Source organism: Coenobita brevimanus, chromosome 60, assembly GCF_032717465.1.
Source record: "Coenobita brevimanus isolate Jiangsu-jjx chromosome 60, ASM3271746v2, whole genome shotgun sequence".
In the NCBI taxonomy this organism is placed as follows: Eukaryota; Metazoa; Arthropoda; class Malacostraca; order Decapoda; family Coenobitidae; genus Coenobita; species Coenobita brevimanus.
The window spans coordinates 12,373,014-12,517,192 of record NC_137013.1 but is presented as its reverse complement, the minus strand read 5'-3'; the positions used below and the strand labels follow the sequence as shown (position 1 = coordinate 12,517,192).

At 42.2% G+C, this 144,179-nt stretch overlaps 1 protein-coding gene and 1 long non-coding RNA gene across 2 annotated transcripts; both read right to left on the bottom strand.

The window, feature by feature from the left end:
* Window positions 1-30,281: 30,281 nt before the first annotated feature.
* LOC145403279 (uncharacterized) lies at window positions 30,282-67,318 on the bottom strand. The gene is made up of 4 exons (XM_080275091.1): window positions 67,096-67,318; window positions 66,778-66,998; window positions 44,269-44,449; window positions 30,282-30,298 (listed from the first exon to the last, which is right to left on the bottom strand). Exons 1-4 carry the CDS (start codon window positions 67,316-67,318, stop codon window positions 30,282-30,284), a joined length of 642 nt encoding a protein of 213 aa, XP_080131217.1.
* A 30-nt stretch (window positions 67,319-67,348) lies between these two features.
* LOC145403060 (uncharacterized) lies at window positions 67,349-87,860 on the bottom strand. The gene is made up of 3 exons (XR_013897929.1): window positions 87,819-87,860; window positions 83,577-83,667; window positions 67,349-67,396 (listed from the first exon to the last, which is right to left on the bottom strand). It is a non-coding gene; the product is annotated as an uncharacterized LOC145403060 (long non-coding RNA).
* Window positions 87,861-144,179: the final 56,319 nt, after the last annotated feature.

The following is a 144,179-nucleotide window of genomic DNA, read 5'->3' as shown; positions in this document are numbered from 1 at the left end:
TTTTGACACGGTACCACACCAAAGACTTTTATGGAAACTGTACCATCAAGGAGGAATTCGAGGCAAACTGTTTTGTTGGATGCAAGACTTTCTCATAAAAAGAGAAATGAGGACAGTACTAAGAGGAAACTACTCATCATGGAAAGAAGTGACTAGTGGAGTACCACAGGGTTCAGTGCTGGCACCAATCATGTTTTTAGTGTATATAATTGATATAAACAGTAACACTGGAAATGAGAGCTATCTGAATATGTTTGCAGATGATGCAAAAATACAAAGGAGAATTACTAACACAGACTCTTATAAAGAGCTACAAGAAGAATTAAATAAACTTCATGAATGGAGTAGTACATGGCAAATGGAATTCAATGTGGACAAGTGTCATGTAATCAAGTTTGGTAAAAGTGGAAAAAGACCTGATTGGGATTATAAGTTAGGAAATAAAACCCTATACACATCAGAAAGAGAGAAAGACCTAGGTGTGATTATCAATAACAGACTATCTCCGGCTGACCACATCAGCGAGAAGGTACGGAACATGTATACACTGCTTGCAAATATGAGAATAGCATTCACATACATAAATGAAGACATGCTGAGAAGGATAATAACATCATTCATTAGACCAACCCTGGAATATGCATCAGTAGTCTGGAGTCCTCATCTCAAAAAGCACATAGACAAGATTGAAAAAGTTCAAAAGGCCGCTACAAGATGGATACCAAGCTTAAGGGACCTAAGCTACGAAGAAAGACTAAATAAACTGAATCTACCAACACTACAGGAGAGAAGGAAAAGAGGTGACATGATAATGCTATATAAATGCATATCAGGAAAGGAAAAAATAGACATAAATGATTACTTAACATATGGAGAAGCATCAGCAAGAGGACACTGCAAAAAATTGCATAAGAAGAGAGGTGATAAAGATGTAAGGAAATTCAGTTTCCCAAACAGAGCAATTGATCAATGGAATGCACTACCGAATGAAATAGTGTGTGCCAAAACAATTCACAAATTTAAGGATGTGTACGATAAATATGGTTTAAGACACGGGACAGTACGAGCTTGACTCATTCCTGTAAAGATACAATTAGGTAAGAACAATTAGGTAAGGTAAGAACACACACACACACACACACACACACACACACACACACACACACACACACACACACACACACACACGCACACACACACTCTCTCTCTCTCTGTCTGTCTCTCTCTCTCTCTCTCAGGAGAGGAAGAGGAAGGGAGGGGCTGGAGGAAAGAGGGGGATAATCCTTCAAAGGTCACCTGCATTCTATGATTGACCCAAACTTGGGAAGGAAAATCCAGGTTTCTCTCCACCAGTTTATATGGAACAGACTATAGCAACTCTACTTTTATGGGTTAGGGATATACCTCTTCCTCTACGGCCTGCCTTCACTGTTGATGCTGGTGGTGACTCCGACGATGAAGACTCCGGAGAAGATTAAGCAGAAGAAGAGGAAGAAATGAGTGAAGTGGGGCTTGGGGAACGGGGAGGTGAATCAACTCGGGACTCATGGTGGGCTGGGTCATGCGGGGCCATTGTTCCAGGGCTAACCCACCGCCTTTTCACTCCCTTCCCAAATTCCTTCCCTTGCTGCACTAACGGCTCCTTTCCCTTGGAGCTAGGGATAACTTGGGACACTGAAGCATTCGTACTAGTAGTTTCTGGCACGATTTCCTCAACCGGCTCATCACACGAATCCCCCGAAGGGTCAAAATCACTATCCATCATCACCATTGATAATTTGGCTAGTTCACGTTCCACTGCAGAGTCACTTAGTCCTTTCCTGCTTCTCCCACGAGTTTTTCTGGGTGTAGAGGTCACAGGGCCCTTTGCAATGGGCGCAGAAGTGGCAGAAATGGCGGGGCACGAGTGCGACATGCTTTGACCACAGAGGAGGACAAGGAACTAAAAGGTGCGGCTTATCTGAGAAGGCAAGGGTTGACAGTGACAATGGGGCTGACAGCTGCTAACTTACATGCTAATAAATTATTGGTAGAAAATCTCGGCAATACATAAAGAAATAGGTAGTTCCAGGTGAATGTAAATGTCACTTAGGCTTCTCCCTTCCTTTCTGATATATATTTTTATTACAGAAATAGATTACAAGGCATAATTCAAAAGGGAAATTACCGTGGTAATGTAGCGAATGAATGCATGTGAGGTGTTGTTAGGTGATAATTAGCCAATTCCGGGTGTATACCACTATCATTTGCCTTATTTTTTTTTGGTATATATTATTTTGTATAAGTATAGGGCATAGGGCTTATTTCAATGGATGAAATCTGTGGAAAAATCCAGAGGAGATTTGCTTAGCGCAGCGCGGCCGGGGAGGTGAGAGGACAGGGTAATGGAGGGGAGGTAGGGAGGGGGAGTCAGGAGTGGGGGAAAATGGCTAAAATGTCAACAATGGATGGGAGTACAGATGAGATTTGGAGTGCTGACTAGTGCTGGACATTGGCAGTACTGATAGATGATACAAGCCACCACTTGAAAGCCTGGGATAATTCAAAATAACACAGAATCACAAAAGTGACGCCCCGCGGTATGATCCATTGCGCCCGAGCGTCACAAAAGTGACGCCCTGCGGTTAAGGGGTTAATAGGTTCCTCTTTGTGATGGGGAGGGCCCACGTGGCTACCTCACCAAAATGTGTGGCTGGAAAATGGCCCATGTAAGGAAGTTCGGGATGCCACTGCAGGTTGTCTCCTGAAAAGACCCTGTCATTGTCAGTATCAGCAACCCTTCCTGCCATATTGAATTGGGACCGATATGGTTCTTATGTGACGACAATGCATATGATGGCGTGGGTATTGAGATTTATCAAAACACTGAAAGACAGGAGGCAAGAAATACAGGAGGCAATGCCGTCTTATTTGACAGTGCCGGAATTAAGGACAGCAGAATCGGTAATGATTAAGTTAGCTTAAATGGAAGAGTACCCTGAGGATTACCATTATTTGTCCACTGGAAAGGACACACCAAGTAATGTTGTGAAGCAGTTAGGCCTCTATATGGAAGGTGGGCTGTTGCGTTGTAAGGGTAGGTTACTGTTGTCGGACTTAAAGGATTAAGCAAAGTACCCTATCTCAATACCTAGTAAACATAGGTTAGCAGCTCTCCTTTCCGAGTACTGCCACAAGGTGTGTAGCCATAGTGGAGTAAGTTATGTTGTAAGTTACATAAGACAAAGATTTTGGATTCCTAGGATCAGACAAGTTGTACAGAAAGTTTTAAGAAAATGTATAATTTGTAAAAGGATACAAGGTGCCCCATATAGTGCTGTACAGGCTTCGCCATTACCATAGTTCATGGTTCAGGAAGTGAATCCATTTCAATTAGCAGGAGTAGATTACACAGGTGCTCTACCCATTAAACAAAAGGGTACTAATGAAATTTTATGTAGTCTTGTTTACCTGTGCAGTTACTAGGGAAATAAATATTGAGACGGTGTCGAACCTCTCTTGTGAGTCCTTCATTCATGCCTTCCATAGGTTCTGTAGCTGGAGAGGCTTCCCTGAACTCATAATTAGCGATAATGCCACTACATTTATAAGTGGAGCCAGTGTGTTGAGAGAGTTGTAAAATGATCCAAGGTTACAGAATGAATTGGTAAAGGTAAATTGTGAGTGGCGGTTCATACTGGCCAGGGCGCCATGGTTCGGTGCCATCTGGGAAAGTGATAGGTATCCTAAAGGCTGGCCTGAGAAGGGTATTGGGTCGAGCTTTAGTAACCTGTGAAGAACTGAATACTGTATTATTGGAACTTGAGGCCACAGTCAATGACCGTCCAGTTGGATATACATACGGTGAACTTGATGATCCACTCCCTATCACTCCTTCACAACTTATTAATGGGAGGCGTCTGAGACAGTTCCCGAAACAGGAAGTCAGGGATGATGATCTCACGGACATCACCTGGCAGAATATTTCGGGAATAAACCGACGTCTCCTATATGTGACAAAGATTTCACGAGATCTGTGGAGGAGATGGACCACTGACTATCTAGTATCTCTCAAGGAGCAGCATCGTCAATTGGCATCCAAGAATGAGAAGGCAGCCCCTCAAGTTCGGGACGTTGTGCTGATACACGACGATGGGCCTCGACTTCTCTGGTGACTAGGTCAAGTCACTAAATTATTGTGGTCCTGATCAAGAATGTAGGGTAGTACAGCTAAGGACAAGCACCGGTTTGACCACAAGACCAGTGATTAAGCTGTATCCACTAGAAATTGATCTAAAAGTGAAAGAAGATGACAGCCAAACCAGCGCTACCCAACACCTCCCTGCACCCATCAATGGCCGATGTGATGCCCCTCTGAGGACATCACGTCGGACCGCCCTCGGTTCCTCCCAACTATGGCGTACACTGATTGGGATGGGACAGTTGTAAATATTGTATATATTTTGAGCGAGGGAGTATGTCGTGGATTTCGGGTTTGAATTTCCCGCCCACGACAGCACATTTCTTGTAAATAAATTCATGTACTCCATAATTTGGGTAAGAAATTATTTATCACTGGAGATAAATCTGGTCATGGAGAAAACAACATATTTAGTTATATATTCAGTAATGATAAGTTTCATTTAATTTACTTCGCACACGAAGCTGCTCGAGGCTGCAGTTCTCTCCCTGGCACCAGAGAGATCAGTTCTCTCCTTGCCACCAGATAGTCTGATTCTCTTCCCGCAACTGGACAGTAAACAGCAATCAACCATCATTCTCCACTTAATACATAAACACTACAGCTAAGTACTCAGCATAGTTATTTCAGGCCTTCGAATATTTATACTGAGTACCGATCAAACACCATTTCATACTGTTTATAATGGTGAGTTGTTGATTGCTTTATATTAGTTAATAATTAAGACCCCCCTATAGTAATAATGACTAACAAAAGGGGTGTATTTGGTATACTGTGAACAGGTCATCAGTTGAATGGTACATGAACTACTACTAATGTTTGTGTTAGTGTTGCTTCTAAATATGGATAATATATCATGAAATCTCTGCCACGAAACATAGGCTTCAAACTGTGTTTATGTATGTTCTGACTAATTATCTGACCTAGCTCATGAACTGGAAGTAGGTCAATTGTGATCCTACCATTACCAGCATTTGCAGTTCCTTGCATAAATGCCCTGTAACGAACTCTAGTGTTATCTAGCTGGAGTCTAATTGTGTCAATATGTTTCGTGATGATGGAGAAGTGTTATGTTCCCTTCCCTGGCATTTATTTTGTCTACACTCTGGTAAGCTATGTTTTCTGCTTTTTTTTTAGATTTTTCACGATTGTCTTCATTGCTGAGTTTTGTTCGGTGAAGAATTTGTTTTGGTATGATAGTACCTGAGTTATTTTATTAAATTTGTTGTTTATTTCTTGGAGACCTTCCTCTGTAGCCAATCCAAAGATGTTCCCAAGAATTGCACCACCCAGGTCAAACAATCCGCACTTTTGGCGAGTACGTGTGATGTTCATGTCGCTCAATACCTCCGTTCCATGAGATAGGAGATCTTGGATCATGATGAGCATAGTTGACTTAGCCTGTTCTATCTTCCATTTCGCTAACTTCACTATTTCATCCACTCCCTTTGCTTTATGTGTTTGTGAAACAAAGCATCCTGTCATGAAGTCCAGGGTCCTCATGGGTTTGGCGATGTTCTCTAGATAAGTATGTAATTTGTATATATAATCCAAACTGATTTCAGTACTCAAGACATCTTTTACGATTGACGTCAGGCCTTTGGAGCTATGAGGCATCCTTGCCATATTATGTGTTAAGGGTCTAAGTGAGCATATCCTCTTGCTATGTAGAGGAGAATCCATGGTATAAGTCCCTTCATCGTTACCTACCGAAAAAACAAAAAAAAATCTATTAATTTTCTAATAGTCATGCTGTGGTCAATGATGGTGATGATGTGCGTTATGGTTGACTAACGGAGAACAATAACTTGCTTGTTATTTCATTTATAAAAGGAGTTTAAATCGATATTTAAATCATGTAAATGTTGTCCTGTAGATTTTTTCTTTGAACAGTTGCACCTATGTTTGTTTGGTGTGGAACCTTAATTTACTTTTGTAATTATTGTTTTCTTGATTGGTTTCATGAGTTGTGTTCGGATATTCGGTGGTTTTCGAGGCTGTATAATTATTGGCTAATTCCCTTGAAACTCGTTTTAAATGGTCAATATGAACTTGTTTCTCTTCGCCGCTTGACAGTGATCTAATTACAACTTTGTTTGCTTTTATGTTAATTACTCCCTATGGGCCTTCAAATTTCGGGGATAATTTATTGCCTCTCGTATGAATGATACCATAGACAATGTCTCCTAAGCTAATGGGCAGTTCATTTGCTTTTATATTAAATTCCTCCGTCATTTCTTCCTTGGACACTGATAATCGTTTTTTTCACTCCTTTATGTATGTCCTGGAATTCATGTAAACGGACTTTAGGGTAATCGTCGTAGTTGTATATGAGCAGATTTTCACCTTCTAGAATTTCATATGGTAATTTTTTATCTGTCCCATATATAATTATTCCCTTGTACAAAGGAAAAGAGGAAAAAGAAGTGTGTGGTAATCATAGGAGCATTTGTCTTACTAGTGTAATAGGAAAAGTGTATGGTAGGATACTTATTGACAGAATTAGGGAAATAGCAGAGGAATTAGTTGGAGAAGAACAGGGAGGCTTTAGGAAGGGAAAACGTTGTGTAGATCAGATATTCATTCTTAGATCTTTAGTGGAAAAGTTCCTAGAGAAGGGAAAGTATTAAGAATATATGGAGTAGACGGGAAGTTGTTCAATGCTGTGAAGGTACATGTGGATGGTGACCTGAGTGAATTTTTCTCTTTGAAAGTTGGGTTGAAACAGGGATGTAATGTCTCCATGGTTGTTCAATCTGTACATGGTTGGGGTAATAAATGAGATACAAGGTAGGGCAGTGGATGTTGGAGTGGCCCTGGTGAGAGAGAGTGGTGTTTGGAAACTCCCTGTACTGTTGTTTCCCGATGATACTGTGTTGTTAAGTGAAGACGAAGGGGGAGCTGCAAGGCTTGGTGGATGAGTTTGGGAGAGTGTGTAAGAAACGGAATCTAAAGGTGAATGTAGGGAAGAGTAAAGTGATGGTCATTGAGAGAGGTGAAGTCAGTGAATGCTGGATGGTGAGGAAATTGAAAATGTGAGTACGCTTAAGTACTCGGGGAGTGTGATGAGTAAGGATGGAAGTTTGGAGGGTGAAGTGCTTGAAAGGGTACAACAAGGAAGAAAGGTTGCTGCTTCCTTGAAAGCAGTGATAAGAAACGGGGAAGTGAGCATGGAAATGAAAAGTTACATGACAGTATTGTGATACCAACTCTAACGTATGGAAGTGAAGCTTGGACGTTGTTGGAATTACACAAGTCAAGAGTGAGAGCAGTGGAAATGACTTATTTAAGAGGAGCCTGTGGAGTCACACAGAGAGACAGGCTGACAAATGAGGATATAAAGGAGCATTGTGATGTGGATGTAGATGTGATAGGAAGCGGTAGGATGAATATACTGAGGTGGTTTGGCCATGTGGAGAGGATGGAGGGTGAGCGACTGACGAGGAGAGTGTATGTGAGTGAGGTGGAGGGGGGAGAGGGAGGGGTAGGCCGAGGATGAGATGGAGGGATGGAGTAGAGAGGCATATGAGAGAGGGGGGTGTGAGTTGGGAGCAGGGCAGTGAAATGGCAAGGGACAGGGCGACGTGGAGGCGATTTGTTTGTGGCCACCCCGTACGGGATTAGGGAGTCTGGCAATAGATAGATAGATAGATATATAATGAAATGTGGTGTGCCTCCTACACAATTATTTACAGATTCATTAATTGATGAGTCTACTCTGTGAATCCAATCATCCCAGTCTGCATAATTTTCATGAGAATATGTCTTAGTGTATCTAATACTTTTTTTGTTTTGTCTTTCTACTAACCCACTGGATGGCTGGTGATAGGCTAAAACGTTAACCTTTTTGATATTGTATTGTTTACATATTTCTTGTAAGATATCAGAATTAAATTCACTTTCATTAACGCTTATTAGTACCTTTGGGGTAGCAAAGTGACGTATTACATTATCTGTTATTGCCTTTGCTACTGTTTCTGCTGTTGTATCCTTAATTGGGGCTATAATTACGTAACGGGAAAAATGATCTGTTGCTACGAATAGGTATGGTTATTATTGTATGATAATGGCATCTTGAGTAAATCAACAGCGACAACAGCCCATGGTTGATGTGGTACAGGGTAATTACCTATAGGTGAAGGTGTGATTGGGTATCCTTTGTGTTTTGCACATGATTCGCTTCAGTCTATACGATTGTTTATCTCTTTTCGTAATGATGGCCAGTAATATAACAATGAGCTTCTTTGAATGTCCTATACTTTCCAGGATGTCCTGCATGTGGGCTATCGTGTATCGTTCGTAATACTTGGGGTATCATGTCATTAGATACCACTAATTGTTTATTATTTCTTTGGCGTTTTGGTTGTCCTGGGTTGATCCTGTATAAGGCATTATTGATTATTGAAAATGGTTCTAGTGGTACATATAGATTCGGTAATTGTATGTCATCTCCACTTTCTAACTTGTATAACTTTAGACCATGTTGGATCAAGTCTTTGTGCTTTCGCGATTTCATCATGATTTGGGATGTTTCCTTTGAGATGTAATGCCGCGACAGGAATTGTTTTCGGGTTCCTTAATAATGCATCGGCTACTAGATTTATTTTGCCTTGTATGTAATGAATGTGTACATTATAGTTTTCGACTGTATATTTCCATCTTGCTCTCCTCCCAGAGAGGAGTTTATCTTTTAACATAGCCACTAGCGGTTTATGGTCGGTGAATAAGTGTATTTCGTAACCATATACCAAATCTTTGAACTTCTGTAACGCAAAACCCGGTGCAAGTCTCTTTATGTCTGTAGGACAATAATTTTTCTCTGCACCTTTTATTTGTCTGCTAGCAAATGCAATTGGCTGATTCCTTCCTCTCTTATCTTCTTGTATCAAAACAGCCCCTAATCCTTTAATAGATGCTTCCGTGCAAATAATAGATGGTTTTCCGTGCAAATAATAAATGGTTTTGTGGAGGAACGATTGGGCAAATATGAATTGGAGCAGATGGGAGACGTGGAAGGTGTGTGTAGGATATTTACAGAAGAAATATGTGCAGCATGTGATGTGGTGTGTGGAAGGAAGAGAAGACGGAGGGGGGGTGCAAGGAACAGCGTGGTGGACTGAAGAGGTGAAACAGGCTGTGGCACAAAAGAAGAAAGCATACAATGAATGGATGAGAAATAGGGGCGTGGAAGAAGTTGAGAGGCGGAAGAGAGAGATATATGTAGAAAGAAAGAGAGAGGTGAAAAGATAAGTAAGAGAAAGTAAGAAGAGAGTGGATGAGGAATTTGGAAGGAATTTGAGTGTAAAGTGGAGGGACTGTAAGAGAATGTTCTGGAAAGAGGTGAAAAGAGTAAGACAGGGTGGAAGTGAAGTTAGCAGGGGAGTGAAAGATAAAAATGATAGATTACTAGTGGAGAAGGGAGAAAAAGTGAGCAGATGGAGAGAACACTTTAAGGAATTGTTGAACGTAGAGGATGGAAGTAATGCGAGTATAAGTGGCTGGGGAATGGCTGGGAGAAGGAGGGAGGTGAGAAGACAGGAAGAAATCAGTAGGATAGAAGTTGTGGAAGCAATGAAGAAAGTTAAATCGGGGAAAGCCCCAGGAATTGATGGAGTGTGTGGTGAAATACTGAAGCATGGGGGAGAGATAGTAGTAGAATGGATGTGGAAGATGTGCAGATTGGCCTGGGAGGAAGGTAAAGTCCCGGAGGATTGGAAGTCGGGTATAATTATTTCCTTGTACAAAGGAAAAGGGGAAAAAGAAGTGTGTGGTAATCATAGGGGCATTTGTCTTCTTAGTGTAATAGGAAAAGTGTATGGTAGGATACTTATTGACAGAGTTAGAGAAAGAACAGAGAAATTAGTTGGAGAAGAACAGGGAGGCTTTAGGAAGGGAAGAGGTTGTGTAGATCAGATATTCATTCTTAGATCTTTAGTGGAAAAGTTTCTAAAGAAGGGAAAGAAGTTATATGAGGCTTTCATGAGCTGCAGTGCGTGTGGATGGTGAACTAAGTGAATTTTTCTCTTTGAAAAGTTGGGTTGAAACAGGGATGTGTCATGTCTCCATGGTTGTTCAATCTTTACATGGATGGAGTAATAAAAGAGGTACAAGGTAGGGTAGTGGATGTTGGAGTGGCCCTGGTGAGAGAGGATAGTGTTTGGAAACTCCCTGTACTGTTGTTTGCAGATGATACTGTGTTGTTGAGTGAAGATGAAGGGGAGCTGCAAGGCTTGGTGGATGAGTTTGGAAGCGTGTGTAAGAAACGGAATCTAAAGGTGAATGTAGGGAAGAGTAAAGTGATGGTCTTTGAGAGAGGTGAAGTCAGTGAATGTACAGCGAGGTTGGATGGTGAGGAATTGGAAAATGTGAGTACGTTTAAGTACTTGGGTAGTGTGATGAGTATGGATGGAGGTTTGGAGGGTGAAGTGCTTGAAAGGGTACAGCAGGGAAGAAAGGTTGCTGGTTCTTTGAAAGCAGTGATAAGAAACAGGGAAGTGAGCATGGAAGTGAAAAAGTTACTACATGACAGTATTGTGATACCAACTCTAACGTATGGAAGTGAAGCTTGGACGTTGTTGGAAGGACACAAGTCAAGAGTGAGAGCAGTGGAAATGAGTTATTTAAGAGGAGCCTGTGGAGTCACATGGAGAGATAGGCTGACGAATGAGAATATAAAGGAGCGTTGTGATGTTGATGTGGATGTGATAGGAAGCGTTATGAGGAACACACTGAGGTGGTTTGGCCATGTGGAGAGGATGGAGGGTGAAAGACTGACGAAGAGAGTGTATGTGAGTGAGGTGGAGGGGGGAAGAGGGAGGGGGAGGCCGAGGATGAGATGGAGGGATGGGGTGGAGAGGTATATGAGAGAGGGGGATGTGAGTTGGGAGCAGGGCAGTGAGATGGCGGGGGACAGGGCGACTTGGAGGCGATTTGTTTGTGGCCACCCCAAACGGGATTGAGGCGTCTGGCAATAGATAGATAGATAGTTTTCTGAAATCCAGATAGGCCACACATGGTGCATTTGTAAGTTTATCTTTTAATTCGTTAAATGCTTGTTTTTGTTCTTCCCATAGGAATACAGCATCTTTGTTGAGTAGTTGGAATAGAGGAAAGGCTATATGAGAGAACTGTTGTATAAATGACCTATAATACCCTGCTAGACTTAAAAATTGTCTAACTTCGTCTATCGTAGTGGGTTCTGGGATGTCTCTCACTGTCGGCATTTTGTCATTGGACGTGTGAATAACTTCTGTATTTACTTTGTGGCCTAAGAATTTTATTTCCTTAAAGCAAAATTTGCATTTAGAAAGCTTAATTTTTAAACCAGCATCACCAAGCTTTTGTAAGAGTAGGTTAAATTTCTGGAGATGTTCTTTTATATCGTTAGTTGCGACAATTATATCAAGATAAACGAATATTACTTTTCCTAGAAATCCGGACACTATGTAATTCATCAGGCGTTGGAAGGTGCCTGGTGCTGTCTTCAATCCCATTGGCATTCTCCTGTATTGATAATGTCCTGTATTTGTGGAAAAGGCAGTGTATTTACGTGACTTCTGATCTAATAGAATTTGATAATATCCATTTAGCAAATCTATTGTGGATAATACATTATTTTCTGGTCCAATATTCTGTAGGATGTCACTTAGCAATGGCATGGGAAACCGGTCTGGGATTGTGTGAGTGTTTAGTTTACAATAATCTACTACCGCACGCATTCTTCATTTCGTTTGGGCACGAAAAATAATGGGGCATTCCACGGGGAGACTGATGGCTCAATAATTTCAAATTTTAAAGTTTCATCGACATACTGGTTTACGAGCGTACGTTGAGATTGTGGGACTCTATAGGCAGGTACGAAAATCGGTGAGTGGATCTGTGCACTCATCTGTTTGTGTATGTTTGTTTAAGGGTTTAATATTACCAATTGTTTTCTGTTTTACTAATCAGTGAGGACTCTGATGGTATTTCTTCTATGAATTTATTATCAAAGTCTATTCCATTCATTTGTGGAAGTAAAGTTATTTGCTATGTTCTCATGCATCTTAAGCCCAGCAACATACCAGCTTTTATTGCTAAGTTTTCAACAATATAACAATATGCAGAAATTGGTCTTATAGTCTCTGTGAAACTGACGTTTAACCGTATCATACGATTTACTTCAATTTGTTTGCCATCTACTGTATATAAGTCTAAATCAGATTCTTCAAGAAAAGTTACTTTCTTCTTATTTCTAAATATTCTATCTATTTCTTCCTGTATTATTAAGTTCATTGGAGAGCCTGTGTCTCATAAAAGGGAAACGTTCTGATCCTTACATACAGCTGGTATCAAGAAACACTAACTTCCCAACATGCCTTCTATGTGAATTTTAGACTTGCCTTTCTTTATGATTAATCGTTTTTTGTTGTCACTTGGCCTTCCCCCGATTTGAAAATGGAAACTATTTTCTCTACAGTCTTACAAATGCTGGTCCAGTGCCCTTGGGACCGATGATGTCTACAGTATGGATCATATCTTGTGTCTTTTGTTTATCTTTCTTTGCACTGATAAAGCAGTCATTCTTTGTGTGTCCTGGGTTAGCACAGTAATAACATAGAATGGACCTATCTCCCGACTGTGATCTGTGAGACGACTTCCCATATTTAGTGGTGTCTGTGGCGTGAGATCTGCTCGGACTGCGCAGAAACTTATGTGACTGCCTGTGGCCTGGTGTTTGAGAACGCCGCCTCAAAGCATTTGGTTGTTTGTTCTGTTTTCGGGTCGCGATTATTTTGTACTCTGTTTTGGGTAGTTGTAGCTGTTTTCACAGCTAATACTGTCTCAGGCACTCTCATTCTACTAGCATGTGCTTGTGTTTCGGTCACCCCTGCTTTGCAGCAATTAATATCTACCTCGTTCATTAAGTCTAGCAAGCACATACCTGGGTTGTACGGGATCGTCTAGGCTATTTTGAGTATCCTATCAGGTAATTTACACAAGGCAACTACATAACCAGTGATGTCAACGACAACGTCTGGTGACATCTTTTCATCTTGTGTTATCCAGTTTGAGCTTTCTAACGAAGCTAATAATGTTCTTTTAATGGTAGAGACATCTGCTGTTATTTCACTGAGCACATGATTTGTAGTGTGCTCCCTTACTAGATCCACAATCTTATGTAATTCTGGAATTATGCTCGGCAAAAAGTTCATACCTCTAGAAAATTTCTTTAAGAATTCTGTTTTAAACTCATGTCTTAGCCTTAAGAAGCTTATTTGACTTAAGCAAATCACCTGCCGGGCTGCCAGGCATCTTTCCATATTGCAATTTTTTCTTGTTCATCCGTTATGTGTCTTTTTACGAAGATCTGTTCACACTGATTGATCAATTAAATCACATCATTGCGATCTTTTTCTGTGCCTGAGAATCCTGGGGCAGTTTTATCTTCATGATAAACGTAAACATGAGGTGGGGATGTTTGATTTGTGGCATTGCCTGCGGTGATCATTTTGGATGAATGCTTTGGTAGGTTAGCTTGGACTTGTTTATCGTTGTGTGAGGGAATAGTCGAATAGATTTTGCCTGAGCGATGAACTCTGTTAAGTAAATTATCATAGACAGGCAAGTCAGAGACAAAGTTCTCACTTGCTACATCAAAGGGAGTTTCCCAAGAATCATCATTATCATCTAGAAATGATGTACTTGTATCTTTGTCTTTAGTTTGGGTGGGTGTGTTGTCCTGTTGTTCTCCTAATTGTGGATCTGCAGTGGCCGCTAACTGTGTATCATCTGTCACTAACACGGGTGGAGCCAAAAATATATCACTCAGCTAAAATGAACTCATGTTGCTAGGGTATGGTGTTATGAAATACGCATTTTATTTATGTCCTAACGGAATAGATGAGTGAATGAGTTGTACTAAATGAAGGATAATAAGTGTATAAATGTATATATAAAAATAAGTAAGGGAGGTGATTGTACCTACTTTAAAGCACTGAGAAGAAATGAGCAAAGTAGAATTACACCAACATGATATAGATGATGTCACTCAGAGAGGCGTGTTGATAGAGATGTCACTCTCGGAGGGTAAATGCAGAGTTGATAGAAGATCTCCCTCTCGATAATTCTTGGGCTGTGCTGATGGACAATATTACTCCGGAAATTCCATGGCTTGGTGATCTCAGTGTTGATTGCAGTGCGAATGAATCACAGTGACAGAAAACCTCACCATACAATGTCCAACTCCCACTCAATAGCTGTTGGAAATAAATGAGTATGAGTAGGAATGTGTAAATAAGAATAAGTAACGAGCAATGGGTGAGAGGTGCGTGGTGTCAAACACACGATGATTGACTTGGCGCTGGTTCAGCAAACATACATGGTGACGTCGACTTCCCACACTCTGGTAGCTGTGGTGAGTAAATGAGTAGCGATGAGTAACTTGAGTGAGGAAAGGTGAGTTAGATGAGTTGTGAATATGGGCTTGGTATTTGCTTCGTCGTCTTGACCTTCTTGCACTCCTGCGTCAGCTGTGGAGGTTGGGGTCGGTTGGAGAGAGTGATGGGGGTCAGGGGATGTTGCTGTGTACTTGATTTTCGTTTGCTTGTTTTGTTTTTCTTTCTCGATGTATTCACGGTCCTTTCTTCTTGTGATTTACTCGTTGCCGCCACTTGTAGGTGCGTGTAGAAGATTATAGAGATGTCTCGTAGACTTTTTACTTGCAGTTAATCGTAGAGATGTCTCGTAGCTTGTAACTTGTAGCTTGTATTTTGTAGGAATTCACTGTAGATTTGAAGACGAGGTTCGTACTTCTGCTCCCACCAACTATATATGTGAATCTTGAGCTTGTAATATGTTAATCTTGAAATTTGTTCTAGTTATCGTGTAGTCGAAGGCAGAAGTTAAAGATGGATACAGGGAGTTGATCTTGATTTACTATCTTCAAAGAAAAGTTTAAGTTGTGCAGTGTATGCATTACACAGGAATGTAATTTACTACCCAAGTCTCATTGGACCCCTCTTCTTATTTCCTCTCTCCACAACCTTTCGATTCTGTGGCTAGCCCCTTTCTGACTCTCTAATCCCTGCATTCTTATCTAGGAGGGCTCGTGTCACGTGTATAACCCGTAGGTAGGGTTTCTAGAAGCTTGCGTGTCTGTGTGTATGTAGCGCTTCCGGTGCCCTCTGGCATTCCTTACAGAAATGCAGACACATTTCCTTTGGTCATCTCTCGCTGACAAATTTTCCATTCCCACACCTTGGCTGGTGCTCCTATCTATCTGTCTATCTATCTATCTATCTATCTATTCATCATGCTATGAGTTGTATTATTATAATACAGAGTCCTGCCATCATAGGGGTGGAAACTACACGAGGGAGAATGATAGTCGATATCTAATACAGGTCATAACTGAACTCTGAGGTTGATGCTTCTTCTCAGAAAGAACCTGTGCCAGTTTCGAGGAGAATCTCACCGCCTGTGGACCCATCCCACCTGATGCTGTGAAAACAAAGGCAGTGAATCGACCGTGATCCACATGCTGGACCCTTTTTTGATGGTTTGTTTCCTATTCATTCCTCTTGTGTCCAGCCTCGAGAGACAGTTCGTGGAGACATGCTGCCAGAGGATCAAATATCCTAAAATCGAAGAAAGCCCTCTGCCCAAGTGTCTAGAAACCTCGAGGACTGACATCTACTCTTGCGTCATTTGATGTGTTTACTGTTCTGTGTATGAAGTGCTCACCGTCTAGAGGTAGCAGAGCAGGCTCTATGGTGACATCATGGCATATTTGCTGTAGCATTTTCGCAGTGAGGTCGCGTACTTCATCATGATGAATGCATTACTACTACTGCAACTACTACTATTAATACTACCACCACCACCAATATTACTACTACTACTGCTACCACCACCACCAATATTACTACTACTACTACTACTACTGTTACTACCACCACCACTTTTACTAAAATTACCTCTCCTACTACTACTAACTACTTCCATTAACCATAATTCTTCTTCTTAGTACTCTGCGTTTTCTATCTTCACCAATGCTGCTATTGCAACCACCACCATTGTTACTACTGCTACTATTACTACCACCACCACTGTTACTATTATGACCTCTATTAGGCTACTACTACTAGCTACTTGCAATAACCATAATTCTTCTTAGTCCTCCATGTTTCCTATCTTCGGATAAATTGTCACTCTACTCACATAAAATTCACTTTAAAAACGCAAGTCACTGAATTAGCGTTAGTGAGGCCTATTTGGCCACGCATATCTGGGTGTAATGAGTGTTTTTCATTTTGTTTTGATCATTCTCTTCAGCATACTTACCCCCTATCCACAGCAGGCGAAACAGGACTGTTCTTCTGCGCCATTATCATCAGTGATAGTGGTAAGTAGGTGCTCCGGCCAACGTAGAAATCGCATTGACCTGCTCACAAAGAGTTCTATGAGTATTATGACACTTTATAGAGGGATGCAGAAATAAACACGGGTCCATATTCTCGTCGGTTAAGGAAGCTCCCCAACATCTCCTCCATAGCGATTTATTTTTTAATATGGGTACTCAAAATCCTTAGTAAGTTATTGATGAAGAGTATGGTGATGTTATAAGTAATTATATAACACAGACAAGGACAGTAAGAAGTAAAAAGCAAAATACATCGTTGAGGAAAAGGGGTTAAGATTTCTTAACCGACGAGAATACCGGCCAAGGTGTTCCGGGAGAATGGTTTTCCTTCTCTGTCCCATTTTTGCACTGTTTCTTACGCAGGAAAGTCAAGGTGAGGATAGCTTTGTTTCCTTAGTACCAAGTTATGTTAGTTTGTTAGTTAAGTAAGTGTAGGTGAAGTTTTGCCTGATAAAAAACAACAAAATGGACGTGTAATCATCCTGGGAAAATCAAACTTAGCACGGAGAGCAAAAATGGTACCTGAAGCGGAAATCAGGGTGCCAGGAGGAAAGGACGTAACTTTGGAGAATTATAAGTGAGGGAATCTTTAATAAAAAATACTTTATTAACATGGGTCCAAATTAAACCGTAACCGAGCTAGGGTTATTGATGATCTAATGACAGGTTTCTTTATAGAGTTAGCTTTGTAGCTATTTTTTTTTTCATAGATTTAGATATTATGGTCATTTATATATTTAGATATGTGATTTTTTATTGATTTAAATCTGAAGTGATTTTTCATATATTTTTTTTCTCATTCACATACTTAGATTTTAGTTATCACACATTTAAACTGAAGTTATTTTTTCACAGATTTGGACTTTTTCATATATTATGATTTTTGGATTTTTTCATACATGTAGGGAAGTGATTTTTTTTTCACATATTTAGATTCTTACGTCCTCGTCCTAGACTGCCACAGGCTCCAATAGCAGTAGTTCAGTATGGGAATGACATTGCCCAGTGAATAAATCTTCGTAGGGTCAGCCTTTCAATGTACACAAGATTAACTCAGGCGTTGTAATAACATGCTTCTGACTTTCGTTGTCTTTATTTGCCACGTAAGTACACTGTCTGCTTCACAACTCCAGAGCTACATTAACTTCAGAAGGCCATAAGCAAAACTGAATGAATCTCCTCTATTCTTTCTCCCATCCTATTGAGTCTGTGAGGTACCTGGGGTGGTCAGTACCACAAAAGTTGCACAAGGTTTATTTGTTTCATTTCAAAGGTCTACCCATAGGCATTAAGAATCTGCATGATAGCAATCACAAACAGGTAGCTTACACTGGCTAGACAACTGCAAATTTGTGTCGAAAATCAGTTTTCTGAAGATTCGGAAAATAGGGTTGATGGTGGGGTATGTGCACATGTGGGTTTAACTCACTTTTAATGATCATTGTGTTGTTTGCAATTCATGTTTTATTGAGTGGAGTGCTGGTTATATGAAGACACTATGCAAAATTTTATCAAAATCCACTGAATAATAAATGAACCTGACATCACCAAAGGTTGGTGGTTTCTTAATGCTCTCTCTTTGTCACAGTCATTCCGTTCACAAAACGTCAAACTGTTTAACATCAAGGAATGGATAATAGATAAGACTGTCACGTATCATTAGAGTCCAATTGATACTTGTTGTGAAAAATGGCGCCAAATTTGACCCCCTACATATACTGACACGTTGCGCCTGGCATTCTCATAAGCCTTGAATAAATATACTTCCCAGGAATGTGATAAAATTCTACAACATTGTGACATACTTACTCAGCTTAACTCAGCATACGCTAATTTCATTCTTGTCTCATTTCTTTAATTATCTTGTGTCTTATTGTCTTATCAGGTGCATGAGTGAACGTTATTCTGCACCCTGAAGATGGATCAGCATACAGAGAAGGCATGCATAATCCAATCTGGCGACGATGTTCCACATTGTGATCTCATATCATCAAGAGACTATGATTCTTGGAACACTCTTCTTAGAAAAAGATAGCACACACCGCTGCTGGACACTGCTGCAACCGTAGCAGAAGGAGATGTGCCGGAGGTATTTCATCACAGAAAATGTCGCCAGATGTTCACTATGAAGCGTGATTTGGATCAACTTGAAGGCAAAAATAACGGCTCCCTTTCACAGGTGAAGCGACGTTCTGCAAGGAAACAGGCCTCAGCCTCAAGAGTTTTAGATAAAATTTTGCATATTTCGCCCACCAGAAAAGGCAACACAATACATAAAAGGGCCAAGAACCAGAGAGCCTTGGATAAAGTGTGTTGAATTACAAGCAGACTCAAGATACCAAGCTTGTTGCAGCGGAGGCAAAGTATCATAAGTCTTTAAATGGCACAGAAGACGGTACTGAAACAGGCACTCTTTATGATCCTGAGGACTCTGATTACAAGTACAAAGAGGCTGAAAGGGATGCCTATGACCACTTGTTGCAGTATATCCGATGTGAACTGTTTAAATCACCCAGAGTTATGAAACTACCAGAGCGTACAAATGTGTTATAGGACCGCATGCTGTTCTTTGGAGTAAAAATACAAGAGTCCACTAAGAAACACTTTCGAAGGAAAGCTGAAGCTCATCTTGGAAACGTGCTTCATACAATATATTGGCCGATGAAAAGGGAAAACTCTTGGTATTTTCATACACCTTAACTGCCTATGACCTGGCACATGCAAATCAGCAGCTGAAGAGCAAGCTGAAAATACTTCACGAAAACTCTACTAATGTTCAACAGACATTGGAGACAGCAGCGTTACACCTAAGATCTGTTATAGAAGACCAGAATGAAAATAGACAATGGCCATTTCTACCTTCAGACCTAACTAGTGGTGTGAAAATCCCACAAAATGTTAGAAAGTTCTATTTTGCACTGATCAGTGATGTGCCTTGCAAACAATCCTGAAAACTAAGTTCACTGCTAGTAGACTCACTTGCTCAGGATCTTACATATGCAGTGAGTGAGGGATATCAAGTTTCACCTAAATATGTACCTCTGCCATCTGCTGTAAAGGCACTGATTGGCAATGTTGAGTTTATCTGGATTTTGAACAGGCTTGTTCATGGAGTGTCATATACTACTATAGCAGAAAATTAAACTGCTGTGTGCCTGCTAAAGCTCGCTGGTGCTACAGATAACATTATCCTGCGAGCAAATATAAAAGTCGTGTATTTACAACTCTTGCATGAGAAAACATTGATCAACTAGAGGAGACCCTGACAGGAGAGGGAACGTCTCACGGAGTTAAAGGAATAACTGTACAGCCACATATATTTGGACCAAAGCCATACAAACCTCCTCTTCCAGCTATTCAGCAAAACATGAAAAGAAGCCTAACTTTACACGAGGACCCCTTGACTGTCTACATACCAGGGAAGCAAGTCGGTCCTTCTAACCTCAAAAGTGTTGACTGTGGTAGAACTAATGTGACTGCTGAGGCACACAAGAAGAATCTTGTATGGATGCTTAGAAGACAGACCGAAGGAGACAAACAAATTAAGGAATAGACAGGCGTCAATATCGTCATGAGAAGAGACCTGACACTGACTAAAGATAACATAGGATATCACCCAACTATAAATGCCCCAGCAACTGATATGGAAACCATATATGAAATATTAAAGCACTCAGTGCAGATCAAAGACACTGTGAACCTTTCCAAAATAGTATTTGTGATTGATCAGGCAATCTATACTAAGGCTGTAGAGATTGTGTGGAAACATGCTGATAGATTCAAGAATGTAATCTTGCAGACAGGAGCATTCCATACTATGTGCAATATACTTTCCATTATTGGAAAATGGTTTAAGGATGGCGGGTTGGAAGACATTATAACAGAAGCTGGTATTGTTGCAGAAGGAATAGTCGCTGGTGTCAAGGAAGGCCGCTAGTACAAGAGAACAGCGAGAACCCACAAATGTATATATGAAACTTTACTCCGCATTGTCTTCAAGGAATTCGTTTCATGGATGGAAAAAATCGATCACCACACATTGAGGAAGGGCTATAAATTATTCATGACCTTCATGAAAATCTTTGCTCAGACATGTATGAAGAGACGATGTCAAATGCGGAACTTGATGGTTTGCTTCATAATTTTGCATCATGCATTGATTTTCTTCAACATGACAATGGTGCTTGTCAGAATTCTGGATGAGCTACATTTACATTGTCACTGTATTGCTTGGTCTGCTATGGACTACAAAGGAGGAAAATAGGGAGCTCCATATGGTATGCATCCGTTCTTTGATTCCATGGTGCCATGCGTATGGCAATGTCAACTATGCACGCTATCTCAGTGTGTATTTTGCTGAAATGTCTAACTTGTCTGACACAAATCCAGATGTCTATGACAGTTTCAAAGAAGGCTGGTTTGCTGTTCAGATAGGACACTCCAGTATATTTGGTCGCATCCCTGTTGACAAAGCAACAGAAGAAACAGTCAACAAAGACACCAAAACTGCAGGTGGAACTTGTCGCTTTAGTTTGAATACTGGTGCTTCAGATAATATTATCTAACTGCAGAGTACAGAAGTACTTACGCCAGGATGCTGCGTGAGATAGTTCAGTTAAACAAACTAAACATGCAGCATGCAGATCTGCACAAGCCACGAATGCTGAAAGATGAAACAGCTGTTTGTTCAGTGATTAGTGTCGTAGGTGGCTTGGTGAATCCTTTCAAAGAATCATGCGAGCTTGTCAACATTGTAAGTGCCACTGTAGCTCCAGATGATGTTGTAGCAGATCTAAAAGAAGCACATAATCGTGGTGAAAGTGCTTACGTGAACTTCAAACTGAAGAGACTGAAGACCAGTTCTCCACTGACCAAATTCCATGATCTTCCCAGAATGAATTTTAATACTTTCGGTGAAACCTGTAAAACCAAGATTGAAAACCAATGGCAGACATGTCATTCTGAAAGCAACCACTTGACTCTTTGGCAATATGCTTATGATGGCACAGATACAGGAACTTGACATGAATGGGGTTTTAAAATTTGTGCTAGGTCCCTTGCCATGGTCACTTGCTACAACTTATGGTCTGCCGAGGAAAATGGCCAACTCTGTACTTTCCAAAGAGTTACAAAAAATGTATCTGCAGAAGAAGTGATTCCTCCATCATCTGCTTGCATAGTAGATGGAATGGCTGTTGTTCACAAGATAAAAGGAGAGAAGAAAATCCTTGGAGACATTGCATCTTTGGTTTTATCAAAGGCCCTTAATGAAGCATCCAAAAGTGACAGATTAGATATTGTCTTTGATGTATATAATGAAAACTCTACTAAAAATGCAAAGAGACACTTACGGCAATCTACATCCAGTAGCATAGAATATAAAGACATTCAATCCAAACAGCTTGTGGTACAGTGGAGAAAATTTCTTACCTTCACAAGCAACAACACTTCTCTAATTCAGTTCCTTGCCCTTGAATGGAAGCAGGAGACACATGCCAACAGACTAAATGGCAACATTCATCTACAGAAAATAGTCTGTGATCTTGGGAAAGAATGGACTGTATCCCAGTCTCTTAGAGACAGGCTAGAATCATTCCAACTGCTACGAAAAAAGTTAATGAACTGCGCTATTGGCTGTTTGTATCCCAAAAAGGACATAATGAGCAACACCATCTACCATCCTGCAGTAATGCTTTGCAAAAACACATTGTGTGCAAATTTTCAGATAGCTGTCTGGAGATGTCTGGAATAATACCCACAAGTACCAACACCCAGTGCATATGGTTGGGAGGTGAAAATCATCGAAGGACAAGAAAAACTCACAGTAATTGTCTTGCACAGCACCCAAATGTAGCTGTGCTGTCAATGGGTTGAAGAGTTCGGAACTCTGCAGACTGTTAACATAGGAGAATCAGCCATCTGATGAAGGTGCCGACAGAAAAGATGAATGTGATAATGCTTATGATGATGATGATTATGAAGATGAGGATGACTAGAAAAACTGTTGATCATCAACATTCTCCAGACATTATTCTTTCCAACAATGAGTGCATTCCCAAAATGCAATAATTTTAACAGGATTTATGTCTTCATTTTCAACAGATTATGTTTGTATCATAAATAAAATGACAACTGTATATTTTGTTTTTTATTCTATCACAAATGTATCAATTCATCAGACTGTGGAAAATTTACAGATTTATTTGACGTAATTCTGTGCATTAGGGGCATTTCCTTTAATGGGCTTTGTAAAAGGTAAGCTACCGATTCCAAATTGTTATCATGCAAAAATGTGGTCATCAGATATCTGTCTTTTACAATGTGCATATTAGAATTGTCCACCTTGAATGGTACCGATCGCCATAAGTTGGGGTACATGGTTCACGGACTGTTAATAACTTTCCTCACTACTCGATTGTTCTAGTTGCTCCTAGCGACAATAGTTCCAAATCTGGGACATCCAAAATTAAATTACATAATTCAACAATCATCGAGATACAGTATAGAGAGAAAAAAATAATGATTAACGAATTACTTTACAACATACCTCCGCTCACAATAGTAGGCTGCCCGGCAACTCTGGCACCTTATAATGCGCGAACCATAGGGAATTTTCCAGCATCTCCTGGCTAGCACCCCTGCTTCTTAACATTACCCCCACCCTAGTCCTTTTGTCATCACGACAAAAGTACACAAAGTTTCCAAACATAATCTGAAATCCAAACTAAACATTTAATCATACACAAAATACCCTTCAACTTACCAGGTTTTCTTCTATGACATTACTGACGACATCTCTGCTCCTCCGCACAGTCCACTCTTCCTGGAATGACTTGGTCCTCTTCCTGATTCATTTCTTCCCTTGGGAAACTGTCACCATCCTCTTCTGCTTCGGCCCTTTGGTCCATCTCAACATCATCTGTTGTTCATGTGCACAGTTCCTTGAAGACGTCCTAGCCGTACTGTCCTGGCCCATGATCCTGCCACAGACGATTCACGTGTACACTCTTTAGCCGAGACGTCCTGTCTCCCTGAATCTGGTACGTTACAGATGAGAGGCAGTCCATCACAGTGTAGGGCCCATCCCGTGGGCTCTGCAGAATCGGTGCCTGTCCCATCTTCCAAAGAGGACTGCATAGCCAAACTTTGCCACCTTCCTTGAAGCTCACTTCACTTTCCCTGGCATCATACTTGAGCTTCATCACTTTGCTTGAAAACTTCTGAGTTCCTTGAACTTGATGATGTACCTTAGCCAGTCTTTCTGAAGATGCTTTGTATAGCTGGAGGTGTCTGTAGGCAGCTCCTCACCAGGTGGTCTTTCCATTAACAGATCAACTGGTAATCATGGCTCGTGGCCCAGCATCAGTTTTGCAGGGGTGTGCCTGGTAGACTCGTGGGATGCAGACCGATATGCCATCAGCAACACAGGTAATTTCTGGTCCCATTCCATCTGTCCCTATACACAGTACTTAGCCAGTTTTTGTCCCAGGGTTCAATTGAATTTACCCCATTCCACATTATTGTGGCCTTGATGGAGTCGTCCTGGTCTTCATGTTCTCCAGCAACTTGCAACACTCAAGGAACACAGCAGACTAGAAGTTTCTACCCTGGTCTGAATGAAGCCCTTGTGAGATCCCAAACCAATAGAAGAATTGGTCAACCAACGCCTGAGCAACAGTTGCAGCCTCCTGATTGGGAATGGCAACACATATATAATCGGTTTTCCCTTTCAGTGCGTCGCAAAGGTCCAGCAATGTCTAATGCAACTCTTTCCATTGGTGCACCCACTTGGTACAACTGAAGATTGGCGAAACCACGCATCTTGGGTCCCTTCTTGGATCAACATACATGACAGACCCAACACCATGCTTCAACATCTTGACATGCCAGTCCAGTAGAATCTCTATCGCAGCTTACTTAGAGTGTTCTTCACTCCAGGTACCCACTAGTGATCTGGTTATGAGACCCTTCTAAGACCTCAGACCTCATTTTCCTAGGTATCACCAGTTGCCAATATTTGCTGGGGCCATCAGGTGTCTCCCACTGTCACTCCAGTAGTCTGTTGTGCAAATAAAGAAGGTCCCACTGACTCCAGTAGCTTTTAGTCGCAGAGCTGAACCCGGAAACCTCTTCTCAAGATGGTCGCACTGTATTCCGTTGCAGCTACTGTAGCATTGGTTGTAAATCTGTATCCTCAATTTGCATCCTTTTAGGTCTTCTTCAGCTGATACTGGGTCTGTCACTGCAGTACGGCTGCATTTCTTGCTAAGGTCTTCATTCCTACTACACTACTGTCTTGCAATCTGGGTCTCAAGGCCAATGACTCAGGCTGTTAGCTTTGCCATGTACCCACCCAGCATGGTGCTGCAATTCATAGTTGTGCTGGTCCAGTTTCTCGAGCCAACTTGCCTATTGTCCTCCTGCAGCCTTCTTCTTATCCTCCTTTTTCTTCTCTAGACATTCAGAAATGAAGTGTCCCACTTCATCTCATGCCCAAAGCCTTTTTGTTTCAATTGCAAATTTCTTTACACTTCATCAGAGAAATTACCAATATGCCGGGAATCGAACCCGGGACTCTCAGGTGAGAGCCAGGCAGCATACCACTACACCACGACCAGGTAAAAGTTAACTCACGTTGTCACAATCTTGTAACCAACGTCCCTCCGCCCCCACTGTGGGCATGAAGAGGATGAGTTAACCCCCTGGCACTCGGGCAAGTAGATGCTTTTAATCTATCCCAAACACTTACGGCAAGTCAGAATGAAGAGAGAACCTGTATTTTTTTCACAGGAAAAATCGTCAGAGAAATTACCAATATGCCGGGAATCGAACCTGGGACTCTCAGGTGAGAGCCAGCCAGCATACCACTACACCACGACCAGGTAAAAGTTAAATCACGTTGTCACAATCTTGTAACCAACGTCCCTCCGCCCCCACTGTGGGCATGAAGAGGATGAGTTAACCCCCTGGCACTCGGGCAAGTAGATGCTTTTAATCTATCCCAAGCACTTACGGCAAGTCAGAATGAAGAGAGAAACCTGTACTGTACGGGCAAGTGTTTGAGTTCTGGACTTAATTATGAGGCCCCAGTTTTTAGGCCCCAAAGCAGTGAAATGTATGGCTATAATGGGGATCCAATTAAAAAGGAACCTCAGAAATGTGATGGTGAAGTATCCCAAACACTTGCCCGAGTGCCAGGGGGTTAACTCATCCTCTTCATGCCCACAGTGGGGGAGAAGGGACGTTGGTTACAAGATTGTGACAACGTTAGTTAACTTTTACCTGGTCGTGGTGTAGTGGTATGCCGCCTGGCTCTCACCTGAGAGTCCCGGGTTCGATTCCCGGCATATTGGTAATTTCTCTGACGATTTTTCCTGTGAAAAAAATACAGGTTCTCTCTTCTTTCTTTACACTGTTCTGTAGCTGTTTGTAATAATCCTCCTTCTTATGTCCTAACCTTTCACAGAACTAGCAACCTCTTCTGATCTTCTGTTCCCTCCTCCACTTGTAGCAGTCCTCTTTCCCATGTTCTGACTTCTTGCAACCAGCAACTTCCATCAAATTTCTTCACTTCACGTATCTGTCCCTTTCTTGCCTTGCATCCTGCATTACATCCTGCCTGCAAACTGGATGTACTGGACCTGATGTGGAACTCAGATTCAAGAGCCCTGGCTAATGTTTCTTGCATGCTTCTTGGTAGGGCTTGCTTCACTTGCACTTTCAACTCTGCGCAATCCAGACCATCGATGAACTGGTCCCTCAGAAGAATAGCCACTAGGTTATGTGCAGCTCCAGGTATCGCCTTGTGTGCCATACTCTCCAGATAATGTGCAAGCTGCTGAAGGGATTCGGCTTGTACCTTTACACGGGTCCAAAATCTTGTTCTGTATACCTCAGTCTGGTACATGGTCCTGTATCTGTGCTCCAGAACTTCCAACTGGGACTGATATCTGTTCCTGTCCTCCACTGATATCTGGCCAAGAATCTCCATTGTCGCACCCTTGAGGTATGTAGGAAGCTGCACTGCCTTCTGCCTATCATCTCAGCCATTCGGATCAGCAAGTAACTCAAACTGCACATGGTAGGCATCCCAAGATACTTCACCATCACATTTCTGAGGTTCCTTTTTAATTGGATCCCCATTATAGCCATACATTTCACTGCTTTGGGGCCTAAAAACTGGGGCCTCATAATTAAGTCCAGAACTCAAAACTCCTACATCCTGATTATTCATCTCTGTAATGTTACCTTTAGGTGTTCCAGGTTCATCAAGATTCACCAAACATTGTCCATTTTTTTATTTGCTTCCTGTACACTATGCTGAGGCTCAGCAGTGCAAGGTTTCTCTATGGCTTCACCGACAAATTAATTTCAACTGGTCATCTAAAAGCTGTCAGCATTCTGTTATTGCATACATCACGCTTTTGCTGCTAAAACTTAGTGTATACTTCCTCCTTCAACTGTTGCTGTTTTTCCTTTACTTCCCCCATCAAAGCATCATACTGTCCCTACATCCTCAGTTGTAACTCCTCCTGTTGCTGCTGTAATGACTCTTGAAGCCTTTCATATCGTTTCTGTTCTTCATTTTGTGCCTGTAGCTGTTCACTTTGTGTTTGTAGTTGTTCACAGAGTTCTTTCTTTCCTTCAATTTGTGTCTGTAGTAACTTCATTACTGAAGCCAGAGATGCCTCCTCCTGCCTAGCATGGCTTGTTGTCTGCACACCTTCTGGTTCCATGTTGAAGATTGGACTCTCTGCAGCATTTTTCTATCCCAGCTCCTGACACCACTTGTTACATCCTCGTCCCACACTGTCACAGGCTCCAACAGTGGGAGTTGAGTATAGGAAGGACATCGCCCAGTGAATCGTTCTTTGTAGGGTTAGCCTTTCAATGTACACATGATAAACTCAGGCGTCGAAATAACACAGTCTTCTGACATTCATTGCCTTTTTTATCTCCGGCCTTTACAAGGTGGAGCGATAATGTTTTTGTCCACCTGTGTGTGCGTGTGTGTGTGTGTGTGTGTGTGTGTGTGTGTGTGTGTGTGTGTGTGTGTGTGTGTGTGTGTGTTCCCATTATAGCTTGAGCCATCGACACGAAACCTTCAGGGTATCAAGATATAGCCAAAATCTTGGCGAAGTTCGCAAATGGGCACTCAGAATCAAGGTCAATGTGACCAAAATGGCTGCCAAAGGTAAACTAGTTTTTATCGCCCGCCGTTAGCACCATTATGTCTCATGAACAGCTTGAGCTATCAACATGAAACCTTCAGGGCATCAAGATATGGGCAAAATCTTGGACACTTTTCGAAAATGGGCACTCGGGGTCAATGTCAAGGTCACTAAAATAGCTGCCGAATGTCAGCTAGTTTTAATCACATGCCTTTAGCACCATTATATCCCATGAACAGCTTGAGCTTTGAACATGAAACCCTCAGGGTATCAAGATATGACCAAGACCTTGGACTAGTTCAGAAATGGGTACTTGGGGTCAAGGTCACCAAATTGGCTGCCAAAGTTCAACTATTTTTTATTGTCCACATTTAGCACCATTATATCTCATGAACGGCTTGAGTTATGAGCTTGAAACCTTCAGGGTATCAAGATATGGTCAAACTCTTGGGCTTAGCAAAGAGCATATTTTGGCGGTCGATTAGCATTCGGCTCCCGAATGCTTTTCTTTCAGTTTCCAAGGAATTACATTGTGCTTCACAACCCAAGAGCTACACTTCACAAGACCACAAATAAAACTGACTGAACTTCCTTTATTCTCGCCCTAATCCTTTTATAACCTTCTTCGCTACTCGATTGTTCTAGGTGCTCCAAGTGACAACAGCTCCAAGTCAGAGACATCCAAAATATTTCAGAGCTTTCTTACATTACATAGCACTGTAACTTGCAATACTTTGGTGATAGAAACTCCGTGTACAAACAGCTAGGTGAGGAGTTTATTACAAGCTCACAGTAAAACAGTCTACCCGACCAGGCTGCCTGATATCAACTGATGCAATAACGCCGTCTTCAGGCGTGGGAAAGCATGCTGACCTAGCAAATTTAGTGGGGGCATGTATGCATTGGGGGGGGACGTATATACATCGGGGTAGACATATTGTGGAGGGGGTACACTACTCCCCCGGGTAGCTGAGATGGGGTCTCCTGACACCAGGAGTTAAATGGGGGGTGATTATAATAGTAAGGCAGGACCGGGGAGGGTCGTACAAGGGATAAGTATGATACAGGGGCAGTAGGGGAGACATGGCCATATTGAGGGGAGGGAATTAGAAGGATATATACATATAAGATATACAAGGAATAATAGGTACAAATCCAGTAAGGGTCGAAGGGATATATGAACATAATGGGAATGACACAATAATAGTTTGATACATGATAAACAAGGAGTAGATATGAGAGTTCTATTGTTGTTCTTCCTTCATTTTTTTTTTTTTTTGTGGATTTTCTGTAGGATACACTGTCACTGAGTAATGCATGAAAGACATACCATCATTTTCTAGTAGGCAGAGTGCTGTTCACAGTTTGGGTAATGGTTAGATGGCAATGGTAGTCACGGAATGCAAGGGCACTAAGTACGGGGAGGTTCTACGTCGTGGGTAGGGCGTACTATGCCTGTAGCGACTCTGATTTCCTGGAGTCGACGTTCCATTTTTCTGACACAACAATGCACTGCACAGATGATGAGTAGAAAACCTATGAAAGCGATAACCACAGGGGGAAACACAACTGTTGGATGAACCCATGAACGGCTGAAGGGCAGAGAAAATTGATCCATAATGAAATCACTGTCATTGAGGAAGGTGAGCATGCGCAAGTGAGGGGAGGTGATGGTAATGTTGGCAGAAGGTAGGGTTGAAGGCATGTCGATTGGTTGAAAGATGTCATAGGAGTGATTACGAACAGTTTGGTGATAGCGAGTGGCGTAAGTGATGACGGACTCTGATTTGATGGTACAATAGTCAGGTGCTTTGTAGAGACCACTAGCGGGGACGGAGCGAACGGAAGAACCAGGACACATGATTGTGACAGAGATGGGAACAGCAAAGAAGTACTGGACATGGTTGAGGTGAGCATGGTGGACCGGGAGGTCAGGAGCTGGGACAAAAGAACAGGCCGAGTAGATGGAATGGTTGCGAACTAAAGCAGACTCACAGGGTGTAGCACTGCTAGGGAAGATAGCGAAAAGGTGGGCAGCACAGAGACGAGAGGTCGGAGTAAGGGAGGAACATTGCTGGAGGTCTGTGGAAGAAAGGAAGGCAACGGAAAGATGATCATGGGAGAGGAGGAAATATTCTGAAGGAACAGATACCTGTAACAAGGAGTTGTTGAGGCGGAAAGGGAAGGGAATGATGTGGAAAAGGTTAAAGGTTATGGCAGAACGGAGAGGAATATGGACGACGACGTATGTAGTGAGAAGAGTGGCTTCGAGAACAGGATAATAATATTCAAGGGAGGAGTAAGGGAGGACTGGGGAGAGACCGAAGGTGGAGTGAGCCCATTCCAGGACAGAACGGAGAGCTGAGACAGGTACTAAGTCGGCAGTGACACGTCCAGTGATAGCATCGACCAGGATACGAACCAAGGTAGAGACTTGAGACAGGAGAGAGTCAACGGCCAGTTGGAGATTATCCATGTTGAGTTTGAGGTAGAAGAAGAAAATGTGTCAATGAGCTCAGTCAATCTGTTACTTAAGCATTGCAACTGCCAGGAGAGTGGGAGGAAAAGGTTATAGAGATACTCATTCGGGTTGTGTGTCCCCCTGAGGGCCGTGAGATGGTTCCTGATTCCGTGGAGCTGGTGCTCGTAGGCAGGTAGGGCGATGGCTACGTCGGCCAGGGGCGCAAGATCGTAGCGCAAGGAGACCTCGCCTCCTGAGCCGACCAAGGCCCCGGGACGTACTCCACCATCGTCCTGACCTGACCCAGACCCCAGGAGGGTCAGCACTGCCAGCAGGGAGAGCGCTAACATCGTACCTAGAAAATCAGGGTAGAGTTAATGGGGGAGGTCGTGAAGAGGTTGATGGGCAGAGCGCAGTTTGGACCGATATTGATTGATCGATGAATGAGCAGGTGGAGATGGAGAGGAAGGAGACTGAGGGATAGGTGGAGACAAGGTAGACTGAGGGATGGGAGGAGGGGAAGAGGGGGCAGGAGGTTGTGTAAGTGACTCTTCCAACACGAGGCCACGGGGTGCTCGTTTTAAGTCATCGACGTGGACCCATCTGGTGTCCCTAGTGGACAGGTCCTGGAGGTGAAATTTGTTGCCTTGTTGAGTGAGGACGTGGTAGGGCCTTGTAAATTTGTCATCCAACTTAGAGGAACGCGTATGGGAATGAGCAAAGACAAGATCGCCTACATTGATAGCGATGGGAGAGGCGGACTTATGTTGGCGCTGCAGCATGTTCTCCTGAGAGGAAGCCAAAGTGGATTGGACATACTGGTGGATTGTCTGGAAGTTGGCCAATTTTAGTTTAACATAATCATCCATGTTGTAGATGGGTTCTGGCTTTGAGGATAAGAGAGAGTATGGGAGGTCCTTGTCAAAACCAAAGAGGACGAAGAAGGGAGATTCAGCAATGGATGCATTGATGGAACTATGATGGAGGATGCCACTTGGGGAATCCAGTCATCCCAGGACGAACTATGGGAGCCTAGATGTCTGAGGCACTCTAAGATTTTTCGGTTGTGGCGTTCTACAAGGCCATTGGAAGCCGGATGGTTAGGCACGACATTGCACTTACTGATATGAAAGTGGCGACAGATCTCATCGAGAAGGCTATTGTTGAACTCTGTACCGTTGTCAGTAAGAATGGTATGAGGGGTACTGAATGGGCAAATTACCTGATCTACAAAGGCACGGGCAACGCTCTTCGCGGTCTTGTCGGAGAGGGGTACGAGGACACAGTAGCGGGAGAAGTGGTCGACCGCTACGAACAAGTACTCAGCGCCAGAGTCTGTGAGAGGTAGTTTTAAGAGATCGATTGAGACAGTTTCCCATGGTCGTGATGGGATTGGGTATTGTAAGAGAGGTGCTGGTAAGCCGGTTGATCCTTTGTGGCGGTGGCAGGAGAGGCATGAGTCACAGTGGGCATTGATATCGCGGCGCATGGTTGGCCAATAGTATTTGAGACGTGCTTGGTGCAAGCATCGGTCTTTACCTGGATGGGAAGCTTGAGGAGTATTATGAACAATATGAAGAACCTGTGGTATCAGGGCAGTGGGGACAACAAGTTGGCGTACTTCGCGATTGGGCATATCTTTGCCTGTTAGCAGTGTTTTCCTGTACAAGAGATCATCATCTAGCATGAACTCATCTAGTGATACTGGCAGAGTAGGTAAGGTCGAGGCATCGCCAGATTCTAGGAAATAAATGACTTTGGACCACATGGGGTCTTGGTGTTGAAAGTTTCGAACAACGTCTGACGTTAGTGTAGTGTTTTCAGTTACTTCAGGCTGCAGTGATGTTATAGCTGCTGCTACGTGACGTGAGAGTGCGTCTGTGACTACATTCAACTTGCCTGGTACATATTGAAAAGTGGGATTAAAGTCCTGGATGATGATAGACCATCTAGCTAGTCTACCTGTTAGGTTGCGATTCTTGAACAAATCACATAGTGGAAGGTGGTCTGTTTGGATATGCACTGGATAACCATAGACGATATCTCTGAAATGTTTCAAGGACCAGATTACCGCTAGCGCTTCGAGATCTGTGACACTGTAGTTACGTTCAGCGGTTGTAAGGGTGCGACTAGCATACGCTATTACGCGCTTCCTTGATGCTTCATCGAGTTGCATCAAAACGGCACCAAGTCCAGTGCCTGAGGCGTCTGTGCAGAGAAGGAATGGTGTGGCATAATCAGGGAACGCTAGAATAGGGGCATTTACAAGAGCTGTCTTTAGCTTTTGGAAAGCCTGTGACTGGTCGTTAGTCCAAACAAAGGGCACATTCTGCTTGAGCAAGTGGGTCAGAGGAGCGGCGATCTTCGCGTAATCGCGTATAAAGCAACGATAATAGCCACTGAGGCCCAGGAAACTTCGTACAGCGTCGGTAGTGGTAGGTTCTGGGAAGTTAATGATCGCCTTAGTTTTATCCTCATTAGTATGAATGCCTTGTGCATCTACGACATGGCCTAGGAATTTGATTTTCTTTCGCAGGAAGTCACATTTACTGAGATTGATTTTTAGGCCTGTGAGCTGGAGGCGTTCAAAGACTTGCTGGAGTTTGGTAAAATGATCAGGGATGGATTTACTCACAACAATGATATCATCTAGGTAAGCAAAAAGAGAGTGCCCCATCATACCGCTGAAGACTGAATGGATAAGTCGCATGAACACGGAAGGAGCATTTCTCAGACCAAAAGGGAGTCTCTTAAACTGAAAATGTCCGGAAGGGGTGCTAAAGGCTGTAACTGGGCGAGAGGACTCTTCCATTTCGACCTGCCAGTACCCGCTGAGGAAGTCTAAAGATGAAAAGGCTACGTTATTTTCACCAAGAGATTCTAGCAAATCAGTGAGGACAGGTAGCGGGAAACGGTCTGGAACGGTGACAGAATTGACCTTACGATAGTCGACTACTGGTCTAAGGTTGCCGTCCTTCTTTGGTACTAAGAAAAGTGGGCTATTCCATGGACTGACGGAGGGTTCAATAATGTCCTGGTCTAACATGTTCTGTACCATTTGATCTGTTTGCTTTCTCTGGCTGTGAGGCAATCGATACGCTGGTATGTAAATCGGCTGAGTTCCTGAGAGTAGTTCAATCGTATGTTTGACAAGGTCTGTTCTACCCATCGGTTCACCGGGTAAGGCAACCACGTTTCTGTACGAGGTCAGAAGGTCGAGGAGTTGAGGCGTATGTTCTGGGAAATCTGTGCAAGTGAGATGTGAGAGCATATCGGGTGAATGCATCGGTGCAGATCCCGTAGAGTTAATAGTACATACACCGATTGGCGTTATCATCAGTCTGAATAGTAGGAATTGAGGAATCCTGGCACACCTTTACGGCCACTGGGTATACTAGAAAGTCTCCAATCTTTACACCACTTTTAAGTTTTAGTGGAGCATTTGTGACATTGAGCAAGTACAGGTAGCATAAACTGTCCTCTAAGACTGTACACCACGCTGACTCATAAGTCAAGCCATTCACACAACACGTCTCAGGTAGGGTTAGTACATCCACTCCTTCTTTCGCACCGGCAACACAAACAGAGACTTTGGTGAACTCATGCGGTAACAAAATTGTGCACGTATTCGTTACTGCACGTTTCGTCTCTGCGTGTTGGAGAAGATCATTCAGACTGTGTGAGGTAGGTAACTGAGACATGTCTGAGTCAGCGATAGTGTTGTCGGGAGAAGATGTAAGAGCCATGTTCGAGGGCTGAGATGATGTATCAGGGGACATTGAGGAATTTATGTCCTTGCTCGCAGTCAGTAAAGGAATTATCTCTGTAGTCTCAGATGATGATAGTGGTGGGTTGGACTGGGTTGGACTTTTGGGTAGTGATAGGGACAGAGGTAATTGAAGGACTGATTTGATCGTAAGAACAGGACGGGGACATTCCATAGTGGAAACCGGGAATCCAGAAATGTCTATACTACCACAAGCAGGTAATTATGCAATGGAATGTTGTGCCATGGTGGAGAAACCAATAAGGGCATCTGCGGGATACTGCAAGTCATTAGTGACATGAAATTCAATGAGAATAGGGGGCAAAGCTCTGTGGAGTTTGACTTCAAGGGTGACTCTTCCCTTAACCTTAAACTCTGAGCCGTTAACACCACATAGGCGAATGTCTGGTGGGTCTAGGAAACTGACGTGGTTGTGATGGCGATGAATAATTTGTAAGGAATTTTTGGAGATGAGATTTACTATAGATCCTGGGTCCAAAAAGAATGACGTTGGTATGTCATGACTGCTTCCGAGAATGACTAAACCCGAGGATGTTATGGGACCTACATGGCGGATGGGGAGTTGGGTTTCTGTTTCTACGTGATATTGGTCCGATACGGGCGCGGCGCTTCCCCCGACTGTGGGCGGTTGAGGTAACAACATTCCTCAGTGGTGTGAGTCGTGCTTGATTTGTGGTATTTGCAGTGTGGACGACGTGAGCGGGAAGGCGTACGCTGTCTGGTTTGGGAGTAAGGACGTCTGTATGTACGGTCGCAACTGGATGCTCGATGTCCAGGATGACCACAGTACCAGCAAAGAATCGAAGATTGTCTGTTCTGTCGGGCGCTAGATTGATCACGACCTGCGGTAGGAGAGCGATGTGTGGCAGGTCTGCCGCGTGTGGTGGGACGGGAGCGAGATTGGTCTGGGGTAGTGGAGATGTGACAGACTGAGGAGGCCAAGGGTTGGGTGGTGCCCTGACGCGTGTAGTTCGAACCTGTTCTTTCATGAATGGCTTTAGTGACCTGAATAATTTTATCTCCTGGATTGAAACCGATTTCCAAGGCTAGCTCTCCCTGTTTAGGAGTAAGCCAGTGAAGGAATCTGAGGTAACCCATTAAGTCAGCAAAGTTGGTGAGTGAAAGCATTGGAACGCCATTCTTGTCTTCTAACCATTTCGTGCCTACCAGTGATTGGAGCATCTCGCTACTAGTTGCTTTCATGGCGGCGGCAGCTTCGCGGAGCTTGGCATATTGCACTGGGACGCGCAAGTCCTCATCTAGTTGGTTTAGGAGATTAATGAATCCCATGAGAGACGCGGTATTTGAATGCTGGCAACAAAGGCTGATGAGTTCCGTACAAAAATCAGCAAAGGTACGAATGCTATCGAAATGTCCTGCACGGATCGCGGATCTGATGTCTGATTTACCGTGATGCAAGCGACTGAGGAGGTAAGCTACTTTGAGCGATTCCTCGGTAATTTGTCTATTATTTATTTCAGTTTCGACTTCTCTGAGGAAATCATAGACAGACCAAGTTGGGTTCAGGCCGGTAAATTTGGGACGATTGGCATCGTCGAGATAGATAGACTGTGGAGGGTTGGCCATGGCTGGAAGTGAAGAAGTGGCGGGAGGAGAGGTGTGGGAGAGAGAGAAGGCAGTGGCAGTTAAGGGCGAGGAAGACGGGGTATGAAGGGAGGCAGGAGAAGTAACGACAGTGGAAGGAGTAGAGCAAGAAGAAGGGAGAGTAGAGGCAGGAGTAGAGGAGGAAGTATCTGGGTTTACGAGGGTAGGACGGGGAGTGAGTCTGCGGGAAGTGAAACGGGAGTCTCAGGTACAGGGCGGTGGTACTCTTTGCCACTTCGTAAATGAGTGATTGTGTTAGAGTCGGCAGACGGGGTAGGAGCAGGTGATGTTTCCGGGTCGAGAGGGCTAGTGGTAAGCGGTTGACGGGGAAAGTATGACATTTAATGCGGCAATGGAAGATGAAAGGATGAAGATGGATACGTAGGTGGAAATGTATAAATAACAATGAGAGAATGGAATACACTAGGTATGAAAATGAATGAAGGTGCGGGCATGGATGGTTTAAATAAAATGCGAAGGATGAGATGGATAATAAATAACGTAGGTGAAGATGAAAACGGGGTAATGGAAATAAGATGGAATATTTACAATAACCAATCTGTAGAGAAAATCGAGGATAATCTCTAGAGAAAGGAAAGATATACTATAGTTACAAAGGAGAAACGGGAGTGTCGAGATGTATGACGTGCAGGGTGGCTGGGCGTAGCTGGGCTGGGGCGGGGCGGGGCGGGGCGACGGGGCGGGGCTGGGCGGGGCTGGGCGGCGGAGCAGAGACAGCTGGGCGGAGAGGAGAAGAGATGCCGCGATGAATCACCGGCAGGGAGTGGCGGTCTTAGGAGGCTCCGTAATGCAGACCAGATGCGGGCGACGGCGGAGGCCGGTGGTGGGTGGTGAGGCAGATGTCGGCACAAGGCAGGTGTAGAGCTGGTGAGTGGCAAATGCAGAGAATGGTGGTGGGCAGGCAGCGGGCAGACAGTGATAAGTGGCACCGTGGGGGCAGGAGCTATGATGAGTCCGGAACAGGTGCTGGGAACAGGTGCAACAGGTGCGTAGGGCGGCAACGGCGACACATGCGGTCAGGAACAAGGCGTATGGGTGCGGTTGTTTGAGAGGTGAGCACTGGCGAGAAAAATGGTACACTCGAAAAGCACAGCCAAGGTATAGAGGCACGGAGAAAGGGGCGAGGCTGGCAGATGCGAGACGTCGTGTATCTTGTTGTATCACTAAAAATCCAAGGAGGCGGTCAGAATGTGATGGTTCGAAACACCGCTGCTACCAAATGTAACTTGCAATACTTTGGTGATAGAAACTCCGTGTACAAACAACTAGGTGAGGAGTTTATTACAAGCTCACAGTAAAACAGTCTACCCGACCAGGCTGCCTGATATCAACTGATGCAATAACGCCGTCTTCAGGCGTGGGAAAGCATGCTGACCTAGCAAATTTAGTGGGGGCATGTATGCATTGGGGGGGGACATATATACATCGGGGTAGACATATTGTGGAGGGGGTACAGCACTCTAAACACTTCATCATGCAAATTAAAATTATATTACATAATTTAACAAACAATCATCCATATAGAACATTAGAGAGAAAAAAAATAATGCATAACCTAATAAAATAGTGTATCTCCGCTTGGAACAGCAGGCTGCCTGGCAACTCTGCCTGGCAACTCAAAATGCACGAACCATCAGGAACATTCCAGTGTTACCTACCTAGCAGTCCTGCTTCTTAACCCCTTAACCGCAGGGCGTCACTTTCGTGACACTTGGGAGCAAGAGATCATGCCGGGGGGTGTCAGTTTTGTGATTCTGTGTTATTTTGAATTTGCCCAGGCTTACAAGTGGTGGCTTGTATCATCTATCAGTACTACCAGTGTCCAGCTATACTCAGTTCTGCTAATGTCATCCACCCTCCCATCAACTGTTGACAATTTAGCCATTTTTCCCCCGTCCTTGACTCTCTTCCCTACCTCCCCTCCATTACCCTCTCCTCCAGCCTCCCGAGCTGCACTGCGCTACACAAATCCTGGCCGGATTTTTCCACTCATTTTATGTATTGAAATGTGCCCAATGCCCTATTCATATGCATAATAATATATAAAAGAAAAAGGTAATTGATACTGCCATATGTTTGGAATGGGATTATTATTACCTGGCAACACCCCATGTGCACTCGTTTGCAAATTTTCCCTGTTTATTTACCCTTGAAATAAGCCGTATGACCTATTCTCATAACAAAAATAGGTATAAGAAAGGAAGGGAGAAGCCTAAGTGATATTTACATTCACCTGGAACTACCTAATTTATTATGTATTGTCTAGTTTTCCTGTCAATCATTTCTTAGCATATAAATTAGCAGCTGTCACCAGGCTGACATTGTTAACCCTTCCCTGCCCCTAGGCCACATCATTTAGTTTACTGTCGTCTTTCAAGGTGGAACCACGACCGATTCGCGCCTGTCCTTAGCCCCCTGCAAAGGGCCCTGTGACCTCTACCCCTACTAAACCTCGTGTAGGAAGGGGTAAAGGGCTAAGTGACTCTGCTGTGGAACGAGCACTGGTTAATTTATCAATAATAATGATGGAAAGTGACTACGATCTTTCTGGTGACTAAAACAGTGCGAGTGGAAATGTAAATAATGTGTAAATAGCAAGTGATAGCAATGAATGTAAACATAACTGAACAGTGGAAAATAGTTTTATAAGTTACTACAAGTGACAGTGCATAACACAGTGTAAATAAAATAGAAATGTAAATAATGTAAATAAAATAGAGAATGTAAATAGAAATGTAAATAGTTAGTAATATAAGAATACGAATATAAATACTTGTAGTAATGAAAGTGAAAGTGAAAGCTTTGCTCTAGCGTGTATAAATACTTGGAGTAATGAAAATGATAGTGAAAACTTCGCTCTCTACGCTAGTTTACTGAACGAGAAAGTGAATGCCTGGAGTGAAAATAAACTACTAGTACTGAAAGAAACTTATGGATAAATATTGTATTTGTAAATAAGTGTAGTAAAGTACTAGGAATATAAAATGTGAGTGTGTTTATGAATAATAAATGGCAGCTCCGCCTCAGAATACCACCGGGGAACTAGCGTGGGTGGAAAGCTCATATGCGCTCGTAATTTACGTTGCTTTCACAGTGTTTTTTTTTTTTTCTTGAATATGGATTCCAAACTACTTGAATTCATAGAATAGTATTTGTAGTTATAATATCAGGCATTGATAACCATATTACGGGGTATCGGGAAGTGTAAAGTGGAGACTTCGGTACCCAACCTCAGAAGTCTCCACAAGTCCTATGGTAGTCGACGAAGGCTCAACAAATATCCCACGAGAAAGCTGAAGGTATGTGCCATAGGCTTATTTAATTATAATATTCTAGGACTAATAACTGATTTTTGGCAAATATTTTTAAAAAGTCAGTCGGTGTGCGATTATCCTCACGGGACGCGCACGGCACACTCCTGACATCCCTGCGGTTAAGGGGTTAAAAATATATTTACATTAAAGTGGTTTTTCGTAGTTGAAGTTTTTAATAGAGATCACATTTTAGCTTTTCACTCCAACAGGATCACGGAAAATTACTGTTCTGGAGTTAGCAAAAACAAAGAGCAGAGAGAGAGAGAGAGAGAGAGAGAGATCGTAAGTTAAGAACTATAATGCTTTCAAATGTTCACAGTAGTAGTTTATTTTGTTCAAGCACAGTCATACAGATCGAACTTTGACCTTGCCCTGCAACCTTGACTTCTGACTGATTGTTCTTAAAACTGAATCCTTTCGTTCTTACCTGACCCTTAATACATCGATTGTGTTTAGTTTAAATTAGATCAAACATGTTTTAGCTGGCCTTTACTTGTAACCTTGGCACTCGCCCTTTCCCTACGACTGAGATGTTTGACAGATTATTGTTCTATTGATTTTTTTCTCGTTATCTGCAAGCATTCCGCAAACATTCGATAAAAGGCTGATCATGTTGACTTTTTCCTGTGATCTTGGCCTTTGACTGATTGTTATAGAAAATAAACCATTTCATTCTTGAATTACCCCAACCCCTCCTCCAAGTTCGGTCTGGAATGAATAAAAACTGGCTAAGGTGATTTTGCCAACGTTTAACATAGCCCTGTGATCTTGACATTTGATCTAATGTACTGGAAAAATATATATATATAAGTCTTTTATATATATATATATATATATATATATATATATATATATATACAGTATATATATATATATATAATAAAATACAGGTGTCCTCGAGGGCTGTCGCTAAATACTTCCACAAAGTTTCGTTGAAACTTTATAAAAACTTTTGATATGTATTGTTTCCACACACACACACACACACACACACACACACACACACACACACACACCAAACCAACACGGCCAGTGGTATTACCTAAATTAGTATCTTTGAATGAGTCAAGCTCTGTACCAGGTTAGACTAAATGATTTTTCATTATTATAAGGAAAAAAAAAATATTAAGTTTAAACAAGACTGGTTCAACCAGAACAAAGAACCACGAGGGAAAAAATGCGCTGAGTCAGCTAGGTTTGTTTAGACTACAGCAACACGGGGAAAGTGTACATACTCTATAAGTACATACTCTGTTCATTTAGTATTACAAAATGGATACATACTTCAGTAAAACAAATTTAGAAAAGAAAAGGGATAAAAGTAAAAAGCAAAATGATGATTTCTACCAAGAACTGGTTGAAGTGGAGACTCACAATAGACTGGTTGAACGTGTACAACAAACTAGAAATGGCTTTCAAAAATGAAATTGATGAAATAAAGAAGCAAATGCACTTGCAAAAGGAAGAAATAGAAAAACTAGGAAGGGAGGCCAATAAGAAAGACACAACCATCAGTGAACTAACAGTGGAATTGAGTACGCTTAGGAAGAAAGTGAGTGAAATGGCAAGTACAGTAGTCAATCACGAGAGTGTTATGGAAGAGTTCAAAAATGACACAGAGACAATTAGGCAAGCAAGCAGTCTTATGGACCAGAGCAGTGATATTGAGGAGAAGATAACACAGGTGAATGAAGCTGTGCAAAGCTACAAAAATGATGTAGAAACCACGTATGCTGAAATGGTGAAAGTAAAGAAAGACTTAGAAACAAGGGTGGAGGAAAAAAGCATTAAACAGGAAGTGAAAAGAATAATCCAAAACAATCCAAAGTTAGTCAGAGATTCAGTAGAGATAAACAAATCAATAGTAATCACTGGTATAGAAGAGGAAGAAGTTAAAAACAAGATCACAAGAGACAAAATGGAGATGGCAAATGTAATGAGCTTACTGAAAGAAGTATCAGAGGAAATCTGTAGTAAAGACATAGAGGAAGACAAAAGGTTAGGGAAATACGAGAAAAGCAAGACAAGACCTCTAAAGGTGACTTTCCAGAGTGTAAACACTGTGGAAGAGATACTAAAAAAGGCAAAGACTCTTATGGAAAAAGAGGAGTTCAAAAATGTATGGATAAAAAGATGCCTAACACAAGAGAAACTGGAATTACTGAAAGAGAAAAGGGAGGACGCAAAAACAAAAAATGAGGGAAGATCAGAGGAGGAGAAGAAGAATTTTTTTTTTACAAAGTAATAGGATTGCAGGTACGAAAGTGGTACACAAACAGGATGGAAGAAAAAGGAGGAAGGTAGTAGAACCATGTCATGACAAGTATATAAACAAGATGATAAAGTTGATGTACTCAAATGTGGATGGAATGGTATCTAAATTACTAGAGATGAATGATTATGTCAGAGAAAATAAACCACAAATAATATGCCTAACTGAAACAAAATTAACACCAACGATATCCAATGACATACTAAACTTAGAGGAATACAATATATGGAGAAGAGACAGAAATTTTAAAAAAGGAGGAGGAATTATAATATTAACTAAGAAAAATCTAAAAGTCAAGGAAATAAAACTAGATATACCATCATAAGTAGAACTGATTGCAGTAGAGATCGAAACATCTGAAGGTAAAGTAACTGTAGCCAATTTGTACATGCCACCCAGATCAAACACATGGGAAAGAGACGAATATGAGGACCTGGCAGAGAGTAGAATTCAGAGTATAAGATCATTGCTACATAAAATGGAAGAGAAATCGGAAAGAATTATACTAACTGGGGACTTCAATACAAATATAAATTGGAATACTCTAGATTTAAATAGCCAAGAAAGCTGTTGGGACCAAAAGCTCCTGGATCTCGTACAAGAGTTTTTCTTAACGCAACATGTGAGGGAAACCACCAGAAAAAGAGGACTTGATGTACCTTCAGTGCAAGATCTAATATTTACTAGGCAAGAAAATGATATTGACAGTTTAATATATCACCCTCCACTCGGCAAAAGCGATCATGCAGTACTAAATTATAACTTCAGGATAGAATAGGACATAGTAAACAGCAATGACAGTTACAAAAAGAACCTAAACTATAAAAAGGGAAATTATCAAGACCTAAAGAAGTATTTCTTAGAAGTTGATTGGGAAAATGAGCTTAGAGGACAAGATTTAAATGCTGTATATAAAAATTTTTGTGAATTTTATGAAATAGGAGTCCAGAAGTACATCCCACAACACAAAGAAGCAGATAAGAAAATACAGAAATGGTTCAATACAGAATGTAAAAAATCAAATGAAAGAAGAGATTTGTTGTGGAATAGATACAGAAGACACAATAGTGAAAGGGCGTATAATAATTACAAACAGGCAAGAAACGACTATACAAAAATAAGGAGGGAAGCCCAAAAACAGTTTGAGGAGGATATAATAAATAAAAGTAGTGATCAACCAAAGCTGTTTTACAGCTATATCAGAAGCATAACTAAAGTAAAAGATATAATACAATCCATTACGGACGAGGGAATCACTTATACACGAGAGAAAGATATTTGTGAAGCACTAAATAAGAATTTCCAATTAGTTTTTACAGAAGAAAAAAATTTTGAAGGGGACTATGTGGAACACGCATGTCCACACATACTACCAGATATACAAATAGCAGAAAAAGTAATACAGGAGGAGTTAAGTAGATTAGACAGAGGAAAAGCAAGTGGTCCTGATGAAATTTCATGTTGGGTATTACGAGAATGTACAAAGGAGTTAAGTAAACCATTATTTTTAATTTTCAAGAAATCCTTGAGTCAAGGTAAACTACCTGATATTTGGAAAAAAGCAAATATTGTCCCCTTATTCAAGAAAGGAAATAGACAAAATCGACTCAACTACCGACCAGTATCACTGACCAGTGTTGTAAGCAAGGTATTAGAAAAACTTATAAGAAAAGCTTGGGTAAATCATCTAGAAGAACACAGTATGATATCAGAGAGACAGTTTGGTTTCAGAAAAGGAAAATCATGTGTTACTAATCTGTTGAGCTACTATGACAGAGTAACAAACACAATACAGGAAAGGGAAGGATGGGTGGACAGTATCTATTTAGATTTCATGAAAGCTTTTGACACAGTACCACACCAAAGACTTTTATGGAAACTGTACCATCAAGGAGGAATTCGAGGCAAACTGTTTTGTTGGATGCAAGACTTTCTCATAAAAAGAGAAATGAGGACAGTACTAAGAGGAAACTACTCATCATGGAAAGAAGTGACTAGTGGAGTACCACAGGGTTCAGTGCTGGCACCAATCATGTTTTTAGTGTATATAAATGATATAAACAGTAACACTGGAAATGAGAGCTATCTGAATATGTTTGCAGATGATGAAAAAATACAAAGGAGAATTACTAACACAGACTCTTGTAAAGAGCTACAAGAAGAATTAAATAAACTTCATGAATGGAGTAGTACATCGCAAATGGAATTCAATGTGGACAAGTGTCGTGTAATCAAGTTTGGTAAAAGTGGAAAAAGACCTGATTGGGATTATAAGTTAGGAAATAAAGCCCTATATACATCAGAAAGAGAGAAAGACCTAGGTGTGATTATCAATACCAGACTATCTCCGGCTGACCACATCAGCGAGAAGGTACGGAACATGTATACACTGCTTGCAAATATGAGAATAGCATTCACATACATAAATGAAGACATGCTAAGAAGGATAATAACATCATTCATTAGACCAACCCTGGAATATGCATCAGTAGTCTGGAGTCCTCATCTCAAAAAGCATATAGACAAGATTGAAAAAGTTCAAAAGGCCGCTACAAGATGGATACCAAGCTTAAGGGACCTAAGCTACGAAGAAAGACTAAATAAACTGAATCTACCAACACTACAGGAGAGAAGGAAAAGAGGTGACATGATAATGCTATATAAGTGCATATCAGGAAAGGAGAAAATAGACATAAATGATTACTTAACATATGGAGAAGCATAAGCAAGAGGACACTGCAAAAAACTGCATAAGAAGAGAGGTGATAAAGACGTAAGGAAATTCAGTTTCCCAAACAGAGCAATTGATCAATGGAATGCACTACCGAATGAAATTGTGTGTGCCAAAACAATTCATAAATTTAAGGTTATGTACGATAAATATAGTTTAAGACACGGGACAGTACGAGCTTGACTCATTCCTGTAAAGATACAATTAGGTAAGAATTAGTTAAGGTAAGAACACACACACACACACACACACACACACACGCACGTGGTTAAAGTCATGTCACCCTCTCTCGCTCTGTGAAAATGGGTGCAGTGAGTCCAAACCTGCAAGAGAAAAATCTGTAGCCATGAAATTCCAGAAGTTCATATCGACATTAAAGACGACATGAGTACCAGGCCTCGCCAACCTGTTCATGTCTGCCATTAACTTGCTATACGTGGAGACGGTCACTCGCTCTGTGTCAAATAGGTCTGCAAGCTCACGGTATACCCCAGATTCCACAGTCTGAAGAGAAATAAACCTCAGAGCAGAAGAGAAAGTAGATTGTTTAGTAATGAAACCATTCATATCACTGTTGTCTGTAATTCCCGTATATCGTATAAGAGGTTGCACTTTGTTGTACATAATCTTTTGTGTAATTAATGATTATCTGACGCACTATTTTGCTAAGCAGAGCACTGTTTACACTGACAGAGCTAAAATAACTCAACAGATCTAGTCAGTTAACCACTTGCGAGTTTGGGGACTACAAGGTAGTTGGAAATCTCGACACTAATAAATTTGGTAGTTTTAGCACAAATCACGTTTGGAATGGAAAATTATCATGTGAAAATAACGTTGACAGTGCCCAAGTACTCTCCTGTCTCAGCTTCAGTGTCCACCAAATGTTCAATTGGTCTTATCTATATCTCTACTTCCCACAGTCATTTTATCATTGCCACTTTGAAAACGTCCGTGGTACCATGCAGATCACTCAGTCGGCAAACACATTTGTTAATACGTTTATTGCGTTGTGCGTATTTCCCTCCAAGTGTTTGTCTCTGAAATATGCTACATAAAATTCAGCAGAACAACAAGCCTGCTAGATTTTACTTACTTATTCCATCCCGTGGTTATTTAGTGAAAAAAACTGCAGTGCTGGACTATGCTTATAACATAAAGTGCTCAAATGCAATTTTGGGTTAATATTAGCATGCTTAAGCAAGCCCCTAAAGAAATTATTATTTTTCTTAGTTTAACTCCTTTATTTTTCCTGTACCGAACTATATATCTTTTATCTTAACGTGGCCCATATTTTCTTCCTTTTGCAGATTCTTTCTTATCACACAGTTTAGTAGCAGAGACAAGCAGATATAGTACAGTCTGTCCCTAGAACTTCTTCGTGACCAGCATCATAATACAACTTTAATTAATTGTTACAACGAGGCACTGGAGATGGAGATATGGCAGTTTTAGGCCAAAGAAGAGAAAAATTAATTCAGGCAATATTTACCTCACCCTGCCCTTGGGTGGGAAAGGAGGTCCTGATGATGATGATGATGATGATGATGAAGATTTACTTTTAGAGCTCCTTCTCTTCGGCGGGTTTCCTCCTCATCATTACCTTCTTTTTAAGTTGTATGGGGTGAATTGATGCAGCAGATTGTCGGAAACGCGTTTTTATATATTAAAGAGACTTCATCAGTCCCTGCTTAAGATAAAGGGGAACAAGTTTTTTTTGGTGAGGGATGGGTGACATTTGTTGTGCAAGACGAAGTAGTGCCGTATGAATATAATATGATCCCATTTGTTAGGTTAGCTGACGAAAAAGAAAAAAAACGTTTTCAGGAACCTTCAACATTAAATAAACCATTCACAAACAAGCTGGTGAAAAAGAGGAAACCACAAAACCAGTGGAGAACGTAAAGTAAATACTTACCAGGATCTCTATCAGTCTGTCCATCGATGTCAGCACATTGAAATCACGGAGAGGGATGGTAACAAATGAATCGCCTCTGTCACTCTGTCCTCTGCCACTCACACATCCCTCTATCAAATACCGTACCACTCCTCGTACTACTCTGTCTCATCACAAATAAGTATATACATATGTATGTATGTATGTATGTATGTATATACTTTGTGTATGTGCATGACTCTAGGTACAGGCATAACAGCCCGTTCCCTGAGGCCCAGCAGCAGTCCTCCCGCTTATCATACACTTCCACGTCACCACTTCGGCGCTAAGCACCCACCGTTGATACTGAATACATAGTAGGGCTGTCTCTTACAGGACAGGTGTAGTGGTATTGGCTTTTATTTTTTTTATTGGCAATTCTTATGGTAGATCAGTAAAGTCTGCTTAGCGAAATTACAAAACAAGTATGGTTTACTATCTCTCCTTGGCATTGCTTCATGACTAGCATCATATCTTAATGTTAACCTATTGTTGTAAGTCAACAATTACAATAAGAAAAGAGGAATTTTAGGCCAAGTTAAAGTAAAAAGAGTATAGATGTTATTGCGGTTGCTCTTGCAGTCCCATGCTCATCCGGTGTGGGTTCTTCAAACGAGCTTGCCATCGCTTCCCTGTCATAGTTTATAATTGTTATCGCAAGAAGGTTAACCCGTCACGTCCCGAGGTTTTCCGCACCTCTGACATCCCCCAGTCCTGAGCCTTTTTGGAAATTTTTTTTTATGGCTCAAACTTCCGCTTAGGTTGAGAAACGAAGGAAATCACCAAGAAAGGGCTTACCGTGGTCTATAAGTGGTCAGAACAGGTGAGGTCCCCTGCGCCAGGTATCGTATTCTTTTATGGACGTGCCAGGTGCTCACGTTTTCTATGGTAAGGAATACTGGGAGAAACAACACACAACACCTCTATATTTATTGAATTTGAACTAATAAACCATAACAGTAACAATATAATGTATTTCAGACACATATATATGAAAAATAAGCTTAGTACCATCGTGCGAGCATAGCGAGTTAGGTCCGAGTCGTAACATGCTATATGCTAAGTTTCTTGTATCAGTCAACATATCATTTTTTCTACTTGCATACTTCTGTTTCAATGACATTTTACCAATTACAACTGTTTGTAAGTGTTTTCAGATGTTTTCATTCATTATGATGACATGCAGCATAAGTTTAGTGCACATCAACTTAGTAAGCGCACTCGCTATGACTCGTATTTCAACATACCCAATTCTTTTATCACTTTCCTATTATTTTTCCCTTTACATAGAACCTTCCCTCCACCACTGTAAATGTTTTCAATTATTTACATTCATTACGAGGGCATTTAGCGATATGCTAGCGCATATTCACGTAGCAACCACGATCTCAAACACTCGTTTTTCATCTTGTACTTTATTTATTCACTCCAATTATACTTTCCCACTTACATTACACACATTTACACCCCTATACTGCACTGTACATACTTACTGGCATTATTTATTCAAGTGAGCTTGAGAATATCGCATGAAAATACCCTTGCAATGAATGTTTCGACCAACATAATACTCACACACTTATATACTAATTCTTCACATATATTACACACTTTCCCACTTGTTGACTTCTATTTTCAATATTACGGGCCTTATTCATTCAACTGAGCGTCAGGATATCGCATCTCTATACACACACTATGAATATTTGACTTAGAATATATTTCAGCACTTACAATAATTTGAACTTATACCCGTAAGCATTTCCAATAATAATAATTATATAATTACGGGCCGTATTTATTGCACTGAGCGACAGAATATCGCATCATAAAACCCTCGCTATGTATGTTTCCACTTACAGCATATTTATACACTTACAATTTTTGCACTTATGTTATACCCGTATGCACTTTATACTAATATTTGGAGATCAACATGACTGAAAATTCACTGAGTGTCTGTCTGTCGCATTTACTTCATAGTTTCAGCGTCCTGTCGCATTCACACCATATCAGAATTGCATCAACGTGTGATATTCGCTGAAACATGGGTGAATACAGAGACCCACGTCACACTCCACGCACTCATAGCGGGTGTCCTTCCTCTGTGTCGTGAGTCTCACCTGGGAATTGCTACACAAGTGACACCTGCGTTGGGGCCTAGGTCTGTTTGGCTGGGGAGGGATAGGAGTGGGGAAATGGCGGCCGGATATTCTCAGGGGAGTTTGGGCAATAGGGGCAGTGCGGGTGCGATGTTGGGGTCTTTCTACAGCATAACGTGCAAACATCTCTCTTGTGAGCTCCCTCACAAACCCTTCAAAGGTTTCCTGAACTCCTGTTGTCATGGCATGAAGGTGGTGGCAATTCAGAGCAGTGATGACTAGCAAGTGAAAGAACAGTTTCTTATACCACTTCATCGTGGTCCTGGCACACTCTACCGTCGATATCATGGAGTCTGACCGGTCCACGAGGCGCATGTTTGTGTTATAGTCCATGACACTCAGGTTTCCAAATATGACGCCTGTTCTCGCTACGGTAATCAACTGAATCAGTACGGTGCATCAAGGGGCGGTGAACCGTTGACAAGAGGCTTGCTTCTCTACTGTGGTTCCACACAGTTGCAATGATGTTGTTGGCTTTGAAGAAGACAACCTCATTCCTTGCAAGTTTCCGCCCTACCTTGGCCATGTGATGCCGGTTCACCTTCACGGTTCCACAGACTCCCGTTTCATATTTGTGAAGATAACGAGCGAGAAGAGGGCTAGTGTACCAGTTGTCCAGGTAGAGGACATGACCACAATGAAGGTAGTCTTCTATCATCGTCTTTACCACTGCTCCCGACAGTCCAATACTTCGATCTTCTATTATGTCTGTCTGTGCACCGGTGTACGAGACTATGTCTTGCACGTATCCAGTCCTACAGTCGCACATAACAAAGATCTTGAACCCAAAACGGTGCCTTTTGCTGGGTATATACTGCCTAAATGAAATATTGCCTCTCCACAACACGAGACTCTCGTTTATGACGAGGTCTCTATAGGGATAGAATGAGGAACAAAAGGTTTGCCTCTGGTGATCAAAGACCAATCTAATTCGCCTCATTTTGTCAGTGTCGTTCACATTTGCAGGATCATGAGCATCATAGAAATGGAGGCAACTTAGAATTTGTTGAAACCGATTACGGCTCATCACTTGCCCAAATATTGGGGTAAATATAACAGGGTCCCTTGTCCAGTAAGCAGGAATTCTGTTCTTTCGTATAATACCCATCAAATGGACCAGGGCAAAAAATAGGAACATTTCTGAAAGGGAGACAGGGTAATCATGTATGATAGAATGCCTACTCCTTGTTCCCAATCTTTCACTCTCAAGGCGCTGGGTGCTTGTAAAAGGGTTGGTTTGGTATACGATCTGCTCCACAAATACCTCACTAAAAAACAGGTGGAAAAAATCCAACCTGGTGGAATTACAGTGAATTCCGGGAGCAATGCAGCCAGAGCGCTCCTGCTCAGTGAAGGGGTGAATGAGGGGAGAAAAATCACTCCCATCCTCCCAATTCCATCCCACAAATCCCTCGTCCCCATCATCCCCATCACCACCTTCGTCTGGGTGGGGAGGAGATCCTGGTGGGGGAGGTGGGGGAGAAGGAGTGCGGAGGGCTTCCCCACTGTCACTCCTCTTCCCTCTGCCTTTACCCATTCCCTTTCCCTTACCCTTATGGCCTTGAGGAACATTAGGGGGCTGTGGGGATGAAGTAGGGGAATATTGGGGAGCAGAAGACGTGCTGGAGAGTGGTTCCTCCCCACCTTCCCCCTCCATGAGAACACCACGTGCTTTCTCACGCACCCTAGCTCCACCACGTGTTAGGGGATATTGGGGAGCATAAGACGTGCTTGGGAGTGGTTCCTCCCCACCTTCCCCTTCCCTCACAATCCCACGTGATACTGAATGCACCTGCACTCGCCCACGTGATACACTACACCGCCTCACACTACCTAGGGAGAGCAATGACTCACTCATGTCACTCTCACTTTCCCTAATCCTCCCTGTACTTTCCCTTTCACTCCCCACTCCCTCCACGGCACTTCCTAACTCCCCAAACAAAATACTAGGCCCATACCTGCTCGTCTGACGTGGTGTGCGCTCTGGGCCACGATGAGTGATTACCTCACGTCCATACCACGTGGCAGCACGTTCCACGACTCCGTCCTCGTCCACGTCCTCGTCCTTGTCATTGAAATCTGGTTCCAAATCAAGTTGGGGATAGGCATAGGATGTTGCACGTGGCTTCTTGGCCTGCTGCCCCTCTCTAGCAGCACGGTAAGTCACGTACTGCCGCTTCCTGGGAGACGGGACTTCTTCGTCACTGCTGGTGGTTTCTTCCTCCTCTGGCTGCACATAATCTTCATCCACAACCTCGTCGTCCAGTGGGGAATCACTGTCGCCTGTAAAGGCGTCCAGGATGGCTAGAATTTCACCCTCTGAGAGACTTCTGTCTGAGCAGGACCGTTGCTACCAGGTGAGTGGACGAGTGGCGGGTTAGCGCGGGTCACGCGGGGTCGCCGAGTGTCCCTGCCTGGTGGCAGGTAGGGGAAGGTCATGCGAGGATACGTACCACAAATCAAGCGCGAAATTTGAAAATTGTCGAAATTATGCACTTTACAATTGCACGACGTACCGGTACGTCGCCGGGACTGGCAAATGCAAATTGTTGCAACGTACCCATACGTCGACGGGACGGGGCGGGTTAAGGAAAAGAGTGTGCAGAATGTTTTGAAATCTCAAATTAACCTTACAAAAAAGCAGATCTTAGTTACTAGAACAATTGCCGTAGGTTGTTACTGTTTCTTCAGGAAGCACACGGAAAGGAACAGTCTTGTCATATCTCTAATTCTTCCTAGAAAAAGAAATCAAAGTTACGACACCAAATTGATCGTGAATATGCTTGAGTATCTAAGCCCTGGACGTAAACTAAGTGTGGACTACAAGAAACCTTCCACTTTACCCTTTTTACTCTAACTTGGGCTAAAACTGAAATCGCTCCATCTTGGATACTGACTTCTAACAATAGATTAACACTTGAATATGATGCTAGTCACAAAAAAAGTGCTATGGAACGGATTTAAAGGTGAAATATTGTTTTATTCTGCAACTGAGTTACGTAGAATAAGCTGTAAAAGGACCGAATTCTTTACCAGGATAAGATAAAGGACAACAGACTCCATACGTAAGATCTGGGTTTTCGCAAGGTCTTCCTTCCTACAGGGTTCAAACATCATGGAACCTCAAGAAAAAACTGGAAGATCACAAACGGCATTTTGTTCAGTTAAGTTGGCAGATACTTAATTTGCCTGCTGAGAGGGAGGGAAGGGGAGGGGGAGACAGGGAAGGCATTGGATATGAAAACCAAGTCCTAATAAACAAATATGATAAGCAACATTGAATTACTACTTTACCATTCCATAAATTATACATTGAAGAGGTCCAGTGAACAGGTCTGCAATATTAACTTCTATTATTTTTTTTCTGTGAGTGCATATATGTATTTTTGCCGTGTCTTTTTAACCCCCTTGTGGCGGGGGGGACACAATCTGGCCGCACTATGGGGTGGTACTACTACTTTGTGGCCAGGTTGTGTTAGGAAGAATAATTCCACTGTATTCCCCGTGTGTCGTAATAGGCGACTAAAAGGGGCGGGGTGAGGGGACTAGGGACCCCCTCCTCTGCTTTTTAGTTCCTAAAAAGAGAGAGGCCAGAGAAAGGGATGGGGGATTGAGCTATCCCCGTACCCTGAAGATTGGGTCTCTGAATATGCGTGGATGTAGTACGATTCAGCTAAAAGGGAGGAGATTGGAAGAATGTTTGTGAGAAGAAAGAAGAGAGAAACCTGTACTGTACACAGGAAAAATCATCTGGTAAATTACCAATATGCTGGGAATCGAACCAGGGACTTTCAGGTGAGAGCCAGGCAGCATACCACTACACCACGACCAGGTAAAAGTTAACTCACGTTGTCACAGTCTTGTAACCAATGTCCCTCCGCCCCCACTCTGGGCATCAAGAGGATGAGTTAACCCCCTGGCACTCGGCCAAGTAGATGCTTTTAATCTATACCAAGCACTTACGGCAAGTTAGAATGAAGAGAGAGAAACCTGTACTGTACACAGGAAAAATCATCTGGTAAATTACCAATATGCAGGGAATCAAACCAGGGACTCTCAGGTGAGAGCCAGGCAGCATACCACTACACCACGACCAGGTAAAAGTTAACTCACGTTGTCACAATCTTGTAACCAACGTCCCTCCGCTCCCACTGTGGGCATCAAGAGGATGAGTTAACCCCCTGGCACTCGGGCAAGTAGATGCTTTTAATCTATCCCAAGCACTTACGGCAAGTCAGAATGAAGAGAGAAACCTGTACTGTACCTTTTGATGCCCACAGTGGGGGCGGAGGGACGTTGGTTACAAGATTGTGACAACGTGAGTTAACTTTTACCTGGTCGTGGTGTAGTGGTATGCTGCCTGGCTCTCACCTGAGAGTCCCTGGTTCGATTCCCAGCATATTGGTATTTACTAGATGATTTTTCCTGTGTACAGTACAGGTTTCTCTCTTCATGCTGACTTGCCGTAAGTGCTTGGGATAGATTAAAAGCATCTACTTGGCCGAGTGCCAGGGGGTTAACTCATCCTCTTGATGCCCACAGTGGGGGCGGAGGGACATTGGTTACAAGATTGTGACAACGTGAGTTAACTTTTACCTGGTCGTGGTGTAGTGGTATGCTGCCTGGCTCTCACCTGAGAGTCCCTGGTTCGATTCCCAGCATATTGGTAATTTACCAGATGTGAGAAGAAACTTGGATGTGTTAGCTTTGAGTGAAACGAAGATGAAAGGGAAGGGTGAGTCTATGTTTGGAAGTGTGAATGGAAGATTGTCAGGTGTTGATACAGGAAGGGCAAGAGAAGGTGTGGCCTTGTTAGTGAGTCTGGAAGTACAGCAGTGCGTGACTGAATGGAAGGAAGTGTCATCGAGACTGATGTGGGTGAAATCGAAATTTGAACGTGAGTTGTGGGTGTTTGTGAGTGCATATGGGCCTGGTAGTGAAAGGGATGAAGAAGAGAGGAAGTCTTTCTGGAATGATGTTGATGAGTGTCTACAGAGTTTTGGAGCGAATGTGAATGTGGTATTGATGGGAGATCTGAATGCTAGAGTGGGAAATGTAGCAGTTGAAGGTGTAGTTGGTATGCATGGTGTGCCTGGAAGAGAGATGGTAATTGGAAATACGTTGTTCGAGAAGAAAGATATTTATAAGTATACATGGGTGTGACAGAAGGGTGGAATGGTTGTCGATAAAGCACTGATGGGCTATGTGGTTGTGTCCAGGAATGTAATAGGAAGATCGTTGGATGTGAGAGTTCTGAGAGGGGAGGGTGGAGGTATGTATGACCACTACCTGGTGGACGGAAAGTTAAGAGTAGGTAAGAGATGGGTGACAGCTAGGAGGGTTAGGTGTGGCACAGAGGTTTTGAAAGTGAGTTGGATAAAACAGAGAAAATGATAGAGTATCAGGAGAAATTGAAAGATGAGTGGAATGCAGTGAAAGATCAGGAAAATGGCAGTGTGGAGGAGGAATGGCAGTTGTTTAAGAGTGGAGTGGTGGGACATGCAGAAGAGGTGTGTGGTGTGAGACGTGTGGGTGGTAGTGTAAGAAAAGGAACTGAATGGTGGTGCGAGGAAGTAAGTATGGCTGTGGCTGAGAAGAGACGTGCATATGAAGTGTGGCTATAAAGGAAGGATGTGTCATATGAGAGGTATAAGGAAAAGAGCAATAGGAAGAGAAGGGCTGTGCGTGATGCTAAAGTGGCAGCAGATGAAAGGTGGGGTAGGCGACTGACAGAGAATTTTCAACAGAATTAGAAAATGTTCTGGAAGGAGGCGAAAAGAATGTGAAAGGGAGAATCGGGGAAGGAAGAGCGAATAAAAGCAGAGGATGGAAGGATGTTAATTGAGATGAATGCAGTAAGGAAGAGATGGGCAGAGTATTTTGAGGGATTGTTAAATGTGGAGGAGGAAAGGCTGACTGAGACTGTGGCGGATGGAACGGTGCAAGGAATAAATGTGTTGGGAGAGTTGAATGATTCTTTGATCAAGAAGGAGGAAGAGCAGAAGGCAGTAAAGGAGATGAAATCAGGGAAAGCTGCAGGTATGGATGGGTGTGCTGTGGAATGCCTGAAGGGTGGTGGAGTGACTATTGTTGACTGGTTAGTAAGATTGTTGAATGTGTGCTTTGTGAAAGGTATGGTGCCAATTGACTGGATAAAGTGCTTGTGTGGTCCCGTTGTATAAAGGCAAGGATGATAAGTATGAATGTAATAACTTTAGGGGTATAAGTCTGTTGAGTGTTGTAGGTAAAGTGTATGGTAGAGTGTTAATTATAAGAGTTAGAGAGGGTACAGATGGAGTGATTGGTGATGAGCAGTGTGGCTTTAGGAGAGGGAGGGGATGCGTGGATCAGGTGTTCGCTATGAGACAAGTGTGTGAAAAGTACTTAGCGAAAGGCAAGAATGTGTTTTGGGTATTCATGGATTTAGAGAAGGCATATGATAGATTTGATAGGGAGGCTTTGTGGACTGTTTTAAGATTGTATGGACTTGATGGTAGGTTACTAAAAGGGATGAAAAGTTTTTATGTAAATAGCAGAGTGTGTGTAAGAGTGGGAAATGCTGTGATTGATTTGTTTCCTGTGAGAGTGGGGCTGCGACAGGGATGTGTGATGTCGCCTTGGTTGTTTAATATTTATATGGATGGTGTTGTAAGGGAGGTGAATGCAAGAGTGCTAGGTGGAGGTCTGAGTCCGGTGAATGTTGATGGTGGAGAGTGGAATTTGAAGCAGCTGCTGTTTGCAGATGATACTGCACTGGAGGCTGATTTAGAGGAGAGATTGAGACAGTTGGCAGAGGAGTTTGGAAGAGTGTGTGAAAGGAGAAAATTGAAAGTAAATGAGAATAAGAGTAAAGTGATGAAGTGTACGAGGTTGGTAGATGGTAAGGGGATGAATATAGTTTTGAATGGTGAGTTGCTTGAGGGGTAGAGCGTTTTAAATATTTAGGGTCACATGTTGCTGTGGATGGAAGAATAGATGCAGAAGAGAAATTTAGAATGAATGAAGTAGGTAAGGTGCTGGGAGGAATGAAAAAAGTGTTTAGATGTCGTTCGCTTAGAATGGATGTAAAGAGAAGGCTGTATGAGGATGTTGTAGTACCGACTGCGTTATAGGGGGTGAAACATGGAATATGGGTGTAGCAGAAAGGAAAAGTTTGAATGTAATGGAGATGAGGTGTCTGAGGAGTATGTGTGGAGTGACGCATATGGATCGAGTGAGAAATGATGAAGTGCGAAGGAGAACTGGAGTTGTTCGGGAGATGGCTGACAGAGTTGAGCAGAGGATGTTGCGATGGTTTGGGCATATGGAGAGAATGGATAATGAGCAACTGGTGAAAAAGATAACTAGAGCTGATGTGAGAGGTGTAAGGCTGACAGGGAGACCACGAATAGGATGGATGGACAGTGTGAAGAAAGCTCTGGATGCGAGAGGGATGTCTGTTGAGCAAGGAAGAGTGGCTATGCGTGAGAGAAATAAATGGAGAGAAATTGTGAATAAATAAATGATGACGCAGCCCTGAGGGGATATTGTCACGAATCAATCCGCGACATTTCCCTTTTGTGAGAAGCCACGAACTATTAGTGGAAAACTCACTGCGTATCGCTCAGCTAACCGTTTCTCCCTCCATTTCGGGGTACACTTTTCAAAACATTCGTCACTGTTTTCAAGAGTGACCGATTTAATGCACGTCACTAAGTGCTGTACTGAGCGATACTATTGTTTTCTTTATTGTTCGCCCCTGCTTGCACTTGACCGTTAAAAATGCGGCCTAGTGCTCCGCTTTTGTTCCCACGACTTACTCAGTCGAGTGTTTGTTGTGACGGAGGAAGGTCCTGTGCTCCAAGAAGTGTGAGAGGTCGCTAGCACCCAAGCTCCACTGAGACAGTTAATCCAGTCCTCCCACCCCGGGTGATACATAGCATTCATCGACCGGTATTTCCTTTTTGTAATCCTAGTTTAAGAGTTTAATTAAGGTGTTTTTCTTAGGCGTAAGTATTTAGCTTTTGTGTGAGTGAGTGAGTGCGTCTCATTTAATTGATTTGAATTGTAACGTTAAATTTATTTTTTGTAATAATAAATTTAACAGTTCTTTTCCTTGAGCTTAATGTAAAGTAAAATCTTGTTTCATTTAATCCAAATTAAGCTTATTTCCCATATAGCTCCTAGCTGGCATAAACGTTTGCTTTCATAACTGGTACTTAGACCAGTCTTGTTGTATTAACTTAAAATCCGTTGTGCCAGGAGTTAATGCATCAGATGTTATTATTATTAGTATTAGTTATTTATTGTCAGGGGTGAAGTAACTTTCTCCAGAGGCTAACAGTACAGTAATTCAGCAATTGTGAGTATTTAGTCTCTGCTGTGTACTGTTGAGAAAGTTTATAAATTCTCGATCTTAGAGAATCGTAGCAAGTCAGCGTAAAGTAATCGTTGCTTGATGTAGCAAGACAATCATTGTCTCTGCTCTTCAATATTATTGAATATTATTATCAATTTAAATAATATTTAAGCATTTATTCCAAAATTACCGTGATATTATAAAAACCCCGTGACAACTGGCGACCTCGCCAGGATATTAACTCCTAACCCTAAAGCTATTCACGAGATAGTGCTCACTCATTCATATTTAGGTATTTATAATTAAAGTTTATAGGCACAAGTTTACTGGTGTTTGCCGTTAATTTAGCAAGTGAGTTTTTGCTTTATTAATCAATAGAGTACTTAACTCTAGTTTATTCTTGGTAACGCCAGACAATTTTATTCGCTCCTGGGAAGTCGGCGTACCCATTGTGTTTATTATTGAGTCTTCCCAGTCATTTACATTTTTTATTTATTCTTTGCCAGTTAACTAGATAAGACTGGTCACCACTAGCTTGTGTCTGTATTCTTTATTTGTATTATTAGTATTCGTTGCTAAGCAGTCAGTACTCAGTTTCGGTTACTTAGTAAATTGAGCTAGCATCATGGCAGCCAGTGCTTATGTACAGGAAGCCAAAGATATGGGTCTCACTGACCCAGAGAAAATACAAAGTTACGTTCTCTCACGGTTTAATTACGAGCAAGAACGTGAGAAAGACGCTCGTGAACGTGAGCGAGAACAGCGCGAATACGAGCGAGAACAGCGCGAATACAAGCGACAACAGCGCGAACAAGAGCTAGTACAAAAGTGAGAACAGTGCGAATACGAGCGTGAACAACGAGACAAAGAACGAGAACATGAACTTGAAGTGCTGAAGCTCAAGCGAGATTCCTTGGCTTCAGACACGTCTGGTGCAGTTGGTCCAAGCTCCACGAGTGTTCTTCCTGCCCATGTCCTGGCGACCCCACGCATCAAGCTTCCTTCATACAAGGAAAACGAGCGAATCGAGCTGTACATAGCTCGTTTTGAGGACATGGCAGACATGTATCAACTGGATGAGGCAGCTAAGCGGCTTCAGTTTCTTAGCCTATTTGAGGGCCCTGCCCTCGATATTCTCCACAGAATTCGTGGAGACAATCTCACATATGAGATGATGAAAGCTGCACTCATTAAGGCGTATGGTCTCACAGTAGACGACGCCAAAATTCAGTTCATGCGAGCTCGTCTCCAAGACAAGGAGACAGCTGTTCAGTTCCTTGATCGTCTCACAGCTTACTTAAATGAGTGGATGGAGAAAGATGAAGCTCCTTCCACGCGTGAGGGGATAATTGACCTTATGCTGCGTACACAGCTAGAGAGGTCGTGGCCTGCTGAGCTCATAGCACAGCTTAAGATCTGCCAGGTGAAAGATGCCAGCCAAATGGCAGAGAAGGCTGACGCATTCTTTACTGCATATGGGTATCAAGCTCGTAAGCAAAACACCTGGGGCAGAAAAGATACTGCCAAGTCTGGGAAGCCGTCTCAGACTGAATCCCAGCACAAAGGCCGTTCTCAGAGTAATGGCCAAGGTCCAAAACCGCAGTGGAAGGACCAGGGGCAAAACACTCAGAAACCTGAGTGGAAGGGGTACAACAAGTACCCTAATCAGCAGCAGTATCAGCCACGCAACCGACCGTCAGGACAAACTTTTTCACCACCAGCTCAAAAGAGGCAGGAAGCGAATGCAGCCTTCATTCCTCAGCAGCAGCCTGGTGGTCACGTCCCTACCAGTGTGGGTACTTCCCCACAGTTCACTAGTCCCACAGTGACAGTGAACCCCCCTCCACAGATGGCCAATGTTCCATCTTCCCAATATAACCCTCAAGGCACAATGTTTGCCACATCAATTCAGCAGCCTCATGAGTGGCTAGCTGCTTCCTCCACAGGCCCTCCCACAGGTGACAGTACCTTCCTTGTTCAGCCAGGGTTTGTGGGAGACATTCCTGTGAAGGTCCTGAGAGACAATGGTTCCTCAGGTTGCTCTGTTAAGCAGAGTTTAGTTCGGCCTGAGCAGTATACAGGTCGACAGATCCATGCAAAGCTTATTGATGGATCAGTGAGATTGTTCCCTGAGGCATGTATCCAGGTGGCATCTCCATTTTATACTGGTACGACACTTGCGGTTGTCATGTCAGAGCCTCTATTTGACTTTATAGTAGGCAATATTAATGGAGTCAAGGATAGTTGCTCCGATGACGCTACTCAGACTTCGGCTGCTGTGGTAACATGAGCCATGACTGAGGCTCCAGACTGTGTCACCCCAGTGATCATTGAATCGCCACAAGATCTGATGTGCAGTCAACTTGTTGTACAAGAACAACATTCTGACCCGACACTTGCTGCCGTGCGGAACAAACAAAAGGGTCGAGTGATTAAGTATTCACGGGGAGGTCGAGCCAAGTTCCTTCGTAAACAAGGACGGCTCTACTGTGAGTCACGAACACCCGAGGGCGAGGTTCGACTGCAGTTTGTCGTTCCCGCCAAGTACCGCCTAGCTGTGTTACAATGGGGTCATTGTTCAGCCTCAGGAGGTCACATGGGCAAAAGGAAGACCCAGGGCCGTATCCGAGCTGACTTTTTCTGGCCAGGGATGGGACGGGACATAAATAGTTTTGTCCGTTCCTGCAGTGTGTGTCAAAGTAACACCACTGATCAGGGACATGCCCTTCCTGTGCCATTTGTAACCACACCTGTAATCTCCGAGTCAGTTGAGAGACAGGGTAGTGGTGAAGTGGGTGCAGACCAGATGTCTCGCCCATTGGCCCCACAGGACACAGCATGTCCAGGGCCTGTACATACATATTATGTACCGTAGGTTAAGGGGGAAGTTGAGAGGCGACTCGAGGCTATGGAAGACCCGAGTTTGCACAAGGATTCTCAGCTTCCCGGTACTAATATATGTACCGTAGGTTAAGGGGGAAGTTGAAAGGCGACTTGAGGCTATGGAAGACCCAAGTTTGCACTAGGATTCTCAGCTCCCTGATACTAATATAAGTACTGTAGGTTATGGGGGAAGTTCGAGAACTCCACGAGGCGACTTGAGGCTATGGAAGACCCAAGTTTGCACAAGGATTCTCAGCTTCCCGGTACTAATTAAGTATTGTACTGTAGGTTAAGGGGGAAGTTCGAAAGAGAACTCTGCAGAGGCGACTTGAGGCTATGGAAGACCCAAGTTTGCACAAGGATTCTCAGCTCCCCGATACTAATATAAGTATTGTATTGTAGGTTAAGGGGGAAGTGAGAACTCCGCAGAGGCGACTTGAGGCTATGGAAGACCCAAGTTTGCACAAGGATTCTCAACTTGCCGACCATAATCGTGTGCTATAATTAATGGCGACCTCGAATGTACGTCGTAGCACTGACTGCTAGGCAGAGAGAGTAATTGTAACATGATAAAATTTTGTCTCATTGACACTTTTGATGCTCCACCTCAATTGGTTTTGCAGGTTCAGCAATGGGGGTAGCAGTTTTGCTGTGCGGGCCAGCTGATCGTCTGCCGCACGCTGCCGCCTCTTCTCTGCCTTTGTCGTCGCCATGTTATTATTTACTATGTCATTTTACACGTAGGTACAGTTACACTACAACTGTCACACCTACACCGTGTATTACATACACCACGCTACACAACAATTAGTTGTCAGTGTAAATGTAGCGAATTTTCGCTCAGTTTGACCTGAGTACAGGATTTTCACCGTCGTCACGGAGTTTTCCCTCAAGCTTGCTTCTTTTAACGTAAATACGAGTTTTTTTTCGCTCACTGGCGACTGCGACTTTCTCCTGTAGCAGGATAGCACACACACCACAGTGTGAATCTTGTGCGAATGACTTAGGATGTGTACATATATATATATATCCAGAAATTTTTTCCCATAAGGAAAAAATTTAACTTTGTAAGGGCGTAATGTCACGAATCAATCCGCGACATTTCCCTTTTGTGAGAAGCCACGAACTATTAGTGGAAAACTCACTGCGTATCGCTCAGCTAACCGTTTCTCCCTCCATTTTGGGGTACACTTTTCAAAACATTCGTCACTGTTTTCAAGAGTGACCGATTTAATGCACGTCACTAAGTGCTGTACTGAGCGATACTATTGTTTTCTTTATTGTTCGCCCCTGCTTGCACTTGACCGTTAAAAATGCGGCCTAGTGCTCCGCTTTTGTTCCCACGACTTACTCAGTCGAGTGTTTGTTGTGACGGAGGAAGGTCCTGTGCTCCAAGAAGTGTGAGAGGTCGCTAGCACCCAAGCTCCACTGAGACAGTTAATCCAGTCCTCCCACCCCGGGTGATACATAGCATTCATCGACCGGTATTTCCTTTTTGTAATCCTAGTTTAAGAGTTTAATTAAGGTGTTTTTCTTAGGCGTAAGTATTTAGCTTTTGTGTGAGTGAGTGAGTGCGTCTCATTTAACCCGCGCCGTCCCGAGGACGTACTTCCACGTCCTCACGTTTTGTCACAGCCAGTCCCGAGGACGTACTTCAACGTCCTGCAATTGCAAGGTTCATAATTTCCACAAATTTCAAAATTCGCGGGAGATTTTCGTTTCGCCCGGGTACCCAAGCCTCCCCTACCTGCCGCCAGGCGGGCAGCGTCCTAGACCCCGCGTGACCCGCGCTCGCCCTTGTCTCGGTCACTCACCTGCCAGCAGTGACCCAGGTCAGACATGGCGCGGAAAGGTCTCTCAGATGAGCAAATTGCATCCATCCTGGAAGCCTTCACTGGAGACAGTGATTCTCCACTCGATGATGATGTGGTGGATCGCGATTACGTCCAGCCAGAGGAAGAAATAAGTAGCAGTGATGAGGAGGTCCCTTCGCCCCGAAAAACGCGGTATGTGACATACCGTAAGGCAAGGGAAGGCCAGGCTGCTCCCCAACCACGTGCACAGCTATCTCTCCATCACGATTCTGATCAGGACGAGGATGAGGACGATGAGGATGACGGAGGGCTAGGACGTGATATCGCCGCAAAGTGGTTGGGAAAGGAAAAATATCACCACGTGGATCAGAAGGTGGGGCGAGACGACACCTAAGGTATGGTTCAAGTACTTTGTCTGGGGAAGTAGCAAGTGGTGTGGTGGGATTGCTGGGAGAAAGGGAAAGTGTTGTGGCGGCAGCGCGGGGTGAAAGTGAGAGTGGTGTGGGGGTAGTGAGGGGTGAAGGGGCCATTGGTGGGAGGGAGGCAGCACGAGCACGTGGTGCTCGTAGGCCTAGGGGAGAGGAGGTTGAGTCACTCCCCAGCACTTCTTTCGCCCCTGAATATGCCCAAACTTCCTCCCCACAGCCCCAGGATGTGGGGAAAGGAAAGAAAGGAAAGGGAAAGGGTAAAGGAAATGGGAGAGGGAAGAGAAGTGCTAGTGATGAGAGGCGCCGCTCTCCACCTCCCCAACCTCCCCCACCACCCTCACCTCCCCACCCTGACGAAGGGGACGATGGTGACGTGGCTAGAGACGGTGGTGTCACGTGGAACTGGGAGGATGGGAGTAATTTTACTCCCATCATTCACCAGTTCACTGAGGAGTGGCGGTCAGGTTGCACGGCTCCAGGTGTAAATGCTGGGTCGTCACGTTTAGATTTTTTCAATTTGTTTTTTGATGAGGCGTTTGTTGGGCGCATAGTAGAACAGACGAATATATTTTCACAATCCCAGCGCCTTGAAAGTGAACGCCTAGGAACCACAAGCAAGCATGCAGAACAGTATGACTTTCCTGTGACTATATCAGAGATGTTCCTATTTTTGGCCCTGGTAATCTTGATGGGTGTGGTGAAGAAAAATCAAATTCCTGCCTATTGGACAATGGACCCAATCATCCTAACACCTTTCTTTGGAAAGGTGATGGGTCGTAATAGATTTCAGTTTATTCTCGGCCGCCTCCACTTTTTTGATGCAGATGATCCAGCCAATGCAAATAACACCGATAAAATGAGGAGAATTAGGCTGGTATTTGATCATTTACGGGAAATGTTCCGCTCCTCATTTTATCCCTACAGAGACCTCGTCATAGACGAGAGTCTTGTATTGTGGAGAGGCAATATTTCCTTTAGGCAGTATATACCCAGCAAGAGACACCATTTCGGGTTCAAGATCTTTGTTATGTGTGACTGTAAGACTGGTTATGTGCAAGACATAGTCTTGTACACGGGCGCACAGACAGATATAATAGAAGATCGGAGTATAGGACTCTCTGGGGCCGTGGTGAAGACAATGATAGAAGAGTACCTTCATCGTGGTCATGTTTTGTACCTGGACAACTGGTACACTAGCCCTCTTCTCGCTAGGTTCCTCCACCAACACGACACCGGAGTCTGTGGTACAGTCAAGAGAAACTGTCGCCATATGGTCAAGATAGGGAGGAAACTTGACAAGAATGAGGTGGTTTTCTTCCAGGCCAATAACATCCTTGCAACCCTGTGGAACCACAACAGGGAAGTTTGCCTCCTATCAACTGTTCACAGCCCCCTGATGCACCGCACAGACTCCGTGGATCACCGTAGCGAGAGGAGGCGCAACGTATGGAAACCAGAGTCTGTACTTGCCTATAATCTGAACATGAGGCAAGTTGATCAGTCAGACTCGATGATTTCAAGTGTTGACTGTGCCAGGACAACGATGAAGTGGTACAAGAAACTCTTTTTCCACTTGCTCGACATCACGGTCCTGAACGCCCACTACCTGCACGCAATGACCACCGGAGTATCCGAGACCTTTGAGGGGTTTGTGAGGGAGCTGGCACGTGAAATAATCGCACATGCCCAGGAAAGACCCCCACACCGCCCCCGCGCCCCCCGTGCTGCTCAGACTCCCCTACGTCTTGCAGCCCGCCACTACCCCAGCGCAATCCCTTCCGAACCAAACCGTCGTAAACCCCAGCGTCGCTGCCATGTATGTAGGCACTCGACAGTCAGACCATCCACGCAGAGAAAAGACACAAGATACGAGTGTGTTGAGTGCAATGTTGCGTTGTGCCTTCAGCCTTGTTTCAAGGAATACCATAATCTCGTACACTTCTGAAACTGTGTGGGAAGGCGAAATGACGCTCATGGTAATGGTAAGGCCAGTCAGTAGGTGCTAAGTCAAATATAAAGTTGAAACGAGTGTTATTTTTTCAGAAAAGTAATGTATAAGATGAGAATTAGTGTAAGTGGAAAGAATTGTTATCAAAACTACACCCACTGTGTAAATCTGGTCAGTAAATATGTGATAGCAAGGAAATAAAGTGGAAACGGGTGTAATGTTAGCATGAATAAAACGTATAAGTTGAACATTACTGTAAGTTGTCATAATTGATGTCACGATTACACCCACATTCTGGTCAGTAAGTATGTGATAGGAATTATATACAGTGGATGATGTTGTAATGTTAGTAGTAAGGTATTTTATAAGTTGATTACTTGTGTAAGATGAAACAAATGATATCGCGATAACACTCCCTGTGTAAGTACGCGCAAATATGACGCTAAGTTCCATCGTACGTTCAGAAATGATGTAATATCAATTATATCAAGTGTTTACATGTGCAATGTTAGTGTAGAATAATTATATAAGTAAAAAAATAGGTTGTAAGTTGAATTAGTTGTCATAGCGACTTCACCGTGTGTGTTACTATGCGCTATTATTACGCTATATATTTACGTAAGGCCTGAAATAATCTCAAAACAGTTCTATAAAGTTGAAAAGTGTATAATAATATTAGAAAGGTATTATGTTAGTAGAAAAAGCACAATACGAGTTGAAACATCAGTCACAGCGAGTTCACTCATTACGTAAATTAGCGCTAGCATTACGCTAAATGTTATCAAAAGGCCTGTGAATACGTAAAAACAGTTCAATATAATGTAAAATGGTATAATGTTATTGTAGAAGTATTATGTAAGTAAAAAAATTATATGTATCATGATTTTAGAATGTTAGCGATTCATGGGAACCAAGTTGGCCGATTTTGCTCGTTTCTCACGATGGTACAATGCTTATTTCTGCTCTATTTTTGTATAAAATCCAATATACTCTTTTATCACATGTTTTTATGTTTGTAATAAATTCATTTCTACTTACTTTCATTGGTTTCCCAAACTTATAATACCATAGAAAACGTTTGATGCTCACACCGCAACATAGGAGAACACGGGGCCAGGTGGGACCAAGGCATACCTGGTTAAGCTAATTAGGGACCCCAGGGACCACTTTCTTTGCCACCGGCCATTGTTTCTGACCAAAAGCGAAAGTTTAAGCAAAAAAAAAAAAGGTCGAAAATTGCCCGGGATTGGGGGGTACCAGTGGTCGAAAAGTTGCCGGGACGGAGCGGGTTAATTGATTTGAATTGTAACGTTAAATTTATTTTTTGTAATAATAAATTTAACAGTTCTTTTCCTTGAGCTTAATGTAAAGTAAAATCTTGTTTCATTTAATCCAAATTAAGCTTATTTCCCATATAGCTCCTAGCTGGCATAAACGTTTGCTTTCATAACTGGTACTTAGACCAGTCTTGTTGTATTAACTTAAAATCCGTTGTGCCAGGAGTTAATGCATCAGCAAGAACCTGATGTTATTATTATTAGTATTAGTTATTTATTGTCAGGGGTGAAGTAACTTTCTCCAGAGGCTAACAGTACAGTAATTCAGCAATTGTGAGTAATTAGTCTCTGCTGTGTACTGTTGAGAAAGTTTATAAATTCTCGATCTTAGAAAATCGTAGCAAGTCAGCGTAAAGTAATCGTTGCTTGATGTAGCAAGACAATCATTGTCTCTGCTCTTCAATATTATTGAATATTATTATCAATTTAAATAATATTTAAGCATTTATTCCAAAATTACCGTGATATTATAAAAACCCCGTGACAGATATTCTCCAGCATTTGGTCTGATCAGCTAGTCATATCAGGTGCGGGTAAGGGGATGGGTCTATTATGATGTGGAAGGGGTAAACCAGCTCTGCTGTCGGGCCCTGCTGCGGATGTCACTGATTGCACTGCGTAGTTGACCCTTGTGCTGTGTGGTGCAGTGAGGATCTGTCTCTTCTCCCCTCTGGGGCTAAGATGCGAATGAAAGTGTTTGAATAGGTGAGTAAATGGGGAGTGTGTCGTCCTGTCTCGGCTACCTCCCTTTCCTTGGGGGAAGCAGTCAAGGTATATATATAGATAGTGTCTGTTTAGAGATGGTCTATTGTCCCAGTGGAAGCGGGTACGAATCCCGGTTGGGACAGGGAACGGTTTAAAGGATTTAAATTTTGCTAAGCAGAGTTTAGTGATCTACCATAAGACTCCCCCCCCCAAAAAAAAAAAAAAAAAAGCCAATGCCATGACACCAGACCTGTAAGAGACAGCCCTACTATGTATTCAGTATCGACAGTGGGTGCTTAGCGACGAATTGGTGACGTGGAAGTGGATGATACATGGGTGGGTTGCTGGGTCCCACGGAACGGACTGTTATGCCTGTGCCTAGATTCGTGCACATACAAAAAGTATATACATGCATACATACATATATACATGCATACATTTTGTTCTTAGAATAGTGAGAGGAGTGGTACGGTATATGAAAGAGGGGTGTGTGAGTGGCAGAGGACAGTGACAGAGGCGATTCATTTGTTACCATCCCTCTCCGGGATTTCAGTGTGCTGACATCGATGGACAGAATGACAGAGTTCCTGGTAAGTATTTACTTTACGTTCTCCACTGTTTTTGTGGTTTTCTCTTTTTCGAAAGCTTGTTTTTATGCTGTAAATGGTTGATTTAATGTTGATGGTTGCTGAAAACGTGTGTGTGTGTGTGTGTGTGTGTGTGTGTGTGTGTGTGTGTTTTAATTAAGTTAGCCTCATCTAACCTAACCCGTGGGATTACTGTGTATTCATACGGCACTACTTCGCCTTCCACAACAAATGTCACCCATCCCTAACCAAAAACACTTCGTCCCCTTTGATCCTATGCAAGGATTGATTAGGTCTGTTTAATATCTAAAAACGCGTTTCCGACAATCTGCGACATCAAATCATCCCACACAGCATAAAAACAAGGTGATGATGAGGTGGAAACCTGCCGAAGAGAAGGAGCCCTAAAGTAAATATTGCCTGAATATATTTTCCCTACTTTGGCCTTTGTCATCTCTCCATCTCCAGTTCTCCACTGATTAGTTGTAACAATAAAGTAAAGCTGCATTATGATTCTGGTCAGGAAGAATTGCACGGGACAGAATGTACTAGACCTGTTTCTCTCTGCTACTAAACTGTGTGATATAAGCTAAAGAAAGGAGGACTATTTGAACTAAGATAAGTTATAAGGAGCATTGCAGTGTCAATATCTACAGTTTAACTGTTGACTGTAATTAAATGGTGTGGTCCTTACTTTAAATAATGTCATTTCTGGGAGGTAAGCCATGATAAGTATTTTGATATTAGGATCGTTAATGACATCTCTGAGGGTCTGGTAGGGATGACTGATGTGTCTGACAGCCAGGAGAGACATGAGGTTACCAACGTAGCTTTGTGTTAACACCAGCATCATCAGCATCCACACCCCTTGCACCACAGATTCCCACCACCACCACCCAGATGGCTGAGACACATCTGTTTAAAATAAAAGCGATTAATTCAGTGATGTCTAAAGGAAGCATATTAAAAAAAAATGGGGGGGGGGAGGTTTCGGTTGGGACATTCACGCTACCTTCTTGCAGGAGGATGCGAATACAGTTGAATATGTTGGTCTCTTGTCTTGGTGGGTGGTTAGTGTGTGGAGGAAGGCAAGAAGGAAGGAGTAGCATAGCAGTGATCACAGCCAGCAGTGCCGACCCCACAGCCATCCACACTACCGGTGACAGAGGCAGCAGGAAGCCCCACGGGTCCACCTCAGGGCGACCACGGGCAGCAAAAATTTTATGATGGGTCATAAACACAATAGGACTGCAATAGAAATCCTTTTTCCTGTCGTCTGTGATGCCATGTGGCCCACCACTGATATCAGCCTCCTGAAACAGAGAAGAGTTATTGAAGAAAAGTGCAGTTAGCTGAACATACAGGCTGGTCCATATACAACGCTCCACTTCCACTTAGCGGGGTGATATCTTGTGTGTTTTGGGGATGGTGTAGTGAGCGTTATCAGTATCTACCCTGCATCATTTATTAATTTCCTACTCCTACTTCCACAACCACGCGCACACTAGCCGACTGAGTCGTTCTCACAACATATAAATAATGCCACGGGAGTTCAGTGAAGCGCAGTTTACGGGTCCCCTTTAATTTTATTGAAATATTCACTTTCTTTAATCAAACGGCCGGGTGAAAACAAACATAGAGTTCAAAATATGATAATTAGTAATTATCAGGAATTGAAGAAAAAAAAACACACACAAAGTATTATTTTGTGTATAGTGTACTGTGTAAGCCTTGACATTTTTGCATGTTCTGGTGAATGATATAAAGAACTCTTGTTAATTTAGTAAGGGTACCTTTGAATGAAGGAAAACTGAATATTGGGTAAAAATGATAGTGAAAACAGTCCCTTTCATTATGTCTATTCTATTTATCTATAGCCCGACGGCCTAATCCCGCAAAGGGTGGCCGCAGACACAAAGCCTCCAAGTCGCTCTGTTACCCACCATTTGACTGCCCTCCTTCCAACTCACTCCCCCCTCCTTCATATACCTCTCAACTCCATCCCTCCACCTCATCCTCCGTCTCCTCCTCCCTCTCCCTCCCTCCACTTCACCTACATACACCCTTTTAGTCAGTCTTTCATTCTCCATTCTCTCCACATGTCCAAATCACCTCAGTGTATTTCTCTTTCATTAGGTACAATGCCTCAAAATTGTATCCTCACTTGGAGGTTATTAGTTTTGAAATAATACGTTCACCTCTATAATAATCATACATAAGTACGAAATTTAGCATTGAATCGTCACAATTGATAACACATAGCTGAGATATGTCACATGGCAACTGGGATCTTCAGGGCTGCAAACATGTGTCACAAGGCCTCAGTCGTGTTTAGCATCACATTGTTAGATTCAATTTGTTTACCACAAAATTGTTCCAATATTTTTTTTTAGGCACTGTACACTTGATAACAATAGTTCCGTCGCCTCTCCTACTTCCTTCCCCATGGGCTTTAAATTCAGTCTGGTGATTCTACAGCAAATGACACTGATTACTTTATTTGGTCATAGATCAGTGTCATCAGTGTCATTTGCTTCAGATTCAGGAGACTAATTTTCAAAGATCATAAGCAGAAAAGCAGGAGAGATGACAAGTCTTTAGTTGATGGTGCTCTGTTGTTAGTACATCAAGGAAACAATTAGCTTTGTGTGACCTCAGTATATCCATTGTTCATGTATAGTTGTTGGGAGAGTTACGCGGACTCTCTTATGTACATGCCAGTCTTTGAACAACCTGCCAGACACATCAATCAAACAAAAAGGAACACTAAAGAGAATGTAGTACACACGGCCAACAGCTGGTCTATGGGACGATGATATTAATTTGGCCTGTGATCTTAACCTTCGACAAATTACTCTCAGAAGCAAATTACCTCATGCTTGCCTAAATCTTAACCCTTTCAATAAGTTTGGTTCAAATCAAAGCAAGATTGTTTGAGCTGACTTTGCCCGATGACCTTTCCCTTTGACCTTCACCTTGACTGCTTTCAAAATAGATATCTGTCTGTGTGTTAACCTCATCCCTTCCACGTTTTGTGCAAATCAGATGAAAACTGTAAGTTGATTTTGACATGTGATCCTGACCTTGAACCTATTAATCTAAAAAAAATCAATCTCTTGGATGATTGTCAACTCATACACCAATTTTAATCCAAAACAGATAAAAATTTCTTTGGTTGTTTTGTTCACACACACACACACACACACACACACACACACACACACACACACACACACACACACACACACACACACACACACACACACACACACACACACACACACACACACACACACACACACACACACACACACACACACACACACACACACACACACACACACACAAGCAGGCAAGCAATTCCTTCCAGAACCTGAACTGTTTTCAGATTCACAATGGTTTAGTTATTGCATGTGGATTTACCATCGAGGTCTCCTTGCAGGGCGATGATTCTCTGTTGCTATAGGCCATGAATGAAGAGGAAAGTTCACACATCCAGTCCCTTACTATGGTCGCCGGTTACCCAGTGTCTGCCTCTTGTCATATGGCCTTAAATCAGTTCCATGGGGTTGTGTATTCTCGTGACTTGATCTCTTATTCTGATTCTTCCCTCTTGGAGGGGCTGGCTCTTCAGGGAGTTGTAGCAGTATTGTACAGAGAATTATGAAGAAAGTTGATGGGGTTCTAACACCCACGCCCACTCTTATCTTGACATTTGATTGTGTTACAGTACTTTGCCAGAGGTTGTCATTGCTGCATAGTGGAAGCTTAAGGTTAAACCTTATGTTCCCTGACCTAGAAGGTGCTATTATTGTCAAAGGTTAGGTCATCTTCGCCATTCTTGCCAGCTGGAAGCGTCTGGCCTTCCTGAGGTCTGTGGAAATTGAGTTGGTGTTTCCAATGGTATGGTTGATTGTTCTCAACCCTCTAATAGTGGAGGAGCACATGCAGCCTCCTGAAAAGATTGCGATGTGTACAAGTTTGAGTATGAGATTGTTACTGTCCGAACAAAGGAGAAAATTTCTTTTTCTGAGGCAAAGGCCAGGGTAAGGGAGAGGTTCATTCGCCCTGGGGTTACCTTTGCTGCCGTCTTGTCTCGCCCTAAAGCTACCTGGCAGGTGCTCCTACCATCACACAATACCCCATTAACCTCTTGGGGTTTTACTTCCTGGCCTTCTAAGCCGGGAGGTTCTACTGAGAGGGTGCAGCCTGAAAGCAGCTGTGCTTCCACTAGGGAGGTGCCTCCTGTCTCAGGGGGTGTCCTCTCTAGGGTGGTGCTTCCTGCATCTAGAAGTGCCTCCCCCATCCCGGAACCTCCTGTGGCAAATGTCCATATTGATACTACACCCTGTCTTGACACATCCAGAACTCCCAACGTCCCTCCTGTGTATGGTTAGCATTGCCATAGCTCCTCAGAGTGCTCAGAGATAGAAGCGCTGCTACCAAAGATCTCTGTTGTGGAGCCCACTACTCCTACCCAGGATGCTCAGGGGTTGGGGTGAGTGCAGGCTGGGGATGGCATTTCACTGATGGCCCAGCCACCACCAGACAGTGATGGTACCCAGGTCGATGATTTGCCTGCTCAGCTGCATGAGGCCTGGCCCTCTCAGGGTTTCAGTATTGTGGGATGTGGTACTGATTGTCCTTCTTCTCATGGTGGTACTGGCTGTTCTACTCTGGCTAGGGGAGCTTGCAGTCCCCCTACCAAGCCATCTCTTGCTCAACCACATTGTCTGGCGCCCCTTCTTCTTCCGCCAGGTTATCATCAGCCGGGCGGCACACTATGCACCATAACGGTTCCAAACCAAGTGTTGTTCCACCTCCGAGGAAGAGTATTGTAAGATTCTCCTCTTGCTCGTCATCACGTTTCCCAACGGATGTTCGACATAGGGTAAGGGTTCCTGGTACTGGACAGCCTCTTCCCAAGGGCCTTCCTAAGCATCAGTCAAATTCGTTCGCTTGTCAGGAGCTGTACAGTCCCTCACTTAATCATCATCCCTCCACTACGGGTTCTATCATCCAATGGAATTGTCGGGGTTTACGTGCTGACTGTGAGGAACTGTGTCATCTTGTTTCATAATTTACTCCTCTATGCATGTGCATGGTTGGTGATGCTCTTCCTTCTGGTTCTTCTGGTTACCATGCTTTTTATTCTGATCCTGCCGGGCCAAAGTCGTCATGGAGGTGCTGCTATCTTCCTTTGCCAGGATATTCCTTACAGTCATCTGGACATCTGCACTACCCTGCAGGCTGTTGCTGCCTGGATGTTTTTACTTAGGCAGTATACAGTTTCCAGCCTTTATCATCCTCCTAGTGCTACTGTTGAATGGGAGGATCTGGAATGCCTTGTTCATGGCCTTCTTTCTCCCTTTCTGTTACTAGGAGATATTAATGGTTACCATCCACTATGGGGCTGAAGTGAAAGAAACCCTCGAGGTACTATGCTGACCTCTTTAGCGGAGGGTGAAGAGTTGTGCATCTTAAACTCCAATAAGATGGCTTATTTCCACAGCCAGACTGGAGCTTTTGCTGCCACTGATTTGTCCTTATGTTCAGCTGATGCTGTTTTAGATTTTTCCTGGGGTGTGTTGCCAAACCTAAATGGCAGCAACCATTTTCCGTTACTCCTGACTGTTAATGCTGGTGGGACTCATCCTTCCTCTCTGGCATGTGGATAAGGCTGATTGGCCACATTTCAGGGAATTAAGTTCCATTTCCTTTTCTGTCAATAAGTTTGGCTGTCTTACTGGGGCGGTGTCATTTTTCACTGACATGTTGCACTCAGCAGTCCTATTATCTATTCCAAGAACAAAGGGTCAGTTTCTTAAACGTCCACTTCCTTGGAGGAACCCTGATTGCAGTTCCACAGTGAAAGGCAAACGAGTCACCTTCTCTTGACTTCGTCATCACAGTGGGGATCCTCATAATTTGGTGGCGTATCAGAAGGCATGAGGTCATATGAGGCGGGTTTTAAAGGAGGCCAGGCGTTCATCGTGAAAAGGTTATATTCTCTCCATCAGTTTGAGGACTTCCCTCACTCAGGTATTGGATCAGGTAATGAAAATTTCAGGAAAATTTACTGTTCCTTCCCCTCCTGTTCTATCTGCAGCTGGTGGAACTGTGACTGATCCTTTTGCTGTTGCAGAGTTGTTTGTTGATCGTTTTGTCAGCATGTCACAGAAGGATGCAGATTCGCCTTTCGCTTGTCAATATTGACCCCTAGAATCTCGTGGTCTCCGTTTTGTGTCTTCTGGAGGAGAGTCCTATTAGTGTTCCATTTTCATTTTCTGAACCCCAGGCGGCTCTATAGCAGTGCCATGATTCCTCGCCTAGTTATGATTATATTACTTATGCCTTCTTATGTCACCTGTCTGATGAGTCCCTTTCGTTTTTGCTTTCACCATTTACAGTAATGAGATCTGGTGTTCTGGAGAGTTTCTGGCTTGTTGGGGTGTTGCTGTAGTTATCCCCAACCAAGTAAGGATCACCTACAGGCGACGAATTATTGGCCTGTTTCTCTGACGTCTTGTCTATGTAAAGTTCTAGAAAAGATGGTCAGTGTTAGGCTTGTGTGGTTTTTGGAGAGAGGTGACTTTTTATCCTCTGCCCATTATGGTTTTCGAAAAATGTGATCTACTTCTGATGCACTACTGTCCTTGGAATATTCTGTCTTTGACGCTTTCTCCACTAACCAACACCTGGTCACAGTCTTCTTCGATCTGGAGAAGGAATATGACACTGCCTCGCATCATGGCATTTTACTTTCTCTTCATGAGTTTGGTCTTTGTGGGCGCTTGCCTTTGTTTATTCAGCGTTTTATCTAACCCTTTTTTAAGGGTCCGAGTGGGAGTGGTGCTTTGACTACTTTCTAATGCCCGTGCACTGAAAGATTGAGTACCACAGGGGAGTATCCGTAGTGTTTTTCTCTTTGCTATGGCCATTAACAGCGTAATCAGTGTACTGACTGACAGTGTACGAGGCTTACTATATGTCGTTGACCTCTCAATTTCCTTCACTGCATCTAAAAAATTTCTGACAGAGAAGTTTCAACTGGCTCTTAATAGAATTTCCGGCTGGGGAGAGTATCGCTGTTTTACTTTAACAAAGATAGTGGTTATGCAATTTTGTTGTCTTCAAGGGATTCACCTAGACCCGGATTTGTATCTCTATGGTTGGAGAATATCCTGTGTGGAAGAGACGCTGTTTCTGGGTCTTCTGTTTGATAAATAACTAACCTGGGTTCTGAATATTCATTTTGTTAAGACTACATGTCTAAAAGCTTTGAGTCTTTTGACGGTTTTGGCTCATACTTCTTGGGGTGCTGACCGACAGACCCTGCTCCTCTTGCACAGGTCCCTTATTCTTCCTAAACTTGGATATGGGTGTGAGGTCTACTCCTTTGCAACAGATGCCTGTCTCCAGTTGTTAAATTCTGTGCATCATGCTGGTGTACGTCTGGCAACCGGGGCAATCAGATCATCCTTGATTTTAAGTTTGTTGGTTGGTGCTGGTGTACTCCACTTGGATTTGCGATGTCAGGTGTTGATGATGAGCTGTTGGTATCGTTTTCACCACATCCCAGTCTCAGTTTATTGTGTCATAGTCTCTCAAGATTCATGATCTTCTATTTATGACACCCACCTTAGTTTCCCGAAGCCCTTCGTGTACAGGGTCCAGATTGTTATGTTAGTCCTCTCTGTTCCGAGACTGGCAGTTTGTTCACATCGGATCCCAAAGGTGGGTTCCTGGCTACTCCCTCATACTGTATAACATTTTGCAGGTCTTTTGTTAAAAAGAAAAAATGGGTTCACTTCCCTCTCAGGTGTCCCTCCCTCCCTTTCTAGAACATGTCTTCACTCTTAAGGGTTCTGTCCCCGTCTATACTGATGGGTCTAAGACTGATACTGGAGCAGGATTTGGAGTTGTCTTCCCTTCCTTTAGTAGGTGCGGTAGCCTTCCTGGCATTACTTCATTGTATATGGCGAAACTGACTGCAATTTCATATGGTCTCAAAATTATTTTTACTCTTTTCCAATCCGTTTTTGCGATTTTTAGTGACTTGCATAGTGCTCTGTCTGCACTGGAGTCTTTTAATGCATCCCATCCATTGGTTTTATCAGTTTTAGAGTGGCTTTTTCTTCTTGGCCGTCGTGGCCGCCATGTAGGCTTCTGTTGGGTTCCTGCACATGTTGGTGTGGTGGGCAATGAGAGGGCAGATACATTATAATGCTAAAGCTGCGTCTTCTCAATGGCCCCCAACAGACTACCTGCCTCCTACTTCTAATGAAACACCTTACTTGTGGTACACAAATTGTACGTTTTGGGAGAGACACTGGGATGGTGTTGCTCATAATAAATTAAAAGAAATCTTTCAGAGAGTGGTTGTGCCAAGGCTTCTCCCCTCCATGTTTTGGCGATTGGAGGTGGCTTTTGCTAGGTTTCGCATTGGGCACTCACGACTTATGCATGGGTTCCTGATGAGTGGTGAGACTCAACCGTACTGTGATGATTGCCTTGCTCCCCTTATTGTCTGTCTCATGCTAGTCGAGTGTTCGAGTACGTGGGACCAACGTCAGAGATTTCTCCAGAAGCATAAGGGGGCAGATGGTACCTACTGTCTCTCCTCGATGCTTGGTGGAGCCTCTAGCGGTTTGAGTGATATTTTAAGTTTTCTTCAGGAGGCACACCTCCTTCTACTTTTATAAGTAATTTGTATTTTATAAATTAATCTTTTATTATTTTCGTTGTTTTATTCATACTAACAGATATTTTTATTTTGAATATGCACTTTTTATTTGCTGTGTCTTTTACCTTGTTTTCCCGTGGTATATGATCCTGGCAGTTGTGCACCCAGAATTTAATACAATCAATCAATCAGTCATTCTTTTATCCCAACCCTCTAACTATCGTCCAATTGATTTAACATCCTGTGTCTCAAAAGTTTTCAAGCCTATTCTTAACAGAAAAATTTTAAAGTATCTTTCCTATCACAACCTTCTTTCTGATTGTCATTATGGGTTGCATCAGGGATGCTCCACTGGTGATCTCACCTAATTTTCAGACTCCTGATCATCCTCCTTTCAGGACCTGGGCGAATGCTTTGCCACTGCACTTGGCATCTCAAAGGCTTTGGATTGAGTCTGGCATAAATCTTTAATTTCCAAACTGTCCTCTTATGTTTTCTATCCTTCCATCTGTGCCTTCATGTATAGCTTCCTTTCTGGTCGTTCTATAGCCGCTTTTGTAGACAGCCATCGTTCTTCTCCTCGATCTGTCAACAGTGGTGTTCCTCAGGGCTCTGCCCTATCACCGACTCTCTTCTTTTAATTTATCAATGACCTTCTAAGCTGTACATCTAACCCTATCCACTTGAATGCTAATGATTCCACCCTTCACCTTTCCATTCGGTTCCTGCAACGTCCATCTCAGCAGTTACTTCATTAAGCAAGGGATGAGGCTATGGCATATCGAATGTCTGACTTGGCTTGTATCTCTGACTGGAGTAGAAAATATCATTTTGTGTTTAACCCCTTAGCCGCAGGGCGTCACTTTCGTGACGCTTGGGTGCAATGGATCATACTATGGGGCATCACTTTTGCAATTCTGTGTTATTTTGAATTCTTCTGGGCTTTCAAGTGGTGGCTTGTATCATCTACCAGTACTGCCAGTGTCCAACAATAGTCAGCACTGCTAATGTCATCTGTACTCCCATCCATGGTTGTCAATTTAGCTATTTATCTCCGTTCTTGACTCCCCTCGCTATCTCCCCTCCATTACCCTCTTCTCTCGCCTGCCCAGCCCCGCTGCACTATGCAAATCTTCCCCGAAATTTTCCACTGATTTCATCCATTGAAATAAGCCCTATGCCCTATTCTTATACAAAATAATATATACCAAAAAAAAAAAAAAATAAGGTAACTGCTAGTGCCATACACCTGGAGTTGGCTAATTATCACCTGGCACCACCCCACGTGCACTTGTTCGTTAATTTTCCCTGGTAATTTCCCCTTGAAATATGCCGTATAATCTATTCCCGTAATAAAAATATAAAGGAAGGGAGAAGCCTAAGTGATATTTACATTCACCTGGAACTACCTATTTTCCTGCCAATCATTTCACAGCATATAAATTAGCAGCTGTCATCTCGCTGACGTTGTCAACCCTTGGCGGTCCCATATCCGCTTCGTCATTTAGTTCAGTGTTGTTTCTTGAGATGAAAGCACGTAGCACTCGCGCCCCTCTATTTCCGCCGCTTCTAGAGGGCCATTTGACCTCTACCCCTACTAAACCTCATGTGGGAAGCGGTGAAGGACTAAATAAAGCTGTTGTGGAGCTTGAACTGGCTAATTTATCCATGATAATGATGGAGAGTGACTACAATCTTTCTGGTGAATCGTGTGATGAGCCAGAGGAGAAAATGGTGATAAACTACGAGTGCTTCAGTGTTCCAAGTTCATCCTGGCTCCAAGGGAAAGGAGCCCTTACTTACTGGATGTGAGAGTGTATACAAATGTAAATAATTACTAATATAACAATATAAGTACAAATAATTGGAGTAATGACAGTCAAAGCTTTGCTCTCTACGCTAGTTTACTGAACAAGAAAGAGTGAATATCAACCACTATTACTGAAGGAAACTTATGGATAAATACTGTATATATATATATATATATATATATATATATATATATATATATATATATATATATATATATATATATATATATATATATAGCCAGACGCCTCAATCCCGTTTAGGGTGGCCACAAACAAGTCGCCTCCAAGTCGCCCTGTCCCCTGCCATCTCACTGCCCTGCTCCCAACTCACCCCCCCCTCGCTCATATACCTCTCCACCCCATCCCTCCATCTCATCCTCGGCCTCCCCCTCCCCCTTACCCCCTCCACCTCACTCACATACACTCTCTTCGTCAGTCTTTCACCCTCCATCCTCTCCACATGGCCAAACCACCTCAGTGTGTTCCTCATAACGCTTCCCATCACATCCACATCAACACCACAACGATCCTTTATATCCTCATTCGTCAGCATGCCTCTCCATGTGACTCCACAGGCTCCTCTTAAATAACTCATTTCCACTGTTCTCACTCTTGACTTGTGTCCTTCCAACAACGTCCAAGCTTCACTTCTGTACGTTAGAGTTGGTATCACAATACTGTCATGTAGTAACTTTTTCACTTCCATGCTCACTTCCCTGTTTCTTATCATTGCTTTCAAAGAACCAGCAACCTTTCTTCCCTGCTGTACCCTTTCACGCACTTCACCCTCCAAACCTCCATCCTTACTCATCATACTACCCAAGTACTTAAACGTACTCACATTTTCCAATTCCTCACCATCCAACCTCACTGTACATTCACAGACTTCACCTCTCTCAAAGACCATCACTTTACTCTTCCCTACATTCACATTTAGATTCCGTTTCTTACACACTCTCCCAAACTCATCCACCAAGCCTTCCAGCTCCCCTTCGTCTTCACTCAACAACACAGTATCATCTGCAAACAACAGTACAGGGAGTTTCCAAACACTATCCTCTCTCACCACGGCCACTCCAACATCCACTACCCTACCTTGTACCTCTTTTAGTACCCCATCCATGTAAAGATTGAACAACCATGGAGACATGACACATCCCTGTTTCAAACCAACTTCAAAGAGAAAAATTCACTTAGTTCACCATCCACACGCACTGCAGCCTTCACACCATCGTACATACTCTTCACAGCATTCAACATCTACTCCATATATTCTTAACACTTTCCACAGTCCTTGTCTATCCACCCTGTCATATCTATCTATCTATCTATTGCCAGACGCCTCAATCCCGTTTGGGGTGGCCACAAACAAATCGCCTCCAAGTCGCCCTGTCCCCCGCCATTTCACTGCCCTGCTCCCAACTCACACCCCCCTCTCTCATATACCTCTCCACCCCATCCCTCCATCTCATCCTCGGCCTCCCCCTCCCTCTTCCCCCCTCCACCTCACTCACATACACTCTCTTCGTCAGTCTTTCACCCTCCATCCTCTCCACATGGCCAAACCACCTCAGTGTGTTCTTCATAACGCTTCCTATCACATCCACATCCACACCACAACGCTCCTTTATATCCTCATTCGTCAGCCTGTCTCTCCACGTGACTCCACAGGCTCCTCTTAAATAACTCATTTCCACTGGTCTCACTCTTCACTTGTGTCCTTCCAACAATGTCCAAGCTTCACTTCCGTACGTTAGAGTTGGTATCACAATACTGTCATGTAGTAACTTTTTCACTTCCATGCTCACTTCCCTGTTTCTTATCACTGCTTTCAAAGAACCAGCAACCTTTCTTCCCTGCTGTACCCTTTCAAGCACTTCACCCTCCAAACCTCCATCCTTACTCATCACACTACCCAAGTACTTAAACGTACTCACATTTTCCAATTCCTCACCATCCAACCTCGCTGTACATTCACTAACTTCACCTCTCTCAAAGACCATCACTTTACTCTTCCTTACATTCACATTTAGATTCCGTTTCTTACACACTCTGAAGCTCATCCACCAAGCCTTGCAGCTCCCCTTCGTCTTCACTCAACAACACAGTACCATCTGCAAACAACAGTACAGGGAGTTTCCAAACACTATCCTCTCTCACCACGGCCACTCCAACATCCACTACCCTACCTTGTACCTCTTTTATTACCCCATCCATGTACAGATTGAACAACCATGGAGACATGACACATTCCTGTTTCAAACCAACTTTCAAAGAGAAAAATTCACTTAGTTCACCATCCACACGCACTGCAGCCTTCGCACCATCGTACATACTCTTCACAGCATTCAACAACTTCCCATCTGCTCCATATATTCTTAACACTTTCCACAATCCTTGTCTATCCACCCTGTCATATGCTTTCTCCAAATCCATGAAAGCCGCATACAACTTCTTTCCCTTCTCTAGAAACTTTTCCACTAAAGATCTAAGAATGAATATCTGATCTACACAACCTCTTCCCTTCCTAAACCCTCCCTGTTCTTCTCCAACTAATTTCTCTGTTGTTTCTCTAACTCTGTCTATAAGTATCCTACCATAAACTTTTCCTATTATACTAAGAAGACAAATGCCCCTATGATTACCACACACTTCTTTTTCCCCTTTTCCTTTGTACAAGGGAATAATTATACCTGACTTCCAATCCTCCGGGACTCTACCTTCCTCCCAGGCCAATCTGCACATCTTCCACATCCATTCTACTACTGTCTCTCCCCCATGCTTCAGCATTTCACCACACACTCCATAAATTCCTGGGGCTTTCCCCGATTTAACTTTCTTCATTGCTTCCACAATTTCTGTCCTACTGATTTCTTCCTGTCTTCTCACCTCCCTCCTTCTCCCAGCCATTCCCCAGCCACTTATACTCGCATTACTTCCATCCTCTACGTTCAACAATTCCTTAAAGTGTTCTCTCCATCTGCTCACTTTTTCTCCCTTCTCCACTAGTAATCTACCATTTTTAACTTTCACTCCCCTGCTAACTTCATTTCCACCCTGTCTTACTCTTTTCACCTCTTTCCAAAACATTTTCTTACAGTCCCTCCACTTTACACTCAAATTCCTTCCAAATTCCTCATCCACTCTCTTCTTACTCTCTCTTACTAATCTTTTCACCTCTCTCTTTCTACATGAACTCTCTCTTCCGCCTCTCAACTTCTTCCACGCCCCTATTTCTCATCCATTCATCATATGCTTTCTTCTTTTGTGCCACAGCCTGTCTCACCTCTTCGGTCCACCACGCTGTTCCTTGCACCCCCCTCCGTCTTCTCTTCCTTCCACACGCCACATCACATGGTGCGCATATTTATTCTGTAAAAATCATACACACACCTTCCACGTCTCCCATCTGCTCCAATTCATATTTGCCCAATCGTTCCTCCACTTCTCTCTTATACTCTGCCTTTTTCTCATCCTCTTGTAACCTTTCCACTCTCCCTGCAACTACTCCTTCCTCTCGTCTTTCCCATCTTCTATTCCTCCATCTTACTTGAATTCTAATTCTGGCCACCACCAAGTAGTGGTCAGAAAGTCCACTCCCCAAACCTCTATGAGTTCTTGCATCCATTACACATCTTCGCATCCTTTCATCCACACACACATAATCAATCATTGCCTTCCTTTCATTCAGTTCACCACCTACCCTTCTCATCACTCGCCATGTATACCTGTGGATCATTCTAAGCCTGAAGAGGGTATTGGCTATCACCAACCCTCTCCTAGCACAAATGTCCACTAACGCACTCCCAGTCTCATCTATCTCAGCAGGCACACGCCACTCACCAACTATTCCATCCACCTTCACATTCCCAACTTTACCATTCATATCACCAGTCAAAAACACTCTCTCATTCCTTTTAAACTTTTCCATGCACACTTCTACATTTGTCCAGAACTCTTCTCTCACTCTTCTTGCACGATCTTGCGTTGGCGCATACACACACACACAATCGCCCACATTTGTATTCCAACCTTCAACTTTACCCACACAATCCTTGACCCAACTGATCCATACTGTCTTATGCTCTTCTTCCATCTTTTACTCACAACTATACATACTCCTTCCTTTGCCCTCTCATTCTCACCTACTCCTGCACCTATACCCCATCCATACTCCCATTCTCTCACACTTTCTCCTCTCCATTTTGTTTCAGTTATTCCACATACATCCACTTTCGCACCCTCAAGCACCTGGACAATCTCTCTTTTTCACCTCATCATTCGTTCTCCTTACATTCCACGTTCCGATAACCATGTCCTTTGTCCGGTCCTTGGTCGTGATCGTTTGGTCAGTCCTTGTCCGAGGCTTATTGTTTGTTTTTTTAGTTAGTTGTTTTCCGGGGAGAGGCACTAACCCTCTGCCAACCCTTTTAGTCGCCTTTTACGACAAGCAGTGATACTGGGGGATTATTCTTGAAAAAAACCCTACTCCCAGGGGGGGTATATATATATATATATATATATATATATATATATATATATATATATATATATATATATATATATATATATATATATATATATATATATATATATAGTGATACTGGGGGATTATTCTTGAAAAAAACCCTACTCCCAGGGGGGGTATATATATATATATATATATATATATAAGTGTAATAAAGTAAGAGGAATATAAAATGTGAGTGTGTTTATGAATAATAAATGACAGAATACCAGCGGGGAACGAGCGCAAGTGGGCAGCTCGTACGCGCTCGTAATTTTCATTGTTTTCACAGTGTTTTTTTTTTTTTTGGATGTATGGATTCCAACCTACTTGAAAATCATAGAATAGTGTTTCTAGTGATAATATGAGGCTGTGGTAATCATATTACGGGGTGTCAGGAAGTGTAAAGTGGAGATTTCGTTACCCAACTTCAGAAGTCTCCACAAGTCCTACGGTACTCGACGAAGGCTAAACAAACATCCCAGGAGAAAGCTGAATGTATGTGCCATATGCACCTTTAATTGTAATATTCTAGGACAAATAACTGATTTTTGGCAAATATTTTTAAAAAGTCAGTCGGAGCGCGAATATTCTCGCGGGACTTGCAAGGAGCGCAAAATCATGCCCGCGCTTAAGGGGTTAATGCATCAAAGACTCAGTTTTTACACCTATCAACCTGACAAAATCTTCCACAGGAGTACGCACTAATATTCAATAATATCCACCTCAATCCTGCATCATCGTTGAACATGCTTGGGGTTTCATTCATGCTGGACTTATATTGGAAAGATCATATTACATCTCTAAAATCTGCTTCCAAGAGACTAGGTGTGCTAAGCTGACTCTGTACCTTCTTTACCCCTGCACAGTTGTTGACTTTATACACGGGCTTTATTCGCCCCTGTGAAGAGTACAACTCTCATGTGTGAGAAGGCTCCCCACATACAGCTCTTCTCAATAGGGTGGAGTTAAAAGTATTTCATGTCATTAACTCTCCTCCTCTTACTGGCTCCCTTCAACCTCTGTCTCTGTCGCACTGTTGCATCTTCATCTCCTTTCTATCGCTCCTTCAGTGGTCACTGCTCCTCTGAAGTGTCTGCTTGCATCCCTCCACCTCTAAGACGGGTGCGTAGCACCCCCTCCAGCAATAAACTCTCAGCTCTTTTCTGTCTAACTCTCAAATGCAAGAGTTAACCGTTACTCCCAGTCCTTCATTTATGCAACAGATCAACTCTGGAACTGTCTCCCTCTGTCTGTATTTCCTACTTCCTATGATCTCCAGTCTTTCAAATGCAATGTGTCCAGGCATCTCGAAATGAACGTTATCTTGTATTTGACTCTATTTTGTACTGTTATTTTTTATTTATTTTTTCTTATGAAGGAACGGTTTACGGGCTCTTGGCCTTTGGTTCCTTCTTCCTTGCACTAAAAAAAAAAAAAATGCGAATGCCCATAAAATGAACGAAAGTTATGAATCTGAGTACTTTGTTGACTGCTAATGACCACGAAACACATCATTGAAACATCTGTGGGGGCCTGAAGGTGATCTGCTTGCCTCTACGACTTCTGCAAGATTAAACAAAATACATGTGTTTCCGAGCAGACGTTAAGCATTACGTACAAAAGGAATGGCCTGTTCGACTGAAAGATTTGGCTGGAAGGTTCAGCTGTTTTCACAAACCTTTTGTTGACCCGGAAAAGGCATTCATGCCTCCACTTCATTTGAAACATTGTTTGGTGAAGAACTTTGTGAAGGCCATGATCAAGATAGTGTTAGCTTCCACTACTTGTGTGTGTGTGTGGGGTGGGGGGTAGTATCTGAATGTCTTTCGTTCCAGTACATTTTTCCTTGTTCAGCAACCATCATGAAGATATAATATATCAGAGAGAAATTGTGAAATTGTGACATGGCGTATAGGCAGTAACTCTACAGTGTGTTAAGTGTTACTGAGTTGTTGAACATTACTAAATTTGGAGGAAATTTTATGCTGACTTTGAATTTCTGTATATGGTGTGAAACAGTAATAATCAGTTCCATACATCATCTTCTTTGAGAGGTAATGGGTCCTCAGGCCAGGTCACTGTAGTCAAGATTTTTAACATGTGGGTTACTGATCTCCATCTCTCGTGACACTAGATATACTGCATTTCATCTCATAGGGATTCTAGTTGAATGTGAACAACAAATCATTTTCACCCCATCCTGCCTTTTAGACTACTATACTGTTACCTCCAAAAGTTCCAATCCCCTTCTTGCCTTTCTGTACCTTATAACACTATTAATTAGAGTAATTAATACTAACTTTTGATTCAAACTATCTGTTGAACAAACCAGACAAACTGTGGTGACTTTATGCAATTTCACCGAAACTACTTAACAATTATGAGTTACTGAACTGAAGGGGAAAGAGCGGAACTTTTGAAGGCAATACTACGAAATGATTATTTTCTCATTTTTATTGGCTTATACTAAATGCTGAAACACTAACCTCCCTGAATACTTGGCCTGCCATACCAGACCAGGAGCCGTCCTTCGACCGCATGCCCCACTCTCTGTCATCTGGCCTCACGTACGAGTAACTGAAGTTATTTTGTTGTTAATGGAAGATCTCTTTAATTTACTGTATACAGTCAATCTAAAGGAGATGTTTCATATGTAATGGGGAAGACAAAATTATATAACTCCGTTAGTTTCTATGAAAGAAGCAAGTCTTGTTTAAGAGTACTAGTAGATGGGTGTTTGGGTGCCACCACACCAGGGCAGGAACCAGGCTTATTCTGACGCGAATTGTCTGATTATGTACGTTAGAAGTAATGCTGGAATAAGAACACCTCGTATCACTGGGTCACATTCTGACCATAATGCTTCTCACTGTTACATGCTTCATGTCTAACAGTGAAAATGGGTTGGTCAGAATGTGACACAGTGAAACCAGGTGTTCTTATTCCAGTGTTACTCCTAACGTACAGTCATAAGAAAAACTATCGTTACCCTTCAGAGCTATGCACTATGACACAACGACAATGTGTTGTTGAATGACGGGATAGGAAAGTTTGTACCACAAACCCGTCAATGTCGGTTATGTGAGACACAGATATTAGAATTTGTGCTAGAGATAATAAAATTAGATCGTTTGGCCTCTGTGCATAGAGACTTTACGTTTTATTATCTGGCACCGAATTCATTAAATAAAAATATAAGAATGGTGTAAAGTCGGCAACACATATGCAGACGGGCAATTTAGTATGTGCACCCATGCCAGACGTATGATACTACTTCAGCCGATACAAGCCAAGTTAGTAAATTTCAGTGTAATAATGATATGTATTGCATTCAACATATAATAAATGTTGAGTAAAAGGATAATAATAATACATATTCAGTGTCATTGCTTTAATCTTTTGTATAACCACCCCCTGCTTCCAAAACAGCCTCTAGACGTCTGGAGCATCCATCTGAAGCATTTGACCACCCACCTAAAGCAAACAAATGAACTAGTGCACCCCTGCTAGACTATCATGAAAAAAAAAAAAAAACAGTCCATGCCTATAGATTTAATACCCTTCAAAATAATTCATTTGTTGCATTCTATAGAAAAGAAGTGTTGAATAGTAGGAAAATAATAAACGTGCCGAGTTTCATTATTAATCCCCGGCGGGGCGCTCAGGGTAACGCAAAACGTCCTATAGATTTCCCCGCCATATTACACATTCTTTCTCATTATTCTAACTCTTGTAATGGGATTGTGATATGGCAACACTAGATAGGAGCAAGGACCCGCCCACATAGCCCAGCTAACGTTCGTTTTGCATGGAACATTCCTGGGAGTACCAATAGTTTTTCTTGTGACTGTACATAATCGGACAATTCATGTCAGAGTAAGTGTGGTTCCAGCCTTGCAGTGCCAGCGCCCTTTGAGATACTGGTTCCATATCTGTAGTGGAGTGGGATAGGGATGTGTGATATCGCCATGGCTGTTCAGTGTGGTATGGTGAAGGCTATTAATCTAAGGAGATGTGCCTCCAAAGTGCTAAAAGCTAAACAAATTCACCCTTATTTTCCTTAGGAGGTATTGAACGTAGGTAACGGTGGGAATGATGTGGTCACATGTGGCCAATGTGTTACATCGACACCAGAGGGCTACCAGTTCACCAAGACGCATGCAGGGGGGAGAGAGAGAGAGAGAGAGAGAGAGAGTGAGTGGGGGGGGAGAGGGGCAGGTTCAGGAGCTGCTTAACACAATTAATCAGGAGCCCTTATGTTTTCCTTGGTCATCCATCTACTGATTGTGTACAACAGGGATGACTGGCACTATCAAGGATGCACTAAACTTCTGCCTTATGATTTGGCTACTTAGAGACGGTGTTTGAGGTGCACCGGTTATCAATCACTGACTTTCAGTGAGGAGGATTACAAATGAAAGTTAAAAACCCTTTCGGCAGAATGTGTTCCCTTTAAGAATAACACATGACCCTCTGGTCGTGTTGCATTTCATGGATTATTTCCTCTCTGTCGTCAAAGGGAAGGTGTGGCTCGTATATCTGGAAATGGTAGTCTACGTGTCACATTGTCAAAAGATTCGAGATGCTCTAAGTGACGATAATTGTAGACTTTTTTTTTTTTTTTTTTTTAATGACGCACCTATCATGAGAATGACCCATTGCCTCAATTTCCCAAACTGTTTCCTCTCCCAGCCGGTGTTCGATCTCATGTTTTTATTGATTGACTGATTGATTGACTGATTGATTGTCAACCTGCCATTGCCCCATTATATGATCAGAATAGGCTAAAAGGTCAGACTTTAGATAACTATTTAAAAATTCTGTATAGTTCATTCATTTTATTTTTGGAATGTATCTAGGTACGACAACGTTATGTCTGTAAAGGGTATGGTTTAGATGCAAAAGAATAATGATATATGAATGGCAATTTACGGCAGAACTGTAAATCCTGTATACATTAATGGGAATGTAACTATATCCGTAAATGTTTCCTTCTTTCAGGAGATAAAAGATCGGAAACACAGATAAGTCCATTCCTAAATTCTGTAGATTGCCTTTAGATTGCCTTGAATCCGGGTGATGCCTTTATTTAGTTTTTTCTTGCTGCAACCTCATAATTTTATACAAGTAAAGAAAGTCAACTGATGTTGAACAGGCTTCTTAAGGGTAGATCTAACATTTCTAGTTTAAAACGTCTATCCCAAGCTGAATAAAATCGTCAGTAGAGGACAACAGTACATAGAGAATTAGAAAGCATTCAGAGAGCGCATACCTACGCCAATGGCATTGCAGGATCCGGATCCGCCCCAAAATGTTTTCAATTCTTTCTTTGTCCAAGGCCCACTCGTCCACGAATAGGAACCCCCACAAACTCCTGAAAGTTGCCAGTGTTTGCCGGATCACTAAATTGCGTGGGGTCACCACCCACTCAGAGCTGGTATACCTTCTTTTAAAAAAATTTCTGTCGGGATTATTCCTCATGCATAAAGCATTGTACCAAAGTTTTATTCATCGTAGATATTTTACTGATGCTCTAAATGAGATTTACGCTGACAAGCTCTCTATGGAGTTTACTAAAAAGCATGAAAGCTTACTGCGTGTTTTTGCATTCAACACATTTTTACCAAGTGTTATGAATCTCACTTGTTGGAAAAATATATCATACAGTTTCCAAAGATCGTAATCTTTCACCTGGCAAATCCTGACATGATTCTATCCATTATACACTTAATAATAATACGAACTATACGGCCGAAATCTTACGGGGCCGAGATCAGCCGACCCGAATTTTTAAAGGCATGATATTCCTCTTGCTTTGAGAAAACGTCTCAGTTCTGCTACAGTCTATTTTTCCACATATATTTTACCTGTGCAGTGGACGATGACACCATATTTTCCGGAATCATCGGGTAATTTCAAAAGGCGCGGGAGTCAGGTGTGGTGTATACTCACCATCAGCGCCGCCCTGGGCCCCTGGCGGCGGGAGCACAAACTACGCCACGCTTCCCATAAGAAAGCGCCTCCATATGAGCTCAGTGGGTTCATACGATCTTAGATTGTTTAAGTACCATATTTCCTTCATTTCTCAAGTAAGATACAATTTCTTTATACACATTTACAACTCTGCCTTACAGATGTACATTCACCACCTAAAAAAATGACTGTGATCAATACTCAGGCAACATAATAATCGCATGTAGACTGTCCGTAAACTGAGATTGACGCAACTTTCCATTTCTATTATATTTCGATAAAGAAGCCATTTTTTCTCCAGTATTATATGTAGATAAATAAAAAAAATATCCTATTTTCAGTAACGTAACATAAAAATTGTATAACACAGGGTAATTCAAGTTGACCCCACTTTTGCATTTTACATTATCTGGCGAGCTGTGGTATCTTTTTCCAGTTTCTGGGGGCTCCTGTTTTCACTGAAATTCATTGAGTACTTTTGGAGTTAGTGTGTGGACAAACGAACAAAAAAATTCCTGGATCCTAATGATACCCGGTTCACCATCAAAATCTAATGGCTTGTTCCTTGGGCCATACCCTACCCCCCCCAAAAAAAAAAAAAATCATCAAAATACCTTTTTAATTTTTTTGATTGATAATGCTAACAGACAAATAGACAAATAAACCAACGCCAGCAAAAACATAACCTCCTTGGCAGAGGAAATAACATAATTCCTGGACTCAGTGGGTTAAACTAGACTACCAGTGCGACCTACGTGAAATTAATCCTTTTTGCGAGGAAGTCCACAGCATTATGTATGGGTCCTGTGAAGATGAGCCGCTTACCCCCTGGTGCTGTGGGGTCGTCCACCATCGCTGCTACTTGTGTCGGAAACTCTTCTTGTGATACCACCAGATGAGGCCGATGTGGGAACCTAGAATTGAATGGTACCTTCAGCTTTCCCAGTTGGATTTTAGTGCTTAATGGTATAATGGAATCAAAATTTAGTGAGCATCTTCTTATTCATCGTTTACATTAACTTGGGCCAGATCTTCGACACTTTTCAGCTTATTCCACGTAGTCCAGTGGCAATGTAAGATCACACTATAGCTCTGTATCCTTTCCATACCACTTCTTAGTGACAAGTCTATCTATCTATCTATATACCTAGGCTGCTTCCCCCAAGAAAAGGGAGGTAGCCGAGACAGGACGACACACTCGCCATTTACTCATCCATTTAAACACATTCATTCGCATCTTAGCCCCAAAGGGGAGAACGGACAGATCCTCACTGCACCACACCACACAAGGGTCAACTGCGCAATGCAATGAGTGACATCCGCAGCAGGGCCCGACAGCAGAACTGGTTTACTCCTGCCACATCATAACAGACCCATCCCCTTACCCGCACCTGACCTGACTAGCTGATCAGACAAGTGCCATACCTAAATGATAACATCTTGGTACAACTCGACAGTCAAAATGGAGAGATGGCAATTTTTGGCCAAGTTAGAGCGAATTGAGTAACTCACCTGTATGAGGAAAGAATAGGAAATACTACTTGGATGTAAACTGTGTCTCTAAGCTTGGGTAGGGTCTCCTTTAACAATCTTAGACCGAGTGAATCCTTGTCACTAACTGTTTACACACAATCCATCTACCCTACAATAATTTTTTCACATTTCACAAAGTCCAATGACCACGAAGGACACAAAGGAAATGTCGAAATTATGTGGATTGAACTTGATGACACTTTTCCAGAGACAATGAACAAACGAAACCTCTGAAAAAAAAGCATATCTAATACTGATAATTCCAAAGTCATAATCTGCACATTAGAAACCGTCCTCACTTTATAAGCACTTAACGTTTAGCTCATAGGCACTATATCTTAAAAGAGGTCATTATCCAGGGTGCCCCAGGAAATGTCTGCCAAACTTCAGGAAGATATTTTAGGGGTGAGTTTGAGTAAAAAATGCTACATTAACGTAAGTCCACTTTGCGACCATAATGAGGCTATTTTTTTTTTTTTTTCTGAGGAAAGAGACGTCAATGGCTAGAAGCCCATAAAAGTGTTTCCTTTAAAAAAGAGTAAAAGAGAGCTAAATTCGACATACGTTCATTTCAAGATCCTTGGACATAATGCGTTTAAAAGACTGGAGGTCATAGGCCGACATGTTTTTTTTTTTTTTTTTTTAATAACAGAACGGAGGAAGGAAAAACAAATGGAGAAAAAAAATAATCCATACACCAGATTACTGGTGTCCTCTGTTCATAAAATATCTGTAACAGTTAGACTTGAACAGTTGTAGGTTGAAATTTGGAGGAAAACTACTCTGGGGAAGCGAGTTCCAGAGAGATGCAGTTCAGGGAATGAAAGAATTCTGATAGGCAGAAGTTCTGCAATATGGTTGAGTGACATTCCAGTCATGAGCGCTACCAGATGCCCGTGTAGCACGAGGGAAGGCATGGAGAGGTGGCACCATGGACGCAACTTCGTCTGAGCATTTGCCAAAAAAATATCTGTAAAATAATGCAAGGGAGGCAACATTCCTTCTTACTTGCAGGGGAGGTAGTTTATATGTAATGGCAGGGTTGTTAATGATTCTAACAGCTTTATTCTGAATTTTGTCTAGTTGTCTTGATGCAACCTCTCCACAACCATTCCACAAGGGTGAGCAATATTCAAGCTGAGAGCGCACATGACTCTTATAAATTATAGCTAACTGCTCATCGGCGAAGAAGTTACGGACTCTGTACAATAATCCAAGTTTCTTTGAGGCGGTTTTAGCAAGTGATCTGACATGAGAGGTCCAGCTGAGGGCACTGTTAAGTGAGACACCAAGAATTTCAATACTTTTGGAGATGGGAATATTAGTAGCACTGAAGGTAATGTACGAATCTGGCAATATCTGTCTATTAGTAAACTGTATAAATTATATTTAGTTTTACTAGCATTAAAAGAGACAAGGTTGTTTTGTCCCCATTCACTGATTGTAGATAGATCTTGATTTATGGAGATGGCTGTATTGAGTTGAGAGGTAGAGATATTAGACTTTGTAAATGGATGTCTGAGTGTGAATGAACTATGTAGTGTTGAGTCATCTGCATATGAATGAATGGGATTGTGAGTGACAGATAAGAGATCATTAATATGAACCAGAAATAGGGTTGGCGCCAGAACTGATCCCTGCGGCACGCCGGCGTTAATTGAGTGGAAATTCGAATATACATCATCTACTTTTACTCTTATTTTCCTGTCACTAAGATAAGAAGAAATCAAAGGAACAAAAGACGTTAGTCCATAGCAAGGGAGTTTGGACAGCAGGGAATGGTGCCAGAGTTGACCTGTTACATGAAGGACTGGGAGTATTGGTTAGCTTGTGCATAAGCAAACGGGACAGAAAAAGGTTGAGTTTCCTGCTAGATGGGTGCTACTGACCCGTCGTAGTGGTGGAGGGATGCACGCATACAGTTCAGAGGAGCTGTGACCACTGAAGTAACGACAGAAACGAGATAAAGATGCAACAGTGCAGCAAAGGGACAGAAGTTGAAAGGAGCCAGTAAAGGAACGAGAGTTAATGATATGAAAATTCTTTGACTGATAAGCTTATGGGTTAATAATCATAGAGACCATTCCACCCATAGGGTTATCAATAATAACTGTACCCTCATATCGGCTTAGAATTCAGTACGTATTGATATTGCATTTTCTACTCAAAATTATCCCTAGAAGAAAAAGAAATTTGACAGACATTTCCTAGCTAGGACACACTCTATATACTGCAGAAGGTCATGGTAACTTTTTTTTTTTTACCTAACGTGACCTACCCTGCCCAAACTTAACAGATTAACCTAACTGACTAATAAGCTAACCTAACCCAGTTCTAAGAAAACAAGCCTAGCCTAACCCAGACTTTCCTGGATAAGAGAAGGTGCAACAATGGTACACAGAATGGAAATCAGCAACAGTATAGATGAAAGCGTCCGAGTGTTATCCTCTCTGTTTCTGAATTATATTTTATCCTGTGCTCTAGAATTCGAGGGTGGTACACGGCTCTATCTACAGTATATACTACTAAAATTCCCATTCTGTTTATCTGTTTGTTTGTAACCTCCAATTAACCAAAACGGTTCATTACAGTGCAACAATTTTTGAATCAATATACCTAAAATGCGCTACCTTAAAGAATGCTTGAAAATAAAACGGGTGCAATGGGCCTCCAGTTACCAAAATGTTAAGTAATATACGTCTGTATGTTATATTATGTGGTAAGTGCGGCAGGGCATATCTGTGGAGTTTCATGTCTCTGCACACACACACACACACACACACACACACACACACACACACACACACACACACACACACACACACACACACACACACACACACACACACACACACACACACACACAGGGATTCAATCTAGGCAGACGTGTGACACTGGCGCTCCGTACCAAATCATCACAGCCAGTGGCATTACCTAAATAGTATCTTTGTATGAGTCAAGCTCAGTACCAGGTTAGACTAACTGACTGTTCATTATTAAAAGGAAAAAAATAATAAGTTTAAACAAGACTTGTTCAAACAGGAAATAGAACCAAGACGAAAGAATATGCTGAGTCATCTCTGAGGTTTGTTTAGACTACAACAACACGGAGATTGTAAGTACATGTTTTGCACTTTAAGTATTGCAAAATGAATATATACTTCAATAAAACAAATTTGGAAAAGGAAAGGGATAAGGGTAAAAAGCAAAATGATGATTTCTACCAAGAACTGGTTGAAGCAGAGACTCACAATAGACTGGTTGAATGTGTAAACAAACTAGAAATGGCTTTCAAAAATGAAATTGATGAAATAAAGAAGCAGATGCACTTGCAAAAGGAAGAAATAGAAAAACTAGGAAGGGAGGCCAATAAGAAAGACACAACCATTAGTGAACTAACAGTGGAATTGAGTACACTTAGGAAGAAAATGAGTGAAATGGCAAGTACAGTAGTCAATCACGAGAGTGTTATGGAAGAGTTCAAAAATGACACAGAGACAATTAGGCAAGTTAGCAGCCTTATTGACCAGAGCAGTGATATTGAGGTGAAGATAACACAAGTGAATGAAGCTGTGCAAAGCTACAAAAATGATGTAGAAACCACGTATGCTGAAATGGTGAAAGTAAAGAAAGACTTAGAAACAAGGGTGGAGGAAAAAAGCATTAAAAAGGAGGTGAAAAGAATAATCCAAAACAATCCAAAGTTAGTCAGAGATTCAGTAGAGATAAACAAATCAATAGTAATCACTGGTATAGAAGAGGAAGAAGTTAAAAACAAGATCACAAGAGACAAAAAGGAGATGGCAAATGTAATGAGCTTACTGAAAGAAGTATCAGAGGAAATCTGTAGTAAAGACATAGAGGAACACAAAAGGTTAGGGAAATACGAGAAAAGCAAGACAAGACCTCTAAAGGTGACTTTCCAGAGTGTAAACACTGTGGAAGAGATACTAAAAAATGCAAAGAATCTTAAGGAAAAAGAGGAGTTCAAAAATGTATGGATAAAAAGATGCCTAACACAAGAGGAACTGGAATTATCAGGACTCCATATTATAATTACAAATCATAATCGATAGATAGATAAATATATAGATAGAGAGACAGATAGAAGCAGGGAGTCAGATGATGAGAAGGTATTGTGTCTGCAAGAATTGAGCAATGCTAAACATGCTTACACACTCTTAACTCAAGGAATGCTTTATAGGCACACGACAGCGCCTAGTGACCATACACACACATACACACATACTCACACACAGGCTTCTAGAACTTTCCACTCACATGGAACACACATGATACAACCCCTGCTACACCAGAATTTAGGAAAGAGAGCTCAGAAGGAGACAGGCCATAGAACAGGCAGGTCAGAAGGAGGCAGGCCTTAGAACAGGCAGGTCAGAAGGAGACAGGCCTTACAACAGGCAGGTCAGAAGGAGAAAGGGCTTAGCAACTTGAGAGAGAGACTGAGAGAGCAAGACAGGAGATAGCTAGCGGGACTCTACTTTATACGTCGCTCTGTGTGAGAGACTTGTTAATATTTCCAAGACAAATAAAAATAGTCCCATACTATTCTTTACCTCTCCTGTCACTACATGACAAATGGGAAAGAAGATTAGCTACTCACGAAGCTACTCCAGTATAATAACCGCTCGTCCACAAGTCTAATATATATATAACTCAACTACAAGTAACCACAAAGGAACTACAAAGTCTTTTATGACATTTGGTAGCAGCGAATCTACGGACATCGTCTCCGAATCAAAAGCAAATTTCTACAAAAGCAGGCGAGACTCTACAAGATTAGCTTCAGTTCTACATTGAATTCCTACAAAATACAGCCTACAATGCAAATAGCCTACAAGTCTACAAAACAACTCTATAATCTTCACGTAACTTCAAGCAGCAGCAAGAAGAATATAAAACAAAGCAAGTAAAGAAGAGGAAAGACCAAAGGAACAAGCACACAAACCCCCACCACTCTCTCCCGCCTACCTCCAGCGCTGACGCAGAGGTCAAGACACGCAGCAAAACACCAGAGCCACATTTATAACGCATCTTACTCATCTTCACTCAAGTTACTCATCGCTACTCGTTTACTCACCACAGCTACCAGTGTGGGAAGTTGACGTCACCATACGTGTGCTGAGACGACGCCAAGCCGTGTGTCTGACACCCCACAACACACCAATCAACCCGTGAAGAACAACGCTATCACCACGTGCAACACCACCCACACCATTCCCACCACGGTAAAAATTAGTGAGTTACATAGTTACTTCATTTATACAATACACAGTGATAGACAATAAGCTTCTGCACAAACATATAAAACGTGTTGTATAGTTACAGCTTAAACACACATACTTACTTCAGTTATCTGCATAACTCAAACACTAAATAATCACCAACAATAAATATTCTACACTGTATATATTCATTCATTTATTATAACATTTATTTACTACCAACGAGTGTTACCATTTATACCTACATAAAATACGTGTTTCATACATACAGCTATACATTATTACATCTACAAAGTAATAAAGAAAATATACCATCACAGTTACTCAGTGAGCGATCAAAAGAACTGTATTAAACATTTATTAATTAAAGCTACCTAGTGGAAACATATAAATTAAGTTACAAGGAAAACCAGAAAAAAAAAAAATGGCCAACACAAATGACGTTAGCAAGAGTGAACATCTTCAACACAATCGTGAAGACAATGATTTCCACACAGTGCTGACACACACATTACCCACGATAGGTACAAGTGAACAACAAGTCAGTGTATATAGTTAATACTGTATATATGCTGTTACGCTGTCCGCCTTTCCGTTCCCACGAGTGCAGCCGTTACAGCTGGGCTAGGGGATTATGCAGTATGTATCCGTGTCATTCGCGGAGTTTAAATTAGCGAGTGTTACAAGTTTTTTTGTTTCTTTCGTTCCTGCCACTGAGGGCAATTTTATTTCATACCATGCTGAGTATGCATTTGATTATTTTGATTGTCTTGTGTGAGCTACCAGTATATTAATAATGTTTTGCTTGCATTAGAAGTACCAATTTATTGTAGAGAGAGAGGGGCACGAATATAAGTTCTTATTAATTAATTTGATTCATGCGTTCGCGCTTGGCTGCACATGAGCCTAGCACCAGTGCAGTGTCTTCCCGACCAGCTTCAGTATCGGGTGTTTGTACACTCTCTCTCTCCCCAGTCATTTTTATGCCGAGCTGGCGGTTTCATTTATTTTTATTCTTTTGTTGCTGACTGAGGGAAGTAGTTATTTTATTTGTTTTTGTGACCTTGTTGTCTTTGGAGGGCCAGTTTGGCTCACCGTGGTCCTCTCGCTGCCTTTGTTAACGTTCCCCAACACACGTTCATAAACACACACCCCTAACCCCTACACAGTTAATCCCATCTCTTTGCACAAGGCTAGTGAGAAATATCATGAGCTATTAACTGCGTTCCCCCTTGGACACGGGTTAAGTAGAAATTCGTCACCACCGGGAGTAAGTGGGAGGTGTTCCTGTAAACTGTCTCGGGCGGTATTACTTCCGGTAGTGACGATAGTAGGCTAGATCTATAGGTAGGCTGTTCCGTTTTATTATCAAAGTACAGAGTGTTGCGTTCTTAAGCAAGTACTTTTCCGTTGTGCAGTTTTTCTCTAGTTTGCGGAGTGTGAGTGCCGGGGTCTGCGTTATTTTTGCAACGTAGTGGAGGCCGATCATCTAAGGCTGACTTGTTGTCTTTTTGTAATAGCCCCGGGCTGGCGCGACCGTAACAGTGGCGACCTCGCATCAGGATATCCTAACAGTGCCTTCTTCTTGCTAGGATATCGTTACCTTGGCGTTCTCTGTGCTTTGAGGTGAAGTTGATGTGTTTGTAGTTTCTCAGTCAGCATTAGTATTTCATTATTCAGTACTGCCATTGATTTGTCGCCATGGAGTCACGCGTGTCTACACCAGATCGCGTACGTGCTGAGTCACCTGTGGATATGGAAAATATGGAACAACGAGAGGCACATAGCATCGGTTGTTGTTCTGTGGTGCTCGGAAAAGACCTGCTGACACCTATATGGCCTACGCCAGGTATCTGGAGGAGAGGTTAGACGAGTGGTTGCTGAGTGAGAGCGCCACTTCGTATAACGATGTGCGTGAACTGTTTTTGATGGAACATTTTACCAACATGGCTGACAAAGAAATTGGTGTTAAAATTAGGGAGAAGAGATTTAAGACCGTGAAGGAAGCAGCGACGTGGGCTGATGACCGGGTGTTTGCCTTGCGGAGTATGGGGGTCAAGTATGCTAATTTTCAGTATTCCAGGGAGAGGACTGTGAGTGGCCCTGCCTGGGATAAATCTCCCGTGAATCAGTCCAAGGGAAGTACAGAGGAGAAAAAGAATTCAGGGAGAAAGAGCCCTGTATCCAGTTCGAAGCTACTTTGTTACTTTTGCAAACAGAGTGGGCACATCAAGCCTAACTGCCCTAAGTGGAAGGCCTCCCAAAATGCCAAACCAGTGGCACTAGTTGTAGGTTCGAGTCAGGTGAACGAGAGGAGTTGGGAGAGTGGTAACGGTGAGGGAGAAGTCTGTGGAAAGCTGGAGTGTAGCCGGTTGTGCTCGCTGCCAGCTCAGGCTGAAAGAGTTACCCAACATGCTACGCCACCTCCGGATGAACTGCCTCAGAAATCGTCCCTAGACTGGTGTAAACCTTTTCATGTGTCACGGCACAGTGAAAATTCATGGGATTAGTTATCCAGTTACTGTGGTTCGTGATACCTGTGCACAACAGTCTGTGTGCAGAAACGTGACTGGAGGGCCTGTAAACTCAGGGAAGTATGTGCTGTGTAGAGGCATGAACTCAGATGAATACTATGATTATGTTCATGTGGAACTCGATTGCCCCATTGTTCAGGCTGCAGCTCAAGTAGCTGTTGCTGATGTAATGCCAGTAGAGGGGGTTGATTTTCTGCTGGGGAACGACCTGGCTGGGGAGAAAGTATTTCCAACTCTTCCCCCACCAGTTGTTGTGGCAGAGAAGTGTTTTGACGCCCCAGAAATTGGTATTGAAGTTGATGCAGAAGTGGAAGCCATGTTCCCGGTCTGTGCAATTACAAGATCTATGGCACAGGTTGCAGCCCGGGAGGAAGAACTGGTGAAGTCACAGGTTCTTGGGGTCGACTGTGATGAGGCAGGGCCACCAATGGAGGAACCTAGTGAGCAGAGTGTTGCTGTAGTGGGTGAGGAGAGTGGGAATGCGTGCATGGGCGCCGCCCCACTTCCCACTCAGGACACTAGAGGTGGTGTTGAGTGTGTCTGTGTGGAGACTGAACCCAGCCCACCGACTGAATTAGAAGAATTTCAGGACGCTGGGGTCGACTGCGGGGATGCAGGACCACCGTCAAACGCGCCTGAGGAACAGAGTGTCACTGTCGAGGGTAGAGGTGATGATGCCAGTGTGGAGTCTGACATTCCTCCCCCTGTCGAGTGTACTAGAGGTGACGCTGAGATTGATCGCCCTTCGCAATCCAGTGTCCCGACCAGTCCCTTATCTCAGTCCTCAGTAGAGCTGGCGGGTGTTGGGCCAGCAGAATTGAGGGTGAAGCAACAGGAGGATGTAACATTAAAGCCCTTGTTTGCTCGAGTAGGGGAAGAAAGAAGTACGGAGTGTGGTAAGGAGGAGTTCCTGATTAAAGACAATGTTTTACATCGCCGATGGACGCCCACTGGCGCCATGGTGGATGGAGGAGTGGGTGAGTTAGTGCAGGTGGTGGTGCCTGTGCAGTATAGGGTGCCGTTAATACAGTTAGCACATGAGGGACCTTTAGCGGGTCACTTGGGAAACAGAAAGACAGTGCAGCGCTTAAGATATAACTTTTGGTGGCCAAGTATGCCGGGACAAGTTGCTGCATACATCAAGGGCTGTCACACGTGTCAGGCAGTGGACAGCCGAGTGTGAGCAAGCTTTTACTACTGTTAAGTCTCTGCTGTGCCACCACCCTATATTGCGTGCACCAGATTTTGACAAATCTTTTGTGCTGGCAGTTGATGCTAGCCGAGTAGGGGTAGGAGCAGTGTTAATGCAGCCGGATGAGGGCCAGGTTGAACATCCCATATCATACTTCTCAAAGAAGTTTAATAGAGCCCAGAAGAACTATTCCGTCATAGAGCAGGAGTTATTAGCGATTATCCTGGCCCTGCAACACTTTGCTGTCTACCTGCCCCCTTTTGGCCCTGTGATCAAGATTTATTCAGACCATCATCCCCTGCAGTTTTTGAACAAGTTTAAATTTAAGAACCAGCTTTTGACCCGCTGGAGTTTGCTTTTGCAGGAGTACAATTTAGAAGTTAGGCATATTAAAGGGACTGATAACGTAATTGCTGATTGTTTATCCAGGGAGGGGTCAGGGTCTTGATTCGAAAATTTTGATCCAGGGCTCAAAATTTTCCCTTGGGGATGGGCGTGTTACGCTGTCCGCCTTTCCGTTCCCACGAGTGCAGTCGTTACAGCTGGACTAGGGGATTATGCAGTATGTATCCGTGTCATTCGCGGAGTTTAAATTAGCGAGTGTTACAAGTTCTTTTGTTTCTTTCGTTCCTGCCACTGAGGGCAATTTTATTTCATACCATGCTGAGTATGCATTTGATTATTTTGATTGTCTTGTGTGAGCTACCAGTATATTAATAATGTTTTGCTTGCATTAGAAGTACCAATTTATTGTAGAGAGAGAGGGGCACGAATATAAGTTCTTATTAATTAATTTGATTCATGCGTTCGCGCTTGGCTGCACATGAGCCTAGCACCAGTGCAGTGTCTTCCCGACCAGCTTCAGTATCGGGTGTTTGTACACTCTCTCTCTCTCCCCAGTCATTTTTATGCCGAGCTGGCGGTTTCATTTATTTTTATTCTTTTGTTGCTGACTGAGGGAAGTAGTTATTTTATTTGTTTTTGTGACCTTGTTGTCTTTGGAGGGCCAGTTTGGCTCACCGTGGTCCTCTCGCTGCCTTTGTTAACGTTCCCCAACACACGTTCATAAACACACACCCCTAACCCCTACACAGTTAATCCCATCTCTTTGCACAAGGCTAGTGAGAACTATCATGAGCTATTAACTGCGTTCCCCCTTGGACACGGGTTAAGTAGAAATTCGTCACCACCGGGAGTAAGTGGGAGGTGTTCCTGTAAACTGTCTCGGGCGGTATTACTTCCGGTAGTGACGATAGTAGGCTAGATCTATAGGTAGGCTGTTCCGTTTTATTATCAAAGTACAGAGTGTTGCGTTCTTAAGTAAGTACTTTTCCGTTGCGCAGTTTTTCTCTAGTTTGCGGAGTGTGAGTGCCGGGGTCTGCGTTATTTTTGCAACGTAGTGGAGGCCGATCATCTAAGGCTGACTTGTTGTCTTTTTGTAATAGCCCCGGGCTGGCGCGACCGTAACAATGTATATATATTTTTTATATAAAATAACAAAATATGGGACTATATAATATCATTTTCAATAATATCTGTGCAATATAAACTAAACTTTAAAAAAAGTATCCCAAGGAAATTAGCCAGCAATTATGCAACCATGAACAACATGGAAAAAGCGTACACAAGCGAAGAAAAACAAACTATAGAAAATCAATACATACAAAAAAAAAAAAAGAAAGAAAGAAAGAAAAAGGTAAGAAAGAAAAAAGAGAGAAATAGAGTAAGATCACATAACAAACAAATGAAAATAAGTGTAAGTGTTACTACATATGTCAAAATACCACCTAAACTACAAACAAAAAAGCAAATTGTTGTCTCCACACGCAAGTGGCATGACACATCATCACTATCATCGACAGCAGCATATGTTAGGACTGCAATTATTACAATTATGTAACTCCATATTATAATTATGTAACAACAAACGATTACATTATGTTACACTTATTACAATTGTATAACTACAAACGATATGTAACAATTATGTAACAACAAACGATTGCATTATGTTACACTTGCTACAATTATGTAACTACAAACAATATGTACCATTTATGTAACAGTTGCATTAACAAGATGTAACTTTTATGTAACTTTAACTACAATTATGTAACTACAAACGATATGTAACAATTATGTAACGACAAACGATTGCATTATGTTACACTTGCCACAATTATGTAACTACAAACAATATGTACCATTTATGTAACAGTTGCATTAACAAGATGTAACTTTTATGTAACTTCAACTACAATTTTTTAACTACAAACGATATGTAACAATTATGTAACGACAAACGATTGCATTATGTTACACTTGCCACAATTATGTAACTACAAACAATATGTACCATTTATGTAACAGTTGCATTAACAAGATGTAACTTTTATGTAACTTTAACTACAATTATAAGGCCAAGACACTTATGTAATAGTTGCATTAACAAAATGTAAGTACAATTATAAGGCCAACACAATTATGCATTTGATTACAATAACCCAAGTACATACTGTATTACAGTTAAATAATTTACTTTAATGCATTTATTCAAATATGTATACAACTTGTTTAAAACGTAATATTACTAAATAATCACTATTTACTATAAATATTATATGTATACAATATTCATACAATTATGTTACTTTTACAATATTATGTATTTCACTTAATTAGCTTATAAGTTCATTATAATGTGTATATAATATGTATTAATATGTTAGGACTATTAACTGTCGATGGTACGCCATTTTCGCGTGACCGAGCAGATATCAGGACTCCATATTATAATTACAAATCATAATAGATAGATAGATAAATAGATAGATAGATAGAGAGACAGATAGAAGCAGGGAGTCAGATGATGAGAAGGTATTGTGTCTGCAAGAATCGAGCAATGCTAAACATGCTTACACACTCTTAACTCAAGGAATGCTTTATAGGCACACGACAGCGCCTAGTGACCATACACACACATACACACATACTCACACACAGGCTTCTAGAACTTTCCATTCACAAGGAACACACGTGATACAACCCCTGCTACACCAGAATTTAGGAAAGAGAGCTCAGAAGGAGACAGGCCATAGAACAGGCAGGTCAGAAGGAGGCAGGCCTTAGAACAGGCAGGTCAGAAGGAGACAGGCCTTAGAACAGGCAGGTCAGAAGGAGAAAGGGCTTAGCAACTTGAGAGAGAGACTGAGAGAGCGAGACAGGAGATAGCTAGTGGGACTCTTACTTTATACTTCGCTCTGTGTGAGAGACTTGTTAATATTTCCAAGACAAATAAAAATAGTCCCATACTATTCTTAACCTCTCCTGTCACTACATGACAAATGGGAAAGAAGATTACCTACTTACAAAGCTACTCCAGTATAATAACCGCTCGTCCACAAGTCTAATATATATATATATATAACTCAACTACAAGTAACCACAAAGGAACTACAAAGTCTGTTATGACACTCTAAAGGTGACTTTCCAGTGTGTAAACACTGTGGAAGAGATACTAAAAAATGCAAAGAATCTTAAGGAAAAAGAGGAGTTCAAAAATGTATGGATAAAAAGATGCCTAACACAAGAGGAACTGGAATTACTGAAATAGAAAAGGGAGGAAGCAAAAACAAAAAATGAGGGAAGATCAGAAGAGGAGAAGAAGAAATTTTTTTACAAAGTAATAGGATTGCAGGTACGAAAGTGGTACACAAACAGGATGGAAGAAAAAGGAGGAAGGTAGTAGAACCATGTCATGACAAGTATATAAACAAGATGATAAAGTTGATGTACTCAAATGTGGATGGAATAGTATCTAAATTACTAGAGATGAATGATTATGTCAGAGAAAATGAACCACAAATAATATGCCTAACTGAAACAAAATTAATACCAAGGATATCAAATGACATACTAAACTTAGAGGAATACAATATATGGAGAAGAGACAAATATTTAAAAAAAGGAGGAGGAATTATAATATTAACTTAGAAAAATCTAAAAGTCAAGGAAATAAAACTAGATATACCATCACAAGTAGAACTGATTGCAGTAGAGATCGACACATCTGAAGGTAAAGTAATTGTAGCCAATTTATACATGCCACCCAGATCAAACACATGGGAAAGAGACGAATATGAGGACCTGGCAGAGAGTACAATTCAGAGTGTAAGATCATTGCTACATAAAATGGAAGAGAAATAGGAAAGAATTATACTAACTGGGGACTTCAATACAAATATAAATTGGAATACTCCAGATATAAATAGCCAAGAATGCTGTTGGGACCAAAAGCTCCTGGATCTCGTACAAGAGTTTTTCTTAACGCAACATGTGAGGGAAACCACCAGAAAAAGAGGACTTGATGTACCTTCAGTGCTAGATCTAATAATTACAAGGCAAGAAAATGATATTGACAGTTTATTATATCACCCTCCACTCGGCAAAAGTGATCATGCAGTACTAAATTATAACTTCAAGATAGCATATGACATAGTAAACAGCAATGATAGTTACAAAAAGAGCCTAAACTATAAAAAGGGAAATTATCAAGACCTAAAGAAGTATTTCTTAGAAGTTGATTGGGAAAATGAGCTTAGAGGACAAGATTTAAATGCTGTATATAAAAATTTTTGTGAATTTTATGAAATAGGAGTGCAGAAGTACATCGCACAGCACAAAGAAGCAGATAAGAAAATACAGAAATGGTTCAATACAGAATGTAAAAAATCAAAAGAAAGAAGATATTTGTTGTGGAATAGATACAGAAGACACAATAGTGAAAGGGCGTATAATAAACAAACAGGCATGAAACGACTATAGAAGAATAAGGAGGGAAGCCCAAAAACAGTTTGAGGAGGATATAATAAATAAAAGTAGTGATCAACCAAAGCTGTTTTACAGCTATATCAGAAGCAAAACTAAAGTAAAAGATATAATACAATCCATTACAGACGAGGGAATCACTTATACACAAGAGAAAGATATTTGTGAAGCACTAAATAAGAATTTCCAATTAGTTTTTACAGAAGAAAAACATTTTGAGAGGGACTATGTGGAACACGCATGTCCACACATACTACCAGATATACAAATAGCAGAAAAAGTAATACAGGAGGAGTTAAGTAGATTAGACAGAGGAAAAGCAAGTGGTCCTGATGAAATTTCATGTTGGGTATTACGAGAATGTGCAAAGGAGTTAAGTAAACCATTATTTTTAATTTTCAAGAAATCCTTGAGTCAAGGTAAACTACCTGATATTTGGAAAAAAAAAGAAGCAAATATTGTCCCTTTATTCAAGAAAGGAAATAGACAAAATCCACTCAACTACTGACCAGTATCACTGACCAGTGTTGTAAGCAAGGTATTAGAAAAACTTACAATAAAAGCTTGGGTAAATCATCTAGAAGAACACAGTATGATAACAGAAAGACAGTTTGGTTTCAGAAAAGGAAAATCATGTGTTACTAATCTGTTGAGCTACTATGACAGAGTAACAAACACAATACAGGAAAGGGAAGGATGGGTGGACAGTATCTCTTTAGATTTCAAGAAAGTTTTTGACACAGTACCACACCAAAGGCTTTTATGGAAACTGTACCATCAAGGAGGAATTCGAGGCAAACTGTTTTGTTGGATGCAAGACTTTCTCATAAAAAGAGAAATGAGGACAGTACTAAGAGGAAACTACTCATCATGGAAAGAAGTGACTAGTGGAGTACCACAGGGTTCAGTGCTGGCACCAATCATGTTTTTAGTGTATATAAATGATATAAACAGTAACACTGGAAATGAGAGCTATCTGAATATGTTTGCAGATGATGTAAAAATACAAAGGAGAATTACTAACACAGACTCTTGTAAAGAGCTACAAGAAGAATTAAATAAACTTCATGAATGGAGTAGTACATGGCAAATGGAATTCAATGTGGACAAGTGTCATGTAATCAAGTTTGGTAAAAGTGGAAAAAGACCTGATTGGGATTATAAGTTAGGAAATAAAACCCCTTTCTCTGAAATCTCCATTCTTGGAGATTTCAATGTTCACCACCACCTTTGGCTCTCCTCTCCTTTCACGGATCCACCTGGTGAACAAGCCTACATCTTTTCTATCCTTAATGACCTAGAGCAGCTTGTACAGCACCCTACCCGTATCCCTGACCGCCTTGGAGAGAGCTCCAACATACTTGACCTCTTCCTCACAACTAATCCTTCTGCTTACTCTGTTAATCTTTTCTCTCCGTTCGGCTCCTCCGATCACAACCTTATTACCTTAACCTGTCCTATCGCTCCAGTACGGCCTGCGGACCCTCCAGGGAAACGTCGTCTCTGGCATTTTGGAGCTGCGGACTGGGAGGCCCTCAGGCAGTACTTCTTTGATTTTCCCTGGAATGATTATTGCTTCCATGGCCGTGAGCCATCTGAGTGTGCCTTGCGCATTACGGAGGTTATTCTCTCGGGCATGGAAGCATACATTCCTTTTCTCATATCCTTTGACTAACGCAAGAAAGCCTTGGTTTAATCACGCTTGTTCTAATGCTGTCCGCAACAAGGAGAAGGCCTACAAAAGGTACCGGAGCCAACCCACCCCTGAATCACATAATCTTTACGTTTCTGCCCGGAATCGTGCTAAGTCTGTTCTTCGCTCTACTAAAAATAATTTCATCCATACTAAATGCTCTCAACTCTCCAACTTGAATTCTCGCTCCTTCTGGCACCTTGCCAAAAATCTTTCTAACAACTTTACCTCATCATCCTTCCCTCCTCTTTTCTACTCTGATGGTTCTGTAGCTATTTCTTCTACTGATAAAGCAGATCTCTTTGCACAGACTTTCTCCTCCAATTCCACCTTAGACGATTCCGGTGCTGTTCCTCCATCACTTCCCCCTCTGACTTCCTCATGGCTGACATTAAAATTTCTTCAGTTGATGTATTTTCTGCCATTACTGGCCTCAGTACTAACAAGGCATATGGGCCTGATGGGGTCCCTCCTGTTGTTCTCAAAAACTGTGCTTCTGTGCTTACACCCTGCCTAGGCAAACTATTTCGCCTTTGTCTGTCAACTTGTACCTTTCCTTCTTGCTGGAAGTTTGCTCTCATTCAGCCAGTCCCAAAGAAGGGTGACCACTCCCAACCCTCCAACTATCGTCCAATTGCTTTAACGTCCTGTATTTCAAAAGTTTTCGAGTCAATTCTTAATAAAAAAATTTAAGGCATCTTTCCTATCACAACCTTCTTTCCGATCGTCAGTATGGGTTCCGTCAGGGACGCTCCACTGGCGATCTTCTCACCTACCTTTCAAACTCCTGGTCATCCTCCTTTCGGGACTTTGGCGAAAGCTTTGCCATTGCACTTGACATCTCAAAGGCTTTTGATCGAGTCTGGCATAAATCTTTAATTTCCAAACTGCCCTCCTACGGTTTCTATCCTTCTATCTGTACCTTCATCGCTAGCTTCCTTTCTGGTCGTTCTATAGCTGCTGTCGTAGACGGCCATCGTTCTTCTCCTAGATCTATCAACACTGGTGTTCCTCAGGGCTCTGTCCTATCACCAACTCTCTTCCTTTTATTCATCAATGATCTTCTAAGCTGTACATCTAACCCTATCCACTCATACGCTGATGACTCCACCCTTCACCTTTCCATTCGGTTCACCGCAACGCCCATCTCAACAGTTACTTCAAGAAACAAGGGATGAGGCTATGGCACACCTAATGTTTGACTTGGCTCATATCTCTGACTGGGGTAAAAATAATATGGTTGTCTTTAATGCATCTAAGACTCAGTTCTTACACCTATCAACCCGACAAAATCTTCCACAGGTATACCCACTAATGTTTAATAATATTCAGATTAATCCTGCATCATCCTTGAACATGCTTGGGGTTTCATTTACTCAGGACTTATCTTGGAAAGATCATATTACATCTCTTGTAAAATCTGCTTCCAAGAGATTGGGTGTGCTAAGCCGACTCCGCTCTTTCTTTACCCCTGCACAATTGTTGACTCTATACAGGGGTTTTATCCGCCCCTGTGTGGAGTACAACTCATGTGTGGGGAGGCTCCCCACATACAGCTCTTCTCAATAGGGTGGAGTCAAAGGCTTTTCGTCTCATTAACTCTCCTCCTCTTACTGACTCCCTTCAACCTCTGTCTCTTCGCCGCACTGTTGCATCTTTATCTCTTTTCTATCGCTACTTTAATGGTCACTGCTCCTCTGAACTGTCTGCTTGCATTCCTCCACCTCTACGACGGGCGCGTAGCACCCGTCTGGCAGCAAACTCTCATCCCTTTTCTGTCCAACTCTCTAATGCAAGAGTTAACCGTTACTCCCAGTCTTTCATTCATGCAACAGGTCAGCTCTGGAACTGTCTCCCTCTGTCTGTATTTCCTTCTGCCTATGATCTCCAGTCTTTCAAACGCAGTGTGTCCAGGCATCTCAAAATGATCGGATCTTGAATTTGGCTCTCTATTGTATTTTGTTTTTCTCTTGGAGGGAACTGTTACCGCGGGCTCATGGCCTTTGGTTCCTTCTTCCTCGCATTAAAAAAAAAAAAAAGAAAAAAAAAGAAAGAGAGAAAGACCTAGGTGTGATTATCATTAACAGACTATCTTCGGCTGACCACATCAGCGAGAAGGTGCGGAACATGTATACACTGCTTGCAAATATGAGAATAGCATTCACATACATAAATGAAGACATGCTAAGAAGGATAATAACATCATTTATTAGACCAACCCTGGAATATGCATCAGTAGTCTGGAGTCCTCATCTCAAAAAGCATATAGACAAGATTGAAAAAGTTCAAAGGGCCGCTACAAGATGGATACCAAGCTTAAGGGACCTAAGCTACGAAGAAAGACTAAATAAACTGAATCTACCAACATTACAGGAGAGAAGGAAAAGAGGTGTCATGATAATGCTATATAAATGCATATCAGGAAAGGAGAAAATAGACATAAATGATTACTTAACATATGGAGAAGCATCAGCAAGAGGACACTGCAAAAAACTGCATAAGAAGAGAGGTGATAAAGACGTAAGGAAATTCAGTTTCCCAAACAGAGCAATTGATCAATGGAATGCACTACCGAATGAAATAGTGTGTGCCAAAACAATTCACAAATTTAAGGATGTGTACGATAAATATGGTTTAAGACACGGGACAGTACGAGCTTGACTCATTCCTGTAAAGATACAATTAGGTAAGAACAATTAGGTAAGAACACACACACACACACACACACACACACACACACACACACACACACACACACACACACACACAGAAAGAGAGAGTTTGTCTGCCAGTCTGTCTGTCCTCTATGGAAATCAAGGGGGGATGCATGTAGAACACTTATAACAGCTCTGACAGGTGTAACTTCTTACAATGAATTTAGACTCTTTAAAAGTGTACATTAGATAAGCTGAAGTGGCTTCTCTGATGGTCAATATTATAGTTAATCGGAAATTCTCAAGTCAGCGTGGTGGAAAGATGGCAGCCAAATACCGTTGAATTTCTTCCCTAGTCATATTATTAGCTACAGAGGATCTGATGGGTAGGTAAACTGATTGGTGGGATGAGTGGTCAGTGTTGGTGGGTGGGTGGGTAGTGAGAAAATACATCCATGGTAGAAATAGGTCCATGGAGAATATAACACCTGGGAAATGGAGCCAAGGATAAAATGGGAACCCGAGGGTCTTCCTCCGGAAGAAGTGGCCATCCAGGGTCCCACGTAATGCGCAGTTATACGGGTTTACCCAGACAATGCAGGGTACCTCTTCTAGTTTTTTTTTTTTTTAATATATATATATATATCAATGCGGATAATACCCATTGACTTACAAGTGGAAAATTCTTGTCGTATAAATGACTGAAGTCTAACCGTATATCAGTTAAACCTAATCGTTTATCATTTAATTGTACTGGAACTGAACCTTATATGATTAAAATAAAATGATTTTCAGTTAGGTTGAAGCTAAATCGTATATCAGTTGAAACCAAATCATGCAACAGTTGAAGCCTACTTGTAAATCAGTTGATACATAATTGTATAACAGTTTAAGCCTAATCATATACGAGTTAATGCCTAATAGTAAATCAGATGATGCCTAATCTTGTATCAGTTGAACTGTATATCACTTGATGCAAAATCGTATATCAGTTGAAGCCCCATTATACATCAGTTGATGCTGAGTGGAATATCATTTGATGCCTAATCGCATATCAATTGTAGTCTAATCGTATATCAGTTGAGGCCAAATCGTATATCAGTTGAGGCGTAATCGTATATCAGTTGACCCCTAATCGAATCAGTTGAGGCATAATGGCAAACATGTTGACTCGTCATCGTATAATACCTGAGGCTTAACCGTATATCACTGAAATCTAATCGTATATCAGTTGAAGGCTAATCGTATATCAGTATGCTTTAAGAGGTATGGAGCCGAATCACGGCTGTGTTCACGATCTGGTGCCGATTCACAGCTGTGTTCACGATCTGGTCCCATGCTCATCTGTTTCTACTGTCTGCAATAAATATTTGTTTGGTCATGAAGAATGAGAGATTGACCATGGAACGGGTGACCAGAGACTGAGGGATTGAATGAAGATATATATCAGAGGGGGAAATTGGACGGACGGTAGGTAAATGGCAATGGACAGGGTGACGTAGAGGTCGGTATGTTTGTGGCCAACAGTCTCTGGATTAAGGCGTCTGGCAATAGATAGACAGGGAGTATAATGCTTTGTAAAGGTAAATTGTTGCTCTGTGTAACTACATGATTGGATATGTAAATTATTACTCAAGAGTAACTATTCATTTGTGCAGATAAAATTTAACTGGTAGAATTTTGTAAGTAAAGTATTTCTTCATATGTGTTGAATATTACATTGGATAGATAAATTTTCTCTTTCTACAGGTATACATCATTTACTTGACAAACCTGGGGATAAATCACTTACTTCATAAACTTTGAAGGGAAGAGATGGGTGGTGGGGGCAAGAACCAAGCCTCTGTCAGTAGTCCAGGTGGCCACTCGTTGTGACAGAGTAGATGAATCACTGTACGGCAACGACGAGTACAGCTTCACTCTGAAAACGTCAACAAAAGTAACGCCTTAAGAAATAAAATGAACACCACTTGTATTAATAACACCAGCAACAGCAGCAAAAAATAGCAGCAAAGGCAACAGTAATGATATTGTTGATAATGATGATACACATTGGTTTCTTATTCAGCTTCTTTACTCTTATTCTCTCTGAGTAGGCTACTCCCTTTTCCCTTCATCCACTACACACTTCTCGGTTTTACCACGCGTAGAAAAATCACAGGAACAGGGAAACCTCAGCATATTTCATTCCCCACTCTAATGTCAACAGTACTTCCAAACATCTTTTTCTCAATGCATTCAGTCAGGCACCTTTGATCATGCTTACCAGTCTCACAATATCACGAATACTTGTGTAGTTCTTTGTGCTTAAAATATTCTAACAATTAATCCTATTAAACAGCCTTCAGTCAATGTCCGTTATTCGTCTCACCTTCCACTCCAGAACAGCCTATGACATTATTTTCACAGGGACATTGTGCTCTTCCTCACTTAAGTCCGCTATCATAAAACCCTGTAACTTTTTGGTGATCATTCCACCTAGTTGACCCCCAAACCTGTCCTTCTCTTCACCTACAGTAGAACCAGATGTAGCCGCAGTGATCAGTACCACATTCATTGAATTAAGATTGAACTTGACGTGATATACATCTTAATTTTTTTTTATGCTTTAGCAGTTTTCCATTACTCTTTATTATTCATCATTCTTTAATAAAGCAACTTCATTCCACAAACGCATGCATGTAACTTTCACACTTCACACCCTCCCGCTACATATGATGAAATCATGATAGGTGAAAGTTTTTATAGTGTTTCTATGATTATTACCCAATTATTGCGCGTTTACAGTAGTTACTTCCTGAGAGTCAGGAAGACTGCCATCCTCGGCCATGAGGCGTCTTCCTGGGGTCGATTTTAATCCTTCGTTAATCCGGTGGGGTTTTCAAACACGGTTAGTTAGGTGGGGTGTTACAACACCCCAATACTAAAATACATGCAGTGTTACCAGCACGTAAAATATATTCATACTGCCGCTTCGGCATATCTCTGTAATCACTAATGAATAGATTGAATGGCTTATAGCTGGTGTTTATTAATTTAAAATAATGAAATACAATATAGTATAAAAATGATATAAAAGAAAACAACATATGGATTCAAAACACTTTTATTGGGTAAACAGCCTCAGGATAATACATTTCATGTTTTTTTTTAAACCAGTATTAGGATAAACAATATGAGAAAATAAAATACAATCCAATCTGTTTCACAATATGATCTAATCACATATATAACTAAACATATATGTCAGTATAATGAAACTTAACAAATTTGTTATGTAAACGTATGTTGTATATTTTATCTAAACCACACCAATACAATAATAGAGAAATGTATCACTCATCAAGAATAGCCATAGAATGTTCCAACAAAAATGAAATGCAGGAAAAATCTGTGTGAGCTCATTACAAAGCCATGGATAAGACATTGGTTTTGCCCAATATCCTCACAATTTCCAATCACTCTGATTCACCACCTGATAGTGTATCTTGGCACTCAGTGCAACTCACAATCACCCTTGCTGTGATCACTGCAAATATGTTTACTACAAGTGCTACACAGTGTTTTCACCTTTCGGTCCTGTGACCTGGCACAAAATGCACACCACTTTGTCCTCTGTGATGACTGTGGCTGGGGGGTTGTTGAAGATCCAACAGCTGCGGGCAACAGTCTTCTAATTCCTGCTCCGATATCTCTTTGGAGATGCATGGTCTGTAGTCTCCTCTTTAGACTCTCAATCATAAGCACCAGACATACCTTTCTGATGAATTTGCAGCGCCTCAGCCTATTCTGTGGGTTGTGAGCATATAGGACATGCAAATTTACTGTGGAGATGTTGAGGAGAACGAAGAACACAGTTAGGGGCCAACGACGGCTGTTTCTGGAGGTATCATACTTCCCTACCATCATGTCGACCACATCAATCCCTCCTTTGGCTGAATTGTAGAGAGTGATGATTTCGGGGTTCTTATCATCACCAGTTCTTGGGTCTATATTGTCATCATGGTGCATGCTGCTCACAAGTAAAACATTTTTCTTGTTGTTTACTCTTCCTCTTTGGTATGTATGAGACTAATGTAAGGTTCTCTCTAAATCCAAACATACCATCACAAGAAGGTCTACCCATCGTCACCATGAACTGCTGGGGAATCTCACGTCTGTTCTTTCGGAGTGTCCCCACGCCAGTCAGTTTGTGGACGTGAAGTAGTGATACGACTAGTGGAAAGGTAGTATACCAATTGTCAAGTGTTACATTTCTGCCAGATCCGGAGACCCCAGAGATACGCCTTGTGACCACGGCCTGAAGTGAACTGTATTTCTTGTCAGCCTTGTATGACCCATCTGGCTGTATTCCATGTTAGATACATAGAAAGTTTTTGTATCAGACAGTGCATGTATATTGATGCCATACTTGGCTGGTTTGCTGGGGATATACTGCCTGAAGAAACAATGGCCCCTAAAGACTTCAAGCATTTCATCTATAGTCACAGTTTCTGGTGGAGTGTAGCTTTTTTTACAATTTTCTACAAACATCTCCTATATTTGTCTGATTGGGGCAAGCTTATCCACCTTCTTTCTTGCCTCACATGTTGCCTTGTCGTCAAATATTAAACAACACAACAGAAAGCGAAAGAGATTCAATGACATAGTCAGCCTGAATATATTCCAGTACTATCAATTTCCATATATCAGCAAGGTGTAGCCTGTTGGCGTGATAAGTACCAGCTAACATAAGTAGGCCAAGAAATGTTTTCATTCAACTATGTCAGTGTTTCGTGTTCTGTAAGGCTCAGCATACTTCCCTTTCTTCTCACTGATTGTCAAGTTAGTATACTCGACCAATAAATCAATTATTTCTGGAGTGATGAAGAGCGCTCAGAGGTCTGTAGGTGAATGGGAATTTAGGGCTGGTCCTTCTGGCCCTGCTCTAAATTTGATAACATTGTGAGCACGGGTATGACCTACTAAATTAGGAGCATTCTTCCTCCACCATGTTGTTTTGTCTTTTCCCATCCATCCTTCACTTTTTGGCATTTTCTTTTGGGGCTCCTTTATTAGATCATCTGGCTCTGATTCCTAACAGTCGGAGTCAGGAACATGCTCATCTTCTTCTACGACATTATCTTCACCTTCAGTGTTGGAGGCTGGAACATACTCATCCTCTTCTACATCATCATCTTCTGAACTGCATACAACCGCCTCCTCCAACATCTTTTGAATCCTTAGCCTCTCGGCTTCATCCATCTTGTACGGGAAAAGATGGATAATATTTATTAATCAGAATGTTTCCATCAAACAAATATATGAAATTATGCATTATTGTCTTATCTAAACTCATAATTACTTGACTGAACAAGTAATAAAGTACACTGAGAGCAGCAATTCATTGTAAACTTATATTTGAAAGAGAGCTGATATATATTCTCCATAACAAATCTACATAAATTCATTCTCCATTGAAATGAAAAACAGTTCATAAATCGTGATAACATACCTTGGTTAGTCTGGTCGGGTGACTGGACACCCCATGGAGGAAAAAAGTGTGTGTGCCTCTCACTACAGCACAGGCAGGACCGCGCAACTTCATGTGCTCCTTCCCCTCACTGAATCAGGCGAGTACTGGAACGGAGAGAAAATTTAATCAAGTTGCCACCTAGTAAACATGAGCTTTAAAAAAATTTTGGGGTGCCAAAACACTTCACAGGAGTAACGTAGGGGTAAGGAAATCCCCTTGGCGTAGACATTAGCCAAAAATCCAAAAAATTTCTGTGACAGCAAGCTGTTCTTTGTTGTATTTTTTGAGCACTTTGGTGCTCAAAACACAGGCTTGCCGTAGCAAGTGTTCTGAGTGTTTGTAATGCACTATGAACTGATAGGTTCATGAACTGCTTTGGTGCTCAATACACATCATACACAGATAGCCAGCTCCAGTGGCTCAGTTACGAATGGTAGCTAATTGGCCACAGGCACCCCTCTTTCTGTGTGTCAAGCACGCACTCTATGATGCTATTACAATTCTCGTAACTACTAAAGCGTTTTCTTTGTGCGTATTCTTGGAATTTCGCCCACTGCGTTCGCCATTGATTTTTCATACACTCCATTTCGCTTGCATTTATTCCTGAAACACTTATCTATTCCATTTACTTTATACTGGCAAAGTTAGACTTCCATCGTTTCACCCGTTAGTCAATACAATAAGTATGTCTTCATAAACCGTTAAAAAAAAAAAAAAAAAAAAAGCCAAATTAGAATAGGTATGAGGCTCGGAAGTTGGATGTCCTGAGCCGGCAGGGAACCAGTAGATTTACGGTATGGCGGCCATCAATACAGAGAGGAATATCAAGACAGCGGCGCTGCTGTTGGCTGCCACGGTGACGACACGCTTGTTGACGCTGGGCAGCGGACATTTGTTGAAGAAGTGGTGACACTCTTTAACCCTCTTCAAAAAAAAAAAAAAAAAAAAAAAAAAAATCAAAGTGACTAGTGTGGCGCATCCACAGGCGTGTGCACAATTTGGTGCAAAACGACTGTGTAGGAGCAGCTGTGGTCTCTCTCTCTCTCTCTCTCTCTCTCTCTCTCTCTCTCTCGTGCACATGCTCTCTGACGCCAGGCTGCTCTCACCGGAAATGGTCGACCTTGGGAATCGTTGTCACCACGTGAACATGGACACACTTGCTCAAGCTATTGCGTCAGAAAAAAAAAAATGAAATACAGAAAGATCTAAAGATTGAATACTGCCTCAGTGGTTAACCACAAATTCGGCCTCCTAAGGGCAGTTCTGGCCATCCTGGCCTCAAGGCCACAACAGTAGCGGCCTCAAAATGGCCTCGGAGGCCAATGTCACAATGTCTATATTCTTCACCATGCTAAGTTTCCCCTGTACCCCAATTTTAAGCCTCCTGAGGGCTCTGATATGGCCGGCTGTAAAATTACACAACATACAGCATACAGTGACTGAGATTTTAGGAGTGTAGATTTAACAAAATACAACTTGCATGAAACAGCAGTTTCAGCTAATCTAGCAGGAAGTGCTAAAAATATCGAAACACCAGGAAAATTCCTGTGCGAGGAATGACAGTACAGTTTCTTAATCAGTGCGACTTACTCAAAATTTCTGAAGGTTAATGATGGTTTCTGAAAGACAAAAAAAAAAAAAAAAATCTTCAAATAGGACACCCAGGTGAGAAAATTCCTGTAGTGGAGGGGCTAATATCGGATTAAAAGATTACCTGAATTTTGTCAGATCATCGTTGATAATGGCGATGAGTGAGTCAGTGCGAGAGAATGTCTTGTGAAGATGATGGAGGGCGTGGAGGCGGTGGAGAGGGAGGCGAGTGAAGGCAAGCAGCCTCGTTGTCTGAATCATCAATAGGTGAGTTTTGAAGGAAGACTGAGCAAAAGTGGACAGGAAGTCTGGATCGTCACTCACCACCACCACAGTCATGCACCAAATCACCTCTCTCAGCTATAAATGACACAAGTTTAATAAGGAAGTCGTTCAGAGTTTCTGATATTGTTTTTATTGGTTGTTAATATTCTGTCTTATATCTACCAGGTTTCACACTGTACGTGAATATGTTTTCAAGTGTATTTCAAAACTTTTAGTTTTCACTTCGACATCTTAAACAATTGAACTTGGAAACCATTTTGTTTAAAATGTCTTCATGCCACTTGCAGAAGAACTAAGCATTATACGGTCACAGTCGGTAAAGCTGACCCAACTACCACTGCTCTACTGTGCCCTTTCTGTCAGCACGTCATAGAGGGATGGTATCGTTTGAAATTTTGGGTTTTAGAAGGAAAGACGGGCTTAAGTTAATGATGAGAGACGAGAAGGGAGTTAAAAAGTGTTGGCAAAAAGGTCTGTCAGTCTGTCTGTCTATTTATAGCCAGACACCTTAATCCGCAAGAGGTGACCAGAAACAGATCTCCACCAGGTCACACTGTCCTCTTCCATTTCGCTGCCCTCCCTCCAACTTACACCCCCTCTCTCATATACCTCTCTACTCAATCCCTCCATCACATCTTCGGTCTCCTCCTCCCTCGTCCCCCCACGTCACCTCCATACACTCTCCTAGTTAGTCTCTCACCATCCTCTCCATATGGCCAAGCCACCCTAATGTATTTCTCCTAACGCTTTCTGTCACATCCACATCGACAACACAACGTCCCTTCACTGCATTTGCCAGTCTGTCTTTCCATATACCTCATAATGCTCCTCTCAGATAACTCATTTCCAAAGCTGTCACTCTTGATTTGTCTCCTTCCAGCCAGGACCCAGCTTCGCTTCCATTCGTTAGAGTGCAGAGCACAATATTGTCATGCAGCACCTTTTTTTTTGCTTCCATATTCACTTACTGCTGTCATGGAATAAGAAACCTTTATTCTCTGCTGTACCATTTCAAGCACTTAATCCTCCAAACTTCCATCCTCACTCATCACTCTTCCCAAGTACTAAAATGCGCTCACTGTTTCCATTTCGTCACTATCCAGCCACACTGCCTATGTAAACTTTTTCACCTTTGTCTTCCAACTAGTACATTTCCTTCTGCCTCAAAGTTTGTTCTCATTCACCCTGTCCCAATGAAGAGTACCATTCCCAGCCCACTTACCATCGCTCAATTGCTTTAACATCCTGTAACTCTGTAAGTTTTAGAATTTATTCCTAACACATAATAAATTAGAGCATTTTTCCTTCCACAAGCTTCTTTCTGATCGTTGGTGTGGGTTCTGACAGGGTCGCTCCACTGACGATCTTGTAACCTGTCCTTCAGACTCCTAGTCATCTTTCTTTCGTCACTCTGGCGAAAGCTTTGCCATTGCACTTGACATCTCAAAGGCTGTCGATCGAGTCTGGCAGAAATTTTTAATATCCAAACTTGCCTTCTTAACGGTTTCTATCCTTCTATCTGCGCCTTCATCTCTAGCTTCCTTTCTGGTCTTTCTATAGTTGTTGTTGTAGATGACCAATGTTTGTTTCATAGAGCCATCAGTAGTGGTGTTCCACAGGACTCTATCCTGTTATCAACTCTCTTCCTCCTATTCATCAGTGACTTTCTAAGCTCCACATCTAACCCTATCCACTCATATGCTGATGACTCCACCCTCCACCTTTTCATTTGCTTCTCTGTGTGCCCATCTCAGCAGTTACATCAGCAAACAAGAGATGAGACCATGACACACCTAATGTCTTACTTGGCTCATATCTCCGATTGGGGTAAAAATAATATTGTTTTATTTGATGCTTCAAAAACTCAGTTCTTACAAATTTCAACCCAACAAAATCTTCCGCAGGAGTATCCTCTAATTTATAACAACATCCAACTCTATCCTGCATCATCTTTAAACATACTTGAGGTTTCATTCTCTCGGGATTTATCTTTGAAAAATCATATTAATTCTCTTGTAATATCTCCTTCCAAGAGATTAGGTGTGCTACGCCGACTCCGTGTCTTCTTTACCCGTGCACAGTTGTTAACTTCCTACACAGGTTTTTTCATTCCTGTGTAGAGTCCAACTCTCACGTGTGGGAAGGCTCCCACACATAGCTCCTCTCAACACGATGGAGTCAAAGGCTTTTCGTCACATTAACTCTCCGCCTCTTACTGGCTCCTTTCAACTTCTGCCTCTTTGCTGCTCTCTTGCATCTTTATATCTTTAGTATCGTTACTTCAATGGTCATTTCTCTTCCGAACTTTCTTGTTGCATCCCTCCATCATCATGGAGGGTGTGTACTGTAGCATACATCTAGCAGCAAGGTCTCATCCATTTTCTATCCAACTCTCTAATGCAAAAGCTAACCGTTACTCCCAGTCCTTCATGCATGCAACAGGTTGACCCAGGGACTGTCTCCCTCTTTCTGTATTTCCTACTGCCCGTCATTCAAATGTAGTGTGTACAAGCATCTCAAAATGAACTGATCTTGGACACGGCTCCCTGTTATCTTGTTTTAGTTTTTACTTGGAGGGAACAATCTCGCAGGCTTCTGGCCTTTGGTTCCATCTTCCTTGGATAACAAACTGTGCATTCAGTGCCTAAATTTTTTTCGAAGACCACAACTTTACTCTCCTTTACATTCACTTTTAAATTTAGTTTCTTATACCCTTCCAAACTCATTCGCCAAACCAACCTGTAACGTGGTTGGAGGGTGACGCCTCATTCATAGCTTTCCTTCTCCGTTTCTGTTATTAGGAGATATGAATGGTCACCATCCACTACAGGGTAACAGTGAAACCAACCGTCGAGGTGTTAAGCTGGCCTGTTTAGTGGAAGATGAGGAGTTGGGCATTTTAAACTCCAATAAAATGACTTATTTCCATACCTAGACTGGGACTTTTACTGCCATTGATTTGTCCTTATCTTCAGCTGATGCTGTTTTAGATTTTACCTGGGATGTGTTGCCAGACCTATATGGCAGTAACCATTTTCTGTTACTCTTAACTACTAGTGCAGGTGGACCTCAGATTCGTCTTCCTTGCTGGCTTATAGATAAGGCTGACTAGCCACTTTTCAGGGAATTAAGTTCCATAGCCTTTTCTCTCAGTGAATTTGGCTGTCTTACTGAGGCAGTGTCTTATTTCACTGACGTGTTGAACTTCGCATCCCTGTTTTTTATTCCAAGAATGAGGGGTCAATTTCCTAAATGTCCAGTTCCTTGGTGGAGCTCTGCAGTTCAGCAGTGAGAGCCAAACGAGTCACCTTCTCTTGACTTCGTCATCACCATTGGGATCCTCAGTATTTGATGGTGTTTTGGAGGGCACGAGCTCATATGAGGCGGGAGGCCAGGCATTCATCCTGGAAGGGTTATGTTTCCTTCATCAATTCGGGGACTTCCTTAACTCAAGTGTGGAACTGTGTAATGAAAATTTCAGGAAAATTTACTATCCCCTCCTCTCCTGTTTTATCCACAGCAGGTGGAACTGTGGTTAATCTTTTCACTGTTGCAGAGATGTTTGATGATCATTTTTTCAGTGTGTCAACAAATGATGCAGTTTTGCCTTCGGCTTGTCAACGTCGGCGCCAAGAGTCTCGTGATCTCAGTTTTGCTCCTTCTAGGGGAGAACCTTATAATGTCCCTTTTCCCATTTCTAAATTCCAGGCAGCTCTGTCACAGTGCCTTGATTTTTCTCCTAGCTGTGATGATATTCCTCATGCATTTCTATGTCACCTCCCTGATGAGTCCCTTTCGTTTTTGCTGTCATTACTTAACCCTCGGTGTCCCATCGATGTTCTTTAACGTCCTCACGTTTTGTCACTGCCAATCCCGTCGACGTACTTTAACGCGCCGCAATTGCAAAGTCCATAATTTGCACAATTTTCAAAATTCGCACGAGATTTTCGATTCGCCCACCTAGCCAAGCCTCCCCTACCTGCCACCAGGTGGGCAGCCTCCCAGACTCCGCATGACCTACGCGCACCCTTGTCTCGGTTACTCACCTGTTAGCAGTGACTCAGGTCAGACATGGCGCATAAAGGTCTCCGTGAGGACGAAATACAATCCGCCCTGGATGCCTTCACTGGAGATAGTGATTCTCCACTAGATGACGATGTGGAGGGTCAGGATTATGTGCAGCCTGAGGAGGAAATAACCAGCAGTGATGAGAAGGTCCTTTCGCCGAGGAAAAAGCAGTATGTTACTTATCGTAAGGCGAGGGAAGGCCAGCCTGGACCCCAAACACATGCACGGACCTCTCCCCAGCCCCTAGAGAGAGTTTCTGATGAGGACGAGGACGAGGACGAGGACGAGGACAGAAGCTTAGGACGTGATGTTGCCTCATGGTTGGGGAAGGAGAAAATTTCACCTTGAGGATCAGAAGGTGCGGCGAGAAGGCAAATCAGGTATGGTCCTTCTGTATTGTCTGGGGAAGGCGAAAGTGGTGTGGCAGAAGTGAGGGGTGAAAGGGAAAGTGGTGTGGCGGGAGTGCGGGGTGAAAGGGAAAGTGGTGTGGCGGGAGTGAGCGGTGAAAGGGAAAGTGGTGTGAGGGAGGCAGCACGAGCACGTGGTGTACGTGGGCATAGGGGAGACGAGGTGGAGCCGCTCCCCAGCACGTTTTTCGCCCCACAATATTCCCTCACTTCCTCCCCACAGCCCCAGGATGTGGGGAAAGGAAGGAAAGGGAAGGGAAAGGGTAAAGGAAAAGGGAGAGGGAAGAGAAGTGCAAGTGATGAAGGGCGCCGCTCTCCACCTCCCCAACCTCCTCCACCACTCTCCCCTCCCCACCCTGACGAAGGCGATGATGGGGACGAGGCTGGAGATGGTAGTGTGTCGTGGAACTGGGAAGATGGGAGTAATTTTACTCCCATCATTCACCCTTTCACTGAGGAAAGGCGTTCTGGTTGCACAGCTCGAGGTGTGCATGCGGACTCCACTAGGGTGGATTTCTTCCACTTGTTCTTTGGGGAGGCATTTGTGGGCCGCATAGTGGAGCAGACGAACCTCTTTGCAAGAAGCCCGCGCCGTGAAAGTGAACATCCGGGTACAACCAGCAGGCACTCCCAGCAATATGACTATCCTGTAACCCTTTCTGAGATGTTCTTATTTTTTGCCCTGGTTCTCTTGATGGGTGTTGTAAGGAAAAATCAAATACTGGCATACTGGACCACTGACCCAATGACCATCACACCTTTCTTTGGAAAGGTAATGGGTCGTAATAGATTTCAGCAGACTTTCGGCCGCCTCCACTTTTTTGATGCAGATGATCCAGCTAATGCAAATAACACTGATAAAATGAGGAGAATTAGGCTTGTTTTTGATCACCTACGGGAAATGTTCCGCACCTCATTTTATCCTTACAGAGACCTCGTCATAGACGAGAGTCTTGTGTTGTGGAGAGGCAATATTTCCTTTCACCAGTACATACCCAGCGAGAGACACCGTTTTGGGTTCAAGATCTTTGTTATGTGTGACTGTAAGACTGGATACGTGCAAGACATAGTCTTGTGTATGGGTGCACAGACAGACATAACAGATGATTGTAGTACTGGACTCTTAGGGGCCGTGGTGAAGACAATGATAGAGGAGTACCTTCATCGTAGTCATGTGTTGTACCTGGACAACTGGTACACTAGCCCTCTTCTCACTTGGTTCCTCCACCAACACGACACCGGAGTCTGTGGTACAGTAAAGAGAAACCGTCACCATATGGTTAAGATAGGGAGGAAACTGGACAAGAACGAGGTGGTTTTCTTCCAGGCAAATAACATCCTTGCCACCCTGTGGAACCACAACAGGGAAGTTTGCCTCCTGTCGACTGTACACAGCCCCCTGATGCACCGCACAGACTCCATTGATCACTGTAGCGATAGGAGGCATCACATCTGGAAACCTGAGTCGGTACTTGACTATAATCTCAACATGAGGCAAGTGGATCATTCAGACTCCATGATTTCCAGTGTGGACTGTGCCAGGACCACGATGAAGTGGTACAAAAAGCTCTTTTTCCACTTGCTTGACATCACAGTCCTCAACGCACACTACCTCCACGCCATGACAACTGGAATCTCTGAGATTTTTGAGGGGTTTGTGAGGGAGCTGTCACGTGAAATTATCGCCAGGTACGCACAGGACAGGCCCACATACTACACATGCACCCCCATGGTTGCCCAGACTCCCTTACGCCTCACAGGACGCCACTACCCAAGCACTATCCCTTCCCAACCAAACCGTTGTAAACCCCAGTGCTGCTGCCATGTATGCAAGCACTCGACAGTAAGACCAGCCACTCAGAGAAAAGACACAAGGTACGAGTGTGCAGAGTGCAATGTTGCGTTGTGCCTTCAGCCCTGTTTCAAAGAGTATCATAACTACCTACACTACTGATACTGTGTGGGATGGCGATATGACGCTCTGTACAATGATAAAGTTGAAACGTGGGTAATGTTTGTGGTAAAATATTATATAAGTTGAGAAATAGTGTAAGTTGAAAGAAGTGATATCACAACTACATCCACTGTGTAAATCTGCGAAAATATGATGCTCAGTATAACAGTCTGGTCTGTAAATATGTGATAGCAATGATATAAAGTGGAAACGGGTGTAATGTTAGCAGGAAAGGAATGTATAAGTTGAAAAATAGTGTAAGTTGTAACAATAGATATTATGAGTAAACCCACTGTGTAAATCTGCGAAAATATTATGCTCAGTATAACGGTCGGGTCTGTAAATATGTGATAGCAATGATATAAAGTGGAGAAGGGTGTCATGTTAGTGGGAAAGTAATTTATAAGTTGAATAATAGTGTAAGCTGAAACAAATGATATCGCGATTACACTCACTGTGTAGATATGCGATAATATGACGCTCAGTAGAATAGTAAGATCTCCAATTATGTGATAGCAATGATATAAAGTGGAAACATGTGTAATGTTAGTGGAGAAGTATTATTATATGTAGAAAAATAGGTTATAAGTTGAAATAATAGTCATAGCGACTTCACCCGCTGTGTTATTATGTGCTATTATTACGCTAAATATTATCGTAAGGCCTGAAACTATCTCAAAGCAGTTCTCTAAAGTGGAAAAGTGTATAATATTATTAGGAAAGTATTATGTAGGTTGAAAAAACACAATGCGAGTTGAAAGAACAGTCACAGCGAGTTCACTCACTACGTAAATATGCACTAATATTACGCTAAATGTTATCGAAAGGCCTGTGAATACGTAAGAACAGTTCTATAAAATGGAAAATGGTATAATGTTATTGGAGATGTATTATGTAAGTAGAAAAAATTATATATATCATGAATCAGCAATGTTAGTGATTCATCAGTGAACAGTTTAGCCGATTTCGCTCAGTTCGCCCGATGGAACAATGCTTCTTTCACCTCTATTTTTGTATAAAATCCAATTTACTCTTGTATCACATGTTTTTTTGTTTGTAATAAATACATATCTACCTACTTTTATTGGTTTCCCAGACTTATAATACCATAGAAAACGTGAGAGCCACAGACCACCTCCACAGAATACGGTACCAGGTGTAGCAAAAGTATACCTGTTTAGGCCACTTATGGACCCCGATGAACACTTTGTTGGTGATTGGCCAATGTTTCTGACCAAAAGCGGAAGTTTGAGCCAAAAAAATTTTGGTCCAAAAATGGTCAGGATTGGGGGGTGTCAGTGGTGAAAAAGTGGTCGAGACGAGGCGGGTTAATAAGATCTGGTGTTTTGGTGAGTTTCTGGCTTGTTGGGGCATTGCAGTAGTTATTCCCATCCTCAAACCAGGTAAAGACCACCTACAGGTGACGAATTATCGACCCACTTCTCTGACTTCTTGTACTCGTATATATAAGGTTTTGGAAAAGATGGTCAGTGTTAGGCTTGTGTGGTTTTTGGAGAGGTGATTTCTTATCTCCTGTCCAGTGTAGTTCTCGAATAATGCGATCTACCTCTGATGCACCACTGTCATTGGAATCTTCTGTCACCGAGGCTTTCTCCACTAACCAACACCAGGTCATGGTCTTCTTCGATCTAGAGAAGGCATATGACACTGCCTGGTGTCATGGCATATTACTTTCTCTTCATGAATTTGGTCTTCATGGGCGCTTGCCTATTTTTCTTCATCAGTTTTTATCTAACCGTTGTTTAAGGGTCCGAGTCAGAGGAGTGCTTTCTAATGTCCCACAGGGAAGTATCCTTAGTGTTGCACTCTTTGCTGTGGCCATCAACAGCATAATGAGTGAACTTCCTGATGGTGTACAAGTCTCTGTATATGCCGATGACAGCTCAATTTCCTCCACCGTATCTAGAATGTCTCTAGTAGAGAGGAGGTTGCAGCTGGTGCATAATAGAATTTCTGACTGGGCAGAGTCTCGTGGCTTCCTTTTTTCTTTAACGAAGACAGTGACTCTGCATTTTTTTCATCTTCAGGGGTTTCAACCAGACCCTGACTTGTGTCTCTATGGTCAGAGAATATCCTGTGTGGAAGAGATGCAGTTTCTGGGTCTTCTGTTTGACAGACTACTAACCTGGGTTCCTCATATTCTTTCTGTCAAGGCGGCTTGTCTAAAAGCTTTGATTCTTTTGAAGGTTTTGGCTTATACCTCTTGGGGTGCTGACTATCAGACCCTCCTCCTCTTGCATATGTCTCTTATTCTTTTAGCTTAAATATGGGTGTGAGGTCTAGTCCTCCGCAACAGATACCTGCCTCCAGCTGTTAAATTCTTGCATCATGCTGGTGTACGTCTGGCAACCGAAGTATTCAGGTCATCCCTGATTTTAAGTTTGTTGGTGGATGCTGATGTACTCCCCTTGGTTCTGCGTTGCCAGTCGTTGATGATGAGGTGTTGGTATCTTCTCCAATGCATTCCAGACTTAATTTCTTGTGCCATCGTCATCCAGGATTCTCAATCTTATATTTATGAAACCTGTCCTAGTTTCGTGACGCCCTTTGGTTACAGGGTCCGATCTGTATGTAAGCCATCTCTATTACGAGACTGGCAGTTTGTCCACATCCGATACCAAGGGTGGGTTTTTGGTAACTCCCTCGTGTGACATTTTGTAGGCCCATTGTTGGTAAAAAGGGCTCATTTCTCTCTCAAGTGTCCTTTTCTCTCTTTTTAGAACTTACCTCCATTCATGAGGGTTCTGTCCCCGATCTATATTGACGAGTCTAAGACTGATACTGGAGTAGGCTCCTGTAGTGCTCTGTCTGCACTGGAGTCTTTTAACCCGTTGATTGCTAGCCACAGCTCAGGCTGGGAAACATCCCATTGCACGAGAGATTTTTTTCTTTTCACCAGATGTTGCCCTGGACGTTTGTCAAGTTTATAATAAACAAAAACAAAAACAAATTGTTTTTTCACCACTCCCCTCTGTAAACTTACACATGGCCCTACACAAAAACAGAGATTATTTTCTTTTTCACCAGATGATGCTGTGAATGTTTATCTTCAAGTTTATAATCAACAAAACTAAAAACACAAAACGTTTTTCCTTCATTTTTTGCACACCACGGGGTTGGATAAAAAAAAGTAATTGCAGAATCCATGAGTTAATGCATCCCATCCATTGGTTTTATCAATTTTAGAGTGGCCTTCTCTCCTTGGCTGTCGTGGCCGTCATGTGGATTCTGTTGGGTTCCCGCACATGTTGATGCAGTGGGCAATGAGAGGGCAGATACATTAGCTAAAGCTGCATCGTCTCAACAGCCCCAACCGACTATGCGACCTTACTTGCGGTATGCGATTCATACGTGTTGGCCGAGACACTGGGATGGTGTTGCTCATAATACAGGTAAGCTGAAAGAGATCATTCAGAGAGTTGTTGTGCCAAGGGTTCTCCCCTCCATGTCTCTGTGATTGGAGGTGGCTCTTACCAGGCTTTGCATTGGGCACTCTTGGCATACACATGGGTTCCTGATGATTGGTGGGACTCAACTGTAATTTGATGATTGCCTTGTTCTACTTACAGTCCATGAGTTGATGGTCGAATATCCAGGTCTGGGGGACCTACGTCAGAGATTCCTACATAGGCATAAGCGAACAGTCGGACACGTAAAAAGAAAAAAAAAAAAAAAAAAGATGGTGTCTACTCTCTGTCGTCGATGTTCGGTGGAGCCTCCGGCGATCTTACTGATGTTTTTAGTTTTCTTCAGAAGGCGGGCCTCTTTCCACTTTTATAAGTAATTGATATTTCATAAACTATTCTTTTGTTATTTTCAGTGTTTTATTTCTACTAACGGGTATTAACTTAGTGTCTTGGTACTTCGTTTTTAGGGTAGCCCTACACTGAATAGCAACCCAAATGATTTCCTGTAAGCCAGGAAAGCATTTACAATGCTTATAACCAACCAACACGTGTTCCCTACGTGAAAACAAGTGGGTTGGCAGAGGGTTAGTGCCCCTCCCCGAAAAGCAAGTACCTAAAAATATAAACAACAAGCCTCGGACCAGGACCAACCAAAAGGTGATGACTAAGGACAGGAGAAAGGACATGGTACGGATAGCTACGTGGAATGTAAGAGACGCAAATGATGAGGTGAAGGAAAGAGAGATTGTCCAGGTGGATGAGGGTGTAAAAGTGGATGTATGTGGATTAACTGAAACTAAATGGAGAGTTTGGAGTGCGAGAGAATGGGAGTATTGATGGGATATATGAATGGGAGTAGAAGAGAATGAGAGGGCAAAAGAAGGAGTGTGTATTGTTGTGAGTAACAGATTGAAGAATAATATAAGAGAGTATGAATCGTTTGCTTAACCCCTACACCGCGGGCTTGTTTACCAATGACTTGCGTGTCCCACGGGGTTATTTGGGCTCCGACAGACTCTCAAAAAATATTTGCTAAAAATCAGTTATTAGTCCTAGAATAATAAAATTATATATGCTTATTGCACATACCTTCAGCTTTCTCCTGGAATGATTGTTGAGCCTTCATCAGTTTCCGTAGGACTTGTGGAGACCTCTGAAGTAGGGTAACTAAGTCTCCACTTTACACTTCCCGACAACCCGTTATATGATTACCACAGCCAGATACTAACACTATAAACACTACTCTACCATTTTCAAGTAGTTTGGGATCCATACTAAAAAAAAAAACACTGTGAAAGCAATGGAAATTACGAGCGAGTCTGATCACCGCACTTGCGCTAGTTCGCTCTAGGCACTCTGTCATTTATTATTCATAAAACCCCTCACACTTTATATTTCTATTACTATATCACACTTATATATATCTGGAGTCTTTCTCCATAAGTTTCCTTCAGTCGTATTATTTTATTGTCACTGAAGTCATTCAATTTTTCAGTCAGTAAAATACGTAGAGAGCCACGGATTCACTCTCACTGTTATAACATAAATTATTTGTACTCATATTCTTATATTACTAATTACTTACATTACTATTTACATTTTCTATTCTATTTTCAATATTTACCCTTCTATTTTACTTACAATATGTTATTCACTGTCACTTTCAATAAGATAAAACTATAATACACTGTTCAATCATATGAACTGAACATCCATTGCTTTCACCTGCTATTTACACATTATTTACACATTATTTCCAAATAATTCTGCTTCCACACTTGCACTGTTAGAACTGCTTCTGGCTGTGATAATCAAAGAAGTAGGTTACACAGAGGGGAACCTGGCATTCAGCGCACTGCCAAGAGGTGCGTTTATGCTCAGGTGTCCGGCGTGTGGTATGCGCACATACCTGACACCTGCGAATCGCAGCCTTCCTTTTCCCTGTGGCAGGCATTAGCTCAAGTCTGTGCCGATCCATATACGCCCTCTGCTCAAGTCGGTCGGGAAGTGTAACTGGATGGCGCCTTGGAGTTGCTGCTTGCACCTTACCATATTTTTCCAGCAGCTGCTGGACACAAGTCCTGGCGAACAACCTCAGGGAGAAGGACTTGGGTGGCTTTACCTTCATCTTGTACAGGATGAAGGCGTTCAGCATCGTCATATCTATGAGATGCAGAAAAACTTTCCTGTACCACCTAGTATTCTTCCTGAGGCAGTCGATCTCACCAATCATCATGTCGGACTTGTCCACCAGCCGCATGTTTATATCATAGTCCAACACAGCATCAGGTTTCATCACAGGTTCGCCTGTCCTACGGTCGACCTTCCCACTGTCTCTCATCTCCCCCTTATGTACGGTGGTGAGCATGTGCACGACTCTCTTGTCATGCCACCATATTGCCAGCATCTTCTCAGACTTGCGTAGGTGCACGTCTCCTCGCTGCGAGTTTCCCGCCTCTGGGAATTTGGGGAAGTTGGCACGATTACTTTTCACAGTGCCGCAGGAGCCAATGCCGTGCTCAGAAAGGTATTTGGCAAGTTTCGGTGCTGTATAGTAGTTGTCTGTATACAGCACATGATTCCCACCAAAATACTTTTCTAGGAGCACTTTCACTACACAGCCTGAGAAGCCAAGGGGGTGTGTTTTATCGAGATCGACAGTGCTGGCTGAATATATGACGAAGTCAAGGATGTACCCCGTCTTACAGTCGCACAGTACAAAGAACTTAATTCCAAAGCGATGGCGTTTGCTTGGAATGTACTGAACAAACCGAAGACGTCCTCTGAACAGAACCAAGGACTCATCAATGACAACCTTCTGAAATGGGTGGAAGAATGACATGAACTTATCCTTCATTCTGTTCAGAATCTCCCGGATCTTCCAGAGTGGGTTGGTTTGGGAAGGTACATCATTATTGGCAAAGTGCAGGTTTCCCATGATGTTCCAGAAGCGATCTCTGGCCATGTACTTGTTGAAGGTCGGTGAGGGTAGTAAGGGGTCCATGGACCAGTATTCTTCCAACTCATGCTCTTGGAGTGTGGCATAAGAAGCATGAGGGCAAAGAACACATACAGCTCCTGCACTCCCGGCATGGTCCACTGTTGCATCTTGGCTGCACCTGTACCATTAGCAGCACGTTGTGATTCGAACCTGTTGGTCTCATCACATATGTGCTGCATGACTTCGTCATCTAGGAAGGCCAAAAGGTAGTCGACACACTCAGCATTTTCGTCCATAGTGAAGGCAGGCTGAACTCCTGACGAGCTCTCATCGAAAACCAGGTTTTCGGGGACAAAATCTGACCCTTCCGTCCACGCGAAGGCGTCCAGGATTCCCTGGCGTGGCGGTGGAGGGATGGTGGTGGTGGTGGTGGTGGAGGTTGGCTGAGAGGGAGGCTTATCTCTGTCAAGGTCACTCGCACTGACCCTAGGTTGCCGTACAGCACTAGCAGCCCTTACCCTACTAGCTACACTACTTTTCACTCTCTTAGATCTACCTCTACCTCTACGGCCGGCCTTCACTGTTGATGCTGGTGGTGACTCCGACGACGAAGACTCCGGAGATAACTCAGCCGACGATGATGACGAGATGAGTAAAGCGGGGCTTGGGGAATGGGGAGGTGAATGCTCTCGTGACTCATGGCGGGCTGGGTCACGTGGGGGCATTGTTCTGGGGCTGACACGCCGCCATTTCGCTCCCTTCCCAAATTCTTGTCCTTCCTGCACTAAAGGCTCCTTTCCCTTGGAGCTAGACACTGATTCACTGGTAGGAGCACTTGTTGTCGCTGTTTCTGGTGCGATAACTTCACCCGGCTCATCACACGATTCACCGGAATCGTCAAAATCGCTGTCCATTATTATCATGGACAATTCAGCAAGTTCTCGTGCCACTGCAGAGTCACTGAGGCCTTTCCTGCTTGCCTCAACACTTTTCTTTGGCGTAGAGGTCACGGGGCCCTTTGCAATGGGCGCAGAAGCGGCAGGAATGGCGGGGCGCGAGTGCGACATGTTGTCTCTGCAGTGGAGGACAAGGAACTAAATGCCGCGGCTTATCTGAGAAGGGAAGGGTTGACAATGACACTTTAGGCTGACTGCTGCTAACTTACAGGCTAATTTTTTATAGGTAGAAAATCTCGGCAATAAATAAAGAAATAGGTAGTTCCAGGTGAATGTAAATGTCAATTAGGAATCTCCCTTCCTTTCTGATATATATTTTTATTACAGACATCGATTACAAGGCATAAATCAAAGGGGAAATTACCGTGGTAATGTAGCAAATGAATGCACGTGAGGTTTTGTCAGGTGATAATTAGGCAATTTCTGGAGTATAACACTGTCACTTACCTGTTTTTTTTTTGGTATATATTATTGTGTAAAAATATAGGGCATAGGGCTTATTTCAATGGATGAAATCTGTGGAAAAAGAAGGGGGAAATTTCCGTAGCGCAGCGCGGCGTGGGAGGTGAGAGGAGAGGGTAATGGAGGGCAGGTAGGGAGGGGAGTCACGAAGGGGGTAAATTATCTGAGAAGGGAAGGGTTGACAATGACACTTTAGGCTTACTGCTGCTAACTTACATGCTAATTTTTTATAGGTAGAAAATCTCGGCAATAAATAAAGAAATAGGTAGTTCCAGGTGAATGTAAATGTCAATTAGGATTCTCCCTTCCTTTCTGATATATATTTTTATTACAGACATCGATTGCAAGGCATAAATCAAAGGGGAAATTACCGTGGTAATGTAGCGAATGAATGCACGTGAGGTGTTGTCAGGTGATAATTAGCCAATTTATGGAGTATAACACTATCACTTACCTTTTTTTTTTTGGTATTTATTATTGGGTAAAAATATAGGGCATAGGGCTTATTTCAATGGATGAAATCTGTGGAAAGAGAAGGGGGAAATTTCCGTAGCGCAGCACGGCGTGGGAGGTGAGAGGAGAGGGTAATGGAGGGCAGGTAGGGAGGGGAGTCACGAAGGGGGTAAAATAGCTAAAATGTCAACAATGGATGGGAGTACAGATGAGATTTGGAGTGCTGACTAGTGTTGGACATTGGCAGTACTGATAGATGATACAAGCCACCACTTGAGAGCCCGGGACAATTCAAAATAACACAGAATCACAAAAGTGACGCCCCGCGGTATGATCCATTGTAGCCGAGCGTCACGAAAGTGACGCCCCGCGGTTAAGGGGTTAAGGATTGTATGGGTAAGATTGAAAGGTGGACTACAAATGTGGGTGATTGTGTGCGTGTATGCATAAACACAAGATCGTGCAAGCAGAGTGAGAGAATACTTCTGGAGAAATGTGGAATCGTGCATGGAAAAGTTGGAAAGGAAAGAGAGAGTTATTTGGACTGGAGATGTGAATGGAAAAGTAGAGAGTGGGAAGGTGGATGGAGTAGTTGGTGAGTGGGGTGTGCCTGCAGAAATAGATGAGAATGGCAGTGCTTTAGTGGACATTTGTGCTGGGAGGGGGTTGGTGATTGCCAACACCCTCTTAAGGTACAAAATGATTCATGAGTATATATGGCGAGTGATGAGAAGGGTGGATGGTGAACTGACTCAACGGAAGGCAATGATTGATTATGTGTGTGTGGATGAAAGGATGAGAAGGTGTGTAATGGATGCAAGAGCATGTAGAGGTTGCGAGAGCTGACTTTCTGACCACCACTTGGTAGTGGTTAGAATCAAAGTAAATGCGAAATGGAGAAATAGAAGTAGGGAAGGAGAGGAGGAAGTATTTCATATAAGGAGACTGAAAAGTTTACAAGAGGATGGAAAAAAGGCAGAATATAAGAGGGAAGTGGAGGAGCTACTGGGTAAATATTGATTGGAGCAAATGGGGGATGTGGAAGGTGTGTGCAAGAGATTCACAAAGAAAATCTGTGCAACATGGAAGATGGTGTGTGGGGGAAGAGAAGACGGAAGGGGGTGCAGGGAACAGCATGATGGAATGAAGAGGTGCGAGAGGCTGTGGCAAAAAAAAATGAAAGTGAGTGGATGAGAAATAGGGGCGTGGAAGAAGTCTGAGACGGAAGAGAGAGCTATATGTACAGAGGAAAAGAAAGGTGAAAAGATTAGTAAGAGAGAATGGAAAGAAAGTAGATGAGGAATTTGGGAGGAATTTGAGTGTAAGGTGGAGGGAATGTAAGAAAATGTTCTGGGAAGAGATAAAGAGATTTAGAGAGGGTGCTGAAGAAGTTAGTACGGGAGTGAAAGATAGAAACGTTAATAACCAGTGGAGAAGGGAGAAAAATTGAGCAGATGGAGAGAACACTTTAAGGAATTATTGAACATAGAAAATGAAAGAAATGCGAGTATAAGTGGCTGGGGAATGGCTGGGAGAAGGAGGGATGTGAGAGGAGGGAAAGAAATCAGTAGGATGGAAGTTGTGGAAGCAATGAAGACAGTTAAAATGTGGAGAGCCCCAGGAATTGATGGAGTGTGTAGTGAAATGCTGAAGCATGGGGAAATACAGAAGTAAAATGGATGTAGAAGATGTGTGGATTGGCCTGGGAGGAAGGTAGAGTCCTGGAGGATTGGAAGTTGGGTATAATTATTCCCCTGTACAAAGGAAAAGGGGAAAAAGAAGTGTATGGTAATCTAAGGGAGATTTGTCTTCTTTGTGTAATAGGAAAAGTATATGGTAGGATACTTACTGACAGAGTTAGGGAAATAACAGAGGAATTAGCTGGAGAAGAACAGGGAGTTTTAGGAAGGGAAGAGATTGTGTAGATCAGATATTCAATCTTAGATCTTTAGTGGAAAAGTTTCTAGAGAAGGGAAAGAAGTTGTATGCGGCCTTCGTAGTTCTGGAGCAAGCATATGACAGGGTGAATAGACAAGGATTGTGGAAAGTATTAAGAATATATGGAGCAGATGAGAAGTTGTTGAAAGCTGTAAAGAGTATGTATGAGTGTGTTAAGGCTGAGGTGCATGTGGATAGTGAACTGAGTGAATTTTTCTATATGAAGGTTAGATTGAAACAGGGATGTGTCATGTCTCCATGGTTGTTCAATCTGTATATGGATGGGTTTATAAATGAGATACAAGGTAGGGCAGTGGATGTTGGAGCGGTCCCAATGAGAGAGGGCAGTATTTGGAAACTCCCATTACTGTTGTTTGCAGATGGTACTGTGTTGTTAAGTGAACTCAGAGCGGAGCTGCAAGGCTTGGTGGATGAGTTTGGGAGAGCGTGTAAAAAACGGAATCGAAAGATGAATGTGGGGAAGAGTAAAGATATGGTCTTCGACAGAAGTAAAGTCAGTGAATGTACAGTGAGGTTGGATGAGGAGGAAATGAAAAATGTGAGTGCATTCAGTACTTGGTTAGTGTGATGAGTAAGGATGGAAGTTTAGTGGTTGAAGTGCTTGAAATGGTACAATAAGGAAGCAAGGTTGCTGGATCCATGAGAGCAGTGATAAGAAACAAGGAAATGAGCATGGAAGTGAAAAAGTTACTACATGACAGTATTGTGATACCAACGCTAATGTATGGAAGTGAAGCTTGGACCTTGTTGGAGGGACAGAAGTCAAGAGTGAGAGTAGTGGAAATGAGTTATTTGAGAGAAGCATGTAGGGTCACATGGAGAGACAGACTGACAAATGAGGAAATGAAGAAGCATTGTGGTGTGGATGTGATAGGAAGCGTTAGTAGAAACACACTGAGGTGGTTTGGCCATGTGGAGTGGATGGAGAGTGAGAGACTGACCAGGAGAGTGTATGAGAGTGAAATGGAGGGGAGGGGAAGAGGGAGGGGGAGGCCAAAGATGAGATGGAGAGATGGCGTGGAGAGGTGTATGAGAGAGGGGGATGTGAGCTAGGAGCAGGGAAATGAAATGGCGGGGGACAGGGCGACATGGAGGCGATTTGATTGTGGCCATCCCTTACGGGATTAAGGCGTCTGGCAATAGACAGACGTTTTTTCCTGTATCTTTTACCTTGTTGTCCGGTGGCTTATGACCTTGGCAGTTTCTCCGCAAGATTTTTAGTATTCTCAATCAAATAACATTCCAGTTCCCCTTCATCTTCACTTTAATTATCACCTACAAACAACAGGACAGGAAGTTTCCAACCGGTGCCCTCTCTCATTTCGGCTGCTCCAACATCAACTGCACTGCCTTGTTTGTCATTTATAACTCCATCCATATACAGGTTGCACAACCATGGAGACATGACACAACCCAGTTTCAAACCAACATTCAGATAAAAAAAAATAACTCAGTTCACCATCCACACTCACTGCTGCCCTAGCACTTTCATACATACTCTTCACGGCATTCAGTAGCTTCCAATTTACTCCATATATTTTTAATATTTTCCACATGCATTGTCTATCCACTCTGTCTTATGCTTTCTTTAAATCCGTGAAGGTAGCATATAACATCTTTCCCTTCTCTAGAAACTTTTCCACGAGTCACCTTAGGATGAATATCTGATGTATACATCTTTATATATATATATATATATATATATATATATATATATATATATATATATATATATATATATATATATATATATATATAAAACCAGCTTAAAGAAGGTGTAAAAAAAAAATAACTAAAAACTGTGATCCGTCTATTACAGAAAGCAAATTACATTGTTAAGTAATAAAGTAAGTATGAAGATTTGTTGCCATTATAACAACACTACATGTGAGATTATGTGCGAAGATCTACCTATACTACAATATCATAGAACCTACCCTCTGAGCTTCGCTAACTGTCTGGATAATAAATTTCCGAGTCGTGTTGTCGTCTTGGCCGTGAATCTTGCTCTCAAAAACTGCCAGTCCCCGGGGTGCCCGCAGCTGAGGCAGATCCTGTACCAGTGGAATAGATGATTAGCCATGTCTTTTTCTTCTATCTGGCCTGCTACTCGTACAGCCACACCCTGGATACATTCTAGCGGAGCAGTTTGTTTTACCCTTTTCACTCTTATCTGGCCCTGATTTTCGTCCTTTTGGAGCCTATACCTTGCAGGTCAGTGGCAGAATAGGCCAATACTAGGGCTCTATATCCTTTCCAAAGCATCTTTTTGTGACTACCACCATATTCGAATGTTAAACTCTTGTTCCAGCTCAGTGTTCGTGATGAAGAGATGGCATATATATATATATATATATATATATATATATATATATATATATATATATATATATATATATATATATATATATATATATATATATATATATATATATATATATATATATAACAGTATATCCAGTCAAAGATGTCACATATCAAACATGGAGTAAATCGGGTAAAAATGGACGATTTTAAGCCCATTCGGACTTTTAGGCCCAACCCACCTGACAATGACTCCCGTATCGATAACTGAAGGGGTAAACCCCATGATGTAATGAGGCATGTTATAGGATGCAGATTTGAAAGATGCACATGTAGGTTTTGGTTTCATGTCGATATGATGAATTTGAAAAGTCATGGTAAAAAAATGATTTTTTTTTTTTTTTATAACTCGTACTTGTTTTTACATTTTCTGGGACTACAGCCCCTCTGGGGCTTGGACAGGTAATTACCTCAACTAAATTACTGTTACAAATGAGTTTTTCTCTCTACATCCCAATCTGTATGAAACGAAAGCTCACAGGACGTTTTAGGAGGACTTCAGTGAAATCTTTCAAGTTGATATTGTACATAATTTTATGAATGAAATAAAAAACAACATACTATCAAGAAGTACTTGATTTTGGGTGTGGCGGTAATATTTACCTCTTTTTCCTTAACCCATGGATTGGGCAATTACCTTTTTTTTTTTTTTTTTTTTAAATCGCACCCCGTGGTGTGCAAAAAATGAAGGAATTTTTTTAGTTTTTGTTTTCATAAACTTGATAAACATCCAGGGCATCATCTGGTGAAAAAAAAAATCTCTCTCTCTCTGTCTTTGCGTAGGGCCATGAGTAAGCTTACGTAGTTGAGTACTAAAAAACATGAAAAAATGTTTTTGTTTATTATAAACTTGAAGATAAACATCCAGAGCATCATCTGGTGAAATGAAAATTTTTTTTTCTCTCTCTCCATCTTTGCATAGCGCCATTCGTAAGATTGCGTACAGGTAGAATTGGTTACGGTGATGCACGGCCAGCACAGCCTGAGCTGTGCAGCAGATATTTTATTGCTGTTAAATACTGATTCGTTTATGTCATTTAGTGTCAGTGCACAATTAAAATCTAAGGTAATGGCACAGATGTTCTCAAGTTAACTCCTTTGAAAATGCTTGATCTTGCATTTGACTTTTCAGGGTCATTCAAGGTCAAAGGTCATGCTGCCAAATGAAAGCCCAGATGAGACATCCTATATCTTGGTTTTGGTAAATATCTCTATCTTCAAAGAGTTTCGAGTTATAACCCCCTGATTATCCGTGACCTTTAGTTTGACCTATCAAGGTCGCTTACAGTCAAAGGTCAAGGTACCAATAAAAAACCCATATGGGATTTCCTATATGTTGATAATAGTAAATATCTCTCTATCTTCAATCAGTTTCTAATTATAGGCCCCTGAATATCCGTGACTTTGAGTTCAACCTTTCATTTAATTTGAGGTCAAAGTCTTGGTGCCAAATGAATGCCCATATTACGAGTTTCTGTATATTGATAATAGTAAATATCTCTATCCTTAACCGTTTTCAAGTTATTGCCCTTTGACCTTGATTTTGACCTTTCAGGGTGACTCAATTACCTTCAAAATTTAATCTCTTTCTTTGGGTACCAGTCCCCACATATCCTAAAAAGTTTCGTGTATTTTCATTCAGCCGTTTTTCCGTCATCCTGCTAACAAACAAACAAACAAACAAACAAAACTCCATCAAAAACAATACCTCACTGAACTCTGTCTGGGCGAGGTAATCAACAATGCCATACAGCATTTCCTTCTCTCCTATTGCTTCTAAAATCTCCCCATCAGTCCTTCATCCTCCAATAAAAGCTAAATTGTTACATTCTGCTTTATCATTTTTAATTAGACTAGACCAGTAGTGGTCAACCATTCCATACTAAATTCCTCATTCTGTCTCTGCATATGAGATATCTCCATCAGTTCTTCATCCTGCATTAAAAGATCTACCGTTTCCTTCTGCCCTGCTATTTCTCTTTGCACATTGGATTGACAAGAAAGAATTTACTCTACTCTTTTTATTCTAACTTGGCCTAGATTATCGTCCTTTTACAGCTATGTCACGCATATCAGTGGCAGAAACAGGCTACTATGACTCTTCACCTCCCCACGGCACGTTTTTGTGACAGGCTAATCAGTTTTAACAAGTCAGCATTCTTGATAGATACATGATAATTTTTGGACGACTCAGTAGAGATGTGGTCTACGGTTCCACTGGACGCGAGTTTTAATCCTGTCTAGGGCAGGGAAGAGTTAAAATAATTTGAATCTCAGTGAGGTAGACTTTCCTAATCTACCCAAGAACAGCCGATATGTCATAAAAACCACCCCCACTAATATCAATACATCAGTCCTGTATGCGACAGCCCTAGCATGTGTTCGAGGGTATAAAATAGGGAAATGTGATCATGGCACATCTAAAGCAAAATTTCGTAATCCATTATATATATATATATATATATATATATATATATATATATATATATATATATATATATATATATATATATATATATATATACAGGGTGTCCCAGGAGGAAAGTCACCTATTCACAGAAATGAAAGATCAAGTCATTGTAAGTTGGAAATGTTCTATGGTGAAATTCTTTTAACGCCTTGGTTTAGAAGTTACAGGATTTTAAATATGAACGCGCTCGGAGTTGGCCAGAGAGTGGGAGGGAGGGAGGGCTGCAATGGTGGGCATTGCCGTCTTGAGGGTGTTGCTTTTTATTCTCTCTTGGGTATTTAACTTCTCCAGGATGTTGATATGATTACACATCAAGATTTTCGTAAATAAAGATAAAATGAAATTCAAGAACGCGGGGTATAATTGTAGCAATTAATAACTAAAACATAACGAACTCCATATGGCAACAGCGATCAGCTGGGCATTGACAGTTTCGCGCCACCAATCACTCAAGGCAGAGGAAGCTTAGCTTAGTGCGGCTACAGTACACTTGTCACCGTGTCAGGCCTGTCGCAATGTCACATACGTACAGTAACACTGAATATGCAGACATGGTCTTCATTTATGGGCTCTGTAACGGGAGTGCCAGAGCTGCTGTACACGAATACGGAAGAAGATATCCAAACAGAAGACATGTAACTCCCAGAACTTTTTACAGAGTTTACCAGCTTCTTTGAGATCATGGCTGTTTCCCAGGAGTGCATTTGTCATCAGAGAGAGCAGTGCTTGATGACAGAGATGATGAGATTATTGCTGCTGTAGAACAAAGCCCTGGGATAAGCACATGAAGAATTTCGTGCCGACTTCAAGTTCCTCGCATGAAAGTGTGGAGAACACTCAGAAGAGAAGGACTCCATCCATACCACCTTCACAAATTTCAACACCTTCAGCATGGAGATTTTGAAAAAAGACTGGACTTCTGCAGATGGATTCAAGATCACTCCCAGCTCTGGAAATACATTCTCTACACGGATGAAGCCATCTTTACTTGTGCAGGAATGCACAATGCCCTCAACGAACCTGCTGGTCAAAGGAAAACCCATATGAAAAAAATGAAAGAAATTTCCAACACAGGTTTTCCCTCAATGTGTGGTGTGGTGTTGTCGGTAACGTCCTGATTGGCCCACACATCTTCGAAAATCGGCTTAATGGAGATACCTATGCCACTTTTTTAAGACATGAACTGCCATCACTGCTGGATAATGTACCTCTAAGGACACGGAAACACCTCATATTCCAGCATGACGGTGCTCCTCCACACTGCAGCAGGCAAGTTAGCGAACACCTCAATGAGTCATTCTCTAACTGGTGGATAGGGAGAGGAGGAACACGCCCATGCCCAGGCAGATCACCAGACCTATCACCTTTGGATTTCCATCTCTGGGGACACATGAAGTCACTGGTGTGCAAACAGAAAGTCAACATTAAGCAAGAACTTCTTGAGAGAATAATGGAAACCACGCAGCACATCCAGAACAATCCATAGGTTTTGTGGAAGGCAACACACTCAGTGCTACAGTGAGCAAGATTATGCATTGGAGCAGACGGTAGTCATTTTGAACATCTCATGAAATAAAATGACAACCCTCCTTCACACACACACACACACACACACACACACACACACACACACACACAAAACGTCAAACATCGATGGCAAGTGGCTACACACTCCTCCGGAACGTCCAGCTGATCGCTGTTGCCATATGGAGTTCGTTATGTTTTAGTTATTAATTGTTACAACAATACTCTGCGTTCTTGAATTTCATTTTATCTTTATTTACGAAATTCTTGATGTGTAATCAAATCAACATCCTGGAGAAGTTAAATACCCAAGAGAGAATAAAAAGTAACACCCTCAAGATGGCAACACCAACCATTGCAGTCCTCCCTCCCTCCTGCCCTCTGGCCAACTCCGAGCGCGTTTGTTTTTAAAATCCTGTAACTTCTAAACCAAGGCGTTAAAAGAATTTCATCATAGAATATTTCCGACTTACAATGACTTGATCTTTCATTTCTGTAAATAGGTGAGTTTCCTCCCGGGACACAATGTATATATATATATATATATAGTGGAGGTCGGGGGTGAACATCATCCACTCACTCAATGTAGAGTGATACCGTATGAGCTCTACACTGAGTGATAAGCCAAATGGTTTCCTGTACCCAGGAAACCATTTACTATGTTGGGTGTTAACTGTATAACCAGGGTTTCTTGCAGGGTTAAGTGTCCCCCAGATTCCTCTATCCAAAATCACTTAATCATGGCAGTTGTTTCAGAGAGCCTTGGAGGGTCCAATACCTGCCCAGGGCGCCAACCAAATGGGCAGACTCGCGTGGCCATGTGGAATGTGAGAGGTGTGAATGAGGAGAGCAAGAGGGTGGAAGTGGTGAATGTGTTCAAGAGTGCAAGATATGCTGTGACAGCATTGTGTGAAATGAAGATGAAAGGGTGCGAAGTGGAGGAGTGGGAGGGTGTGAAATGTGTAAGATCGGGAATTAATGGGAGAGAAAGATGTAAGGAAGGAGTTATTTTGTTGATGAATGAGGTATGACAGAGTGGAATGAGAGACTACAAAGGTGTCAGCTCAAGATGTATGTATGTCAAGTTCAAGTATGAAAAGGTGAAAGTGGCAGTGATTGTAGCATATGCTCCATGTTAGGACAGGAGTAAGAGAAAGACAGGTTTTGGGATGAGCTGGGTGAAGTAGTGGGAGAAATGCCCAGGAGCTATAAAGTGATTGTGATGGGTGATATGAATGGAAGTGTAGGCACTGGTCCTGAGGATGACATAATGGTTTGTAATGGAGTACCAGGAGAAAAAGATAATGGGAAGCGACTAAAGGATATATGTCAGGAGAGGAGGTAGTCCATTTGTAACTCATATTTCAGACACAAAGATGCACATAATTATACATGGCATGGCATAGAGGAAACGGGGATCGTGTTGAGCAAAGCCTGATTGAATGCTTGTAGAGAGGTCGATGATGGGAATGGTTGCTGATACAAGGGCTGTGAGAGGACAATGTGGAGGTCTGTCAGATCATATGATTGTTGTATACAAGATGAAGCTGAGAGGAGTGAGGTGGATCAAGAGAGAGAGGAGCAGTCAGGGAAAAAGACTGAAAGGTGAGAAGCTGAGGATCAAAGAAATGGCAGATGATTACAGGACCAAAGTAGAGGAGGAGTTAGAATCAGTGAACTGGAATGAAATGGATTTGGACAGCCTGTGGAATGCATATAGGGATTGCTTAGTTAAGAATGCTTAACCCACCCCATCCCGACGTTTTCTGGGCAGTGGTACGCCCCAGTCCCGACATTTTTGGACCTTTTTTCTTTTTTGGCTCAAGCATCCGCTTTTGGTGAGAAACATCGAAAATTCATAGAGAAATCGCTCACCTGAGGCTGAAAATACTCGATCTAGGTACGAGTATCTCCTTACCTGACTGGGTTTTCTAACAGGCTGGCACCAAAGAAAACGAGTTCTATGGGAGGGTAACTATTTTATCCACTCATAAACAGTATTTATTTATTTACTTGGTATGAATTTATATGTAGTACAAGAGTATATTGGTTTTCAAACAGTAATATAGGCATTATAAGCATTGTTTCACTCACTAACTTATCACCATTTATGACCTTTTTTTCCCACATTACCTGATCATCATTTCTGACTGTTTCTTCCTCTAATGCTATGTAAACTTTGTCCTCCACATTGTCATCTATTGGTGAATCACTCTGGCCCTGAATGTCTTTATTGGCCAGGTCACTGGTAACAGGTGAATTGCCGAGACAATGGCGTGCAGGAGGGGGGGAGAGGTTATGCGGTGTAAGGCATTGTCCCTGCTTGGCATCTTGTAGAGGAATAGAGGAAGGTGTCCCGTGTATACATGCCAAAAATCACTCGCGAAATCACTCGTGAAAATTGAAAATTTTGCAAATTAGGGACCTTCCAATGTTGCCGCATTAATTCACGTCTCTGGAATATGAGTGCACATCATGTGAGGACGTGAATTCACGTCTCCGGGACGCGGCGGGTTAAGTGGTGTGTGGTGTGGCAAGAGTAACAACAAAAAAGAAAGGTACAGCATGGGATGAGGTTAAGAGAGCGCTGGAGGAAAACGGGAAGAAGTAGCTAAAGTGGTTACAGGATAGGTGTTCAGTTGAAATAAGAACTGAATACCGTATACTGAAAGCAAGAAGCATGTAAAGTGACTAGTAAAGAGGAAAAAGGAGGTAAATGATAATCTGGGAAGAAAAATGAATGCGAATTACTCTGAAAATAGGAAGTTATTCCAGAAAGGGGTGCAGAAATGTAGAAGTGAAAGTGGAAAGAAATGTGATGGTGTGAAGGATGCAGGTGGTAGATTAACCCATGGTGATGAAGTAAAGACCAGATGGAAAAATATTTTGAAAGCCTGATGAATAGGAATAGAGAGAGCAGAGCAACTGTAAACATGATTGGTTTGGGTGGGGGGGATGCAGAGATGGAATGCAGTACCAGGAGACGTGACACTCGCACAGGTGAAGAGTGCTGTGATACTGCTGAAAACTGGGAAAGCAGCTGGGGTTAATGAGAGGTATCCAGAGATGCTTAAGTGTAGTGGAGAGAGTGGAATGAAGTGCTTGTTGGAGATATATATGAAGGCATGGATAAGTGAAACTGTGCCTGCAGAGTGGAAAAAAAGCTGTGATTGTACCCCCATACAAAAATAAAGGTGAGTGAAGTGAGTGCAAGAATTATCGTGACGTAAGTTTACTGAGTGTAGTAGGGAAGGTATATGGAAGAATTAATTTAGAGAAAGTAAGAGAGATATCAGAAGTCTTAGTGAGTGATGAACGGGGTGGCTTTAGGAGTGGCAAGGGATGTGTGGATAATATATTTGTATTGAGACAGATGGCGGAGAAGTCTTGTGAGAAAGGCCATAAGGTGTTTATGGCAATCATGGATCTGGAAAAAGCATACTACAAAGTAGACAGAGAGGGATTGTGGAAAGTTTCGCGCATGTATGGTGTGTGTGTATATATATATATATGGATGGGGTGATGAAAAAAAAAAAAAAAACACGATTAATGGAGAGAGGGATGGCGTTGGTAATGAATGGTGATGGATGGAATATCTCAAATTTGTTGTATGCTGATGATGCAGTACTGCTGCAAGTACCGGACAAGAACTTGGAAGGCTAGTGCAGAGTTTTGCTGATGTCTGTGAGCGTCGTGCCTTGAGAGTAAATGTAAAAAAGAGTAAAGTGATGGTTACTGAGAGAGAAGGTGATGCCCAGTGTGATGTTACAGTGAATGGACAGAGTATAGAATTGGTGAGAGAGTTCAGATACTTGGGTACAGTGATAGAAAAGAAAGGATAATGTACAAAAGAAATGGAAAATAGAGTGATACAAGGAAGAAAAGTACCTAGAGCAGTGAAGGCCTTGATAAGAAATAGAGGCTTGACTGTTGCCACTGCACGAGACTTACATGAGGGAGTATTAGTGTCAGCTTTAAAATATTGAAGTGAGACTATGGGGTGGCATGAAAATGAAAAGTCAAGAGTAAGAGCAGTGGAGATGGGACTGCTGAGGAATCTTTGTCGAGTACAGACGGTGGACAGGATACGAAATAATGTGATTCGTGAGAGATGTGGAGTGAGAAAGTCGGTGGACACCAGAATCAAAGAGAGTGTAGTGAGATGATATGGTCATATGGAGAGAATGGATAACAACAAAGTGGTGGAAAAGGTAAAAGTATACCTGAGCGAATTTGAAGGAGGGAGGAGGCTAGGTAGGCCAAGAAGAAGGTGGAAAGATATGATGGATGAGTGTGTGAGGAAGAGAGGTTTGGAAGTCGGTAAGGCTAGGGAACTGACAAGAGATCGAGCTGGCTGGATGAATGTTGTGAGAAGTGCATGATCAAGGATTTTTGGTACCTCTTTCTAATGTGGCAGCATCCGGAGTGACTCAATCGGATACGCGTGTGTGAAGCTACAGAATGTGGTGAATGTTGTTGGCGTATCCGATAAAGCCAGGATTCCGGGGGCTTGAATGATGAGTGAATGGAAGCGTGGCCCATTGGATTTGGCAAATTTGGGCTGTCTGGACATTGCTACTCCTCACCCTGCCCTTGGGTGGGAAAGGAGGTCAGGATGATGGTATATATATATATATATATATATATATATATATATATATATATATATATATATATCCATCCATCATCCAATCCAACGTTGCCCCATGAGGAGCGTAGAAGCCGGGGGCTAGGCAGTTGATCTTGACATTTAAGATGAGAGTGACCAGCCTCACTCATCCCTGAGTGGCATTACATGAGCAATAAACTCCAATCACCCCTTGGATATAAACCTTCACCGGTTCAATCCGACTGGAGCACACTAATTGCCCACTAAAACACCAGGTGCCAAAATTTGGTTATATGGTTACCACCCAGCGTACTAAATGGTTTTCTGGTGTACAGGAAACCATTTGGCTTGTCACTCAGTGTAGAGTCACCCACAGGCAGAAGGGAGAGGAAAGATTGAAGGAATGAAAGACAGAAGAGGGAGTGTAAAGTCACCCGTAGGCAGAAGGAAGAGAAAAGAATGAAGGAAAAAAAGTCATACATATATATATATATATATATATATATATATATATATATATATATATATATATATATATATATATATATATATATATATATATTGTTACGGAACAGAGAAAGATAATGTACACTTTAAGTGAGAATGCTAAAAATCACTACTGTCCCGTAAAGTTCCAGGTTCAAAACAAAAGAGTTAGGTAAAATTACAAGTTAAAGTTTAATGCTCAAACTAACAGCAAAACATTCAGGACTCATAAGGATAATGTAATGGCAAATAAACAGGTTAAATATATGGTTAACTGCAATAGCCTCTATTAACACGAAATTAACAAGAGTAAATTTATCTAAGTCAGCCCTGATAAAATGAAAATACACCGGGTAATGCTCAGTTAATGCAAGATAAATTATTACAGATACAAACTATTATCAAAAATGACTGACATAAAACCTAACATTAATAAAAAAACCTCACTAGGCCTAAGAACTAACCTTATGCTACACAGTACAAGAAAAAAAAATACAACAGTTATACTCAAATTACACACAGCTGCTAGATGTTTGAAGATTTCTTCAGCACTCACAATAATAATAACTGTACAGGGGAGGACAGAGATGTGAACAAAATGAGGAGCAGATCTAAGTGGCCATGATGCAGAGACTGAGCTCATTATATAGGGGCGGGCAGAGCTTGATGCAACTTGTAAGAAGGACGCGCAAATGAAGTCATGGGGACAATGAGCTGAAAATCCTGCTCTGAACTCCAGAAATGACGACTTACTCTACTATAACGGTAGAAGGGGGGAACTGAGGCAGAACACGCTCGTGATCAAACATGCAGCATACTGAGCGTTAAAATTACACAAAGGATGATGAAATCATAGGCTATGTAACACCTCCCCACAAAGAAAAAGAAATTTACAAGGGAAATTTCTTATTACTCTAAAACAATCTGTCTAAAGTCTAGATAAGCAATCTGCAATAACATTTTCTTTCCCCTTGACATGTTGTATGTCTAAAGAATACTCCAGAAGAAGTAGACTCCATCTTGTCAATCTCTGATTTTTATCTTTAAACTTACTAAGGAATTTCAGTGGGTTATGATCGGTATAAATGACTATGGGACCAAAACCAGAACACAAATAAAATGAAAAATGCTGTAAACCCAAAATCAAGGCCAAAAGCTCTTTCTCAATAGTTGAGTAGTTCTTTTGAGGTGGAGTGAACTTCTTACTGTAATAAGATACAGGATGTTCAATACCCTGATCATCCTCTTGCAGCAAAACAGCCCCAGCTCCTGTATCACTTGCATCAACAGACATCTTAAAAGGCTTAGCAAAATTTGGAGTAGCGAGCACTGGCTGACTTAATAGAATAGCTTTAAGTTTGTTGAAAGAGGATTCACAGTTATTGGTCCAGACAAATTTAACTCCCTTTTTCAGTAGGTCTGTAAGTGGTGATACAAGAATAGAAAAGTTAAGAACAAATCTCCTGTAATAACCTACCATTCCCAAAAATCTTTGTAGCTCTTTCCTACTTTTAGGTCTGGGAAGATCACTTATAACCTGAACCTTAGCTCCTGGTGGTGCAACATGTCCATCACCAATTACATACCCAAGGTACTGAACTTTAGCTTGACCAAACTCACACTTTGATAAATTAGCTACAAGATTAGCATGAACTAAACGGTCAAGAAATTTACTGACATGGCATAGGTGATCTTTCCAGTTGTCACTGAAGATTAATACATCATCAATATAAACAACACACCCTGCCAAACCTTCTGTTACAACATTCATGAGCTTCTGAAATGTGGCTGGTGCATTCTTCATACCATATGGCATTACCGAACATGCAAAAGTCTTTCCTAGTGTTACAAAACATGAGATCTCCCTAGCACGTTCAGTCATAGGTACTTGCCAGTATCCCTTTAACAAATCAAACTTACTCATGTACCTAGCCTTTCCGATCTTGTCTATGCAATCTTCCACGCG

Bases quoted from the DNA above. Each gene is read 5' to 3' on its own strand.
- LOC145403279 (XM_080275091.1), bottom strand. From the start codon at position 67,318: ATGACCCATCATAAAATTTTTGCTGCCCGTGGTCGCCCTGAGGTGGAC. The intron at 66,999-67,095 runs GTAGCGTGAATG...TATTTTAAACAG, and splicing joins TCGCATCCTCCTGCAAGAAG to ATGTGTCTCAGCCATCTGGG. The intron at 44,450-66,777 runs GTAAGGACCACA...ATTTCTCTTCAG, and splicing joins CAGAAATGACATTATTTAAA to ACTGTGGAATCTGGGGTATA.